General features: G+C 39.7%; 4 long non-coding RNA genes across 12 annotated transcripts; 3 read left to right on the forward strand and 1 right to left on the reverse strand.

Annotated features, from left to right (window-relative positions):
• Nucleotides 1-12,335: 12,335 nt before the first annotated feature.
• On the reverse strand, nucleotides 12,336-118,083 carry LOC140651735 (uncharacterized). Of its 9 annotated transcripts, none has more exons than XR_012042490.1 (10): nucleotides 117,799-118,083; nucleotides 92,403-93,668; nucleotides 89,514-89,679; nucleotides 74,775-74,883; nucleotides 72,452-72,611; nucleotides 33,081-33,416; nucleotides 17,967-18,143; nucleotides 15,903-16,045; nucleotides 14,143-14,294; nucleotides 12,336-12,544 (listed from the first exon to the last, which is right to left on the reverse strand). It is a non-coding gene; the product is annotated as an uncharacterized lncRNA (long non-coding RNA). The 9 variants fall into 9 exon arrangements; XR_012042489.1 differs by lacking the exon at nucleotides 12,336-12,544 and having other exon boundaries at nucleotides 13,855-14,294; nucleotides 92,403-92,503; nucleotides 93,342-93,668; XR_012042495.1 differs by lacking the exon at nucleotides 12,336-12,544 and adding an exon at nucleotides 90,843-90,948 and having other exon boundaries at nucleotides 13,855-14,294.
• Nucleotides 15,081-15,709, forward strand: LOC140651742 (uncharacterized). The gene is made up of 3 exons (XR_012042501.1): nucleotides 15,081-15,341; nucleotides 15,467-15,561; nucleotides 15,640-15,709. It is a non-coding gene; the product is annotated as an uncharacterized lncRNA (long non-coding RNA).
• Nucleotides 21,258-29,610, forward strand: LOC140651741 (uncharacterized). Its single transcript, XR_012042500.1, has 3 exons — nucleotides 21,258-21,300; nucleotides 28,072-28,162; nucleotides 29,542-29,610. It is a non-coding gene; the product is annotated as an uncharacterized lncRNA (long non-coding RNA).
• On the forward strand, nucleotides 38,123-44,232 carry LOC140651739 (uncharacterized). The gene is made up of 3 exons (XR_012042498.1): nucleotides 38,123-38,275; nucleotides 38,460-38,554; nucleotides 42,046-44,232. It is a non-coding gene; the product is annotated as an uncharacterized lncRNA (long non-coding RNA).
• Nucleotides 118,084-132,865: the final 14,782 nt, after the last annotated feature.

Below are 132,865 nucleotides of genomic sequence, written 5' to 3' on the forward strand. Positions count from 1 at the left end.
TTTGTAAATCCAGACATATCTACAGTTTTTAGCCTGCCTAAATTTATTATGATATGGCACAGAAGCAAACATATTCCATATTAGTAAATCAGTGGTACAGGATGGAGAGTAGAGCTAATGGAAGCCCTGATCATCAAGTGGACACACAAGAGTGGTGGAAAGCTTTAGGCATTTCCAATATCACAGCTTTGCTGTGTTGTAGGATTAGAAATGATCAGTAGCTGGAAGCAATCTTTGATGTCTCATATGAACATGCAGTCGTTAGTCTAATATGACCATGATACCTAACCTTCACATGGTCAGTGATCTTGCAAGGTGTTGGTTCATTTAATGATTAGATGGTTCTCAAGCATTTAGGGAGATGAACTTGGTTTCTTCAAGTTTTCAGGTATACTCTTTTTTTTTTTTTTCCAGTAGTTTAGTACACATAGAATAAGCTCAGATGTTTTTTTACAGGTACATTTAATACCATTTGCAAAATGATTGTAAATCTGCCATCAATTTGTTTGTTTATACATATAGTCATATAACTTTAGAAGAACCTGTTACATGTGAGTAGAGATGAATAGCTCATAACCTGTTAAAATTACTGTACAGAAGTCTTATCTAGCAGTCCATCCTAAGACGTGAAATGAAGCATACTTTTATTACTTCACCTTACAGTAAAGATATAGTGAGTTTTATTCAAACCAAATTCTTAATTGTTCTATTTACAGAATCGTATCGTATAGGTTGGAAAAGACCTTTAAGATCATCGAGTCCAACCATAAACCTAACACTACCAAGACCACCACTACACCATGTCCCTAAGCACCACATCCAAACGTCTTTTAAATACCTCCAGGGATGGCGACTCAACCACTTCCCTGGGCAGCCTGTTCCAGTGCTTGATAACCCTTCAGTGAAGTAAAATTTCCTAATATCCAGTCTAAACCTCCCCTGGCACAACTTGAGGCCATTTCCTCTCATCCTATCACTTGTTACCTGGGAGAAGAGACCGACCCCCACCTCACCTCAACCTCCTTTCAGGCAGTTGTAGAGAGCGATAAGGTCTCCCCTCAGCCTCCTTTTCTCCAGACTAAACAACCCCAGTTCCCTCAGCCGCTCCCCATCAGTCTTCTGCTCCAGACCCTTCCCCAGCTTCGCTGCCCTTCTCTGGACACGCTCCAGCCCCTCCATGTCTCTCTTGTAGTGAGGGGCCCAAAACTGAACACAGTACTTGAGGTGCGGCCTCACCAGTGCCGAGCAGAAGGGCACGATCACTTCCCTAGTCCTGCTGGCCACACTATTTTTGATACAAACCAGGATGCCATTGGCTTTCTTGGCCACCTGGGCACACTGCTGGCTCATGTTCAGCCGGCTGTCAACCAACACCCCCAGGTCCTTTTCCACCAGGCAGCTTTCCAGCCACTCTTCCATGCAAAGCTACAGGCTTGGGGGGTTGTTGTGGCCCAAGTGCAGGACCTGGCACTTGGCCTTGTTGAACCTCACACAACTGGCCCCAGCCCATTGATCCAGCCTGTCCAGGTCCCTCTGCAGAGCCTTCCTACCCTCAAGCACATCAACACTCCCACACAACTTGGTGTCGTCTGCAAACTTACTGAGGGTGCACTCGATCCCTTCGTCCAGATTATTGATAAAGACATTAAACAGGACTGGCCCCAGCACAGAGCCCTGGGGGACACCGCTTGTGACCGGCCGCCAACTGGAGTAAACTCCGTTCACCACCACTCTTTGGGCCCGGCCATCCAGCCAGTTCTTTACCCAGCGAAGAGGACACCCGTCCAAGCCACGAGCAGCCAGTTTCTCCAGGAGAATGCTGTCGGAAACCGTGTCAAAGGCTTTACTGAAGTCTAGATAGACAACATCCACAGCCTTCCCCTCATCCATTAGGCGGGTCGCCTTGTCATAGAAGGAGATTGGGTTGGTCAAGCAGGACCTGCCTTTCCTAAACCCATGCTGGCTGGGCTTGATCCCTTGGTTATCCTCTACATGCCGTGTGATGGCACTCAGGATGATCTGCTCCATCAGCTTCCCTGGTACCGAGGTCAGGCTGACAGGCCTGTAGTTCCCTGGATCCTCCTTCCAGCCCTTCTTGTAGATGGGTGTCACATTTGCTAACCTCCAGTCAACTGGGACCTCCCCAGTTAGCCAGGACTGCTGGTAAATGATGGAAAGGGGCTTGGGGAGCACATCTGCCAGCTCCTTCGGTACTCTCGGGTGGATGTCATCAGGCCCCATAGACTTGTGAATGTCTAAGTGGTGCAGCAGGTCCCTAACCATTTCCCCCTGGATTATGGGGGCTCCATTCTGGTCCCCGACCCTATCTTCCAACTCAGGGGGCTGGGTACCCAGAGAACAATTGGCCCTGCTATTAAAGACTGAGGCAAAGAAGGCATTAAGTACCTCAGCCTTTTCCTCATCCCTTGTCACTGTGTTCCCTCCCCCATCTACTAGGGGCTGGAGATTCTCCTTAGCTCTCCTTTTGCTGCTAAGGTATTTGAAGAAGTATTTTTTATTGTCTTTTACAGCAGCAGTCAGAGTGAGCTCTAGCTCAGCTTTGGCCCTCTAATTTTCTCCCTGCACAACCTCACTACACCTTTGTAGTCCTCTTGACTTGCCTGCCCCTTCTTCCTTCTTATTTAGAGCCTGAGCTGAAATCCATACTCCTAAGCTCTTCATAAAATGCTTGGAAAATAGACTTTTCAGTAAGGGTTTTCAAAATTATGCCTTCATTTGTATCCAGTTGAAAAGTTCAGACTGAACAGAGGACAAACAGAAGCAAAGGGCCAGATTTATTGAAGCATAAAAAACTGCACAAATGGATCCCAGGTGAAGTTCAGTCATGAGTAGAGACTTCAGGATTTGGTCATAGTGATGACCTGCAGATTGCTTAGCTATAGACCAAGTTCACTTCTGGAAAGAGTAGGAGGAATCTGTCACAGTAACGACCCTTTCCCTGAAATGAGGAGAATCGCCAACCTTCCACCCTCTTATGGCACAATAATCTTTGAATAGCAATTTTAGTTGTGGGGAGCTCTAGCGCTGGGATTTGTTAGATAAATGGGAATTTTAAGTAAATGTGTATTATTAATGGTTTGATCATTTGGGTGATAGCTATTTTCAGAGGGGAAGAAAATAACACAATTAGGAAAGTGCCTCATTGTATCTCTATGGAGTTTGATAGTAACAGATCTTCTAGTTCCTCTGGCCTCGTATACCCACTGAGATAATCTCTGCCTGAAGTTTTTAGTCCATTACATATTACTATGAATTAAATTAACTGCATTTTCTTTTTAGGACAGATTCTGGTTGCTCCTGGGCTCACTAAGAAGGTAAAAGGGAAACACAGGGATGACTGGATATAAAACCAAGAGCAAGGACATAAAGCACAGGATATGTATGTACTCAAAACGGTTTGTATATGTTTGCTTTGATCTTTAAATGTAAATGTAATGCATATCGCAAGTTAATAATTGCTTACCAGAACCAGATTTGCCTTTCACTATAGCATCAAACTTGGGGTAATGATAGCAGCATGAAAAATAGCTTCTAAGTTGTTAATGCTTTGGACGCTTTTGGCTTTTCTTTGCCTGTAGAACCAGAAATGAATGTATTATCCTTTCAAATTGCTTTGATAAATCTCATTCCCTTTAGGATTAAACATTCCTGAACACTTTTATGCCTCACTGAGCTCTTTCAAACAAACATAAATTAATTCTTTAGCTCAAAATTTATACTCATGAGACCTAATGCGCCTTGCCTCTAGTATTATTCTAGTCATGTTCATTTGTGCAAAGTGACCATAATGTTACTCTTCTGATGTCTTACCTGCTTTGTGCACTTAGAGAGGTACAGAGATAATGCGTGGCACTGAGCAGTGGGAAACAAAACTCAGAGTCTGATTCAGCAGTGTCCTACAGGGGCAAGTTGGATGGTTAGATGTCAAACATCAGTTCTAGATGCAAAGCCAGGACACTTTTGTGCTTTATGTGAGTGCAAATGCAGGCTTAACCACTAGGTACTAGCTACTCTGTGATTTAGCGTATCTCCACTGAATTCAGGCTAAGCTGAACACACATATAGACAAGGGTTCGTGCCTCATAAACACTCATACACAAATATTTGCAAAATGGTTACTGGCACAACATGACTCAGCTCTCTTGAAATAATTGAGCCACCTCATTTATACCAGTAGTTTTCTTTCACTGTGCTGTAAACTCCTGGAAACTGACCCTGTTTGCAAGAATGTGATATAGAAAACAGAAATTTTGTTTTTTTCTGCAGGAAAGGTACCCCACTGAAAATAATATCAAACTTAAAACACTACAAATCTCTACCAGCGTGCTGAAGTTCCACACAGTCAAGTTTTCATTTGGTTTTATGGACATGCTAGGTACCACTCGACTTTGCTGGTGTGCGTGTTCATTTATATTCACGTGGACAGTGCTGATCTGGTTAGAAACAATAGCATGTGCTGCTTGTCATCCACGCACACTGCGAGTGGCCACTACCATCCCAGCATGTGCTGGGAATCCTCTGGTCTAACTGGTTTGCTCGCTGGCAACCTCCAGGCAGGGGCTCCAGAGGCAGAAAAGCGTATGGTGAGGAGCCGAGCAGGACGACATCTGCTGCCCACCCTGGCACCGCTCTGCGGGGCAGCTTCTGGTCAAGGTGCTTGTGGGCAGCTGGGTTGTCCAGGCTGCCTTTGGAGGAGGGGACCCGAAAAAGCTGAGCCCTCCCTGCACGTCTTCATTGCACACTAACTAGTCCTCCTGTGAGCTGATCCAAGCCGATGACGGGCAGCCGGTGAATTTGGCATGGGAGAAGGCGGTTTTACAAGGCAACATGGACACAGGTGATCAGGTTTTGAATGGCTCCCCAGTGGTGACCTCCATTTCTAGCTGCTTGGAAGGATATCTTAACCAGCCACAATCCTTTTGGTTGTCTGGCCCTCAGTCTTGGCAAAACAATTTTCTAAGGTGGCTGAGGTCAAAAAATAAGAATTTTGTGAACAGGTCAGGTTTTATGAGAGTTTGCTGTGAGATGGCTTATCTGAAGCCATTCTCTATTTTTGCTGTTTGCTTTTCTAACAGCCTGCTATATCAAACCTGAATATTTACACCAGGAACATTCCAATAAACAGTTCATGTATACTATTCAATATTCGTGTAGTAGCTTAGAGGAGGTAAGTAGCTGACAAAGTACATGAAAGTGATATAGACTTGACAGAAGGTGAATTTTTGTCCCAGCAAATCTTTGTAAAGAAATCAGTGCTCAGGAAGAAGGAAGGAATGATCCATCCCAGCTCACACAGAGCCTGAAGCACCTATACATTAGTTTAATAATTCATCTTTTCATGTTTCATCTTAAGTTATGCATCCTAGTGATGTAGCAGTACTTGAAGGAGTAAGATGGCACACCAGATAATATGGAAGAAAAAAAAAATCAAGTGCACAAGAAGAAAAACACAATTTGTGCTTTGGATTATGACTATTTTAGAATTAATGGGACTTTAAAAAAGGCTGTCTACTTTTTCCTTCATGTGTGTGGTATGTCATATATCCTGACTACGAATTCTCTGGTTCAGGAACAAGGCTTTATGTATGCTATAGTACAGTTCTGAAGTACCGAGGTGTAACAGGCAAAAACAATCTCCAGTGAGATACATCTAATTTGTCTTTTACTTTGCATTTGACCTGATGTTTGGCCGCTAAACAGTCATCCTGTAATTGGACTTAGAAAATGACACTCTAATTTCCTTTAGTGACGGGGAAACTGCTAAAGGAAGTCTCTGCCATACTCAGTTTAATTTAGATGATCATCCAAACGCACAGATGTTTATTCAAGTCTCCTCTAGAAAAGGAGGTGGGACTCTTCCAGTCACACTGCTGTGGCACTTCCAGTACTCTGGACAGGGCAGGATCCGTGCAAAAATGCTTTCCCTTGCACTGCAGTGTTGCTACACTGTTGGTATTAACTCAGCTCCAGTAAGGAGTGAAAAAATGGGGGAAAATCTTTTGAAGTAGCCTGCAAAATATATTTTTTCAAAGTGGCTTGATTTTGTGATTAAAATGTAAAGTTTACATTATCTGCTATTCTGTTCAAATTGATATATGCATTTCTAACTCGCATGTTGTATTTTTGCGTATTATGGATCTAGTTAAATCTGGAAGCAGACAAATGTAATTCCAAATGAAATTACAGAGGTGACCCATAATATTAAACTTTAGTGCTTTCATATACCGGCTTCCTACTAGATTTCATGTAGTAAGTTTAGAATTTGCCAGTGCCGGTGACATTATGTTCATACTTAAGAGTTATTCCCTGCCATCGGTGCATTTTTGCTAGTTATAAATTCAATCATATTCCTATTACATCTATTATCAACTGAACGCATTATATATTAAAAATTGACCTCCTAAACTTTTCCAGATAAAACCCAACCAAACAAAACAAGCTAATAGCAAGTAAATGTGATTTCAATAGCAGTGGGTTTATGGCAATTTAATTCTGTTGATTTCAGAATTATACCTTTGGTATCATTGTCCTTTAAAAAAAAGGAAGAAAAAAGGCGCTATGAGGAATTGGTATCGTTGCCATGAAGAAATGTTCCACTGCCAGAAAAGCTCTCTCTCTCACTAACTAATTCAGGCATCTCTAAAAGGAACAAAATGGTTATATTTTTAGGAACACAAAGGTTCCCCAGAACTTCGGAAAATGATGGACCACTGTGAGTACCCTGGGAGTTTCTGTACATAAGCAAAGGATTTCTGCCATTCTTCCCCAAAATGGATATTTACTTTTAGTGTGTGTATTATCCTTCATTTTTCTACGATATTTGCACAACCCTCTTGAATGTTTCTCAAGGCTATAAAACAGTTAACATTCAAAAATGACTTTTGCATTGCACATACAAACTGACTGCAGAGAAGGCACTGTGGTTGTAAATTAAAGAGGAGGCGCTTAATATCTATTCTAATATTTAATCTTAGAGGAGAGATTAATTTAAACAAAATACTAACCAAGTTTAAAAAGTTCAGCAAAAGCAAAACTTAGTTAAGAACAAACAAGCTGTGAAAGCTCCATATCTAAAATGGTTTAAGTGTGCTTTAAGAAACTTTGGCCCACTGCCAACATACATCCACCCCCGTATTATAACTGTATTTTGGAAAAAAAAAAATAAATCACCATTTGGGAGCTATATTTCCTCAGGTAACATTGGTAAAGCACATAAAATCCCTCCTGTTTAAGCCAATGTAAGCTTGTGAAATCTGTACGCTTCTATGAAGCATTTATAAAAATGTGATGGTGTTGGACTCTGCCTGCAAAGGCCTTTCTGTGGTGAATGCCAGAAGAAGTACCATGTACAGGATATATTTTTAATATTGACGAAAATGGAAAAAACAAGCTCAGCCAAATTTGTGCTCCAGGCCTGGACTGTGAACACTGACAAACTCTCTCAGCTACGTCCAGCTGCAGAGGACAGGGAGTTCACAAAGTGCACAGTCTATCAATGGCTCCTATGTGCCTCTTACTGCCCTCGTATCTGAATGTCCCACAGTCATCTTCCTCACTCTTCTGTGTGGCAAGGAGTGATAAAATTTCAGTTTAACAGAGAAAACTGAGTTTCAAATATACCAGCGCTTTCCTCCCCGGTGCTGGAGGAGGCACCACCAAGGAGCGAGTGATTCCACCCACAGCCCAGTTATCTCTTTCTTTTCCTCTCTCTCCCCATTGAAAGTAGAGGGAGATGGGATGGTAGGTTAAACCAGGTGCCTCTCTTTTATATGGTTAAATTAGGAAAAATGAATCTACCTTAACTGACTTCCCCAGCAACACCCATAATGATTAGCTGGGGCAGTGACTAACTAATCCATCCGCTGGTATCCTAATTACAGATATCATAACAGTGGTTTTTGTCTTCGTGTATGAGTAGGGAAGAAAAAGCCAAAGAAAATTAAGGTCAGTTGACCCAAACCAGAGGTTTTTTGTGTTTGGTTGGTTGGTTTTTTTTAACCTGTTAAAAAATCAACGTGTTCTGATTGTCCTGGAATATTACTCTCAACCAAAGTCTAACTTTTGAACATTGTAAGTTGTTTAGCTCTATCTTCTAATTGTTTAATTTAGTTCAGTTCGAGCTTGCAAATAATTTCCTCTCTAGAGTTGTTTTCTTTATGAATTATATAAGCAAAAACAAATCCTTCAGCCCTGAATTTAAACAGCCGCTCTTGGTACTGCTTCTCTTGGGGGCATTGGCACCATTCGTGCAAGAGAAGTAATGAATACTTATATGATCTTGACTTTAGAACTGGCAATATCTCACACTGATAAAGTGCCTTGAGCAAACAATAGGATAGGCTGGCACACGTACCATAATATACTAAATTAATATAGCCAGGATAAATACCTAAAACTGCCACTATGTATTAAATTAATGTATCAGCAGTGAATGACTGCAATTCCCACCTCCTTGAATTTCAGGAAAGAACTTCCATTTTCCTGAAGGGCCTCTCTTTTAATACGGGGGCAACTGAGATAGATTGATAAATAAGCAAGCAAAGCCACAAGTCAAATGGTGCCAGGCTTTAGGCTGAATCTGCTGTATGTGATCCCAACAGCCTCAAACAGCCAGCAGGCAATTACTGTTCACAACAGCAAAGCATCTCCAGGGTGCTAGGTCTGCTGTGATCATTTATCAATCAGCTCTATGTTGAAAAATTCATCACTGTAACTGAAATTCATATTTTGTTCTGCTTCCCTGAAATGCAAGGTCAGCCCTTAACATGGGGATAGCAGCACCCCTCCCCACCAGAACTTTACAAATCTCGCTAAAATCTTTCTTTGCCATTTTGTCTTAATAATAACACGCACTAAGCACATAATACAAGGAAGGTTACTTCTGTCATACAACAAAGTTAATAAAAAAACCTCGTACAAAATTCTTGCAGCATGTAACAAGTTTCCATTCATATAAATACATATATATTTCTTCTTGTTCTTTACAAATGCTGAAACATGTAGCATGGTAACGTGCACTGACTACTCGTGCATGTGAGCAGCAGACCTCCGCAGGGATTTGGCTGATTATCCCCAACAGCACGGACACAGGGGAGTGGCAAGTTGGGCTGAGCATGAAAAGGGCTGTGTTGGAGAAAGGAACAAGGTCTGTTACGAGGAAATGGCCATTTTCACTAACATATCACAACTGAATACTTTGACCTTGTTATTTGACCTTGTTAGTATTATCTTGATGATGAATACCCTGCTCCTCTTTTGTACAACCTTGTGCTCTTAAACCCACACTGTATTACATACATGCATACATATATAACTGCTACAAGATATGCTGAGATTCCAAGTTTTACAGCTATACAGGACAAAAGCCTAGTCTGCATATTGCAAAGTCCACATGGAGTTTGTTTGAGGATGCTGTGATGAATAGAAAACGGAGAGGTTTTGTCGTTGAGACAAAATTAAATCTTAACTATCTTTTTCACAGAATGAACTTTCCTCTTACTGCTGAAATTACTAGCTGGGCTGCCAGGCACACAGCCACCGAGGAAGAGAAATTCCTTAGGTCTCCGCTGGTGCTTCGTCTATATCTGGCCTCACAGACAGAATGGAGTCTGGCCTGCAAAGTTATCATTATAATGTCAATATAAATATAATTACATTTTCTCCAGCAATGGAATTAGTGCCACTAGGAAACAAAATCATTTTAGGTTTCTCCTGCTGTGTTTGTATGAGCTTGGGGTCTAACTGGCAACCAGGGAAATTTGGCCTTTGTGCTCAAATAATGTAATGCTATGCTTTCCATTTCAAGACGAAATTACTGTTTGTGGGATTTATGCCATAGGAAAAGAATTTTTGTTGCTAAATCTTTTGGTTGTTCAGGCTGCTTTGTCTCACCACATAAAGACAGTTAACTTACATGACTTCACATACATAGATATACAGCTAGAGATATGCATGTATATATATACTTGTGCGTGTGTGTTGGTTTGGGATGTCTTTTTAGGGAAGTTAGTGTGAAAGACATTATGATGATGTGAATCGTTATGATGAGTGCAATTTTTGTGGGAAAGATGATGAGCCTCCTGGTACCTGGTCCCTGGGCACACTTGTTTTCGAAGACTCTGGAGGTGGACGAGGGATCTCAGCTGACAGCTCACCAATTTTTACCCGCTCTGACACAACCTTCTAGACCGCTCAGAATACAAACTGCTCCGTCTGCACTGGGAGCACTCAGTAGTAAGCCCTAGGATGCTGGTCCCGATGTCTCCTTACTGGGGACCCAGATGGGGTGTGCTAAAGATTTCCTGGCAGGCCACGTGCCCACATTTTTCCTGGTGAAAGCGAGGACTAGGGATAGGAAAGGGGAAGGGCTTGGTTAACCATAGACTTGTATTCTCTGTTTTAGTGTACAAGTCAATTAGGAAATAAATGAATCGCTGCAGATTCCTGGAGCATTTCTTGTGCGTCGGGAGATTTGCTTTTCCCTTAGTATCACAGAAAATATGGTATTAGCTTAGAGTGATGGTGAAGAGCTAATTCTCCCTATTTAAAATTGTACCTCCTATGCCAACATTGCAGTGGACTAAACCGTTCTGAAGAATGTTCTCAGATGAGATAAAATCAACAAACCAAAGCCAGTTTTTGTTACACATAGCTATAAGCCTTTTTCAAAAATGTCTGGAATTATACTACATGATAAGTATTTCAGCTGCTGCTTTAGCATTGTCCAACTGCAGTGATTTAGAGCAAAGCCTTGCCTGCATTTTGATGAAAGCAGGGGAAAAATTGTGCTCAGTCTTGTCTGGCCAGCCGGATTCTGAGTGCAAATCATGCCCATGTACCGCCCTTATTCAGCGATAAGGGTACAAATAGGGTGAGGGTAGGTTGGCATTTTAGTTCAGATCAGAAGTGCACTTCTGATTTTCTCTCACTTACCGTGCTTTGTCTTGCACCGCAGGTCAGAGCATATGAACCAGACTTTTGGGTGAAACCAACATCGGAAAGGTACTCCAGGAGGACAACTCCTGTGCTCCAGCCAGTCGGCACATGGGACCAGACCGAAAAACGTAACCATGCATACAACATGGACGTGGGGTCCTCATTACCAACTGTAGATCTGTTCCTGTTTGGCTCTTTAGCTTTCTAATGTAGAGCGAGCCATCTGAGGCCCAAAATCCATCAGCAGGTTAAAAATTATTAGTACATTACAGACTATTGTTTTTACTACTAAATTTGTTTCAAATGAGCACCAGAAACCCTAAAATAGTATAAAGCTCATCCCAAATGAATTATTCTCATTATTTAAACTCAAGGCTTTCAAGTCCCTAGCACAGTTTTTTTTTCCTTCTCAGCCACAGAAGCAATGCTGCTTTTGAGACTCTCTGCTAGCGTATGCACGCTAAAAAAAATAATCTCTTTTCCACTATGACTTACATGCTAAATGTGCTTATTTAATCCTAGGTAGAATGAATCTGGGCTTTAATTACTTTTATACTAATTACATGCTTTTAATCTATGGTTTAGTGATTTATTAGTTACAGCTGCAGTGAGCAAAATACACATAGGCATGGGGAAACGCATCCCTTTGTAGCTGGCCGCTGTAGGTCCTTTTTAAATCCTACCAAGCCTTATGAGTTAAGGCCTAAGTAGTTTATAGGCTTTGAACAAATGAGCACATTTCAGTCTTTAAGGACATCACTGCCGTCTCCCTATTAGGTACATAGCACTCCCATTGTTACTCTGACCACTTTAGATGTTAAAAAAAAAAACAAACCCAAACCCTGAGCGTAAAGCCCAAAAAACTTTTGTCACAGAAAATTTAGGATCACATTTTCAGACAGGATTTTGTTCAAATATTCTGTATTGGTTTTAATTTTCCTCTTGTTTTTCTGTCCTTGCTATGAAATTGCAAGTGGGTCAGTTTCCTAAAGTCAGAATAGGATAAATTAATTCACAAACTTTCTAGGTATCTGGATTTAAAGTTTTAGTTGGACCGATTTCTAGTATGCAAAAATCTTACACTTGTATCGCTCTTCCCTTCTGAACATCTGAAAATGACAGCATTAAAGAATTAGTCCTCCGAGCATTATTATCCACTTCCAACTGATGGGGTACAAAGAGGCTTGATGACTTCTTCAATACACTGTGGTAAAGCTGGGAAAGGAACCCAGATGTCCTGGTTCCTCATCCTGTCCCTGAACCACAAACCACACGTCCTTGCCTTATTAGCGACAATCACAGCACATGAAAACAGACTATTTATATCTAAATATTTCATCTGTTCTCACTCATTATTCCCTAACTCACCAATGTAATTATGTTGGCAAGGCGACAATATCTTTTTCCCAGTAAGTGCAAACAGATTGTTAGGTTTTCTGCTGAGATACAAGCTGCAGAAGAAGAGCTCCCAAATAACTAAGATCAAAAGGACCGTGTTTTCATTGAAACATCCTTGGTAATGCAGCAGTGGGAGAGAAGATTCCTTAACATCTTCCTCGGTTGACTCTTGACAGCTGTATTAAAAGCACTGATCAAGAAAGGTTAACATTGTAAAGAATATTGACACAGAATGAGTTAAGCCAAAGAGAAAAAAAAAAAAACCAACAATAAAAAGGGGCTTTGGAAAGTTCTGTTTTTTCCATTAATTCAATTCCTGCTCAATATTCCCTGAGACAGTGCAGGGGATGAGCCTATCCCTTCTGCAGATCCCCAGCAGGATGGGCCCCCGTCCATGGAGCAAGTTCCCTGCTTGGAACCCTAAAGCCCAGGCAAGTGTGAAAAACCCATTAGGAGGTGGCTACGGGCAGGGCTCAGGGGTGCCGGAGGTTTCGGCCGGGTGTCACAGCTCAATTCCCATCGCTCGCGCACCACTGGGAACGCTGCGACCTCACATCTGGAGACAACTTGCCGTGGAAAGGCTCACAAGCCTGCAAATGAGAGATGGGATCTCTGCAAAGTGCAGGACTACTGATAACGGGACTGAAACGAGCAGGGTATTTAGCTGATAGCTTTAGCTGAGTTTATACTTGGCAAAGCAAATGGAACATTGCTAGCCATGTGGTATCGGATAAGCTGTATGTTTCTTTTATACAAAGAAGGGAGAAAATGGAGGAGGCTGTAACAAAAACTCGCAGTGGTTGAAGGTGTTAAACTGGATTCATAACGAGAAGAACAAATTGATTCAGGTAAGCTAACAGATGTGAAGAAATGCAATTTTTCCACATCAATACAAACCTAGTAAATGGTATTCGTTTGGGACGTTTGCTGTAAGGTTGTAGCCAGGTCAATTTCTAAGTCCTTTCCAAGAACACTATTCGTAATACTGTGTAAAAGTTAATCAAGCAATATTTAACAGTCCTCAGAGTTTGCACAACAAGCAACTTTGGACAGAAAAATAAGAAGGTTTGTGCAGAATAGATCTGAGATGCGCATTTCATAAGTACTGTTACAAATTGTCTAATTACATATTACATATTCTCTGATTAGGAAAAATCATGCTTGTTCTGGTGAAACACTCGCTTCCATATATGGGGAATAATGATGCATCCTGGACAAAACACAAAAGTCATTGAGAATTTCGCTACTGAAGTCAGTGACACCACATTTCACTCTATATAAGGCAAGGACCTCTCAGCTTTTGACACGGCTTGGGCTGCCTCATCGTGGGACTGAAGCGGCAGCTACAATCTGTCTCCCAGATGCAGACATCTTAACATTGTATTATATATACGCCATGTGTACAATCCTTTTTATTTTTCAGTGACATGCAGAAGCATGGTTGCGTTTGTTAGTATGTAGACAACACATACACTAGTTCTTCTCAATAGGATACTGGAGTTTATTGCCATAAAACTTTAGGTTACTAATTCCAAGCAGACTCAGAGCACAGGCTGAGAATACAACATTGATTCACAATGTTCAGGTTTCCAAAACGATCACCAATTAGCAGGAACATTTTGGCTGGAATTTTTAGTCTGCTGACCATGCACTCCCAAATGTAACCCTAAAAAATCTCCCCAGCAGTGGAAAACAACCAGTTGTATTTGAGAACATTGGAGGGAGAAGGCAGCTAAAGCGCACTGTATTTTAATCTGTCACTAGTCGGAAACGCTCCACTGTACGTACGTGTGCTCTTTTGTTTTTTCTTGTCCAGCGTTTGGCGACTCGGTACAGCCCCAGTATGATCCTGAAGCCCTCCGTTGTTTAACACTGCAAGTGAAATGGGCACCATAACCTCTGCCTGGCCGTGGAGCTGCATAGGAATTATTTCCTGCTCTCTGCAAAGGAAGATGCCTTCAGATTTTGTTAAACGATAACAAATAAGGAAAAGGAGGCCTCCCCTAGTTCTAGCAATCCTATCCCTCCCACTGGGCTTTCCTAGAGGTGGCAGAGTTGAAACTCCCAGGTTTTATTTTCAGAACATGGTCATTTCTCATTTTGATATTTTAAAGTAAACAATTCTTGGTTCCCATGTATTATTCAAGGAGAGAGAAGTGGGTATCCAGTGCATACATAATCAAACATCCAGCCTGCACCACACAACCTTCTCGAATCACTTGAGAAATTTCCCTATTGCTATTGTTATCATTCTCCGTTCACTTCCTCCAATTATTTAACACTTCAAACCTTGTATCCCATGTTTACCCCACAGCTGTGGGGTGAAGCAAGCAAGAGCTGTGTTCCTTCAAGCTCCTTTGGACAGTGCTTGCCCACAGGAGAAGAGAGGTAGCTGCACAGATGTTGCTGGTATCATGTTAATACAGAAATAACCTGTTGAGAGTAGATTTGTTTTCAAACCTTTCAGTGAGAAAATATCAGTTTCAGAGAGAGGAATTAATGATTTTTAACCTGCCTATCATGCTCTTTCACTGCCGGCATGTAAAATCATCGCTGGTGTTTCAAAGCTGCAAGTAGTAATGTTGAGGATATTTTTGTTACTGCCAAAACATTTACATGAAAATGCTATTCAGATCAAATTATCTCGAAACTGCAACGCGTGTGTGGATTCCAAATTATTCAGCTTGGAGAGATTGTTGCATATTGAAATTACACAGTAGAAACCAGCAAAACACCACCATTGCTTCAGATTCATAAGAATGGCACAAATAGCTCTTAAAAGAATTCTTCTCCTTAAATGCACTACTATAACAGACACAGGATTTCGCTATACTGAAACTAGTATTTCACTGCAGGAAAAACATAGCTTTTCACTCTTTCAGGCAGACTGGTTGGTTCTGACTATTGTTTCCATAACACTTTAAACACGAACAGCATTCCTCAAAAAGAACAGTGGCATGGAAGTGATGGAAACTAAAGCACAAAAGGTATGACTATTTGTGGAATGACAGACTGAAAATATAAATTCAAAAAGTGCAGGGAAGTGTCAGAGCTGGTAGGATCCTATTAACTGCTCTATTCTATTTCTTTATATCTCACATTTATCTTTCAGCAACATGCCAGTTATGGAAAAGACTCAAAAATATCACCAAAAAGAGGACTGGGCAATACTGTGAATGCCAAGTCTTTGATGAACCATCACTGAAGGTATTTCAGTGCGTTTTCCTTTGCATAATATTCTAAATAGCATTACTGCTGCTTTTCAATAAGGATTCTGTGTTGCAGTGAAAGAATGATATGGCCACAATGAAAGACGTCCCTAGGAGTATCGTGGTTCCTGAAAAGAACCATAAAGGTAATTTTCCAAGAGCCACAGGAAGGACTAATTTGGCAACAGAGGTCAGGGGTCATTTCTCTTTGGCAGAGAGGGGATGGACAGATGAAAACACTGTATGCAGACAAAACTTAAAGTGATAAAACCAGAAACTTCTAACTCTGCTCTCAGAAAAGAGTTGACAAAGAAAAGCGAGGGCTGTAGAAGAGCTCACCTGTGAGGAGTATTGAGTGTGGCACCGGAGGGGCGTCCTTTGCCCTTTTCATCACTGATAATTGGAGACTGACATCTAAAATTTGTGTGCTTTTTCCATGCAATTTTGTAGTTGATTTGTTCTCATTCCTTCAGTGAAATATCCTGAAAAGCAACAAGAAAGCAATAGGATAAGACAGGTTCCCCAGATGTTGTTGAGGAGTGCTCCACGGGTGTTTGTCTGTAACAGGAAATATGTGCTCTTTCAATATGGTATGTTTTATTGTGGCATAAAATCATAGTGATTTCAGAATCAACTTGATAAAAGGATATTGTGCACTGGTGAGTGTCCATGTATAAGAAGAGTCGTAGATAAGGCCTCCTGTCTAGAGCAATCTGATATGCTTCTCTGGGAAAAGGAAAAGAAATTAAAGAAATAACCATATTGGGAGGAATGAAATACTAATGATCTCTTCAGAGGCTGTGTTTTTTCCATTTTTTCTTTTAATATGCGTGCAATGGCAGCTATGTAAGTAGAACGTGAAGAAGAATGTCCACAAGCATACACAGTGCACACATTTCAAAACAATCTATACTATCTACTCTCTGTCACATTCAGATGAAGTGTTTTTTCCTTAAAAGAACTAAGGATTAAGGTTTGCATGTCTTGAAGGAAAAGAAAACACTTCCCCTTCAGTTTCACAAAATCAGACCAATTACTATGTTATTACCGATTAAATTCTTTATCCAGACTTAGCAGACAGAAGCAATGAGTGATGCTACAAAACACACAGGGCAGCATGGCATTGGCTTTTTAAAATTAACACAAGTTTGTTCTAACAAAATCTTTCTGTCACGCAAGTTGGACACAAATTCTTGTAAAGCCATGATTTAATGAGAAATGGGCTAAAGCTGAAATAGCCCATTTAAAAACAGAGACTATCTTGTAACCTGGGATTTCTGTCATAACTCTCTGAACAGGCCTGTACTCTGTAATGCCAAACACTTTTGGAAGAGTTCATGGTCATCTTCTATGTTTTCCACGATATTTTCATTAACTGAAGAGATGTTCATCTCCTCAAGCACAAGTACAAAATACACATGTGCAAAGCCAATGATCTGAGAATGCTTCAAGTGGTGATGAAGGAGCTGAGTGCCACGTCACACCTCACTATCTGGAGTACTTTTGAAATGGTAGGTTTGGCAATGCTCTTGATGCCACCCAGGAGAAGAGGGGCACAAGGTTTCCCACATAATCTCCTTTCTTAGAAACTCTTGTGGCTTCTAGGAGGAAGAGTTAGCTCTTCGTTCTCCACCTTAAAGAAAAATTATGGCTGTGATTCAGTAAGGCATTTCAACACCTAGTTTAAAGCATCAGATGAGCTCCAGTGAGTATAGAAAGCGTGGGGGCAGTCTGAATGACTTAGGCACATATGTAAATACTCTGATGAATGAGGCTTCAAGTTGCATTTGAGAGAACATGCAGTTAGATAAAAAGGAACACAGTAATTCCTTTTTTCCCTTCTTTTTTCAACAGTATTTAACTACATTTTTCTTAAAGTACGGGTGTGTGAAAAGCTGCGCTATTGTAGATAAAAATACATAAAATCTGGTAGATTAAAGATTTGGAAATGAACTTCTCAGGGGACCTTTTCCAGTCTAGACTCTATTGACATATCCTGCCAATTTGTTTGTCTGGTCTCCCTGTGAACATAACATTTGATACTGTAGGCAACGTAAAGATCTTTGATAAGCTTGCTACTTCCTGCAGCACTTCGTGCTCACAATTAACTTTTTAAATACAATTTATAGTTTTCAACTTCCCATTCACCAAGAATGGAGATTATCCAGTGAATTATCCAGCTTTCAGAGAAGGGTAAATAGGTTCCTTGTGCTTGCTGTTCTCTGGCAACACCAGGATGGAGCATCAGCTAATGAAAGCTCTGTAGAAATAAGGTGTTTAAATCCAGAGCAGACAGGCAGTGTTTCCAAAGTCACAGGATGGACTCAACAACCCATGGACCTGGCTACTGAAGGGTGCTACAGAAAAAAAGGAAAAAAATGCACTAGTATATTTGGAAATCACCTAAATGCACTGATGCAGGAACTCATCTTGAATCTGTCTTGATGGATGTATCCATGGTACATGGCATTATTGGAGATATCTTCAACACCCTTCAGGTGGAAGCGTGGAGAGAGGTTGTGCCTTCCCTGTGTGTTCAGTGGCCATTCCAAGACAGGCGTTTTCACAGTGGCTTCCCCCCTCCAAAAAAAAAAATTGAAACTCTTCTTTAAAAACTGTCATCTCTGTCAAACTGTGCAATTTTCACAAAAAAGATTATTCTACCCTTTCCATACTTACAACTTTCCTTCAATCTTGCTCAACCGTTTTCCATGAACACATTGGTAAAAATGTGATTTTTAAATGTTGTGGGACGCTTCCTCAAAACTGGTGTACTAGAAGGTGCAGAGCAATCCTGTAGCAGTTCTTATAAGTTACCCTGCCTTCAGGGAAGGCTTGCTTTCAACTTCCAAAAGTTAAAATTGGCCAAGTCCTAAGTCCTTGAAGAGATGGTAGAATGACAAGTATCGAGAATGTCTAATATCCTGAAATCCCTCATAACAAGAAGTTCCAGGACATAGACATAATTCAGTACCATCTTCTCTGCATCACCCCCATTCTGCATGTTTTCACCACGTGCCTTCGTTCCATGGTAGACTATTCTCAACTTTAAAATCTCCTGTTAAGACAAGGCATCTTTGAATAGTTACTTCTGTGCTAGCATCCTCTCGTCGAGTTCACCCTCTACATGGTGGATACGTACTACTGAACTGGTAGGATTTGATTGTGATCTTGCTCATTACCTCACTCTTCACCCTTTGGTAGCTATTGACACCAGTACCAACAAACTGGAGACGTCTCCAGTCTGTTGACGCTGGAGACAAAGCTGAACATAAGAAATAAAAGGCAATTCCACCAGAAAGATTCCAGAAACTGGGCTGATCTTCAGGGGGTGATGCTGGTTCATTAATGGTACTTCTTGCAGTGCCTTTATTGCTTTTTAGTTAAGCACACAATGCATCTGTATAATTAAGCCACAGGCGTAATATGGGACAAAAGGCACATGTGGCTTTTTTGCTGGTTTTAATTTTCTTCCTTCTAGTTATTACTGGGTCCACTCTAGTGGCAACAACTAGACATGAAGAAGAGCTGTGCTTGAATTTTGGCATTTTAGATTAATTTGTACAATTCATGCTCTTTTCTGAAAATACTAAATTTTACTATAAGTTAGGTAAAGCACATTTTTTTTCTAAATGCCTTCATTAGTCGAGATATTTTGATTTGAAAAAGAAAGGCAAGAATATTTGGAATTCAAATTTAAAAATGACCTGGGAATAGGAGAAATCTAGGAAAACTGACTCCTGTTCTCCCCATCAGATAAATCAAAGATTGTTCTAAAAAATTACTGAAACCAGCTGTAGGAATAATCAGATCATAATTTACACAGGGAAGCACAGCTAGCTAATTATTTAAGATCTTCTGAGAAGCTGCCACAAGGGGCAAAGGTGCTCAAGAGAGCCGATTTTGAAGAAAACTTACTGAAAGCTGAGGACCAAACTGATCCTTGTGCAGAAAGACAGGGAAGTATGGCAGAGGTCCTCTTGGCTAAGCAAGGAGTTTTTTAGTGGTCTGAAATGGAAATGAGACCATACAAGAAGCAGAAACAAGGACAGGCAAGCAAGGGGGCATATATAAAATTATTGTTTGGGTACTTACTGGTGAAACTGGGGAAGGCCAAAGCCAAGTTGGAGCTAAAGAAAAGGGATATAAAAAAGTAACAAGGGACTTCTACAAGTATGCTAGTAGCAAAAGGACCATGAGCTTTGCCTGCAGACTGATTAGAAGTTTACTGAGTGGAGTTTCAATGACGTTCTAAACCCTGTTTCGCAAACTTCACCTGGGCTCTCTACTACTGAGGCTCTGGTGCGTGGACTTGCTTCTGCTCAGAGAAGCACATGAGAAGAATAGATGAAAAGGAAGCTCACGTCTTTTGTTCTGTGTTTCTGAAGTATCCATCATTGCAAAATTCTGTGCTGGCCATGCATTTAGAGAAATGTCTCCCCTGGTTGCGCACAGGCAGCTCTACTTTGAACACATGACGATACCTCCGAGTTGGTCTTTGTCATCCCCCACAATCACGCTACTGGAAATCGCAGCCGTATCCTTTAGCACAGTGTCTCACAGCTCTCCTGGGGTTATGCTAATGTCACACAGTGGGTAATGGTTAGACATGGCCTACCCAGTGTGACTGCAGCTAAATCAGGTGCACCCGAGCTGAAGGGACGGAAAGCCATTTAGTCTAGTGCTTGCCCCAAGACAAGCAGCTAATTTTTGAACTTAGTTCTGTGCAGTTCATGATGATTCCCACGTTGCAGGGACACTGTGAAAGCCAACAGCTAATTTGAAACTAGCCTTGTGAAGTTTATGTGAGCCGCTACTTCAAGGCTACATGCCTTGAAGTTTATGGAGATCAGGCCAGTCATCCACAAGGCAAGCCATCTCTATTTGGAAAAGTGTCTTTACTATCTGTCATCTATATGCAATGAATGAAGTTGAGTTCAAAGCCATCATACAGCTGTAACCCAATCGTGGCACCCATTCTTCAGATTAAATATCCAGACCTAACTAGGTTGACTTTCTGTGAAGAACCTATTACAGTATGCCTGTGATTAATGTGGCACTTGCTAAGCAATACCATTTCTGCTTTGAAACTGTTCTGCAACAGTGGAAAAAAATCCTTCTTTTCCAATACGTCTCTAAATATTGCACTAATTTTGTCAACATGGCCTGTAAATGAGCAATACTTCAAATTCTGCTATGGGGTAAAGGGGTAGCATGAAATAGCTTTCATGGAAAATCTATAATTTAGACTACCTGTAGTCTCATTAACCATAATTACTTTGGACTAGATGAGTAATGTTTGAGCCTATAAACTGGCAAACAAATGAATGTTGTCTATTCAAAGTCCATTAAGAAGTTCTGTTTTGCCTCAGTCCTCTGCCTCTCCCAAATGGAAAGTGAGATGTGGCGATCTTCTGTGGATTTTGTGGCATTCTTTTTAGGATGTTTTTCATACTCCATACACTGTGAAAAAACACAAAAAGCCTCCAGGCTTGCAACTGCATTCTGTCTTTTTATATAGAGAGCTACAGAAACACCAGAGCGGTAGCCAGCGGTCTAGCCATGTACACAAAGGCTGGCCTCCTCATGGCCCTGTAGACACCTTCACCCATCAGTCTAAGTTCCTTCCTTCAAGTCCTGTTAAGTTTGGTTCACCTCTCCTTCCTGTTGTATCTCCTCTGTCTGCAGAACCTCTGAGGCCAGAGATTACCCTGTAACGTCTTCCCACAGTAGGCTGGTAAGCTCCATTGTTCTTCAGTTGTACTATCGTGTGGTGTTGGGGTTGGAGGAAAGAGGCTCCTTCTAGGCTGCTGCTTGCTTCATTTCACAGCGTGATTCCCAGCTGGCACTCTCTGCTGCTCACCTACCACAGTTTCACGTCTGAGGCTTTTCCTATTGCTCCCTAGTGCTACTTTTGGCCTTTTGTGAGGATATGTCCTTGCTTCCTTGCAGTCCTCTTCTATTCCCCTTTCACTCAGCTCCCAAGCTTGCAGCTCCCTTGCATTGCCTAGATCATCCCACCGCTGGGATGGCTGCCTCCCATCTTCTCTCAGGTGGCTTTTATGTAGCTGAACCCAACTATATCAGCATAAATCCAAAGAGTGTCACTGGTTTTCCTTTGCTGAGCCACCTTCCCTCTGGTCAACAGGACTCTCTTACCACATCAGGGGTGATCAATAGCAGTTTGGTCAACTCTTCTTTTTTTAAAAGAGCAGGATCTGGAGTGAGGCAGTGTTTGAATTATTATACAAGACAGTGGTTGTAAGGATAAACTCTGTAAGTCAGCGATGCCTGTGAATAACGTGTTGTTATAACTAGCTGCAAACACCATTTTCTCTTTGTTACTGGAGGGTTTTCCTACGCTTGAGGCTTTTCCTAACACTGCTTCCAGCATTGTGTTTAGATTGCCATCCATAGGTCAGTCTAACAAGGCAAATCCTATTCACCTGGGTTTTTTAATGCTGATACTTGTTTCTGTTTGTGGTGGTTTTTTAAATATAAACATCCTGGGAATCTCTGAAACATTCTCAGCAATTGACTAATTACTGCAGGCATACTCTTCTCCAAAGGCACTAAACTTGGGCAGAGGTATGGTTAGTTTTTTAGCTGGCACATGCTGATTTGAAACCAGACCTCAATTCAATCTGCTTTTCATGAGTTTTAAATCCAGATTTTTTTTTCTGCCATCTGACTTTAAGCCTTTGCAGAGGAGAATTATGATGAGAGGAAGACGCAGATCTTGGAGGAGACAATGCCTTTCAAACAATATGCCTGCTCTTCTAGAACTAGTTTCAGTGTAAAATCAAATGCAATTATCTGCCTCCTTGTTCCATGCTGTTAGCAGATCTTTCTGCCATGTCCCCAATGTCTTAATGCCAAGTCTTAATACCTACTTTATACTTCCTGAGCTTTTCTTAATGCATCCGGTTCATTCCCAGACTCTCTACGAAGGAAGATGTTCAGCCGCTCTGGTTGCAGGCTGTGTGGATGTGCGGCTTTCAGCTGACTTGGCGAGTAGTCACCAGCCACCCTCTCCTCCCTTGCAAAAATGGAGGTGGGGAGACAAGTCAAACTTACACTGAACCTGCAAAAATATATGCTTGTGCTCATATGCAAGCTTGTGAAGAGCTGGGTCCTGATTTTGTAGAAAGAAATGGTGTTTCACATTGTGCTGGTTTTCGTGAACAGTTGCTATGCAATTTTTCTTCAAACAGCTACTCATCAACAATAGTAAAATGAAACCATATGATATAGTTACTATTTCCAATGTCAACCACTAGTGACTTAAAAGCCCACTGTCCTCGAACATTTATTTTTTTTTTTTCAATTTAGAGTAGGAGGTACTTTGCTGAGGAATATTTTCTTTGTTTTGTTTTAACTTATGTTTGTTTGAGACCCAGTACAATAGAAGTTTCATTTTGGTGGGAGGCTGCCTGGCACTGATGCAATGCAAGCAATAAGCAGTAATAAAAATGCTTTTTTGTTTGCAAGGCACAATAATATCTAACAAACATTCACTTTTTCCTCTTTAACAGAGCTGATTAAGTGATTCACTTCATGCATGTTCACTACATCCAGATGTAATTGCAGTTTCAGTAGATAGTTGTTTTTCAACAAATCTTTGGCAGCCTATTGTATAAGTGGGTTTTGGTAAGCAGTTTTCACCATATAGGATTTTTGTGATTTGTTTCATTGACACAATGTATTACAGCTAGGGTTAGAAAAAGGTCTGTGTGTCCTGCTTGGTCACATGAAGAATATGAGCCCCCAACACCAGGAAACCATAGAAATATAATAATAGTATACAACATAAAGACGACACTTGGATGCATCAGGAAAGATATTTCAGGTAGAGATAGGGAAGTGTTAGCACCATTGTACGAGGCCCTGAGAAGAGAGCTCTGCACGAGGAAGGCTGTATAAAATTTTGACCACCCATGGTGAAGAAAGATGACCTCAAACTGATGCTGGAAGGGGTAATAGGATGATGGGAGGAATGGGAAATCTATCATACAAGAGAAAAGTGGAGGTCACGGCTTCCACAACCTGACAAAATTAAGAGGGGATCCAGTCATTGTCACTGAATATGTTTTGGAGATGAGTATCAAGGGAGAAAAGCTACTTGAGCAATGTAAGAACAACCTTGGTATTAGGAACAAGCAGGGATAAATTTGCTGTAAGTACATTTAAGCTGGAAATCATGATGGTTATAAGCGATGAGATCCTGGAACTGCCACAGAGTAACAAGAGTTGAGCATTAACTGTTTTTAGGACTGAGCTCGCTAAATTTTCAAAAAAGGGTTAAGTGAGACTGCATTTGTTATAGTCCCTCATGGCACCCTCCCTTTGCACAAGACAAAAACTGTCTCTAACCCAGGGGTCACTTGGATTTCAGGTTGATATAATCAGAGCTCCATGGTTTTAAGTTCTTTGGCATAACCAGGATTGCTAGGATTTAGTGAGCAGCAGTATAAGCTAATGGAAACAACATCTAATTTTTTAAATAAATATCAATGCTTCAAATTCATTACATTTTTTGAATTAATCAAAAACCTGGCAGCAACTTGAGTGCTGGTGAACAATATGAGAAATTGAAAAAAAAAACAACAGTGTAAAACCAGTATTTTTATCAATGGATATATTCAGACATTTTTAAGGTGTGTTTCATTTCCCCATGGCCTGCATACAGCTGCGAGCTGAAGAGGGGAAGCTACATGATAAGTTTTGTGACTTGTATAATGATGTTTCTGGTGAATACCTGAGCAGGTTTGCATATGGCACAGAAGGAAAAAACAAGCGATATTATGGAAATGCTGTATTTACCTTCCATAATGAGCCATATTGCAATGAATTCCTTCCTGTAAAGGGGCCTCTATGAAATGTGCTAAACAAAATAATCCTCTGACCCCTTCCTTTCTTTTCTATCTCCTTATATGCTTTTTAAACTGTACCCCTGCAAAACTAAAAAAAAATCCCATATTCTTCCAGTGACCTAAATTTGCAGAAAGACAAATCCATTGCCTTCAAACAACATGTGAACACACAGCTTTGTAAATTGCTGATCCCCTTCCTCCCAAGCCAAAGGAAATGTCTGTTAACCAATATCATGATTGTCTTACGGCAGCATATTGGGAAAATACCCTGTCCTGAAAATATTGCTGTCCTGAAAAACTATTTTCTTCCTTGCAGGACTCTATACTAATTTTTAATCCTCCGAATCATCAGCCTCAGAGGCAGGTACTCAGAGGTGGCCCAAGCCATCTTCCTGCCTCCCCTGTTCCTCTGGCTAGCATTGCTCTGAATAAGGATCTTGTACGGACTAGGACATCCATGGGGCTACTTTAATTTTCATCATTACAATAGAAAGGTCAGGATTAAGAAATCAGGTGCACATGCTATTTCACCTCTGCCCCTCAGCATCCCCGAAATGCTGCCTGTGGCGTTCAAACTGTCTGAGTCCCGCAGAAAGGAAGAGGAGTTGGAATAAACCCCATACCCTGATGCTACAGAATCAACTGGCTGTTTAAAATGTTCGTAGGATTCTTTTTTTTTTTTTTTTGACACAGAGGTAATAAAGCATGATTCCAGCAGGCTCAGAGACCTGCATCTTAGAGAACCTGGCACATGATCACTGGCCTCAAAACAAAACCCCAAAACACCAAAGAAACCTATTATTTTGGAAATGCATGTTTCTGTACCTGAACACCATGATCTCATCAAGTGGTAGAGACACACAAATTTTCTTTAGCAAGAACATAATATGGCTTACTAGGGAATGATCTTTATGTATCCGTGTGTGTATCTTAACAAATTAACAAACACTTCACACCTTAAAAAGTTTCTCTGGGAAGCTTGCTTCCTCTGGCTGATAGCAAGTTTCCAGTAAAATCAGTTTGTACTACAGATGCAGAGGAGTTTTTGTCAAAGAGAAATTCCTTCCAAACCATGGATAATCATTATCCACTCTGAATTACCTAATTATCTTTTGGGGTTTTTTATTGTGTGGAAAAAGAAACAAGGAGTTTTCTTGCCAAATCCCTCAGAAGTGGCCTAAATGCTCATTGTCTAACGGAGATCACAGATTCAGACTGCTGTCCCATTGTCCAGCATCGGTGCATGCAATAGCCTGGCCTCATAAAACAGACATTTAACTGAACAGAACCAATTAGCCCTCCTTCGTGGCCCCTGTTCACAATAAAAAAACAGCTGATGTTCCCTTAACTTGAAACAATGGGAGGATATGCATGGGCTGTGTAACTCTTACAAGCAGAGTAACTCTTTCCAGAGTGGGACCGTGAGAAAGTAAAGCCCGTAAATGGCCTTTCAGTGGATGAACTCCTGAACAGTCTTTTATAATGTGAACTCATCAGTCAGCCGTCTGTGGATGCAGTTTTCTTTACAAAATCTCAGTTCAACTGCAACATGCCGGTTTTTAGTGATAAACCATTCTGCTGAATGATATTCTGTCTCAGCACTGTATTCACCCCAGTATGGATTTATTCAGCACCATCTTTTCCCTCCAACCCTCTTTTACATTCCTTACCACGCTTGTACCTCTTCCTAATGATCTCGGAATAGCAATGACCACCGATGTGAGCGTGGCAAGAACTGAATGTTGCTTCTAACAATGCCAATGAGGCTTCATTTAAGATTCAGATGCTGAGAAAATTCAAGCAAAGAAGCTCATGAGCTCAGAAATTCAGCCCTTCCATATGAATCCAGTAATTTACTTTCTTTTGACTACTTTCTCCTGCATTTAGTTGGGATCTTGGCACCACATCTAATCGCTGGATACCCAGAACCCAGCTAGAGCTCCTGCTAGCAACAAGACCATGTTAAAAAAATGACCCCTCTTCAAAGTCAGTGTACAGCATTGTGTCCCTTCCCACCCAGAATGTTTTCCAAGGGCCTTCAGGCAATAGTTCATCACTTGCAAGTATGAAACTCTTTGAAACAAAGAGGCCTTCACTAACGGCAAGGCAAAGATACCATTAACTTTGGGAAAACAATGCACAATAAATAAAACCATCTACTTCATTCAATACCTTTGGCAATGGTCCATTGACTTGGTTGCCCACTGACACTGTGAATTTCCTGTAGGCATGCATTCTTTCTGAGCATCATTTCTCCTTCCCTATCTGCTAAATTTCCCTGTAGTTTAGCACTGTTTGGACACCATAGCTCCAGAGGTCTGACTCCTGCCTGGGCAGGCCTGTTTCCAGCCCCCTGCAAATCAGTATTCTGTAATTTTCTGAATCTCCTTGCTAAAAACCAATCTGAAGGTTTCATTTTATTTCATGGCCGAGTAAAAGAGTTTTCGGTGAAGCTCACAGAATGGTTTGGGTTGGATGGGATCTTTAAAGATCATCTAGTCCAATCCTCAAGATGTCTCACTTCTGCTGCTGTTACCATGGTTTGCATGAAAAAACCTTTCCTTTGTTCAACTCCATCGTGTATCTGTCTCTCCATCATGTCTACTCGTTACATCCTTTGCAAGAGCTCTTCAAGAGAAGTTGTCCCAGTACAGGATGCTGAGAAGCCTGGTAGGACTTTGTGGTCATTGAAATGTAACTAAGATGTCTCCCCAAAGTGCCAGTGGGAGAATGAGGAGTGAAAGAGAAAGGGCCATATTTTTTATTAACGAACAGATGGTACCAGAGAGCCCCTACCTCACTGGATTATCTGTCCATCTAGTGATCTGGGTAAAGCAGCTAAACAGGTTAACTAGTTTTATGGGCATTCTTCTCTTGCTCACCAATAGATGGGAGCAGAGATTTCTCTACTCATGAAATTTTCAGGCTACAGCACTTACAGTTTTTTTTGAAGACTACAAGGGGAAAAAAATAAAACCAAACAATGACGATATAACTCATTCATGTGTCCACAGGGAGAAGTATATTGTTTCATTTAGTAGCATAGAAATGAGGTTTGTAATGGGAGTCAAATGGAAACCAGGAGTCAGCACTCTTGAATTCTTTAACCTTGGAAATCTTTGTTTTGGTATCTAGTGCTGGTCAAAGGTATTTAATACGTTTACAACCTCTCATTCTTATTTTCCAGATATAAGTGTGTTTTACTTGGATCTAAGCCTTTACAAAAGCAAATAAACCTGTCCTAAACTTCCATTCATTTTTCTTACAAGATCAAAGAGGAAAAGCTGTCCAGATGTAAATAGCTAAGCCTCTAATGAGATGATCAGTAAATTGTTTCTCTTGTACTATAAGCATTTAAATTAAAATATTGCACTGAGGGCACTCTGCGCTTCTAACTTGTATAGCAGGATCCAAGCATCTAACACAAGCCAGACAAATAACTTCAGCAATTAGCTTTCAACATAGGTCTCTAGCCTCTGACCTTTCTTGTTCATCAGAGGCAAGCCAAATGCTTTGTTAAACAATATTAATCACGCCTGGCACTTCTCTAGGGCCAGAGACGTCACAAATACTTTCCTACTAGCGAGAAGCTGTTTGCAAGAAGCAAAATCTCATGCGTATTTTCTGTTCAACAGGAGGCTGACTCAGCCGTAGTGGAGGTGAAGACAAGTCTGATCTGCTTCTCTCTGTGCAAACCTTGGAAAGGGCAGTGGAGCACCTGCACAGGTACCACCTGCACGACACTGTACTGTGTTGCTCTTCACCATCTTGGGCTTAGCAGCTCCACTAGCTCAGGAGTGAACCCACTGTACTCCACTACACCTGGCACTTCCCAATCCCTGCAAGCATCCTAACGTCACTTGTTTAACCAAAGCACCCAGGTTAAGACTCCTTTGACCTGTCAGTGAGAGAGAGAAATGTCTGGAGAGACACGGCGTAGCTGTGCAGAGCTGCCTCCTGGCACTGCCTCTTTGCACTGAGTACAGGTGGGGTCTGGGGACAGTAGGTGCTTAGCTTGGGGAGCTTAGCCCAGTGCCATGGTGAGGCGGGATGAACCTGGGACAAAAGACTTGATTCCTGCATGTATTTGAAGACAGAAAGCTGCAGCTACACCTGCGGGGATTTTTTAAAAATCTCTCATAATTGACTAGATTCACAGAGGTCCCGAGTCACCGACTCAGGGAGCTGCCAACCCTTTTTATGATCCTGTGCCATTTAACTAGAAAACGCCTTTTTTTAAACCAATTTACTGCGACCAATTTGACTAGCTTGGGGTTTGACTGTTAGTGGGATTTTTGGTTAATTCTCTCCATTCTTACCTAAATATTTTGTGCAAGCATAGCGGGAATATAAGTTAAGTGCCAGTGGGGCTGCCCGTAAAGACAAGGGTTGATGGGACAGACAGTAAAGTTATCCCATCGTTTTTCCTAGTACCTCTTATTCCTAGCTCATCTTTCAGTCTCCAGATGGGCTATAAGCAAAATAAATGTTCTGCTGGCAAGAAGAAATGGCAACAGTAGCTGGAGCCCTGAAGTTACTGTCTAATTTCAAGCGTTTAAACACAATGCATCACATTTTGTCTGCACTCAAACTGGTGTCAAGTCACGGGAACTCCAGTGACCTCCACGGACTTTCTCCTGTTCTGCACCATGGCGAGGTTAAAGTTCTTCAGCCCATCTTAAAAACTTTTCTCCATGAATTTCTGTGCCCTCCTCTCCTTAGATACAAGGTGCCAAAAAGATTAAGTAATCATAGCCCATAGTACAACCTACCTGTAGCTGATTGCCACTTACCAACTGACTAGTCCTGGTGTCCTCAATTCTGCCAAAAGTAACTGAATTCAGAATGTGAAGAATAACGTCCTCTCATTTACAACAAAGGACCTGTTGGTATTACAATTTGTGCTGATGCAAGTTGACATATTAAAGTCAGCAGCAGCATTTGCCTTGGCTTCATGGATTTCACGTTTTTCTAGCTCTACATTTAAAAGAATATCAGCAGCTCAGCTCATTTCACAGTTAAACACCAAATACGTGCTTAGGAAAAGTTTGGGTTGAGATACATGCTAGTCAAAATTGTAGTCTGAGTTCTCCTGTTTCCTTCAGCTTGGCCAACAACAAATGTGCTGGAAATTCCTCAAGGGAAAGAAAACCTCTGTCCTGCTAGCTGGTGAGTAGGTGCTTTGGGACATGGACTGATGTTTACAGTATGTCAGTACAAATTTGAGGTCTGCTCAATATGAGGTGCTACCAAGGAATACCACCAATATCTGCAGAGGTAAAACATGGTGCTGAGGCACGATGGAAGTATTTCCTCCACGGTACTTCAGGCCTCTGAGGCCATCTTGATGCCCTGGACATTTGCCAGCTCATGAGGTGCTGCTAGACACACACGGCCCCTCCACTGCACCTCATCCCAGACAGCGCAATATAACCAGGGAGATGTTTTGCCTGAACTTCTGCCTGGTTCCCAGTCAAATCCTTAATTGCTTATTTTTCTTTCACTTACTTTTTTCAATTGGGAAAACATTAAAAAGAAAGCGACAAAGTTTAGGAAAGGTTGCAATGAGGTTAAAACACACTCCTTGTTCAATGATTAGGAATTAGTCATAACTGTAAGTTGTAACAGCTAAGATACACTTCGGTGATAAGGGCTTAGTATCAGAAAAATAATTAATTCACCCTACACTTGGTAGGTCCCATGGCCTGCTGACCACAGGACAGACTGGCAATACTGTAAAGGTTTATTCAGCAGTCAGTGGTGGTTAAGCCTTGCTGCAGGACAGGGAGGTCACACAAGGACGCTTGCTCTCCCTTGGCCGTGGAGACACGGAGAGAAGCAGGACCCCAGTCCCAGCGGTCGTCATTCATAGCATCCTCGGCCATCTCCACCAGCAGCATCCAACATGGGGTCTGTTGTGGGAAATGCTGCATGGAGCCTCTCCAGAGAGGAACAGAGCTGAGGGTTACATGGGCAGCGGCTACACCAGATCACAAACAGCAAATTGCTTTTGAAAAGAACTAGTGCTGAGCAGGGAGAATGATCATGATTTTTCTTAGTAGAAAAGAAAGGCAGTGACAAAGAGGTTGAAATAAAGGGGAACAGTTTTACTGTACTGTGTATCTTCTCTCCCCATTATAGGAGACCTACCACATTCTTAATTTATAGCTGAAACTTTCAGAGCAAAGCAGGAGATAGGAGCATCTGTCAGTTTTAGTAAGAGAGGGGCATCCAAGCTCCTGAAGAGAGTCTAAAGAAATTTCAGCCCACAACTCATAACTAAAACAAAGGAATAATTTTAGTAAATGTGCCAAACCATGGATCACAAAATGGGAAAAAAACACAGCAAATGTCATGCTTCTCTAAAATTTATGTGTCTGTATGTAATACAGGGCTCTGAAGAGGATGCACACAATCCCAGCTGTTTGCACTGAACATGTTATTAGGGCAGTGAAAGTCAGGTCTGTTCACCGAGTGACTCTGCCTTATCTTTCAAAAACAAAAGTCTGGTTGATATTGGGCAGGAACATAGATGATGGTGATCTCCAAGTCTCGCAGAGGTTAAGAAAGCTGGCAGTGAAAGGATCACTTTTTTAATAGGAAGCTGGGCATGAAAAGCAACCACACACTCACAAAAAGGGCTACTCACCTTGATGTCTCCCTTATCTACCATATTGAAAGAACAACTCTAGGAACCGAGAAGCTGAGACTTTAGATCTGCTGCCGCTTTTTCTGAGGTGTTGCCAGCCAGACTTATTATCAGGAGTCATGGAAAAAACGTGTATTTCCAGGCCTGCAGGCTATTCGGTGCACATTTTTTGACACTGCACTTGGCAGTGGTTTTGCAATCCACTTGTACAGTCTAAGACCTGGCTGGATAGCAGCTCTCACCTAGCTCAGCATGCTGTTTACTCACCATGGTGCATCTGCCTGTGGGTACCACATATTTTTCATTTTCTTCTTCAGCTTAAGCCCCTGTGCCATATTTCCTCCTGGCCCTAGTGACCCAAAGGGCGCCAGACCGTAATTTGGTTTGTTTTTTCTAGCAGATGCCATAGTACCGTTCTGTCATGAACAGGCAACGCAAGAGCATAAACCTCAATCTAACATAGCTTTTGCTCAGGAAAGTGGTTTGCTCTTTACATAATTACAAAGAACTACTGTTCTTTGAAGACATTTCTGTTTTAGAAAAGGCTTTGAGATCCTGATGATTTCCATTCCACTTTAAAATAACCCGTTTTGTTCAGTTTACGACTGTGATACATAAATCTTACCTTAATAGCTTCACTGCAGAAGACACAGGTTTAAGTTTATGGCTGTGTAATTCAGAGCAATTTGCAAGTAAGATCAAGTGGTCCAGATACAACCACAGCAGGGGTTCTCCATCATCCCTGTCTCGTCCCACTCGGGGGGTTGCGAGAGGGGTGAATCTTTCCGATTCCCCGATGGTTTGTGTACCGACAAAGGCCGCTCTCTGCTTGGCAGAGCCACGTGGTCGGTAGAGCCACGACAATGACTCAGAAGAACAGGCTGGCCAGCAACTTTATTCACTAGCGAATTTCACAAACAGACAAACTTAACGAACTGGCAAGCTCAACGATTGAACAAAGGCGATTTGGCAATGGAACTATTTTCCAGGCAGCCCGTCACAATTTATCCCAAACTTACATATATTGGAAGAGCAGAAGAAGAGAAAAGCGAGAAAAGGAAAGGAAAAGAGAGGAGGACAGAGAAAGAGAAAGAAAAAGTATGCCCCACCTTGGCTCCCGCGCTGACAGACGCAGCAATCCCCCGGTGGTGGGCGCGTGCGGTTCTCTGGGGGCGTGTCTTTTATAGGCTAATCCCCGCCTCCAGGCACGCCCCTTGAGGACTTACATGGTTCTTGTTCTAGAAAGTTCTCAATCTTCTGCGCAGGCGCTGGGGGAGGGGAGTGGTCGCGAGGGGTCTCTCGGGCGGTCGCAAGCGCCTTCCTGAGATCGGCTCTGCGTGACCTCTGGCCGTACGTGGTAAGGTCCGGCGGAACCGGGAACCGCGCGTCCTGCGACGCGCTCTCCACGTCCCCCCGTCCCACTCCCGCTCTCCCCCACCCCGTGCTCGCCGCCCTGCTGTCGCCAGAGAAATAGCGCCTCGCCTCGCCACAATGTTTGAGACGTTAACTCTTTCAGTCCCTCACAGTGTTTGAGACATTAACTCTTTCAGTCCCTCACAATCCCGAATCTGTTTCCTAGACCTTTACCGATGAAGAGATGCAGATGAGAGTGCCTAGCAGAAGAGATGCCACGGCCCCTGATGTGGGTGCCCACAGAAGTGATCCTGGCGCATCACCAGGCGCTCCGACCCAGGCGCCGACGGCACCGGTGAACACGGGCTGCACGAGCCTGTGTGGCTGCCCGGGCTGGCTGGAAGCTGTCATACAGCCAGTGTCACCCGCCAGCTGCAAACAGCTGACTGGCAGCTGAGGAGTCAGGAGCAGCTTTTTGCATGGCGTCTCTGCAGAACCCGGTGTTTCTCAGCAGTCGCGCGGGCATGTTTAACCCACCATCACGGTGAATGCTAACATACCAAAGCCAATATAACTTTTGGATTTTTTTTGTTGTTCTTAGAATTTTCCATAAGGTGTATCTAGCATTTATTCTGTACTTACCTAAGCCTATTCACTCTCCATTTTTAAGAGATGTCTTCTTTATATTAGAAGTGGCTTTACCACCTTTCCTTTGAACCTAGCTTTCCAAGACCCAGAAACCTTCCAGAGTCCTGATCTTGTCCCAGGGTATGATCATGGCTTTGAACTGCATTTCTCAGCTTTTTTCATGTCCTTTGCTTTACTCCAGGGGAAAGATCTCTCCAGCTCCTTTTCACGACAGGGCTTCTCTGAAGCAAGGGTCTAAAATGATTTTCTTTTTTTTTTCCTTTCTGGCAGTAATCCTACAGATACCATTGGTCTTAACTAGCACGGCTAGTGTAGAAGTTGCCAAGAGTTCTGCAAAAAAATAGAGAAAAACAAAGTCAGCTGACTGCATGCCAAGGAGGAGGTTTTTTGGAAATTAACAAAAACTCTGATTTGTAGTTTGGGTGTGTTCTGAATTTATCAAAGCCATGTCTTCATTCTAGTAATAAGCCCCACTAAAAACCAAACTCTTCTACCCAAAACTGACTTTTGACTTTCTAATTTAACGATAATAGCAGCCTTTCTGAAATTATAGTTTCTGTTACTGATGAGTTCAAAATTAAAATTAAAACCTTATCCTGCAACAGGGAGCAGTTTTACACATTTTTATACCATTTTATAATAAGATGGGGGAGGAGTTTCTCAAAATTACCCAACAAAATATCAGATTAAGATGTTGTAGTGATTCAATATTTAAGAACATAATGAAGGGGAATGCATCGTTCCCAGCTCCAGCTGATTAGGAGTCAAGGATTAACTATTTGCCCTACACTGGCAGAGGCAGAAAAACAGGTACCTCTGGAGACCTCTCCATGTGACAGCCACACTATGGAGGGAACTTTTGCCCTATGGACAAGTATCTGTTTTTCCATTCACTCTAGAGAAAGCCAAAACAAGCAGCTTAGACTCAATGCCCAACTTTTAGATGCCTAAACTTAGGTGAGTTGAATCCTGCCCCTGGTTATGTGGTATCAATTTTTTGGAGTAATAGTTTCTATTTAAATTATCAGTGGAAGTATCAGCCCTAAACTGGAATATAAGGCAAAGGAGTGAAGACAGCTCCCTTTGAGGTGGTGTAAAATGAAGCTTGTGGATATCGGCAGCGTGCCTGCATTCATCTAAAGAAAGAGAGTCCACTTAATCATATGTTCTTTTTTTTCATATATATATAAACATGATCTATGAGACAGAGCTAATGTATAAAATTCAAACCCTTAGCAAAAGTCTTTGGTTTTTCCTGGGCTACAATTTCTTCAGCACTGCGGAGGAGTATGGCTTCTATTACACATCAAAAGTCTTTCGCAGGGAAATACTTGGCTCCAGATTGTTCCTATTAAAGCCGCGCATATTCTGCCAGTGCTCCCTATCTTCTGTGCCCCTTCTGATCTAGAAGCAAGTGATGCACAAAAGCAATTGCGAAACTCGTGTGAAGAGGCTGACCCATTCCCGTGAAGAAGGACCTGAAGGGGAGCCGCACACTGGCTGGGCTGCCCTGCTTGGCAGCACGCGTTTCCACTCCACTTCCACAAAAGCATTCCTCTTGCTCTGCTATCCAGCTGCCGGCTCAAGGCCCAGACTGGGATTTGTGGTGAGGATATTTTGCTCTGACAGCCCAATGTCACTTTGTTTTTACAAAATCAGCCCTTTTTGTAATAAGCTGTGGGCTTCAGATAACAGCAGTGAAAAACAATTTCAAGTGAAAGTGGCACCCTGGGTACAGACTGAGACAGACAACACTCAGAAAAAGCAAATATTTCTTATTTCTTGTAATCATCTGCATTACAGCAATCAAATGTTGACAAGTGTTTGCTGATAACTTGCTTTGCAGGAGAGACGAAGTGAAAGAGGACAGGAAGAGAGGTTCTTTTGCATTTCTAATAAACCTCTAGTTATGCTCGTCAAGGACGGATTTGTCAACAGCAAAAAGTAAGACAAATATCTGCAAACTGAAGTGGCCGGAAGCGAACTCACACGTGCCTACACTGTACTAAGCTTTTGTTTGGAGAACCTTTCTGTTTGGATGAGTAGCAGGAACAGGAAAGCATTTGATGCTGGGAAAACTACCACACTGCTGTCTATAAACCACTGATATGATTTTTATGTGGAGCCCTAAAGAGAATGACATGCAGTGGGGTTTTTTTGCCAAATCCGAGAGCTCAGATGTTTGCAAGCAAAACAAAATAAACTCGGGCATTGAGACTCATTCCTGAAATCTGGCTGGTGGCTGATCCCATGGCACGTACCCCAAACACATGCATTGTGCAAGCTTTGCCTCATGTATACCCTTGGACTGTCATGGGTACAGCAGCATCACTGCTATGATACTGCTAATGGCACCCACTCCACAAAAGGGAAGGTAATTAGCAGGGAAATGACTATTGGTGCAGCTAGAAAGTAGACAAGTAATCTTTTGGATTTCAGTTCATTGCATCGTTGTTTTCAAACCAGTGCCTAATCTTCCCAGACCCCACTGCGTGGCTGTCCCTTTCTTTCTTTTCTTCTTCCCCCTTTTTGCAGGGACTATGGCTTATTCTGATTCACTCCATTTCTTTCTTCTTTAAATGGCCATAGGGCAGCCTTGCTGTTGCCAAGGATATAGTAAATGCATGCGACATTATGCCACTGAAAACAATTGAGTGAGTCACATTCATTCCTGCTGTAATGGTGCTGAAATCAGTAAAGCTAGACTGGGAGCAGGATGTCTAAGCTATGAAATGATAAAAAGAATTTTCTTTAAAGAAAGTGTTCTTAAAAATAGCTTTCAGGGAGAAATGTGCAGGTTTTGCTTATAAAATGGTTGTTGTCAAAGGTTTTCTTGCCAAACTCAAGTCAGTCCATCGGCCAGAGGTGGTAAACATACGCCATTTTGACAAGAAATTAGTAGGCAACATAGTACTGTAGAAACTATTGGACTTTTTTTTTTCCCTAACCCCAAAGAGCCTGTTAGGAGATTAAGAATCTTCAGCTCTCAAAGGTATAGCTGTTTTACCGAAATTTAATTAATGAAGAATAATATTTTGGGAACAAGAGAAAACACCTCTGTAGGATGTGGAGTGTTAGGAATAGATGGAAAGTTGCCTGTATAAACAGTTCAGCAACTCTGGGATAAATTACAGGAGCATATGTATGCATGATTGCCCATCTGTGTAAAACAAGACGTGCAGCCCCACACAGGAATGATGTGCAAGTCAGACGTGGGGCTGATACTAAGTTGATCCAGAACAACAGAAGATGTGTCCCGTCACATCCGAGTTTGACCCAAGGAAGTTTAAATAACTCTAAATGAGTAAATAAATAGAGGAGGAGGAGGCCTCGCTGAGAGCACTAAAAGGAAACTCAAGGTATGCTATCTGTTTGTGGGTTTGGGGTTTATTTGGACTCAGCTCAGATTTTGGATTGTTATTTCTCCATTTGAAGGTTTTTTGGCAGTTTTGGGGAGGCTGAAGGCTCAGATCCAGCATGTTCCAGCTGTGCAGCCCAATGTAGTCCACGGGCACTGGTGGGGTAGGGGGAGCTGGAGGACTTGAAACCAGGGATGCTGTCAAGAACTTTGCTTTCCACAGCTCCCCTCTCAAGTACCAACTGCAAAATGTCAACACCACCTTCCTCAGAGAACACAATTAATTAAATGAGGCTTAATTAATTAGTGTCAATAAAGCAGATGTAGCAATTATGGCGGAAGTAAATAAATGTACATATTGTAAATTATTATCTTCTCCGCGAAGGATTTGTTCTGAAATCCCTGTGGCCTTTTCACTCCTCCCCACAATGCTATTGGGAACACCACTGGGGAACATTCAGAGATAAACTGCAAATTGATGAGGAACTGATGTACTTTTATAAGTCCGTATCACAGAAAAACAAATAGCAAGCAGACTTCTTTATTAATCCCTTATGGACTTGATGGTGAAATACAATCCCGAGATTTAATTTCTATATCATGCCACATCATGTGCCACAAAGAAGTCAACTGTTTAAAGTTTTGGGGGGTTATTTGAAATGTTTTACACCTGACAACCCCACTGAGGCTTTTGTATCATCTACCAATGCCATTCTTTGATGGTACAGGAGGAGAAAATAAGGAGGCTATGGCAAGCTAAGCTGTTTCATATGCAGATAATCATCAACTGTGTATCTTATTCGGAGTGTGTACTCACTGGAGCAGATTTTGATCTCATTTGCTGTGCTGAGAATCAGGAATAATGATGCTAAACTTGGCTTAGTTACACTGAATGTAGTCTGATGTCAGTAAAGGAGAGCATCAGAACCCCACCAAGCGAATATACCTCACCTCAGGCAAACGGGACACCTTTTATAATGTTAGTTGTACTGATGCAAAGTAATCATTCATCCCTAGGTCGGAGGTTGACATCAAGGGAAAGAAAAGGGAAAAAAACTGGTGGGGGAATGAAAGAACAATAACTAGCGATCATGAAGTTATTTATTGTATGTGTCTGTGCAGTTGGTATTCTGCAAAGCCTAAATGTGAGTCTGAAAAAGCAAATTTGGAGCCACACCAGACTGGTATTTGTGAGAAGCCTTTGGCAGCTTTGAAATGCAGGCTTATTAGTAATGAAATGTATTGCCAATCCATTCAAGAAGTTAGACTATTATAAAAGATTTGCAATGAAGTAAAGCTCTCATACCTTGCAGATACGAGGACGATGCAAACTCAATATAATGGACACTGTAATAATGAAGCACACTTGGGAAAAGGCAGATAGAGAAGTTTCCGAGTTGCCTTTCAAAATTTCTTCAAAATGATAAAGAGGACAAATTAAGTTGGTTAGAGATCCTAGCTATAAAAGCAAATGCGACTAATGTACTGGAAGAAGCAGTCAATATATATTAAGAAACTAAGAGTACTAGCTGTAAAAGATAATGTGTCGCACAGTAAGTACCACGGTAAGGGGACTAGCTAGGCTGCCATAATCCATGGAGGCAGCCAGACAGAAGAACCACTTTCTAGTTATCAACAGCTCACACGTGAGATTTTTTAATCTTTCACTCTACGCTCTTTTTGCTCTGCAGATGACAGTTTTGGTGAAGAGAGGATGGGAGCTGGGATATATTTTACTAGACTATAGCCATCTCACTAAATCACGCTGTAACAGAAGCCACAAAGGGGGAAAAGTACGCTCTTGCCTCACTGATGAAGCAAATGGATTAAGGTAGGCAGCAGTATATGGCCAGGGTGCTCCGAGAGGTAAGTTGCAATCAGAAGCCACTGCTCTTCCTGCCTCTGAGCCTGTGTGCTCCCCCCCCCCCCCCCGCAGATGATACTGATACCAGGTAGCCTTTGTGGAAAGAAGAGTTTCCACAGCCCATGCCAAGATATCTCCTTTATTTCTTCAGGTGACAGCATTTCCTTTGCAAAGGACTGCCAAGTAACGAGCTGTTTATGAACACGTCTTTAGAGGTGTGGGCTGTTCACCATCAGGGACAGCACCGTGAGTATATTGCCCTACTAGGATGAGATATTTGTGGATTTTCAGTTTTATGTTATGCACTTTGTGCTTACGTGTTTCTCTCCTTGCTTTCCAAAAATCAAGATTTAAGGGTAAATACATCTCTGTTTTATGATGGTGCAGTGAGTTGCTAACTTCATGAGGTGAATGAGGTTGGTTTCAATTCACAGATGTACACTTCTTTACTGCCTGTCTCAATCAATTTTTGTCCCAGTGAGTAAATGAGCACTGAAACGAGTAATGAGATGAGTGGAGGTACGAACAGAAAAATAGCTAGTACAAAGTTTAAAAAGAATTCTAAAAAACCTACCCACAGAGTAGGATGTGTGAGAGGAGGAAAGGCAGCCCTTTCCTATGCCCAGCCATAGGATGGAGGCTCTGTTCAGGCACCTGACGAGGCAGATGGATAATTAGTGCCGTGGGTCAGGACCTGGGCAGGCACTGCTGGTGACCTGGCAGTTGCCTTTCAGCACTTAACTTTATTTGGAAAATCTCTTCCTCCTGCTTTAAATAGGTATCGGCAGAGCCGCACAGGTAGGATATACACAGGACCATCTTGCATTAGGGGCTAGGGTGGTAACAAGTGTGCTTGAATTTTTTGTATCTGAACAGGAAAACCTTTAAAAGAACATTTCAAATCCCCCTTTTAGTTCTCTCAAAGTCTGAATTCTCCACTTTTAAAGGGGATACTGGGCTTTTTTTCCTTCCTCTTTTCTCTCATTAAAAAAATTACTTTTTGTACACATTCTAGTGCATTTTAGAGAGTTTTTATAAGACATCTTTGCCAGCTGTCAGCTTCCAACTACACTAAGCTGTCTATGATTTGAGCACCTATTCAGGCAATGGTAACTTTACATTTAATAGTCAATGACAGGTTCTACCTAAACACAAAATATAAATAATGTTCAGGGACTTAATGCACCAAGTTAACCAGCTCTCCATAACATTGCATCCATTTTTTCACAACCTTGTTTTATATTTTGCATAACACTTAGAAGAGGGGGTGGGGGGGAAGCCCTGTAATTAAGGCAGTTGAATGAAATGCTCTGGTAACAAAAAACTGAACATTTTCTTGTTTGCAAGAAGTCACTGGTCAGATCATATGACCTCTACTTATGTAGGAATTTATGAGAGTGAGTGTAGCATCATTATTGCATTACAGAGTCCAAGTACATTTGTAGACGCTGTACTAGTGGAAGGTGCAGATAGGCATCACCTTTCCTGCCTCTTCCCATTTGCTTGTCCTCATGCCGCACCCACACGATGCTTGTAACGTCTTTCCATTTTCATTGCACATTTTTCTTACTGCCTTTCTCTCTACCTTCCATGTGCTGCATGTTCATCAAGCTCAGTTTGGGTTCATAAAGTTAATAACTTTAACCCCTGTCCAGAGGAAGACAGCCAACCCACAAACATGTCGACAGACATGACAGGCTTAAATTTAAGCAGGTGACTGTGGGAAAAAGCTGCAGTGTTCACAGCCCAGCCTGTATTTGAATTACTCTTCCAACAAAAAAACTTCACAAACTTTTTCAGACAGTGAAACAATAAACTATCACCCTCCTTGAATCCTTTATTTGACTCCCACCATTTTTTTCAGACAATTTAAAAAAAAAAAAAAATCCCTGTTCTCTTCCGGTAGTCAATGCATGACAAGCTTACATCAAATGGGCTGAAATTTGGCCAGGCTGGGGAATGTCAAGGCGAGGCTCAGCAGGGTAGTATGGTTGCAGTCTTTGCTACCGCTCCCGTAATAAGCTGAACAGGTTCCATCATCATGTCCTGTACATTCAGCTTAATTGGCCCGGTCTCTCCAAGGAAAGGCAGCGGTATTGATTTACTGCACTGTATAAATGTGTTTATAGCTTGGCAGTAGCACACTTATGCTCACTTTTTTCCAGTGTGGATTTCAAATAAGCCCTTTGCTCAAATGAGTCTATTAACTTTAAAGTGCCTAAAGCTAAAACTGAATTATGAGAGGCAAGCTTTGGGGGTTGCAGCCCAAAACAGCTGGGAAAGGCTCCTGGAGTATTCTGTTTGTTAGTACCTGTTGATTTTTAAGCATCACTGGTGGAAAAAAAATAAGTAAAAGCAAACTTGGTGGCACACATGGCCTGACCCTGAGCTCCCTTTGACTTCAGCTGGCACTCAGACCCATCCGATTCCACGGGATTATTAGAGCAGCTCCTGATTTAAGCCAATGTGAAATCAGAACATAAACCATTCCTTCCTCTTCTTATGAATTTAATTTCGAATAGTCGCATTCCCTGTTTCCGTGCTGGGGTACAATAGACTGGGGAGAAGATCATCTAACCGTGGTCCCTCCGGCAGTGTATTCCATGGGTCTGTTTTGGTCTCCAGTGTTTTAAGGAGCTGGGATGCAGCTCCCTTTTCCCTCCCAGCCCAGGGGACTGCACAGAGCTGTTCTTGGAGCCCGCCAGTGCTGCCCTGTATGCTGCTGGAGGGGCTGTGCCTCCGCTCCGCGCTTGGTACTTTCATGTGTAACAGCAATTATCATCCCTGCAGGGAGAGTTAATCAAGCAGCAAGTTTTAGCGGACCCCTAAGTACAATCCATAATTACCTATACCTGCTCAAGATTAGGTCTCTCCAACTAAGAAATAATATAAATTTCTAGTTGCTAATAGTTTGACTTTATCTGGAATAAAAAGGGAACACCTTAATACCCATGGAGAAAAAAAATGATTTGTAGAGAATAGAATTAAATTAAGGAAAGTAAAATTTAGGATGAATGGCGGGTAAAAGAAGCCACAGTAACATCTACTAAACTGTGGAACAATCTCCCAAGGAAAGCAAGTGATGGAGTCCCAGGGTGTGAAGAATTGAAACAGCATCAGGCAAAGCCTCAGGAAATAAATGCCCGAGGAGGCAGCGGGGACTGCCTGTAACAGTGCCGGGGCTGTGCATGGCTACAGAAAGCCGTGCCATCCGCTTCTGCTCAGACATTTGCAGTCTAGCCAGGGCATTGTATGTGGGAAGGCACACTGAACGTATACTGGTCCTGTATTAAAATCTCTGCATATTTCTCAGGTAGGTATGATTTGCATAGGTTGAAATCCTGCCTCTGTTTAAACTAACAACGGGAATTTTACAGGTTAAACAAATATAAAGCCATCAGAGGACACCAGTGACTCTGGCTGATATTTTTCTGTCCCATCCTCAGCACATAATCCATTAAAAATTCTTCAGACTTACAAGCACATGATTTTTCACAACATTGCTATGAGTTAGAACATGGTTATTACTGGATATTTCTGCTTTAAAAAAAAGAAGTCTCCTTTTGCTTTTACAGTTATCCCTAGTATTCAGCTCTAATATGTACAGGTAGGAAACAAGACACAAAACAAAAGCATTTCTCTCACTTGCTGGAGGAAGAGAAAAATACAACTGGACTTGTTACAGAATAAGAACTAAATGTATTTCTTTGTTATGTTTTATTTTGCTTTTTTCCCAGGGACTTTGTTCATAGTTTCTGGTGGATAATGAGGTTGGATCTCCTGATCTGTAGCTGTCTGGGGAATCCCTTTTCCAGAGGAATTTTTGAGCACAATATTCTCACAAGTTATAGGCTGATCTGAGGAAGCCTGGCTGCTCTGTCAGTTGGGAACTGCTCCCTTTCCAGTCTGCCATCCATTACAAAACGATGTCTGCCAATTACTTTTTGTGCCAGTGAAATGTTTATGCGATGACTGAAAAAAAAAACCCTGTGTGTGTACCGAGGTCAGGATGCGATGTCCCATTCTCTATGGAGATTAGCTCGCGTTGCCTTGTTTCTGGATGACAGCCAAGTGAAAGAGCTGCAGACATTACGAAGCGATACAATTATTAATTAAAAATTATAATGTGCTGGTATCACATTATAATATAAATTGAACTTGCAGACTTTTGTGGAGTACCTAAATTTAGGAAACAGTATTTTTGCTGCAATATTTCTTGGGCCTGCGATGATTAGTAAATACTGGATTGCATAGATGGTCATTCAGATTAAAGGCATTGCGATCGGATGAGGGAAAATTCACTGAACCTGCTTCGTATAACACTCAGACACCTCACTCTGTGTACAGCGAGATTTTACCACCCAAAACAAAGGTGCGGAGATGTACTAATCACGACCCATTTAGCTGTTCTCCGGAGATTTTTGTGTCTGCATAAAAGAAGAAACAAGAGCAGAGAGGCTGCGAGTGAGGAAATAGTCCAAACAGACTGGAGATGGAGCAAGCGTGGGAAGCTGAGGGGGAGAGGGCTGGTGGGCCGAGTCCTGGCTGAACCTGACCTAGAGCTGTGCGAATGAAACCATCTCCTGCGGCTGGACTCCTCCTGGGCCTGGGGAACAGGACCTTTGTAGGTAAAGCAGGATTGCTTTGAAGATACACGGTGACAATACCAATTTTTCTTTGTAACGCAGAATATATGGTGACCATGGATTTTGTCCAACTGCTTAGACCGAAGGCACTCGCAGTCGCCTGTCTCTTGCTCCCTGAGGCAGTGCTGATGGACTCTTTTCAAAGTCTTGCTGGTTTGGGTCTGTTCAGGGAAAAAAGTGCCTATTGCCTCCCACCAGGTATGCTGGAGGGCTCAAAAAATAGACATGGAAAAAGCAATGGCCATAGCTACTGTCCTGGCTCTTCTGTAGATGTTGGCTTTTCCATTCGCTCAGGTGAGACTACGGCCACTTCACAGTGCACTTCAACTACCAAAATAAGATTGGTGCCATTTATATTTATCTTCTACATGTGTATTTATGTTTGTTATTTTTATATTTTGGAACGCTTATCCCCTATGATTTTTGCTTTTACTTGCCTGGCCCACCTTGCATGGTAACTCTCTTCCAGTATTTCCCATCGTGATTCAGAGTGGGTGTTTGATTAGCCAGCGGCTGGGGGGCTGCACAAGGTGGGAGCCCCAAGATCGCACTGGAGCTCTGCAGCTGGCTGGGTGACCCGAGGGAGGTTCCTCTCTCAGCCCCACACCCTTTTTTAGTTGTAGAGATAATAATAGAGATTGGCCTCTCGTATTTAAAAGGGCTCAGGACTCTCAGCTGGAACGTTGTCCTGCTTTCTGCAGTGTATCTGTGTCTCTTCTCTCTTTCTCTGGTGTATCCATTACCTTGATATTAAAGGGGTTTCATTGCAAAGAAGTGGGGTTTCCTTTTGTTTGTTTTGGTTTTAAGATCAGAATATTTTTTTCAGTTTACCACAAAAACAATCAGTGAAAGGTTATATACCTATATATCTCTCTCTTGCTCCAAAGGAAGAAATGTTGTCCGTGGCAATTCACACACTCTATTAACTAAAAAGTGTAGGTAGACCTTGGAGGTACAGCAGCCATGTGTAATCATCAGAAGAATCCATCCTGCTCAGCCACATTGCCTCAGGAGAATATAGACGCCAAAATGCTGTGACCTTCATGAAGTTGGGGCTCCTGGTAGCACACCGTTATTTCTTCATTTGTGTGAAATGGAGGCAACGCTTCAGCAAAGCAGGCACTCAAATGGCAGCACATCCCTGCTGTGCACAGGTTCACCAGAGATGTCTGATCCAGCCAAAATGTGGTAATCAGCCGGGGACACAAGATGAATAGTTGTGATGGAAGATGAATCTTTCATTTGCTCTTTATATTTTTTGCCTTTTCTTTGGGTTTGTTTTCCTCTCTTTTCTTCCTTTGCAATTGTCAAGGAAGCATCTGTGAGTTTCATTAAACAAATGTTACACATTAAAAACCCATTGCTGCCTGCCAGAAAGGAAAATGGCATCTTATTTGAAAACAATATGTAATTGTTATTGCTGTCTTGTTGCAAGTTACACCCTTGAAAAATGATAGGGGCTTATTTAGTAGCAACCGATGATGAGGAAAAGCACTATAACTAAAGCAGAAAATTAACTGTTGCGTTATCTTTGGGAAATACAATCCAGGGTTTCAAAACACCATTATACAAGCGCTCAGTATATTGTACTCTTAGATGTGTTTACGATCACTTCAAGGAAACAGTACTCAAAGGACAGAATAACATTTTTCCATGATGCTTTTGTCCGTCTGTCTCAACGTTGGAGTCATAAACGTTCAATCTGGTGAAACACACGGAGGTGCTGAGATAGCGTCTGTCCAACAGACATTCTGGTCATAATTCATATTCCATTTCATGTACAGGCCTTGCGGCAGTGGTGGAAATTCAGGTCCTAATTAAGATAGCACGACTAAACTGATTTGAGTAACAGACCTACTGCAAATATTGTAACACCGTTCTTGGAGAATGCCTATAGGTCCAATGCTGATATGCTATGCCTGTAAGTACAGTAAGTTGCCACCCTCAACACCTATACTGCCAGGCAACACGTCTAACAGTCACTTACAGATTTTTATTGTTCTTTTTTAATGTTTACATCTTAATGTATTTTATATTGCCTTTTATTTTAGGGGGTTTTTTTGCTTTTATTTTATATTTTATTTAATTCATATTAATTAATATTAACAGAGTTTTACAAAGCAAATCACGAAACATGGAAGAGGACTACTCATCACAGTTCTGTACTGTTGGAAACCCCTTGCAAACCTGGCGTTAATTTGTGCACACTAGCAAAGTCCGTCTCTCAGTAGAACTTTAGCCCTTATTTTTCCTGGTTACCTTCTATTTATTCAACAACCATTTCATGCCAGTGGATATAATTTTTCCCTTCACACTTCAGAGAAAACCTATAAATACATTTTTATCATAAATTATGGGAGGATTTTATAAATGCTGGGTAAAATAGTATACAACAAATTGTGGGAGCTAGTGTAAAGTTATTCTTGTTGCTCATCGAAGAGGGTTGGGACCATAATTCAGAAGTGGTGAAAGCCCTGGTCACAGTAGAAGTTTATTTTTAACTACAGTACCATAACCAATAGTCATAGAAGAAAAGAGCTCGGAAAAAAAAGCTGTAATAGAGTTTTAGCCAAACTTTCCACCTTGTACTGTTACTAATTGTCCTGTTACTACAGTATCCCTTTAAAAGTCTAATGAGCTTTTTATTTTAAAAATTATTATAATTTAATTTATAATTTAAAAATATTTAATTTATAATTTTAAATTATTATAGTAAAAGAAACTCTGACCTTGGATGATGTGATTTTCCAATAGCTGATTAAGTCTTTGGAATTCCAAAATAGGGCTGAGTGAAATGCTCCCATTTCCATCTTGCCTCCATCTCTAACAAACAAACCAATGCCCATGATGATCATAATTCATTATTTGTATTGTGATAGTATCAAAGCCCTCCTTTCCCAGGGTAGAAACTGTCAGATGAGGGGCAAAAACCTCTGCCCAGAGATCACAGGCGCATGATGAGAGCTGAACGCTTAGGGTTGATACAGCAAAGCTTCATCTATGTAAAAACCTCTGGAGATCTCCTACTCATATTTTGGTACCTCTGAAACAAAGCCCTGAGCAAATGCAAGTCTGTGACGGCACTCTGGGAAATATGGGATAGTACGTAGTGCTAGTACCTCGTTTTTATTGCCAGCTGACCCATGGTTCCCACGTCATCCTTAGGCACTCAAGCACCATGTTAAACCTCTCGTTCTCTACGTTGCACCCTCCGAATCATCTTCTTGGTAACAGCTAATGCTTCAGCCAGCAAAGAGCATTTCTTCTTTCATGACTTTGAGTTGATCTATTGAAAATGCGCACACTTCCCAAAACGGTCTACCAGGTGAAACTCTTCAGAGATCTTTTCTCAGGGAAGGCTCTGGGAATGTTCTGGTCAGGAGCTAGGCACGCTTACTTTGAATATTGCAGCCTCAGAGTGGAAGAATCTCTCCAGTTTTGGATGCTGAAGCTGGGGGAGCTGCAAAGTTGCTTTTTGAATTGCACATCTAAACTTTACAAAACATTCCTCTAATTGCTAAAGCAGGAGGGAGGGTCTAACAAATTTTCCTTTAACCAGACTTCTAACTTAAAAATCCACATAAAAATTGTAGCTTACATATCCATATAAAATTTGTCTTCTGAAGTATTTATTCATTCTTCTAATATATACTTTTTCAGATTACTGATTTGAAAAGAGAAAATTCAGTATTCTCTGTTTGACCTCAGGAAATAACAAAATATGCTTTAATGTAGAAGAAAGGATTCTGACTAATTTTAAAAAGTGAAATACAGGCAGAATCATGTTTGCCCATCTCATCTTGCCAGTCCTACACAAGGAGCAGCCACTGGTGATGCTGGATCTTTTTTCCCAGAGCAGGGTGCTGGATGCGAGCTGTGTGTAAGCCTGGTGGGTTAGTTTGGATAATGACTAAACAGTGACTCAGCACAGTGCTGCTTACCGAGACGTCAACGCTAAGTGATTTGGCCAAGCCAAATTTCAAGAGTCTTAGAAGCCAAGTTCCTAGGACCTCGTTGGCAAGAAAAGAGGCTAATACATCCATCATTATAAAAGGTGGCTGTGAAGAATTTGTCCATGCCTGCCCACTGGTGAGAAATTTCTATATACACTGTATAGCAGTCGATGTCATTATACCACATAGACTGTAACCGAAACTAGCGGTGGAGCTTGTCTTTATGAAGATTGATCTACCATTAGTAGAATATAAATATGACTGAGTGTAATGACCTAAATCCCTGACAGCCTCGGGTTTGCCAGTAGTGGATTTCCATACGTTTTCAGCTGGGAATTGGGAACACTGGCCGAGCACAGAGCATTTAACGCGCTGCAGACGGTGCCTCAAGATTTCCTGTGCACACGTGCACAGAGGAGCGGTGGTTGGGAAAAGCTTCGTTTTCCACCTTCCTCGAGACACTGGTGGAAGAGTAATTCTGCCTGTTGTATTCAGGGTGTCGAGCACTTTGCAGAGGTCCCATAAAGGCACCTCATCGCCTTTGCCGTAACACCTCATAGCCCCTTGTTAGCTCTTCTCTTTTTATGGTCCTGTAGGTAAAAGGGTTCATCTTATTTAAATATCCCTGAGGCTACTAGCAAGAAACTATTGAACTGCATAAGAAAAAACTTGAATACAAAAACAGATGCATACGTTCGCCTTGGGGATAAATGTGTTATGATACGGGGCGAAACTCTGCTCCAGCTCTATCGAACGGCAATGCAAAGCAGTCCCAGCGCAGCCGGAACATTTCTGAATTGACGTCAGGCTGAAGGAGAGCAGCATTTGTCCTAGGGTTATCATCAGGCCCCTCACAATCACATTTTCACTTATTCCGTGTGGATGGGGACTTGTTGACAATTCCCTGGATTCCAATTTGGAAGAAAGAGTTTCATGTTTGACCTTGTATTTCCAGCGCCATGTGTCTGCCTGCCTCGCCCACACACTTTATATCGATCCTGTTCCCTTTCATTTACGTTACATATGATGTAAGCTATAGTAGCAATGCCTGCTCTTTCTTCTGCTTTGTTTTTGGCTTAGAGCATTATCAAGTGGTCCCTGGTTTTAGTTTCTGCATTCACTTCAATTCTTTCATAAAACTGCCTCAGCAAATTTGGGTGACCGATAAGGGGTGAACTTTCTCCCACCCTCCGCTGCTCCGATCTGAATTTTTAAAATCCCTTTGGACTGAACAAATGCAGAAGATATTATTGACAATTTTCAAATAGTCAAAGATTTTTCATACATAAATACTCAGAAAGCCAGCGTTTTATCTGAACCTAATCCAAATGCTCTGAAAACTTCTGAAGGCCTCACAAGTATGGAGATAACCTTTCTCACCTTCACTAGGAGGAGGGGACAACTCCTGGCAGTGGCGATAGCATTGCTCACAAGAAGCTAATGTGGCTTTCTCCAGCCACTGGTAGAAGACATCCGAGGGCTAAATATATTTATACCCATTTAGTATCTGAAGTACCTACTCATAGTGATAGAGGCCACACGTGGGTGGTGTGTGGTACCCATCTTGGGTGTCCCTCAATATCTTCTTTGTAAAACTTTTATATTCTAATAAGTCATTAAAAAAATTGATCATCTCTAATGTGTCCTCAAAGTCACATAAGGATTAAAAGTGAGAGAAACAAAGACATTACCAAGAAATCAGCTGGGTACTAAGTTCTCCTGGAAGGCATGAGGAGTGACAGACACTTGAGTCTAAAAACTGGTAGCTGAGAAAGGCAACGTATAGATGGGAATGAAGGGCTACCTTGACAAGAAGCAATCTAGCAAGTTTTGACTCTGCTCTGATTGGCTTTGGTTTTTCCATCACATTTGAGACCCCCCCCAAAAAAGAAAAATAAGCCAAGTTATTTCCATGTAAGCATGTTAAATAACTGGCATCTTTCCTGAAATCTTGTAAAACGAATTGCAGCTCTGCGCAATTAAGTCAACTGGGTTACAGTATCCAGCAAAATTAGAGCTCTATAATGGGAGTGTTGACGAGCCCTTCACTGTAGCAACACGGTGCCCACTCAGAGATCGAAGCAAAGCTCCTGGGAAATAATTAAAGCACATTTTGGTCAGTTTGTGATGCAAATATGAATTTTTCAGGTTATGCAGAAATAAACTGGAAACCCACAGAACATCAGCAGAAAAGACTAAGTAACGAGACTGACTGATGTTTGTCCAAATAGGCCTGAAAGGAAAAGAAGATGCTGGGAGGAGAGAGGACAGGAAGGTTTCTGAGTAGCTGTGGTTCAGGAAAATATCTCTCTCTGTCTTTCTGATCTTTTATTTTTGTAGCCTGATGCTGGAAACAAAACTAACCCATCTTTTCATTAATCCTACGTCCTTCTCCTTCTTCTGGAAAAATGACACCAATTACGACTTTAGATTCACTCTTTACTAATTCAGAATCTTGTTAGAGAACAGCATTTGCATATTCAAATGTGTTATTTTCACTAGCCTGTGGCTATACTCTGTGTCAAGCCAAGCTTTTCTTACGTTACCTTTTAACAGTGCTACACATAGTAGAGTCTGTTCATTACATAGACCATTTCCAATTCCAATTACTGTGAATTAAATTCAGGCAATTTCAGTGAAATCAGTAGATACCACCTAGATTTAAACAGATCTGACGCAAGAAGACAACTTTATACTGTAATCTAGCTCATCAAGTTCACTAATGACTGAATGAGGTTTAGAAAAGCGTTCCCTCCAGCTAAGCATACTAATTCCTAAATGAAATGCATCCTATTTTCTGCTGACATGATGAAATAATGGTCAACGATAATATTGAATAACTATATCCAAGAGTTAACTCTCTCATGCATACTTTTCATACTTAGCTAGCTCCAAGCTAGCTCTTAGCTAGCTCCAGCCATTCAACTGTGTTACTTTTTGCTTCAAGAAGCAAATTTAGTGCAAAAATTGATTTATTAATTGTTGATATCTATCTAAAAAAGCAATCTTTTGTTTATTTTGTCAACATGGTAAATTTAGGAGGTAGCTGGCCTTCAAGGGACATTCTGGATAAGAAAACAGTCAAACTGAAAATCAAGACTTGAAAAATTAAAAGACATAAACTACAGGCAGGAGTCAAGTCATAAAGTCTCTTCTTTCTCTCCTTTCCCGGTCTTCCTCACACAGCCATAATTCACTAAAGGAGTGTTTTGAACATTTCCACAAGCACAAGCATTTGGACAGAATGAATGGGTGAAGGAAATGTATTTTAACAATTAGTCCATACCTGGGGGTCTCCTCCTATTCAAAGGTGCAAGCCTGAAAAATTAAGAGCTGTGAAGTAGATACAGCCACAAGGCGTGAAGAAGACACAGTCATGTTTAAATCACTTTTATCACTTTTTGTATATACCGATGTTTAAAACAGTATTGTTTAATGATACAGTGTATTTTCTGACGTACCCTGGAATCCCTAATTAGTGCTTAAGCCACTTGAAGGGATTATTCAATTTTTACATAATTTCTGCAGCTAAATGAGGGAATCCCATATTCCTAATGTCGGCTGCATGAGCGTTCTTGCAATTGCTTCTGGTTTGAGTTGCCTGATGCAGTGAGTTTCCTATTTCATGAACTATTGTGAGAGAAAATCATGTGCTAAAGGTGTAACCCAGCAATGAATCAGTAAATAGCTATTTCTCTGAAGATCAGCTCATTAAGAAGCAGACATCTGAATGAAATAAGGTTCCTGGGGAGTCTGTGGCACCAGACGTGCCAGAGAGGCATGAAACCTTGTTATATGCCATGACCAAGCAAAAGGAATTTTTACCTAGGCAGGATTCGTGGTTAATATTCTGCTCTTGTGCTTTGCTCATTGAAGCCCCAGCTTGCTTTTGTTTATGATCTGGTTCTTGTTCAGCACATTTACATGCAACCAACTGTTGAAGTGGCTCAGTCACCCCTGGTACAAAATGGAGCTGAGCTGAAATGCTAAAGGCTGGAGCTTTGTTTGCAACATGAAGAAAACCCAAACAAAAATATCAGAACTTTTTTTTTTCTTGCTTTGACAAAAGCCTTAATGATAGCTTTCTTATTCAGTAGAATAGTGTTGTATGGATATATTACAGCTGGTTAAAAGACTCCGAGATTATTTAGGTGTTACCTAACTTTTTTTACTTTTAATTAATTTGTTAGTTGGAGATAGCTGAAGGACACAGCATTTGTTTAACTGAGCAATACACAGCAACATTCACAGCTTAATTAAATATTTCACAGGCCAATCTCTAATCATGATACAAAAAGACGAAAAGAAAATGAAATAATCTTAACTCCGTTAGCCAATTTCTTGGAAAAGAAGAGCAGGTTCTGTTAAGACATATGGCAAGCAATCTTTTCTGCAAAACAGCAAACTAAAACACAGCACTACTACCATGTGTTAAGAGATGCTCTCCTTTTGCACGATAGATTTAAAAACACACACTCTCCACAAGCAGCAGGTATGCAACTTGAGCGCTTGCACCAGGATTTTAACACATAATGTGACTACAACGAATTGAAAGGAAAGGGAGAAAGGCAGGAAAGGGGATGAAAGACCATGAATAAAAATCGCTATTTCCCAAGCAGTTTTTTTAATTGTTAACTCATAAGCTGGAAGTTTGTGAAATGTGACAAATAAGGAAATACTTGAGAATGCCTGCTGCACTCAGATGTGTCTCTGCCAACACATGTGTAAGTAGCAAGAGGTGTCAGCATTACGTTCAGTTGAATTAAGCACCCATTCTAGCTGGAGTGAGGAATGAAGCCATAGATTTAGTTGCTGTAAATCTGCCAAGGTTTGGGGTTTTTTTCTTATTTCGTGGCTCCATTACCTAATCATCCTGTTGTGATATACACATACTGTATGCAAAAAAAGTAGGTATTATTTTTGTGCTCTGCACAAAAAAATCTATGGAAGCCACTATATATATTGCTATTTGGTCTGTTTAGCAGACATTACCCAACAAGTGAATGAAGACTATAATTTCAAATAACAATAGTTTTATCTGGACCAACTTCTCTGCTATGGTTATGTTATTTATGATAATCCGGCTTCACACAAGCAGGCTGAAGGAGGTGCGCGGGGGAATCCGCTGGAGGCAGAATGGCAGCGCAATGGTACAGTGATCTATTTGTTCATATTTCGCTATTGCATATTTGAAAAGATCAGACCCAAATAAAACTGCCAAGATACGATATTCCTCTGAGAGGAAGAACATGGTTTATGTGTCTCAGCTTTGCCAAAAAACTATGGAAACCAATGCTTCATTTTGTGAATAAAGATGTAGGCACAAATACTGCCTCAAGCAGGGTGAAGACCACCCTTGGGCAGAAGTGTTTAGGAGTTGCAGTGGTGAAAGGTTGGGGGTGTGCTTTGTTTTGCAGAACATTTGGGTGTGTATAACAGGCCTGTCTAAACAGAATTGGTGTGTCTGACGGCTGATCCAGTATTCCAAGGAGGTCCTCTATTCAGAACTTGTTTTCCTTCCACACTTACCCTACTTTGTGTATTGTGCTAGATTATACTGGTTTCATAAGTGGCAGTCACAGTTACCGTCCATCTGGATATGTTTTGAGGCTCTATAAAGTTTTAACAACTGTGAAGGGGGAAAAATACTAAAGTATGCAGCCAGTCTGAAGTGGTTATCTTGAGATTTAACCTACTGTCGCCAGGAATGCACAAAGCACGCTTCATAGTCAACGTAAAACTTATTTAGATCTGTAGCCTTAATAATACAGCCAGAAGTATTCTCTTATAAGAGATTATCTCTGTATCTGTAACCTCTTAATGAACGAAAATAGTTATAATATCAAAATCATACTAACACATCTCTTCACATTTAATCTTGATTCAGGGCATCTATAACTGAATCAGATACTTGGTTAACTCTTGCACTTGTCCTATTGCTTGCTTTTTAATAAGGAGATTTTATGCTTTTCAATATCCTTTAATAAGAGCTTGGTTTGCTATAATTTATTCTCATGATTCATTATGGAATGCCAATCAGTTCTCAAAATGCTTGTACATGCTTGTCACGTTTTTTCACGTTTAAAAAGTCCTCTCTTCTATTTTGGATTTTTCAGTGCTTAATAATAATTTTTTTTTAAAAAAAGCACTAACAACAATATACAGGATAAGCTTAAATTTCATATATATATATCATGACAAAGAACAGTTGTTACCAATGAAATAAATGTGATATATGTGATCAGACAAGCCATACCAATAAATATTTCAAATAAATATTTCAAAAACCTATTACTGCTATTTATAATTCCACGTCCTGAATTCCACATCCCAATTCCTGATATTTCCAGCAAATGCAGCTTTCAGTTCTCAGACTTTCCTGATTTGAGGAGTAAGATCCCAAATTCCACAGAATGAAATTCCCCAGTAGATTCACTAGCGCATTACAGTAAATGGAAAGAAAAATAGATAATGCTCATTTTTTGCAAAAATTGTGTGCACAGAGAAATATTTTGGTAAATCCACATACTACATTAGTAACCTGCAGATCTAGATACAGCAGATTTTCCTTTGGGAAACGAAAAAATGTGATCCCAGACTAGCTTACCCTGTCAATCTTTAACTCTCACCTCTGTGATGATAGATTATCTGTTTTCAAACATCTGGCTAGGCAAGAGCATGGTTCTGCAAATAAACTACTCGGGTGCACATCCTGATTCTGTGGAGTAGGCCTTTTGAAGTCAGTAAGGTTTCGACTGGTCATCTTTAAGTTTAAAAGTAGGCAAGTACTTGTGTCAGGGTCAAAGGGACACATCAGGGCTTTAGGACCACATCTCTCTAAACTACTGCCTTCATGGCATCAGATAACACACAGCTTAACTGTTTTCCTCTAGAGAGCCTGGGCTGCTTGCGTACCGCTCTGAAATAAGCACCGCTGTATTTTATACACAGCTGTGGCTCTCTTTACGTAGAGCCGGGCCATCACACGCGAACACAGAAAAGCACAGGACGCTCGCCACCAATTTTTGTTCAGCCCAGCCCCTGGAGCTGCTGCAGGCGCTGGCACGGCTCGGGGCTCTCGGCTCAGCTCCTGCTGCAGGTCGGCACAGGCTGGGGCAGCCGGAGCTCCTGCCAGCCGCAGGGCCTGCCGGCAGGGTGGGACAGGCAGGCTTCCCGTGGATGGTGGGCGACTGCAGCCCACAACTCCCAGTATCGAATTGTAAACCTGTTACGTTCAGGATGATACCAATGAATGGTGTACAAGTGTACAGACACCGGTGCCAGGTCTGTGCTACGCTGGGGTTCGCCAGTCTGAGAGGAGATTTACTGGTACAGCATGTCCAGCTGGATCTCAAAGCTGGATCTGTCATGCCTTTCTGCTCAGCGAGCACTACAAAAAGATGTGGGATATGCCAAGTCCTGGTCCCCATCATGCCAGTACACTGCCCCAGTACTCCAGCCTTCAGTCAGCTCCAAATCACGCTGTTGCCCAGGTTTGCTTTCAGTTGGGCTTTTTTTGCTCCTGATGTATTGATGACTACAGAGCAGAAGAGAAGCCAAATTACACAAAACTGTCTTGTTCTGATATATTGGGCAGTTAGTTACCATCAGCCCCCAGAGCAAAATAATACCTGGGCTGAGAATAGTGTCAGGACTCTTCACACAGCAGCTGAAACTGTGCCTGCAATTGCAAGTGTGATTTAAGGCTCTCTTGTTCATATACAGCTTTTTGGTACTTCATCCTTTGGCTATCCCAGCTAGGCTGATAAATTTTTTTGTTTGCCATTTCTAAGCGAGAATTAAACCACGTTGGGCTGGAGAAAACCTCTCCTGCTGGAGGAGGAAAACAAAAAAGTTCCTGCAAGACTATCGTAAAGCAGAGATATTGTTAGAACAGTGAAGGATTTTCCCGTAGTTTCTTAGTACCCATCTGCAATAAATTTTTATGAGGGTTTGGAGGAAATAGAGGTCTAGGCTAACCAGCAGGTTCAGTGGTTTGGGAAGCTGTGCAGCATAGTTACTGGCAAATCTTTGTTTTATCCATTCTGACAGGTTCTGCCATATTATACTGGTATTTATTTTTCTAATGCAATATTAGAAACCATTGTCAGGTCATCAGCATTCCCACGGTCTTCCAAAGTATTTTTGTGTCTGCCAAGCATTCCCACCAGACCTATAGGCCTATAGGATGCTATATAAGCTCCTTTAATGGAGCATGTAGTGCTGAACTGTGCTCTGCTGCAACATTCTCGCTCAGAGGAAGAAGTATAAGGAATGAGCTGGTCCCAAGAGTTACGGCTTAAGGATACCACGAGACTTGTATTAAAGACCACCTCTGTTAATAATATGTCTTAAGCCATCATAGCAAAGTAAACCAATATTTTATTTAAAGAAAAGCTTTTTTCCTTTCACTGTTCACTTAAGAAAGGCTGATCAATTAATTCGGTTAATAAGATGATAAGTCATCCTGTTATTGTACTGCGCATGCTATACTCTCTTCAATGTAAATGTTTCATATGTATTTACAAATTAAAAGCTCTTCACTCCTCTAGGTTAAGCAAGTCCCATTGGTTCCATTTTATTTACAGGGGAGCCATGATTAAGGTTGGCCTAAGGTTTGGCCTAAGGCCAAATTTAAAATTCTATCTGAGGATCCCGGGGTAAAGTAGGACTCTCTAAAGTAAGACAGCAGGAGACTCGAATCCATGCCAGCCTCCAGAGGACCATCCTCCAGCTGAGAACAGCTGGAGTGCAGTGTGTGCTGGCCACGTGTCCTCCTTTGCCTTGTCGTTCAGCCCAATGCGAGTCACCTTTCTTTTCCTTTGGGTGAGTGAATGTTTCCCTTCTTCTTTTCCTAAACCGTGGTGGAGCACTTTCAAGAAATGTTAAAAAATAAAATAGAATTAAGTTCACCCATTATTTTGTGAGAATCTTACTTATCTCTAGGAGCTGAAATTATTGATTCTACCAGCTAGTAACATGACAAAAGTCCCAATAATAGGAAATGGTGTCTTGGATGCCGGGTTACCAGCGTCATACGGGGTTGCTTATGCCATACCACAGCGATGCCGCAATGCTCTTGTGCTGCCCTGCTTTGCTAGAGGCTAGGAGATCAAAGCTACATCCATGCTAAATGATTTGAAGTAAACCAGGCCCTTTATTTTCAGACCATCTTAAGGGCTTTTGAAAGCGGGAGGAAACAAAATGACAGTTAATGGATCTAGGAGGGCCTGACCTGAGGATAAGGTTAAGTGGTGTAATAATCTCCATACTGAACTTGGTGCTGTATAGCAGCTTCCCTAATGTGCTTGGTCACAAGGTGAACCACTCTGAGCAAACCTCACAGATTTTCTGCCCATACTGCTTAGAGCAAAGCTTCAGGTTCTGTTAAACACGGGAACTCTACCCTAAAACACTTCCCTTTTTATTTGTTAAAGACTACTTTCCTCCACGTTACACTCACTGATAACCTTGCCATATTTCTCATTCATTTCTGTGCACTGTCCTTTCTTTAGTGCTCTGATATTTGCCTCCAACAGCAAAATCTATTGCATTTTCTAAAGCTAAAACATTTCTTAGTTAGATTATAGGCTTTCTTCTTTGAGAATCATAAACGTTAATGCATGAGTTCTCTTTGTTTGGCTTTGTTGTTAGGGAAGGGAATGGTCTGGCTGAAGAATGTTTCTTTTCAGAGACTGTTGGATGGGCATATCAGTCTGATTTTTTTTTTTCTTCTTTGAAAGAAAGATAAAACTAGCTAATGAATTGCAGAGTTTCTCTAGGCAATGGCCTCTTTATGCTTGTTGTTAAGACCAGCGTAGGCAATATTATCCACAAACCTCATTAAGGAAAAATGTTTTAATGTCCTTCTCTCAGAGACATTACACATGTCTTCCCAGTGCAGGAAAAAATAGCTGAGCTAAATTTGGAATTTCTCTGAAATAAGAAAGAGACTCTCAGCTAAGAGAAGAATCCACAAGGATTTGTTCCCTGATGGCTTGAGAATGATTTGTTTCCAACATGTCCCAACTCAACCCAGCAATATTCTTGGTATACCACTGGGTTGGAGAAGCTCTTTACCTTGCAAGAGTAACACCGACTTACTCCCACTGACAGACAATGGTATTTCAATATGTAGAGAAGCAATAGTCATCTGATTAAAAAAAAAAAACCAAACCAATGAATAGATGTAGGAAAGCTTATTGTGCTGAAGACAAAATGTGAAGGAAACTCTGCTCATGCCTCATGCAGGGCTCATCACTAAGCAAGATGACAGATTTAGTGTCGTCAATTCAGGATGATGTATGAAGTAATAAACATAACTGAAAGTAGCTACATTGAAATACTATATGCTATCTGAATACACTATCTGAAGTTTCAAAAGATCAGGATATGGAACTGATAACAGGATCAGTCAAAAGAAACACTGGGGTAGGAGACCAGCATTTGGTATGTAGACAAGGAAGGACTTTCATCTGAGCTAAGAAAAGCAGATGGAACTTGAATAGTAGGCTACATGGCCAAGTCGATGGCCAAGAAAAATGGAAAGGAATTGAAAAACAGAAAGAATAAAAATAATCCTTCTAAGAAAGTTACTGATCTCCTAGACAGGGTGAAAAGGCTACTAAGAAATGGTTTTGGAAACAGTGGCAGCCGCAATCAAAAAGTCTACTATATTCATAACAAAGGAACGCAGATATTCTGCTCTGACTTGTCTGTGAGCTGTACAAGTAAGAAGGGAAGTACAATTAGAAGTTTGAGAGAGATTTACAAAATAACCCCCCCCTTTTAAATTTAGGTGCTCATATGAGTGAAGGAAAGGAGGGAGGGGATTCAGAAGTGGATGCAAGTTGTTTATAATGCAGGCATTAAAGATAGTATGGTTTTGTTTTGTTTGCATTCAGAAAAGACATCCGAATAACCTGTCATCTCAGCCAGTCGTTCCATAAAACTCATTCTTCTTTCCTAAAGAAGTCATGTGTGATTGATCTCTGAAGCAACTGCTGAGTTACAAGCCCACAAATAACATCATGGGATTTCTGTCTGTTAATGTTCTCCAGCAAGCTTAGCCTTTTCATTTAATTTAGACTGTAGTTGTCAAGGCTCATGTTTTCAGCTCTGGAAATCCTTTGTGTGGCCCATTGAGTTGGCCAAGGGAATCACTGTATAAATACACTTAAAGGATTTTGTGTCAAGGGATCTTCTCTCCTATTTAAGCCTCAAAAGGTCCATGTATCTTCAGTTTGGTTGATTTCCCTGAACTGAGGAGGAACACAATAGTGCAGAGAAATCACACTCATCCCAACCCACAAGATGGGTAATAATTGAAAGCCTAATGATCATGCATTAGCACCTCAGATTGACACAGCAGTCTGGAAGGAGAAAAAAAGATTTTGTGTCCTTGATGTCTCTATTTTATGGTACTATAAGACCTAGGAGGAGCTCACCACTCTGAACCCATTCTCAGTGTTCATTCCCATAGGCACACTTTCTGACCAATACCTGAGTACCCTTAACTCTGCCCTTCTAGAAGAGCAGTCACAAATGCCACTGATTTTATTCCACCTTGTGTATCAGAGATCTAGAAAAATGTAATACCCTTCTTTGTTGAAATAGTTTTGAACATTTTGCCATTTATATAAGCATGTAAATTGACTAAATCAAAGATGCATAGAGATAAAAGAACACTTTTTAGAAAACCACAAAGCAAAAAAACATAATAAAAGGAAGCATGAATCTGATTTAAAAACCAAAGGTGCTGAAAATATAACAAAATAGATTAATCTATTCTTGATAAGCACCTTGATTTTAAGTTCTAAAGCATTATATATCCCTAGCAGGGAAAAAAAAAAACGTGAAAGAAATAAATTCAGTCTTAATAAAACAATAAGAAGTATAGCAGAAAGGATAATTAAACATTGGAAATGACTTATGGATCACTCTATATATCTTTACAGAAAGAAAATATCCAAATTACCTCAGCTTTAATAATCATATTCCTAGTGACTGCAGATGAGGAACTTTAAAATGTATGTGTAAGACTGGAAATGGTTATAAAAGATCAGAGGCTTTCAAAATTCACTGTGTACCAGGTCTAGTGAGTGCAATGCCAAGAGTAATATATGAAATCTGATCTGACAGTTTCATAATTTTCCTTTGTTTGAGGAGATCCCCATGCAATGAAAACATACAGCATTGTGCCAGAACTGAAAGAAACAGTTAGTGGAAAGGACTCGGAGGTAATGACCACTAGTCAGCTTCTCACTGGCAAAGTATAAAAAGAAGATGAAGAATTAATTACATTAAGAAATCCCAAGGAACATGGTTTAGATTAAAGGATGCTCGTTTTAACCAGTCGTCTGGAAGGTTGATGTAGCACTGTTCATGCAGATGTTTGGAAAGTATTTCACAAACTCTAATTTTGGAGAGTGTTTCTAAAGGCTGTTGCTCTTCCACTGCTCTGTGCCAACTCCAATTTAGCTTAAGTATAAAATAGAAAAAATAATAGAAACTACAGCTTCTAGTTAAACAGGAGGGGTCTTTTTAAAGAAACACAATAAAACATAAGATATTATGGTCCAAATCCTGTAGATCCAGAATCTATAGTAGATTGGCAGGTCCCCTTTTACCTATAAGCAACAAAAATGAAGTAAAATCCAATCTGTCAAAACTCAGCAGGTTTACTTCAGTCCCTTGGCTCATACTGGCTACATGTGAACACTGCACAGAGCAGTAAATGGCGATACTGAAATCTTGGAGTTCAGACCTGGCTGTGTGGTTTATCTTTAAAAATCTGGTTCTGTATTACTCTCTGGCTGGTAATTTTTAGCAGGACTGTGCACCTGTAACAGCTCTTTCTTTTCTTGGTGCCTCAGTCCATCTCCATTGGCAGTTTCTGATATATTCAGAGCTCCACTGTATTCACTAAACATTAAGCACACAAAGAGATTACTTAAGTAATCTCTCATAAAGGAGTAAGACAGAAATGTCAGATATATGTTTCTGAAAAGGGTGGCCTACCTTCCTTGTGAGCTTATGACAATCATAAGTGGCTTTAAGACATTTCAAATCAGGGTGTGCCAAGGTGAAACTGAAAGTTCAGTCATAAGGTAGAGTAGGTTTGTTTCTGCTCTGTATCCTGTTCCAGCAAGTACCATAGCAACCATTCCCAAACGTATTCTGTTCTCAAAGCCGGAAAAATTAGGAGGAAAACGGTTGTGATCTTGACCTCTCCACAATGTATTAATTCAGTATTGCACAAGTCAGAGGAAATGTCTGTGTCCTTGGAGGTGGCCCATTCTGCTAGCAATTCTTTATAAATAAGTGACCTAAAGTGACAGATGAGGAAAAAATGTCTTGCAGTGTTAACATTTGTACACTTGTACAGTAGAGATGAGAAGGGGCTCAGTGCTCGAGAAATTAAGTTCTGCTGGCCTGATCTGGCTCAGCTTGGGATGGAGCCGGAGGACCATCCCTGGAGCCTCTGCCACTGACAGTAGATGTGCAAAAAGGAGGCGGTGGGGCGAGGGCAGCAGCACGAAGCAGTGTGGAGTCAGAAGCAGCGAGTGATGGGAAGAAGAAGGATGAGGAGGCAGGTGGAGGAGGGGAGGTATGAAGGGGAAAGAGAAGGTTTTGCCAACGAGTTTTGGTACAAAAACACTGGGAATCTCTGAGCCTGTGCTTGGGCCAAATTCTGGGCCAATGCTCTGGGGTTCTGTTAATTAATTTTGCAACTTCTTGCTAAAATTCCGTCTTTCTGTTGATGAGGAGCTTTGAGTACTCTTCAAGTTGAAGGGTGAGAGCTTCCTCTTCTCTCAAACAGAAATAAACCTTGCTTGCTAGTGCCAGTTCAGCTTTGAAAAAGGAACAAGCCAGCTCTGACTGCTTATGTTCTCTATGCTACATTTTCCTGCAATGGGCAGAGTCCACTCTCCCTCTTAGAGCACTTTTCAAATGATTTCTCTTCCTTCTTTCTCTACCTTCGAGGTATCAGGCCAGACCCAGGGCCAGGTTCTGCAAGGAGAAATGCTTAATGTTGCTTTTCCCCTGCCTGCTCCTTCTTTCTGACTTCATGCATTTTTGTGTATCTTTTCTGATCATTTCTCAAAGTCCCTCTCTCTCTCATTGTCTGGAAAAGGTGTTACCTAATGGCAATACCCCAGTGAGACAGTTTCTCCTTTACTATCCACATTTCCTTGTCGCAAGTGCAAGATGGGATGAGGGATGACTCTTGTGTTAATGAAAGAGAGCGAAGTTTCCATTGACTTCGCGGGGGTCAAACCTTCACCCTCGGGGACCTATTGGTAGAAATGGGAGGGAATTTCCATTTTCACAGAGAATTTGCAATCCCTTAATTGTGTTGAAAACCTCAAATATTTTCTTCACAGGGCAAAGTTCATATCTTATTTCAGATGAATGTAGTGGCTGAGCGTCAGCTGCTGCTGGAAAACCTTTAGAAGTTACTTAAAACTAAAACAGGCAGAAAGGAGAAGCAGGGTGGGAAAGGGTTGTTTGCTGTTAAACACTAACACAAACCAAGCTGGGCTTTTTGTCTGTTCCCTTCCCCCATTTTGTTCACACAGTCCTCTTCACCCTTCAGACAGGCTTAGAATGCTAATTTTTGTAATCACTTGGAGAATGAAAACTATTGCAGAAATCAACTTTAATATTATTTTAAACTTTGGTTAATGAGCCTGGATCCACACCTATAAATAAACTCCTAATCTTTCCCTTCTTAACTTCCAAGAATAGCAGTTCCCACACCCTATACAACCTGACACATTCAAATTCAAAGCAAATATTTGAAACCATTTTCAAAAAGGGTTGTTTTAATACAAACTGGCAGGTGGTTTTTATGAAGAAATGGTTTTAAATAAAAGTCTAGTTGTCCTCTTTTCACAGATGTTTAGGATTTCTCTTCACACAGCAGCAGATGATACAGATGCTCAGAATGATTCAGTGAAATGATACTGTAATGATAAAGCTCAGATCGGCTTTATTCTTTGTTATACTTTCCACCATTTTCTGAACTTGAGGCATTCAATTACTCTGTTTTTCTCGGGTAAAATCTGTATGCATGTAGCCCTCAGTTAGCACTAACAACAATGTGAAAACCTTCACACATCAAAGATGTGACTACGTGCTTTTGTCTATTCTAATGGTTTGAGAGAAAATCTTGATAAATCAACGTGGTAGTGTGGGGTTTTTTCCCTTTTCCTCTTTCTTAAGTTTTGTTGCCTTGATTAGATAAAAAATAATAGGGGGCTGTCAATCTGTTTTCTTTTCAGGTCTTCTCTGTCTCTTTCTAAATTAGTTACAGCCTGCTTTTTGTAGCTTTATAGCCAGCCTGACCTAATTTAATTACCATGACTTGTGTGGCTTAAAGATAAATAGTTTTATTCAGTCTGCCTACTTTTGTATAAGTTTTCCCTTTCACACATCTCTATATTTTGGCATTCAGAATTCTTTTCCTCTGTTCTTTGGTTGGTTAACACAAGGTTAGTTTTATATCATTGTCCATATTTTCACAAAAAGGCCTTTGATGCTGTTCTGCTTAGTCCCTGCTTTGCTCTGTCTGTGTGCTGTGAGTCTGTGGGCCTTTGTGGGACACAAACGAACATTAGCTGGGTCTCGGAAGCATGGGGTGGAAAATACATACTCATGCCCATCATGAGGTAGAAATCCTCAAAGTATCAAAGCTTGTTCCTATACCGGCTACTGTCTAAGATTTTTTCTTATTTGAGGAAAATACTTCAGAAATCAAAGCCTGAGACACTGCAGAGAGAGGAAGATTGGAAGAGCCAGGGTGGTGCGGATGGACTGATTACCACTCTGTTCTAGCAAAAACGCTTGACAAGGAAGTACAAATCTCCCACTCATCACGGGTTATATTTTTGTTCATTCCAGGTTTAAAGGGCAAATGAAGAGTAGTAAAGCTTCCAGGATTACGATCAGGCGCTCATCAGTAATAATGAGCTTAATAAAAAAATTAATTAAAAAACCCCCAAAACACTAGTTCTGCTTGTAGGTTTTTTCATTCAAAGGATCCTTTGAAATTATGTGGTAGGATGGGATATGTGCTGTGCTTGAGAACAAGAAATAAACTTCTAAAATCAGAGCTGTGTTCTTAATAGACATGACTTCCCATAGGTGCTGCAGTAGTACTTTGCCTGCATTGGAAAGCTTCTGTCTTAAAACAAGCTGCCCCAGAATGGGACTTGCACAAAACATCTGACAGCAAATGTCTTTAAATAAAAACCTGCGTGTGCTGAGCTATCCAGAAATGCATGAAAAATTTCGCCACTCCTTCACAAAGGTAATTCCGAAAAATGACACTGGCAAAAGGAAGGTGAAGAAATACATTTAAATGGCATTTCACTTTTCAACCGTTTCAAGTCATTTGTACAAACCCATAAAAAGATGTTTTGTTCTGCAGATGAATCAAAACGGGTATCATTAAACCAAGCTCCAGAGGAACTATGCAAACAGTACCTGAAAATAAATACAGCCAGTCTTTGTGCACCAGCTAGAATCATGCTATAGATACAAACTAGAAACAGTATTTACATGTGTTAACACCTACAGCAAGAGAAGAGTCCATTGACCCTTCCATGCTTGGAAAACGGAGAGGTGGATCATTTCTTTTCTGTCATCTTTAACTAGAAAACCCTATGGAAGAAATGAAGGGGCAACCAAAGGAAGATGCATTTGATTCCTGTTTATACTAAAATAACCCAACAGTGCTGGGATGGATTTTTCATAAACATCCACTGGTGCCCTGCCTCAGCTCCTCTTAAAGCCTGTGACTGGCTTCAATAAGCAAAGAGTTTGATTATTAGTCACTTCTTTTGAAAAAATAAAACAACACTCACTGACTACCTTACCATTATCTAGTTCTTCCCTTCACAAACAGTACCAAACTAATTAAGAAGCAGCCATCTCTGAAGTGCAGTGCTACATCCACTCAGAAAACAAGCTGCTATGACTCTGGAAAGAGACTGGCTGAGGTCACTGGGGCAAACCCCTACTGTTGTTTTTGTTGGGTTAAAAAAAAAAAGAAAAAGAAAAAGAAAAAAAAGTCCTGCTGAGAAGATAAGGTTTTAAAGGCTCCTCAGATAGATGCAGACACACGGGAAACTTTATGGCACACTGTTAATCTTTCTTAGAAAGATGAAGTGTTGATGCGACCTTGATGAAATGTGAAGCTGCCATTTGGAAGGGGAAAAAAAGAGGAGACTAGAGTGCTTCAAATACACCTTTTTCATCACCAAAGTACACCTCTCACACTGAGACTCTCTTTTCACTAAGAGAAAAATGCTTATTTTGATTTCTAATGTATGGTGTTGCTCGCTTGAATTAAGCTGTTTGAAGTTGCCCACTCCCACCCCCTCTCCTAAGAGATTTGTCAGAGTGGGTCCCTCTTTACAAGCTTGGAAATCATGTTTCTTGGCCTTCTGCTGAGCTAGCACCAGTGGTGCTGGTAACAGGTCAGCTGTAGCCAGAATTTTGTGTCTTCTCTATCATGGAAGATAACTAAGAATAAATATGTCCACACTCATGTCTAGACAGTGATGAACGTCCATTAATTGGTTAGCTTTCCCAGGCATTTGTTTCCCTCCTTAGTCATGGACCAAACAGGAACCTCCACTTCACGGACTTCTACTACTGGCTCAAAATTGCTGCAGCCATGCAAGACAACTTACCAGTCTGGTAGAGACTCACTCCACAGATTTGGGGGTTTTGGTTTTTTGGGGTGTTTGCACATTTTTAAAGAGTATCTAAAGCATAAAGATGGCATAAATATTGAACTAAATGTGCTGGCTCACTCAACCGAAATGCAACTGTATTCCTGTGCCTGATCCAGATCACATTTGCATCACTGTGTGCATCAGCAAAGATTTTGTATTAACAATTATGGAATCACAGCCTGAAACTGCACAATGTAAGAAGTAATTTAGTTTCTTCATCTTTGTAGGACAAAGTCACTTGATAGATCTCTGGCGTATAGGTCTGTGGAATTTATTGGCATTTAGTCTGAATCTGATTAATAATGATAATATGCTCTAAATACTAAAAATAAAATATTAAAAAAACCCCTAACTTCTCTACAGATTACACTGTGACATAAGTGGATATAAGATCTCCAGTAACATAACTTTGCAGTATGAAAATGCCTTCAGGCTGCCCAAGGATACAAATGCTTTACACAGAGATATGTCCCCTATACACATATCCGTGAAGTTCACGCCAAGAACGTTGACAAATCCTTCTATTAAAGTGTCCAACAGGGTAAAATACAGAAAGCAAGCAACCAGCTTATACAACTACAAAATCCTACTTAAAAGAATGGATTGTGATGTTTCTTATTTTCTGTCAAAAGGGAGAAGGATTGATCAGGAAAACATGAGTGATAATAAATATTAAAAAAACTGATTAAGTTTTTGTTACATTCCTGTAATCACTGCATTTTTTTAAATAATCTCACATGTGACATTCAGATGGATGTTAGTATCATTGTACAAAGACCATCTCCATATAAATATATAATGTTTTGCCTATGAACAGTAAATACATTTTGCAGTAGTTTAAAAATAATTCTGTTGAGGCTTACTGCAGTTTTTAATACAAACGTAGATACATAATTTAAAAGTGTCATTTCATGCTTTATCTTGATACTGCTAGAAGAGCCTCCGGCCCTTTTTTAAAAAGGCATCTACGTGGGTTTAAAAAGAGTATATTTGAGGTCATTAGCAAAGGAAATTGCTACCATTAATTCTGACCTACCACAGGTTTTAAAAGAAAGAACAAACCGTGAAACTTAAAAGAAAACCCAACAAATGTGTTTTATGAATCCATGTGCAATATTTTGGTTACAATGAAATAAAATGCTGATATGTGCCAGACACCCTGAAGTTGCTCTCCTGTGACTAATTCTTCTGAGCTAGTTTTTAAATTAATCTCCCAGTGCTTGGCCTCTTCCCACCCTTGTTATTAAACTAACAAAAGCAGTTTATACCAACCACACTATAAGCAAAGAAGTAAAATAAAAACTCTTTCAAGCATTTGCTTCGCCCTGTTGTTTGCCATTCACTTTACCTAAAATCACATTGATGTTGTATTAAATAAAATTCCATACATAAAATTGTATTTCAATATATAAAATGTTTTGTTTCCAAATGTGATACTCAAATGCCTTGTTTGGGTATTGTTGGTCTATTTATCTGAAGGGAATATTCCTAAGCACCTTAGATGAAACTAATCTGAATAGTTGCAGAGTTCCCAGGAAGCTGATTTGCTTCAGAACAGAAGTTTACAACATTTCTGTAGGTGCAAAAAAAAAAAAAAACAAAACCAAAAACCCACAACAACCCACAACCCTTCATATGAACTTTTCAAGAAATATTGCAATCCTCAGCAAAATCACAATCAATGCATTTTGATAAAGTGCTCAAAACTTCAGGGCCTGAGGCCATGTTTCTCATATAAATAGAGAAAGGAGGAATTTGGAGAAATCCAGTCTGAGACATCTGAGTGGTTCAGCCAGGCTTTCCCACTGTCTTTTTTATATTTAATGATCTTTATTTGGAACTTTTCTTTGACTGAACTGGTATATAATTTCAGAGTGCCAACTCAAGAATACAAACAGACCAGAGTTCGACAGTTGAGGCAGTGCCTATCCTTGCCTTTAGCCCTACCTCCTTCCTGTGTGCCACTGCCTCTGGGAAGGAAAAGGTGAGCCAGAAGGGACAGGTAAGCAGTTCCTGAATGGCTCAAGCTCAGTTTACTATGGTAACTTACATCTACAGTTCTGATAATAAAAAAAAAAATTAACACTCTGTATGGTAAAGAAGGCACCAGTGGTGGATAAGAACAGCAGAAGCAGGTACACAGAAAATAGGATAGGAAAGATGTGTGGGACATGGAAATCTATGCTGAAGGACTGGAACAAGAGTAACTGGCCTCCTCGAGAGGTTCTTCTGACAAAGGCAAGGCGTTCTTGGCAACCATGACTGATCACTTCTGCTCTTCTTTCTAGGAAGGTGTAGATGTGCTTCTTTTATCTGTCCATAGTATTCAGATTTTAAATGTTTCACAAAAGGCTACTTCTTCCAGTATGAGAGTGCAATGGTCCTTGATCTCAGTTAGTGTCTATAGATATTTTCATTTTACCAAAAGTAATATAAGAAGAGCAACCACAGATGAATTTTAGAAAAGGTCATTCCTTATTTACGTATCTGTCTTTGTTATATCCTGTACAAAAATTATGTCAGAATGAGATATGCTATGAAGAAAAAAGTATAGATCAATTCACTGATCTGTATATGGGTCAAACACCGACTGCATTTGGCAGAAGTGCACATCTGATCACTACTGCAGCCAGATTCGAGAAAATAAAGGGCAGAATATGGCATAGATTCCACTGCTCTGATCATGCACAGAAACCAGCTGATATTTTGAGGTTCTGAGGTTACAACATGTGGCTCTTCTAAAGAGCAGACTGCAACCTTGAGGGGTTTGTTTTGTTTTCTTTTTCAGCTGAAATCTGACATGCATTATATGTGAACATTTGGAAGTCATATTGTTCATTATGCATTACACATAATTGCTTTAACTTTTGTAGTATGCAGTCATTAAACTGACTTTCAAAATAATAGAGCACTTAACAAAACCCTTACCGACATGTGACCCAATAAAGACAAATGAGCGTGGTGTCTAACTTTACAAACACTGTTTACTTTAGTGTAGATGCGTACATCCCCTTTTTAAATCAGTGGTGATGCTTGCAAACAGAAGGGGTGTATAGGAAGCAGGCCACATTGTGATCTATGAACAGATATACACATATAAGTATAAATTATTTCTGGCACAGATTTATTTTACTCAAGATTCTCTGAACAGCAGGGAGAGATCCGATATGTGAAACAGTAGGCCCCAGCCAATTAGTCTGTGACAGATAAGAAACTGTCCTTAATTTGTGCTGTTGGGTTTATATGTGGTTTGTTACTTCAGTGATTTCATGTTCCCCTCTGACTTCACTGAAATCCAATTTTTATCAGCTGGGATCCTGGCCTTCTTTCCAGGTGCAGCAAAGAAATATCCCATTTGGAAGGAATGAAGTATATGTGGGCCTTGCCTCTGTCTTATGGGAAGGAATGCTTTTGTAGTTCTACTCCTCAAAAAATCTGTGAACAAGGAAACAAACTAATTTATTATACACACAAGTGTACCCTTTCAAAGCACCACAGGGGAACTCAACCAAGTAACATCCATTAGTATCTGTAACAGCAGCAAGACCCAAGTATGCTGCTTTGGAAATTTGCCTTGCCATAGTTGTGCAGAAAAGGTTCCTTTAAAAATAGTCAAGAAAAGTTTAGAAAATCTCCTACATCATTAATATCTTGCATTGCTTTTGATATCTGTGCATTACTACATTCTCAAAGTTAAGAAAAGTAAAGTTTTTCTAAGACAACATCCCCAAGGTACATAAAGACCCGTGGGGTATGTTAGATTGTTGAGATGGCAAATTCACTCCATACATTAGTTCATGCTCCAGACAGAGGAACTTCTAAAAATTTAGACTAGTACTTGCATCATTCCACCACATCAGGAAAAGCAGCATCTCACACTTTCCTCAGTAAGAATTTAAGAGCATAAATGCAAACTTTCATTTACACCCATAGAAAAAGTCAAAGATTCCCATGTTTCTTTCCCTTGGATTTTGTGGCTCTGTATAGAAAGAACTAGGAAGGCTTCATCTTATGGAGTGGAAGGAGACGGAGATTATGGGAGTGGAAGGAGAAGGAAGGAAGGAAGGAAGGGGGAGCAACACTGCACATCTTCCAAGAGCTGAAGAAGAGGGATGACACTCAGGAGCAGCTGGGAGTGAAGAGCAGCTGCTTTTCCCTGGGGCAAGAGCTCCAAGGGACGGCTCTTAGTTTCCACGGCTCCTCCAGTTTGGGAAAGACACTAGACCTTGCCATCCTTGGAGATTCACTGATGGGAGAGCGGTGGCTGTTGAGCATTAGTGGTTGTAGGTGAATTCTGAGCTCAGGAATGCCTGATAGTTGTACTTGGTCCTGAAAAGTCTCTGACCAAGAAAACCAGCTCATTTATTAGACAGGCAGGAATGTAGCCTGGTGAGCTCAGAAGCTGGGGAAATGGCTATTCTAGCTAAGCAACTGTTACTGACCAAGGGTCTGGCTTCTGCAGCCAGCAGGATTCCTCATTAGTTCTGACCTCAGATCTGCTACTGAGGTATACAGTTTCTAGTACTTAAAGTAGAATCATAGAATAATTTAAGTTGGAGTGAACCACTGGATGTCATCTAGTTCAAACCCTTGCTCAAAGCATGGTCAACTTCAAAGTTAGATCAGGTTGTTCAGAGACTGTCCTGTCAAGTTTTGAGGATCTCCATGGACAGAAATTCCGTCACCCCTCTGGGCAACCCTTCCTGTGTTGATCCACCCTCATCATGAGCATCTGAGAGGCACGGATGATCTAGAAGACCTTACCTCTTACAGAAGGAAGATACTGCTGAGCAGCAGATGAGCCAGCTCCTGAGCCAGCTTGCTCCATGCTACTGGCATGTCCCCATTTCAACAAAGGGGACAGCTCTGAGGGAATTGGATGCCATCCCTTTCCACTTGTTTTGGTCAGTGGGGACTGAGACAGGAAGATTCAGAATCACTCAGAACAGACTTGAGTGAGGACTCCATAGTCCCATTTTACATGGTCTTGTGGGTGTACAAGGAAGCACTCCTACGGTGATATTTCATATCATTGGACTCAAGTGACCTCACCAGGACGTTTGCAGAAGACCATGCCTTCTCCTCCCCTCCTCTACTTGCTTTCCACACAAAGCAAGCCATGTGTGTTGGGTGGCCGGAGGACAGTCCTCTGGGTGCTATAGAGATTATTGGCTCCACAGACGGAAACAGCCTCAGTGAGCTGGTATAGAAAATACTAGACCAACTGTTCTAGGAAGCAAGAACTACTTTCTCATATACTTTTATCTTAAATTAAAAACTAAAAGCCCTGGCACAAAAAAACCAAAAACAAACAAACAAACAAAAAACAAAACAAAAAAAAAAAAGAGATTTACAGTTCTTTTTGGTACAGTAGAGAAAGAACTATTTTGGAGGCCTTACAGGAGGGATTTTTTTCTGTCTTCTTCTTCTTGTTAACTTGATTTATTTGTATGTATCCTTAGAAGTCTCAGTCAAACTTCACACAAAAATTGTTTCCAACAAAAGAGGTTCATGCTTCTGGATAGAAAACAAGTAAAAACTCAGATTCAAATTCCTCCTTTACTTCTGTGACCTGGGGCAACTACTGCTGCCTTTTAAAATATGCGTACTTCTCCTGTCCCTGGTGATTGTTATTAATACAGTTTAGGGAAAGTGGTGATAAAGATCAATCCCCTGCCCAGAAAAGAAACATTAACTGCTTCTTTCATGTCCTCCATAGTGAGTGAGCAGCTACAGTTTCAAATGATCCCCAGATGTTTACTACTTCTTGTGCTCAAAAGCAGTTTAGGTTTTCTCCAGAGCAGCTGTGCCATGTTGGGTATTTCTGGTTATCCTGCAGACTTCAACCTCTTGTCCTCTGAAGAAAATGTAAAGGTCAAACAGAAAACCTGTGTGGTGTAGAAGTCCCCAGTGAAAAATAAACCAAGGATGGTCTCTTACCATTGGCCAACTTAATCTACGCCTCTGCATGCTAAACAAAATATTCGAGGAATTCCTACAGAGATGGGTATGTGAACATTACAGGCTTTTCACTTAATTACAGAAAAGTTTAATGATTCTAGTAAAAGAATAAATCGCTGAGGTCTCTCACAAGAACCATGCTATTTTTCTGGTTCTTTACAGCAGTGTTTTCCTATTTCTTACTCAGAGCTCGGACTTATCCTCCCTAATTCCTCCTGTCTGGAGTCCTTTCTTCATGTGGTCACAAATTTCTGCCACTTTGGCCATTACTGGGATCTATGTTCATTGTGTGCCCCAGCATGACTCCCTGCAGTCAGGCCTGCTTTCTCCTTCTGAGCTGAAATAGATGCAGAGAGGGTGACAGGGCTGACTGGTTAGAGAGTAGACGCACACCAGAGGCAGAAAGGCATTTTCTTAAATGTGGGAATTGATCATGATATTTGCCTAACCTCAGGCTTGTGAAGCATGGTGTCGAACAATGGCAGTAAGCCACTGGTAACAGCTGAGGAACTAACTCCAACTTTAGTGGACTTTTTCAAAGTTTATGGCCTCCTCGCGGAATCTCTGGTTATGCAGCTACAATAATGACATGGATGGAAGTATAAAGAGATTAGTACTGTTCAAATAGATTTCAGGGCCAGTGTGGCATAATGTGGATTTGGAATCAGGTGGTATCTGTTATATATCTGGAATCAGCAGATACTTGTTATCTGTTCTATTATCTTTGGTCTGGCCTCTGAATGCAGTGTGACCTAGGTAAGTTCACTCTTTTCCATGTCTCTGAGCTAGATCCAGAAAGATCCAGAAGATCCAGAAAACTAGAGCAGATCAAACTCCTACTTATCTTTAAAAAAGAAGGGGGAAAAAAAAGGCATCTCAGGAAATTATAGTATAGACAATCTAATTTGACTATCTGAGAAAACATCTGGAAAAATTACTACAATCAATTTACAGGCACCTACAGTACTGTAAGCTGAAAAGCAAAGATTTATCAAAACCAAATGCTTACTTAGCTTACTTTCCTTCATTTAAAACTGGCCTGGTGAAGAGTGGGAGGATTACAATGCAAATTTGCATGGTGTAACAAAGTTTTTGACACAGTCCAACATACAAGTCCCAAAAACAAATTGGGAGAGATGGTTAAGATTAAATAACAGATGCACAATTGTTCGAGGAAAGAAATACTCAGAAACTTGTTATCAGTAGTTCACTTGCATACAAAGAGATACTGAACAGGAGAGTCTACCTTGTGTACATAGTGTACATATGACAGTATAATATTTTACAACAGTAGCAAACAGTAATTACAATATTAACATTAATAAACAAGGTCACAAAAATGCCTTCCAAAGCACATCATTTTCTGGAAACATTTAATGTGACGGAATAGATTATTTTCTTGAATTTAAAATATATTCTTTACTGCCTTTCTGGGTTTTTTTGATCAGATTGTTTCTTCTTAGAACAAACACGGAAAAGCATAAATTCCAAGTTTTACCATTTACCACGTCAGCTGGTCCTGTGGTCAGTGAAACTTACCTCCATTAAGGAAAATCCTACGTGGGACTGGCAAGTCAGGTAACCAGGAACCACAATAAGGAGGAGTGAGCACAACGTTCTGCTTTTTACATATAGATTATTCTCTAATGCCCTAGAGAGTGACTGCAGTGAGGTCTTCTACTCTTACACAGTTGAAAAATGCATTGTTTTAGAGATTAAATAGTGCTTATATTAGAAAGCTATATATTACACAAAGAGAAAATGTTGGCTACTAAACCTGACCCTCATGAGCCTTTAAGAATTTTAATATCCAGAAACAACAATAAAAAATTTCACCTTGTCATATCACTGAAGACAAACTGACCAGCTGACACTGCTGTCCTGAAGAACTATGGTGGCTGCAGAACCTCTGGCAAAGGGCTCACTTCATGCCTGGGCTGCTGTGCCCCTGGAAGTGTTGACTTGTCTGCTCGTTCTCAGAAGTGATAGTGAGCAGCTGGGGAAAAAAACAGTTTTCTATTTTATATTTATGTTGATTTCCTTTTACTTTTGGTTACATTATAACAGATTACTACATCAAGCCAGCAGGGATATCACTATAAAATTGTCAGATAAGGCCCTGAGTAAACACAGGAATCAAACTTTGTAAGTATTGGTAATATATTATTAATCTTAGATACACTATTTTTATATATATAATATAAATATAAAACACCTATAGCTATACCTAATACCATATACAGTATGAACCTGTTACAAGACTAAAACTATCTTATTCTTTCATCTCTCCACCACTGATCTTTCAAAAATGCCAAATAATGAAGGAGTATAGTCCACCTAAATTTGTAAAAATGATGACAGCTAACAGAAAAAATGAAATTAATAATATACTTCCTCCTTAGCTACTGCATACTTTATGTTTTTCCATATGTGTCCAGGTAAAGTCACTATGGAAAAATCAATCTCAAGCTGCTCAGCAGTGGCTGTATTCCTTGAATAGGACACTAAACTCTTTGCGTACTTGATCTTCACAATTGTGGCTTCCCACTGAAAGAAGCATCAAAACCAAACATGAATTGGTAGCATTTATGTAAATACATTAAAAATAAGGATGGATAAAGGAAAAAAACTCCTCCAAGTTAGACAATGTTTATAACGCTACTAGGTACCCTTACGAGCAAGAAACAGAAAAGTGTGCTGTTAGGCTCAGAACACAATAAATAGCAAGATTAAGAATAATAAGAATAATTTTACTTCTCTTTCATTTGCACTTGTCCTAATTAGTCCCTGATGGTGTGAAGACTTACCTTTACTAATGCTTAGTCCCACTGGAAGCAATTAATGCTGATAAAAACAAGCACTTTCCAAGAGCTTTAAACAGATTACTATCCGAAGAGCCCAAAATTTTGTCATTATTATAACCAGGTAAGTAAAGACAGAAGAAGATCATGCCATACAGGGCATTAAAAATTTTACTTTCTTGGTACACACTGTTCCTTTCCCTCTCTTCTTGTGAGGAACACTACCTGGAGGATTTAGTGCTGCGTGAAGAGCAGAGATGGAGAAAAAATACACCAAATCATGGTAGGACTCAAAACCAATCTCTTACACCTGATATAGTGTATATAACTTAGAAGATGTAATGAAAAACAAAAGCCTCTGATCCTAATTTCAGGGCAATTATTCTGATTGAGCACTCAAATAACTGAGCTGGGCTCCTCTTTTTAATTAATGCAAAGTTGCCAATTTGACTTAATTGGATCAGACCATATGGAATTTAAACAATTACTACATTGTTAAAGTATTTCTTTCATGCCACATAGGCAGGCTTCAAATTGACTTCTCTGGTCATGTGTGATGGTCAAAATTAATCAAGTTGTTAAGTCTCTGTAGGAACAGAACCAAAATGCTATCTGAAAGGTATTCTGAACAGACTCCATGATCATGGTATGTTCTGTGTGGCTTCCACTGTCTTTACTGCGTTAGAGGAAAGCTGGCTGAATTTGGCTGTTGTTAGTACAAATTTTGTCAGATTGACTTACTGTTACGTTACCTTACATAAAGTCTGACTGCCGTTGCTACACACACCACAGCTTCCACTGGGTAACCAGTTTCGGATAGCCCTGTGTTCTCTCCTTCCTGCTGCATCAGTGCTGTCATTTAGACAACACAACTGTGTGTGGTTTTTGTACTCGCCTAAGGGGCTTTGAAATTTTAATATTACAAGAGCATCCACGGAAAGTATTCTGCAGTGTATGAAATAATTTGACTGTATTATCTTTGCTGATACTGAGAAGGTAGTAGGATGGCCCTTTACACAATAATGTGTTCTCACAGTGGGAGCAGGAAGGTTTGGATAAGACTGTTTTAACACAGCACAGCTCTTCCAATCAGTAGCCTGGCTCAACATAAAGCTACTCTTTATTCTACTGCTAAAATATCGCACAGACAAACATTTAATTGTGACCAGAACAGTGCCTAGTTCATATGTGAAACATTTTCATCTGTTAGCATATAAATGTTAATAAATGTTGAGTTAATCTGTTAATACTGGATTAATATTAGTCATAGGTTTGTTCAGATTGAACTGTGAATTCACTTACTCAATTATTCCTGACTATATACAATTTTTCTTTTATGTCAAAATCATGTTACTTACTGATATATTTCACCCAGCCTGTCAAAAGCAGGTGGGAAGGCTCTGAAATGCATACAGCACAGACAGAGGTCTTCCAATGTAAAGAGGGCAATCTTCCCTGCTGAGAAAGCTGAAAAAACAATAAAGTGCATAGCTGATTCTCTATTTATTGGGAAAAGGCACATGTGTAAGTCTAAGAATTAAATAGAAATTGGCATATCTCTTCCATAGCCCTGAAATGGAATTGTGAGAGACACACCAAAATGTCCATCTATGCTGACAATTTGGTACCGTGGCTCACTGAGAAAAAATGGTAGAAAAGCTGGAAAGCAATTTCATTAATAATTTCCACACGGTTTCTTCTGCTTGTGAGTCACTTTATTTCAAGTTTTCTTTCCCCATTCCCAAGTCTTTCACCTTTTTGCTTTAGCACTTTAAAATAAATCTTTCATTTACAGATTCCCATTTCTTTCCCCCTTTTTTGCCTGTTTCATTTCCCTCCCATTTTAGCTCAGCAGACATCAATTTTTGAAATTAGCTAGATGGCTATAGAGGAGAAAAATGTGAACACAGACATATAATAATTTCAAAAATATTTTTTTAAACTTTAAGAATTGCAGAAATATCCTCAACATTTTAAAATCAATTTCATTGACAGGGATCCTACTTTAGAAAGAAAGTCTATTGTCAATTATTAAAATTTTGCTCCAAAATACTGATCAGCTCAATTATGATTAATTATGGGACCATCTGGTTGCTTGCAACATCAAGGATTTCCTGAGTCCTCACGAGCTAAGTCGTCTTAAAAGCAAGAACGACTTAGTTTACAGAATTGTGTAGGCCACCTGGTGAGGACGTCCAGGGAAGCATAACAGAAATGAGCTTCCAGTTACACACCTAGCCAGCATTAACCGGCTAGTAAAAGCCACAATCAACAGTCCTTTCCTGCCCCTGAGAATATGTTACACCCGTGGCTCTTTGTAGGAATTAAGATACAAGGTCTTCATTCACCCTTCAAGCAGATAAGGCAACAGCAGACCTTGAAGTGGCCACGACCGGAATGGGACTTAATCGTATGTATACAATTAAAAATGGATTTATGGACTTCCCAGAACAGGACCAGGTTCCAACAAAACATCCTTCTGTCTGCCCATCACCAGGAAAGGTGATTACAACTCTAAGATATTATTAAAGCTGATGAGACTGTGGGGCTTTTAAAATTTTCTTTCATGTCCAAAATTATTCAGGTGTCTTTTTTAGGTGTTATTTTTGTATAGATTAGCTTGTGTTTTCCATCTGAATTCTCAACGAGAATGCAGCTGCAGTGTGACCTCAACCTGTTTGTTTTTTTTCTTTTTTAAAATTTTTATTACTTACCACAGATTTTAAGATAGGAAATAATAGCAAGATTATTGGGCTTGAAGACAATCCCTAGTGGTACACATTTTAACTGGGGTATAGCTGTTAATATGTCTGTGATATAATTCCCCACAAGTGAAAGTTAGCCAGAGAGCCTACTTACTCAAACCAAAATAATGGTTAGGGCAAATGTCCTGGGATCTGTAAAATCTACTGTTTCTAAAATTAATCTCCTTTACTCTATGAAAGAAGGCTATGAGAATTATACACCTGGGAAGTTGCAAAGAACACTATATTATAGTTAGCTAAAATGGACCAAATTCTTTCCTCATGCAAACTTCTGAAGCAGCATCTGATGTGTGACTGGTGTAGCAGATCTTAGGGACACTTCATGCAGCATTACTGTAGGATATAATTTTGTAATAGGTAATGAAACAGCTTCAGGAAGCTTTACAGTAAAGTGACACGCTTGTACCTTTGAAATATTGGGACTTTCTGGCATAGTCTGACCTATTTCTGTGAGTACGTTTTAAACCATTTGGGCATGCTCAGTGGCAGAGTAACCGAGTCTACAAATCGTTCCATTGTGCTACCCACCCAACACAACTACCCCCTAAAACACAAACTGGTGACAAGTGGAGACGCTGTCCTGAGACTCCTCCTGATCTGTGCAAACCAAGCTCATAAGGACAGACAAAAGTACAGCCAAACCGTAGTACCTTCTCTTTTCCCCTTTGTCCTTTTTCAAACCATGGTGCTTGCTTGTGCACCCCTCTTGAAATCTTAAGCACCAAGGACACAGTTTATAGCGTGTAGAAAGAATGAAGAATTGTGTTTTGTGTCCTTTACATGAGATGCACAGTAGCAAAATAGGAGATCTGCTCTTTTGTGCTCAGATAAATCTTTAATCCATCTCTGATAACTGCATCTCATCAAACCACACCTGATTTAACACGTTTCCTAAAATGTATAGACTTCTAAAATAGGAATTAGAAAGAGTTGAAGGACCACATAGGTATTTGTTTCATTCTTTACTTCATGAAATGTTCTGGATGCAAAGCCACTTAATTGTATTTCAGCTTCTTCTTCTACAAGATCTAGATTTTACTTTCTTAAAATACTGTTCACTTCTGAGGCTGAATAGCTACCTCAACACCTCCACGAATTCTGGGACTTTAAAGGCAGGTATTTTTCTTCCACGGTGAGAAGAGTGTAAGTGCCATCAGATAATACTGCGATTACACGTAGATCCTCACTGATATCAATACACACACACACACACATGCACATATATATGGTTCGTATGTTATTGTAGTGCCTTGTCACATCCCTCAGGAATGAAGGCCCTGTTCAGTGAAAGACTGCAGATAAAGTGAGCATGACCTACAGCAACAAAGCCAGAGCCTGTGCCCTAACCAATTGCAGTCAGACAGGACGGAAACCTAAGCAAACAGAAAAATGTGGTGGAGATGGGCAAGACGATTGCAAAATAAAATAAATAGAGTTTAACAGAAAGCAGAAAAGCAGAAAGCTCAGCTTGTCCTTATACGTTTCAAGCTACATTTGCAAGTGAACATGCTTTCTACTAATAGAAATAAAGATCTCCACTGACAGTGTTTTACATGAAACTGGAGGATAATCAGTTATTTAAGATAGAAATAAAATGAGTGCACAAAGCACTTTGCAGAAGCTCATACAATCCACTCTAACACTTTTGGCTTACTGAACGCTTTGAAACAGGAACTGGACATTTCAGCAGAAGTTAACCCAGCTCAAGAGTCCTTGAAATTGTCTTTCGTTTGTCACCCATAGATTATCTACTCTCATGACCCCTCCCCTCCTTTCTGCACTCTCTTCTTTTATTACTATTCATGATTTGTCAGCAGCCAAGAAATTCCTCTGGGTTTCAGTGATGAAGTGCTTCATTTGGACTAATTGTTTCATTTATTTTAAAAGAACAAAGCAGTATGTCAAAGCACAGTTATTCTTTTGAGGCCACTTTTGGATATCTGTTGCCAGTCGTCATGATTTTTGGAACTGAAAATTGAAGATTTAACTTCCAAAAATATTTTAAGTCAAAGCAGCACACACTATAGATATTATAGAGACATGGTGAAGAGAGCATCAAAGTTCTTGCATTTGTGCCACTACATATTTCACCTTAAGATCACTAATTTTCCCAGACTGCCTTGGCAGATCTCAGAAATGACACCCACTGAATTAAGGCTTTTCATCCTCTGCTCCCTAGACAAACAAACAAGATACAACACAGCAATGTCTGCTGGAAGTGGAGTAGCGGGTAAGAGCAGAAGAGAAAGAAATAGGATAAACTGGTACAGGAGAACTATAACATCAGGAGAGTAGAAAAGAGGCAGGAATTTGGGATTGGAAATGGGAACAAAACAATACTATGTGGAAATATTAGTAGTAGACAGGAGGATGAAACAGCTGTTGAGTAGGCACAGGTTGTTATAGGACTTCAGGCCTGAGACGACATACCATGGATGGGTAACTTTGCCCAGTCATCTAGCTATGCAGGCTCTTGCATTAAGCTTTAACTGAGCTGCATTGTCTAAATAAATGGGAAAGCAGGTTTCACTTTTAACTTCAGTGAAACTGCACCTGCTTACATTTCTGTGGAATTTGGCGCTCAGTTTCTTTTTATTTTTTCTTCTTGGTACAGACAATGGGCCCTCTCCCATCCTGGGTGAAGGGAAACATAGATTAAAATAGCTTTAAAATACAGAGGAAAAAAAATTAAAATTCATTAAAAATTAACTCAAATTTAAGAGAGGAGTTTGACACGGGCTATAGACAAAACCCAGACTAACAGCAGAGTAGGTATTTTTAGGTATTCATTCCCAAATTTTGTTTCAGGGACAACTGACCTATGTCTCAGCCTGGTCAATCATCTCCAACTGGTCTGCTGGAAAACATGAAGCTATATGTTCACCTCATACTGTGCATCATAGCTTGTAAGAACATGGTTCAGGTTGAGCATGCTCTGTTTGTCCAAAAAACAAAATTTGAAAATCACTATTTTAAAGTGTACCTTTCCTTTGGCTGTACCTGGACTGTACCCATTTAAACTGTTCTCTAGTCTCCCATCCCAGTGCTTTTGTGGCTGACAGATTAAAACTCTACCAAGCGAATATAATGTACTTTTTATTATGAACTTTTATGGCATTACTTCCTTATTATATCAGTATTCAATAATAAGAAGAATGTTAACAGCCATTTGAACTCAACCATTTGCATGTTTCTGCATACTATACAGTTCTTAAGAGAATACAAAATAAACCTCTATTTTGTATTCTCTTAAGCTGAACTTCTTGCCTCACTGACAACAAGCCACCTGTGATCCTAATTCTGTGATACATTATAGGCTTTTGTGCAAGACTGAAAGGAGTTAGTTTGGTGCTACAGCTGATTAACCCTGAGACAAGTAGAATAAATAAAGGAAAAAAGACTTAATTTTCACAGTTTACAGTTGTGGCATGTACTGTGATACCATACACAGATGAAACTTAATGGCTTGCTTTATTCTTGTCCTTTATGGACAAACCAATTAATGCTATTGTGTGAAGCATACTCTACTTACCCATTGTGTCCAGTCTACTGAAAAAAAACAGTTCCCATTATTTTGATGTACCACCCTAGCATGATCTCTAGTACATCATATCTTCAGATGATGTGTGTGGTGGAGTCTGTGGCAGCTGTTAAATCAGTATTTAGTTCACTGATGCGAGACACAGAAAGAAAGAGATTGACTTAATGTCCTGGGCATTTTCCTAGCCATAAAATGTGGCATACTTTGCCTACTTATGTATAGCTATCTGGAGGAGTGACAAGTTTGGGGGAAGATGTACCATTGCTATCAGCTCTATTGTGCAATAAAACCTGTGTTCAGGTAATGGTGCCTGCATACAGCATACTTAAACCAATATTCTTTTGGTTGGAGCAACTTAGAGTGTTTCTTCTTTCAATGGTCTTTGGTGTTTTCTGAGAGATTTCTTTCAAGGACATTATCAAGTGGAAATAAGTTTTCACATTATTCCACGGCTACATCTGAAAATAAAGAGGCTCAATAGTTTGGAGATGCAGCTGGTAATATCCACAGTTACCTAAGTGGCTGTGTACTCTGAAAGTCACCTGCAAAATTTTCACGGATATGGCCACATCTTCCCCTGTTTAGTATTTACCAACTTTAAGATTTCTTATTTGTTGTCTGTCAAACTAATATTTAAAAACAGAAGACGCTTGAATTTTAAATGGAATTACACTGAGAATTTGCCTGTCACACTAAAGAATAGACTTGTTCATTTGATATTTTTCTTTACATAGACCAGAAAATAAATAGTATACCTGCATTTTGTGTCATGTACTTGGGCATAGTTGTATAAATGTTGCTTCTCTTCATCTTGAAGCCAAACAGATTTAGTTTTTGACTTAATACTTGAACAATCCTGAGGAAAAGCTCCCATATGAGCAGTTCCATTTTTTCCTGAGAACTCACAGTGAACCTGTCTTTCATAAACCATTCAGGCTGCATAAAGGCTTGAGCTCCAGCTAACACTGTAAGAAGCAAAGAGGATTTTGACACCGTAAGATAAATGGAATGGAGCTGGCCTGTCTCTCTCTGGTAACCACAGAAAGACCTTAAATAATTTGCCTGTGTTAGACACCCAGCCTTCAGATGGCCAACAGCAGATGAGGTGAGTCCCATACAAGAGCAGCCCTTCCTCACTTCTTATGTGATCAGCTGAAACTTTAGTGCGTGTCCCCAGTCTATTCCAAATGTAGTGATGCATAGGAAGCTAACAGTTACATTTGAATGTTAGTCTGATTTCAAGTTTATAGTTAATACTGAATTAAAAATTGTTCTGATTTGCTAGTGTATCTTCTGTAAAACCTGTTCATGTTTCAAAAGGGATGTATGTATTAATTCTCAACTCTAATATTAAAGAAGTACCTTGCATAGGTTAATAAACAAACAGCTGATATTGATGATGGCAGGACCGAAAAGAAATTCCAGTACTCAAGTATAAAATCATCTCTCCAGCAGCAGCCTAGCACCCTCCTTGATTCTGGGCCTGCTGGCCAGTCTGAAGATTTCTCCACAGGGCAGAAGAGGAAAGATTATTGAGTACATAAATCATCTTCTTCCCCCAGAGTATGCCCCATAAAGTCTATTTATTGCAAAGCGAGTTCTGTGGAGGCAGATCCTGTAACATCATGTTTTCAAAATGTATTTACTAAAAGTCCGTGGCTGAAGTCCAGGACTGCCGTTCAAGACCACATTTATAAGCATCTGACAGGCATTGCATTCATTGTGCCAAGCAACCCATCTAGAGGAATGAACACTACTTCCTCCAACAGACTACCATCTTTGTACTCTATTAACTCTCCCACATCACCCCTTCCCTCCTGCCTTCTACTATTCCATATTTCCATAGGCAAGGAAATACTGAACTTTTCGCTTTCTTTCACTTCTCTGGCTTCGTAATTTTCACCAGCTTGCTATCATCAGGTTTACTCAAGGCAGCTCCCTCAGATCAAGAACTTTTTTCTGACAGAATAGAACCAAGAAAGAGCCTAAGGCTTGTCCCATCTCAAAACCTTGTTGAGCACCAGGTTTTTCCTTTTATTCTTCGTTCACATTACTCTACAAGTTCCAAACACATAATTTTTGGTACTCTGGTACATTACACCTTTTGTGCAACTTTTGCTCCAAGTCAATAGGCTTTGGTTCTTTTCCAATTTCAGACTCTATTAGTGCCTCTTTAGTTTCTGCCTTTCTAGGCAAATAAGTAGTTTCCCTTCACTACAGTTTGTCATTGGTTTTGTTTTTCCTCTTTTTTATCTTTTGTACAGCCTGAATCTTCATGTTGGTGTCCTTTGACTTGATTCCATACTGTAGCTTCCTTCCCGGAATATCTGCAATGTTTTGATCATTCTCTTCTCTCCCGTCATTATTCTGTTCCTCAACTGGGAAAGATATATTAACACCAGAAGCTTTCCATGCTAGGTAAAAGGGCAACTTTCTCCTTGGAGACACTGTCTGTCCTGTCCAGTTTTACATTTTGCCTTCTTATTGATATTAAATTGACAATGAATGTTGACTACTTACGGAAATTGGGGACATAATTCTCACCATAAAACATTTACTGGAGTAAACTCAACCCAGCAAACAAACTGATATGTACAAGGGGAACAATATAAAAGCTATCAGCAGGGCACAGGTTTATTTTATGCAGATGTACAGTTTGCATGTTATGGGACTCAACAGCACTCAAGTTTCCAATAACTTCTTTTTTTGCTTGACCAATTTTCTTCATTACTTATAGGTCCCTGCAGGATTCAGAGCTGTTATTACAAACATATACCTTACAGAAGGAACACAGCCTGACATGCATAGCTTTTTAATAAGGTTTTCATCAGCTGCTTTTACTGACATTTTTTCATTTCTCTTACACCCTGCTTTTAATGTCTCAGTCTTCATTTGATACTGTAAAACAAAAGGAGTGGAATATTACCACAGAATGTGTTCATGGCTAAATATAAAAATAGTCACACAATGCACTTGAAGCATTAAGGCTCTGTAGGCAATTTCCATTCCTGTTTGCATATGCAATCTATGCATCTAGATTGGAAAAGTTATCCTCTTTTCTTATATCAGATTAACACCCCCCTAAAAAAGCATTCTCAAAGATTAGACTCATAATTGAAAATAATCCATATTGAGTTTTAAGTCTAATATTCAAAGGTAAGCATGCATATTTGTGCAAAGAATTTTGTGAAATCTTCCAAGACCTGCAGTTGTGAAACTGTACACCACAAGCTGATGATCAAAACTCACTCCATCTCAAAGGATATGAGCCAAAATAAAGTGTCCTTTTATCACTGAGGAGTGATTGTGATGTTCTAAATTTTAATTGTTTGAGGTAACAGAATCGGCAAAAATAAAAAGCAGTTCTCTGTGCTACCACAGATGTCAATAAAGTGAGTGCCTGATGGTTGTCAATTCAGGTCCATCAAGACCTGAGGCAAGTTTATTCTGGCTCCAGGATACAGCTCTGATTCACACCAAAGAAGTATATTTTAGGTGTGGCTGCATTTACTAAAGAGTAATCTGTACCCAAAATCAAATTGTGTGTCACGGTCCAAACGTTTAAAGAAAAGTAAAAAAACCCTGCTAATTTTCTCAGCTCACATGTCAATACTAGTGGTGAAGGAATCAATGGGATGCATCTAATATCCCTGTCAGCCAACCTTCCCCAGCAGAAAAGAGACTGAAAGAAGTTTTAGTGCATTTTTTCTAGCTGTTTTCTTCTTTGGTGTGGGGTATAACTTGTGTTCCCTCTTCCACATGAGATGCTTTGTGATATGAAGGAGAGAAAGAGAGTGAAGCTTCACACTCTGTGGTCAAAGGAGGCGAAAAGTAAGCTTGCAGTGGGATCGCATCAGTAGGCAAATAAACCTCTACTCACTTCAGTGGATTTCTATCAATGATCATTCTTACCAAACCTCTCTTTTCCTTAGCTCACAGCTTAGCTCTGATGCATGGGGTTGGCTTTGACCCAGCTACACTCTACCTCCGGCAGTTATGATAGATGAGGGATTCAGATTCATGACCCCTTTACTTGCATTTGAAATAGGCTACAACATTCTGGGCAAATCTGTTTTACTTTTTCCATTCCCATAAATATCAGCAGGCACCATGAAATCTGACCTGCATTAGCTCAGATCTGATACCCACCACTGATGCACTGCTCACAGCACTGCCAGAAGAGGGTTATGTTGAAGTGTTCTGGACAGCTTTACAGATTGAAAATGCCAGTACAAGCATGTCTTAAAAGAATCTCAAAACTTGACTGTTGATACAATAAATCTGAAGAAGATGTATCCAACAACAGCACAGAACGAAGAAAAGCCTGTGAAGGGCAGGGGGTGGGGGGAAGCTGGGAGAAAAAAAAACAAGCTAAAAAGTTTGGAGTTGGTGTTCACTATTATGAATATTGCCTGATTTTTTTGTTAAGAGCTCTCCATTCATAGATCATGCAGGATGCTTAGTCTCATATCTATAATCGTGAGGGAACACATCCAGAATCAGTCAGAGAGAGTCTGTCAACTAAAATGATTCCCAAATGCTCTGATACCTTGCAACCTGGCAAGTAAAACTGCTGCCTATGGATATTCCTCTTAACATCTGGTGGTGTGATGATTCTGAGCATGTGCTTGTGCATTCACACTCACAAAGACAGGATATTGCCCATCCTGCTACATTTGCTAAAGCAAAATTCAAATAATATGTTACCAAGGATGGGACTCTTGAGGAGCGTGTTCACGTCACTGCAATACTTCAACAAAATTACAGCTTTACGTTCCTCTTGGCTCTGGCTGTACTGCACAACATCCATACGGCAAAGGAGGAGGGGGTTGAAATTCAAAATAAATCACCTGAAAATTCAGAAGTGCTACATTTCTTAGAGCAGTGAAGCATGCCAAAAGCTGCATGAAGTTGTCCCACCATAAAGAGAATGAGAAAGGTCTGAAAATTTTCTTCCATCACTGGCAAATTCTGACTGATAATCAGGAAAGTTATTAGTACACACCCACATATACACATACCTACTGTACTTTGGAAGTGAAATTCAGTAGCAGATCATTACATCGAAGCCTAATATTAGTGCATAATCAGAAATTAAGCATAGCTAGTAAAATATCGTTCTTGCAACAACCTAACTAGATTATCGCAAAGAGAGATAATTAAAAAAAGGCCCAAATTCCTACTTTCCTGGTCATTTACTCATGCAAGAAGCCATCCTGCCTCTCTTGAGCCTCTGTTAATATAGATATTAAGTTAGATCCCAGATGTTATCTGCCTGTAATGGAGCTCTCATAGTTACTAGGAGCACTCAGTGAAGTTATTTGACAACACTTTGCTCATTTGTCAGAAGCAGTAGTATTTTTGTTATTAAATTTTACTTTGCCATGGCATCTACTTAAGACTCTGCCAACTGCAAGGTTTTGTATACTGTCCTAAGATGTTTCTGCTCCTACAGTTAGGTCCAAGCCTTATTAAAATTAAATGGGTATTTTGAGTGTGTTTTGAGTCAGCTCTGATTGCTTTAAGCTTTGCTTGTAGCATCAGTCAAAAAAAACCACAACTAAAAATAGTCAAGAAGTATATATTAATTACTTTTTTTAAAACCTGCAATTTACAGTGACATTTAACCCATCTTTCCAGAGCTGCAATTTGACAAGTATGTAATTACATTTGACCAGTGATGAGCATAGAGACAAATAAAATAAGTCACATTTAAGATGACCTTTCTTAATTGATCTTTGCCTGCAATTAATTATCCATTGTCTGTATGTATATTGTTTACAATCAAGAAAATTTATAATAATCTTAAACGATTACATCATATTTTTCTAAATGAAAAATGATATCATGGGTTGCTTAGTTTCTTCTACCCCAACTCAACAGGTGTTTTGAAAAATAATATACGAAAATTCAGCCTGAGTGAAAAGGAGAAGATTCAATATCAGAGGCATAATGTTCTGCTTTACAGGAATTTTAAAACAAAGTGAACTCAGTTTTATCTTGTGAATGCATTTCGGCTAAAACAAAACATCGGTCTTTTCACAGCTGCCATGTGAGCAATTAATAAAAGACCTAAGCAACAGAAGTAGTTGACTTCAGCATAATGAATACTAGTCTGCAAACAGAAATTACATAATTTCTGCGGTTACAGCTGAGTTCTGTATTCCCCATTTTCAGTCTTGATTCCTTCTGTTTGTTGTTTTGTTTTGTTTTTTAAATCTTGCTTCCTTTAATTTAAATTCCCTTTCTTCCTGATCTTTCTATAACACTGGTATTATAGTCCAAGTAACATAAAAAGAACAGCAGAGAGTAAGGTCTAAAGGGACCGCTCATTTCCCTTCATCTTCACTTCTGCCAGGTAGCACAATCCTGACATGGCCCTCATAGGCCAGGCAGGGAGCATCTGAGATGACTAGCCACCTGCATTTCAGATCAGGACTCCCATTGCTTGTGATGATAATGACAACACTAAGCTTTCCTCTTTAGCTCAAGTAAAAACAACAGATGCATTTTATACCTGAAAACAGCTAAATCATACTGATATGCAAAGAGCCACTTAGAAATACCTTAGAATAGTTATTTAGGCAACCTGTGACTGAACGCTTACTTATCTCCAAGAAGAACGTCCACTGCTAATGGAGAAATATAACCTGCCTCCCTAATTTGTTCTCCACAGATCTTTGTCTTCCATCCCCACCCTTATTTTAGCAATTAATGTAATGTAAGTCTTTCCATGTATTTCAGTGGTCTCCAGCAGAAGGCTCCAGCCCTGCCTCTGGGAGCTGCTTTCAGTCCTCTTGGCTAAATGGAATTTGTTAGCTTTGCAACATTACACATTAATTTATACCACCATGTCTGACAGTCTACCTGGGGGGCAGAAGGCTGTAATTTAATATTTTAAGGTATATTATGTACATTAAATGATGTGTGTACATTAACTGAATGTAGAAGTTAACATAAATTAATTTTTATATAATAGAGTACAGTGTAAACTAGTGAGAAATAAAGGAATGTTAGTCACCACACCAGAACAAAATATTCTCACATCTACACATGCCCCTGGAGAATTGTTACCTCGTGCTCTGTGTGATGGATGTCTACCAACAGTGGGCTTTGTTGTCTGAGGTGACTCACCTGGAATTAGTTAATGCTTCTAAATGAAGCCAAGGAATGTTAGCATTTTAAAGAGCTCAGTGATACAATAAACCCTTACACTGGATTTACAGTATTGGCATCCTATTTAATTTTAGTATCTGTAATGTTTTTCCACTTTACATGTAGAAAAGTGGGGGAAGGGTTACAATTAAATTCTAGAAGATCCCTACACTGCTATTAAAACCTTTTTCCTCCTCTAATCCCAAAGCTAAAATGACTTTGTTTTCTGTATTGATCCACCATTACCTCTGAATAAACAGATATGTATCTTTAAAATTATATTCTGTAATATGCAAATTGGCACACCACATAAACAAATTAGTGAAATGACACAAAAGTAAATGGAAGAACAAAAGATTCTTATAAACCATATTGCTATTCCTATTGGATATTAAACATCTGATTTTTTCAAGCCATATTTATTCCATCTTTAGTGTACACTCCTTAGGACAGATGATTTCTTATGGTATGTGAAGGCAGCAAATTCTGTAAAAATTTGCATGCAGTTAATTTACCCAATAAACATTGGAAAAGATGGGATGGGCCTAAAACCTACTGAAACCCAAATGAATATTTCAATTCAAGTTGCTTTGGATCAGTTCACAAGTGCAAACTGCCTTTTGTAAATAAACATTTTAGAATATTAAGCCATAAAATACTCCTCCTTTCTTGTTCATTACAATATCACCTTCCTTACGTTATTCACCTTCCAAATTATATATCTCTATATACATAGATATATACACAGACCCTTTTCCACAAGAGGGACTTAATATATTGAGACATTATGCTTCATACTCTTCCCTATTTTGCTGTTGCCTCTAATGATCTATTCCTATCCATTTTTAAGAGACCAACTAATCCAACTGCACGTCTTGCTAACACCACATCTTTAGAAATGTATTATAATGGACTCTCTGAAATTCAGGATTCCTCTCACCTTGGACTGAGATTCAGAGTTTTCAATGGCAGCTCCATGTTCTCACATCAGAAAAAGAGCTTACTCCCTGAATGTACTTAGGCGTCATGCATCAAATGCAAACATCTAGCAGTCCCTTGGAAATTGTATGCTACCATACAGCTATGAAATGAAATGGATTTTTCTACAGTGCTAGTGGGACCTTGCGTTTTTAATAGCTTTCTGCTCCAGTAGCCCTGGAGAGGAAAATGTCCAGGTATTAGCAATAAGCACTATTAATAGATATTCACTAATCGTAATATTCCATGATACGATACCTGAAGTAATACATCTTAATGTAGGCTTCAAAGACATGTGCCAAAGAAAGCATTTAACTTCCACCTGTACTTGTATGTATTATTCACATGACTGAATGCACAGAACAGGAGAGTACCAATGAAAAATTACTAAACAAGTAACTCCCTAACCGTTTACATGTATAATCATTTACTTTATAGTAACTATGACGCAAATTTAAGCATGGCAGACAGCTCTCCACCAGTACAAATGTATTCTTACATAAGCTTTCAAATCCCTGCGTGTAGGATCTCAAGAGTGTCTGACCCTTAGAAGCTATTTTATTCGGCAGTCAGAATTTTCAGATCTTTTTCTCCTCAAAATAAAACAACAAAATCAAACTCAAATCTGGTGTTATTTTTTAGATCAAAAATAACAGAACAAAAAGTTAGTAAAACACTAAGATTAGTGCCTAAACATTACAGAACTACTTCCTTTTTCCCTGGCTTTTTTTTTTTTTTTAATTTGAAGAAACTTCACCTGGTGTAAAATAAAATCCATTATTTTCAGTCTGGAGTAGAACAAGAAGTTATCTACTATATGACAACTAAGAAGCCTATCCAATCAACAAGGCCTCTGTGAGACATGTCAGGGTTTATCTGCTGGTTATCATGGAGGGCAGTGATGCTGATGGAATGTGAGTGCAGGTCCTGCCACTCTAACTGCATCGCCTTTCCAGACCTTGTCCCAAATGGGAACAAAAAACAGTTGTGACCATCAGAAACCTGATTAATTGAGAGTGGCATTCTGAGCCTGGTGCTGGTGACCCAATGACTGGGAATTGCCCTGGAGGTTTAAGGTCTTATGTCCTTCCCAGGGTAGCAGTCACACATATAACAAAACTGCCTAGTTAAATTACATTAGCCAACTACTGTTTACAAATTTCAGGATCACATACGGTCTGCCCATTGTTTGGCACAGATAAACACAATCAGCCCTGGCATTTGAAGCTGCTGACAGATTGCCAGCCACTGGTGCAGATGGTGGCAGCACAAGAGCGCTAATTACCGATGACATTAATGATGAGGTAACCTGTCTCTCTTCAGCTAATAAACAGATGGAATGTGTTTCCTATTAATTTTTTTTTTTGAGATAACAAATTGTTTAGCTTTAATGGTAGAGAGCAACAAAACCAAATTATCTGTTCTTTGGAGAAATTTGTTTTCTGCTAATTGCTCTAAACAATCAATAAAAGAATTACAACTGGCATTATCCCACTGGGAACAGAAGCAGAGAAGTCAAAGTCAATTAGCTTCCTATAGTACGATGCACTCAGATGGAAAGAGTCATTACAACAGAGTGTAAAAGTCAAACTATAAAGTATGCAGTTCATGAACAAAGCAGACTTGGATGGAAAATCTAACAGAGGGCTTTTACATACCTGTCAATTCTTCATATATCACTGCAGTTTCCAATTTTTCTTTAGATGCTTCCAAAAAAGGGTAAAAGACAGGTAAGATGATGTCCTTGGATCTTAGAAGGCTCTGTGTCTTAGGAGTGCACTAAGGCTGTAAGTTTTCAGAAGCGATGGCTGAGAAACGTCTCATCTACGGAATAAAAAGAACAAATAACCAGCTCAGTTTCTGTCAATGTTCCATTGTTCCAATGTTCCAATGTTCCATTAAATACGGAAAAGCTGAGGACCCCACAGTGGCTAGTGAAAGTGGGCAAAATAGCTGCCATAGTTGACTTCCCAGCCTTTTCTCCACTGTTCTCAATGCGGGGGGAGGCAGGAGGGGCAAGGAATAAAGTAGGACAACTGTTGTTGCCACAGGATCAGTGCTTAACGCAACGGCCATGCTTCAAGTGAGGAGACAGCTTCACTGGGACTGCGAGTCCCTGCCTTGTGTAAGCACCAAATACCAGCAGTATGCTGAATGACTGGAGTGTCCGTCCTCTCGGAGGCAGGACTTGCTGCGTCCCTGAAAATCCTGAGAAGTCGGATTCTTGTGTCCTGCAGGGCGGTGGCTCCGGGCCCTGCCGAGCAGTGCCTCTCACCAAAGCCCACAGCCTGTCCAGGAGGAAGCAGCCGAGATGCAGCGGCCCCCATTCTCTACCACACATGCCAGCTAGCAGTCTCTTGGCCTTGTATGCACAGAAACCCCCACCGTCCTGCTCCAGACAGGGCTGCTGCACAAAAAAGAAGTTGTGATATCCTGTTTCAAAATTGGGAAGTGGTGATGTGTATTTTTGCATATATCCCCCTTTCCCCCACCATGGGTTTATGATACAAGAGAAAGCATATATAGATATATATGTGTGTGTGTATATATATGTATATACACACACAAACTGACTATTTGGGTTGAATATTTTAACTAATAGCAATTGGATCAAAGCAGCAACCATGTAGCAAGGACAAGTCACCTTCCCTGGAGGTATTTAAAAGATGTGTAGACGTGGCACTTAGGGACATGGTTTAGTGGTGGACTTGGCAGTGTTAGGTTAACGGTTGGACTCGATGATCTTAAGGGTCTTTTCCAACCTAAATGATTCTATGGTTCTATGACCATCCATATCAGAAAAAAAATTCAAGCACATATTCTGCTAGAATAACTTCTCGTTGCTGTTTTATCTGATTTTCCTCAAATGCATAGAGCTTTAGATTTACTTTTTTTAAAAAAACATTATTCATGGATTATTTGTTGGTTCCAGTGCATTCGATTAAGAAAGTAACATTTTAACACACTTTGTGTTGAACATAACTCACTTTGTGTGTTGGAATAGTCAAGTCCACATTATTTCACATTAAGTTCTTGCACCCCGCAGTTCCTCATCAGTGAAAAGCTTAGTAGCGTATATTTTGCCCTGGAAAACTGAAATAATAGAGCTTTACATGAACCCTTGACTGATTTAACATCTCTCTTGGGCTGAGCTTCTGACTCTTCTAGTAAGGAGCGGCTAAAGAGCCAAAATGCTACTTGAATGAATGACAGTGCTTGTTTCCCCCAGATCATTCCATCAGGACACTTTCCTGCACAGGTTTATTTTTCTACAGCAATGTCTCTAATTTTATACAGGGTAAAAACTGCTGACCATCCAAGGTCTTAATACATTGAGCAATGTTTTCAGCAGTGATGTAATGTTGTATTTGAAAACACATTACCTCCCCACTTTGCTACTTTATGCTGTTGCACACAAATGAGTCAACTGACTTTTTCATGCAAGCATGATTGCAAAGGCATCCAAAGGCCACCTACTTTTTCCATGAGTTATCAGAAACAACACAGGCAGCCTATTTAGAAGTGAATAACAATGAATGGCTGTTCTGGGCTGGGAAAGGTTTACGTACATCCTCACAGTTCTCTTTATTCAGAGCTTGTAAATAACAACAGCATACAAGCCCTACAGCCACCAATTTAGCACCACATTGTGACTCCCTCTGTTTCTTTCCATTTGCCTCAAGCAAAGTCAAGTTCTAGTGACCTTTTTTGGCCAATATATATGAAATTGGTTCCTGTGACCTCAGTACTGTTTTGTACAATGCATTAAATATCTTGTACAAAGCAAATGGTCTGTTGACCATGAAATTCCTGTGACTGGGCTTAAGTTGGTTTGTCTATGCATTGCTGAATAATTAACTGTGGGACTAAGTTTTGTTGAAAAAGAAAACAAACATTGTTTAGTTGTGTTGCAAAACATTGCTAATTAAGGGGCTACTCTGCTGCTAAGCAGAAAAAGGAAATCTTTAAGCAATGAAAACAATTATGATATATAACAGTTCTCAGTTTTTCTCCTTAGCCAGGATTCTTGTAAAATGAAGACAACATCCCTGTATGGCTATATGCACAACAACAATTAATTAAGCCACCTGTAACATGCTATATTTTCCTACGCAAAAGAGAGCATGTGGTGGTTAGAACAGATACTTGATACAGAAGAAAACATCTCTCATATAGACTCTGTTTACAAAGCCACTTACGAAATTTTAAAAATTGCTCTGAATGTCTTGCTTACTTTTCCAACAGAGATGTTTTCTTCCTGTGCTAACGCAAGACAGATTTCCACAGAACGCCAGCTGAGTGCTAACATTTGTTCTTTACAACATATCCCTCTACAGATGAGACCAAATTCTGCTTTCCTTCTCATTTTGGCAACTCCTGTATAAGTAACAGTTGCACAGTGTCATTCTGAATCACAAGTTTTGCTTATGATCTGTAGAATATATCTCATGTTAGACCGCTTTTCTTCCTTAGTGCTGGAATCCTCATACTTTATCATCTACAGATACACAGCGTGTGTATCTAACAAAACCTAAGTCAGCTCTTACCATGCAACTTTTGTTTTCCCTTCACACACATGAAGCACTCCTGAAGTGTTTATACAAATGAAAGGAAATCTTTTATCATACTCTTTGCTCATCTGGGTCACCTGAAATGCAAAATGCAAAATTAAATTCCTACAAACAGTAAAACAGTTCATTCCTCTTTCTGCACTCTGCTACAATTCACCATGCACACAATGCGGTAATTGCTTTTGCTTGACTTGTTCAAACAGCCATTTTCATGATGTGACAGCTAGGGCACTAATATATTTATGCCCTTTGTAATCGGCCAGCACTGCTTGTAATTAGGTGCAAAGTTAATTAAGTGCAATACATCTAATAACTGCCTGCCAGTAATTGTAAAGTTTGATTTAGCACATGAACTGTCAAGGTGTCAGAATGGTGTGTTAAAAAATAAGTTGCTAACAGAAAAACAATCCTGCCACAAGCCAGAGAAAAGCACTGTGACAGTGAGACAGTTGAGAAAAGGAAAAGATATTCAATACTTACTATTTCTGACACTGGGAAATGACCCCACCTGCATGTTGATAAGTTGTATCTTGCTTTATTGAACAACAAATTGAAATCAATTTTTACTTACCAGCCAATGTCTTCTATAGACAACCCTTCCCTTTAAAAGCTATACATATGCTGTAGAATTTTCTAAAGTCTGTAAATGTCAGTAAGAGAACAGATTTAATTTAAAAAAAAAAAATTAATGCATAAAGAGGGTTATAAAAACCACCAAGAAGGCCCAGAGAGTCACATTTCATGTTTAGGGACCTGGTTTTGTTTGTTTTTTCTATTGCACAAAATACAGCTTTTCTTTTACCGACTGTAAGAGAACATTATACATAGCCCAAATACTTATATATAAATACTAGCATAAAATACTATGCTTTAGTTGTTTGTGCTTTAGTTACTTTCACGATTTAAATTCTTCACCTGGGAAAAAAACCTTGTTCATAATTTTATTCACTACAGGATATCCAGTTAAATATTCTCCAAACCACAGTTTCAAACTACTTGTTCTTGGTTTCAACTGTTTACTTGTGCTTTTATTTATCTCTTCAGTTTTCTTGAAAACCAGCTCCTCTCCTAATGACTGATCCATAAGCACATTGTGAGTTTTCCAGCTCCATATTCTTCTTTCTTAAATTCAACTTTGATTCGCTCACATGTTCCCTTCACCTCCATCCCTGTATGGTATGAACTGTGAAATGTTCTTTTCCTCATACTAGGCAGTCAGGGCAGGTTTGAGCAAAAGCATAGCTGGTCAGTGGGAAAAAAAAAAAAAAGAAAAAGAGCAAATGACACAAATTCTGTACATAGAATAATTTAGGACTAGCTGTACATCAGATCAGAAGTTACAGTGAGCACAAATGATGAGTTATGTACGTACCACAGCAGCACAAAATATGTGCATAGTTCAAAAATACTTTGACTATTAACACACTCACAGATGTATGAAGCTCAGAAAATTACACCAATAAGATATCAAGAGGGAAAGCATGGACAATGCTCTGAAGCTTTTTTAGCCAGCAGATGCAAAAAAAATTGATGGAATTTGTACACAGATAGGATAGCCCACAAACCTTGAGAAATAACCTAAGTTCAAGGACAACATTGCTACTTCCAAAGCAATCACCAGTAAAGCTTTCGTTCTAAAATTCACAAAAATCAATATCAGATAAGCTAATCTTTGTGGTTAGTTATTATGAACTGATATTTGATCAGGGAAATTATGCTCCAGATTGACATGAAATTAATAATGCTTGTTGTGTGGTGCCCAATGACAAAGGTAAATGCTAATAGCTCTGAAAACCTAATGATTGCCAAAGTACTCTTCCGAGCTTTGATTAGTGCTTGTGTTGTGCAATTATGCTTTTCTATAATTACTGTGAATTACCATCATGATATTATTATTCTCATATTTTTTATTCCTCTGAAATTCTCAAAATTTCCTGCAGCTAAAAATGGATTTCATTTGCATTATCACAAGCTTTGATTGTTTAATGAAAAATAATTCCATGCAGACCCTCATGTTAAATTGTCCATTTAAAATTTTCCTGTTATCTAGATTATGTTGAAGTGCCCCTTCTTTCACTTATCATTTGCCTTTATTATCACAATCACTGCCCTCGCTTCATGCTAGATTTCAGAGAGAAGGAAAAAATGAAAACATTTTTATTCACATCCCTGTCTTCTGCCTGGAAGCCCTTTCTCTGCATGTCCTCCCTCTTCCTTAAAATTTCCTATTTGGAAAGCTTAAAAATGCCAGGACTTTTCAGCAAAATGTGGTAGCTATGCTAAAAATAGTTTTGTTTGGTTGCAGTAGGGTCTGCAGGAGGCTACCTCGGACCTGTCTAAGGCTTAGAACCATGCCCTAAGCAAGTGAGATGACCAAGGGCCATCCTTGTCTATGCCTGATGGCTGCTGGGTGTTTCCCTCTCAATAAATACACGTAAAGGGGCAGTGCGTGCTTCTTAGAAACGTCCATCTCTCTGCTAGGGGCACAGCTACGCCCGCCTCACTGCTGAAATGTTTTTGGCAAGTGTGGATATCTTCATGGTTTTCAGTGCTGTAGTGCCTTTAAACTTCACAAGCTAGCCTAAAATGACAAGCATTTTTCAAAATGAGTCTTCATTTCAGTTTGCTCAATTTGAAGCAAATTTCAGGACTGATTTTCAAGATGTTCACACTCCCTGTGAGCAGTATTGATCAACCTATCATTAAGCAGATGGCTACTTAACAGCCTTGAAAAAAAAAACCCCATGAGATCACCTCACCTTCAGAAATTAAAAAATAAACAAGCCATTTGTTTGCATGTTTCCCAATGATTTTTGTTTATGCACAGGAAAATATTAGACTCAAAGTACTGATTTTTGTAGTCTTATTTTTTCCCATCTGTAGACATTAACTGATTTTCTCTTTTTTCCTTTAACAGTCTGATGTCTTATGAAGCAATGGTGGTGTTGAGGGCTACCAAAAGCCTTGCTCCATGGCAGCTTGCAAAACACAAGTGCAACTATGTTGTGGGGGAACACTCAAAGCATGTACTCAGCAATGCTGCAATGAAAATGTAGCTAAAGCCATGCTCAAGGCTAATATTCAAAAAACTTTTTAGGAGCAGAAAGGAAAGAGCAATTGACTTCAGTAGATTCTGGATACTATATGCATTTCAAAATGCGTATAGTACCAGAACCAGCAAAATCCATTCAAAAGCCAAGTTGCAAAAATTGTGGGAAATGTGGGTTTGTAAGAGTATGTAGGAGCCTTTCTCAGAGGCATTGAGTTTAATAACTGTAAAAAAACACCAGACAGACATGACCTTCAAAATTAAAAGTATGAAAGTATCCCACAACCCAAAAAAGAGGTCATCTAGTATTTGAAATATTTCTTCCTACATATATCACTTCTGCATGTATGTTTAAATAGATGGACGAAAGGAGATAGATAGAATCTATTCTTCAAAATTTAGTGAAATTCAGTTAACTTTTTCTTGGTTTACATAGGAAGTTTTCGTTTCTATTGCAACAAAAATGGGAAAATCTTGTGACCTTTGCGCAGTTTTGATAGTCATACGGTCTGATTTGTAAGTTGCTCAGTCTAGCTCAAGTTCACCATCATTTTGCTGCCTCTATATTAAAAGCCTTCACTGCAGTATTTCTACGAAGAGAGTAATTCAGTTATTTTTTTAAATAGATTTTTTGAGCTATTTTGTGATGTATTCGCAAATGCTGGACTAGAAGAAGATGGTCTAGATAACTAAATTTATATTATGTATTTCACTACATACACATAGAATATTATTTTGTTATTTTGCCTCCCTCATTTCTTTCCAATCTTTTTCAACTGGTTCCATTTTCACCTCATATATGCATCTGATTTTTCTCTCACATACACACAAGTCTCCTATGCAAAGTGTTAATATAACACGTGTAGTCACAATTTCACACTTGTAATATTCAAATAGGTTCAAAGTTAGTCAGAGTAAGTTTGACCATGCCCATATGTATACTTAAGGAGACAAAAGCCTGAATCAGATGAAGGAAAACAACCTTTTTTTAAAAAAAAAATCTTATATAAGGATTAAAGATTTGTTTTCATTTTCATCATGGATAATAACAAAAGGAGATATTTCATCTATAACTTTATTATGATGTGCAGAAAATTGAGCCCACATTGAACATCTGCAGATTGCATCTTTCAAAGCAGTGCTCCACCAGTAAGATTCCATACTGATAGCTAAAGAATGTTGGGTTTTGAAGTAGCAATGTACACTCATGAAACCACAACTTCTTTTTCATCCATTTGTCAGCACTGCGAACCTGTTCTCATTGCTTCCTAGAGGATGGTTCCACTGAGCTGTGTACATGTCCTGATGAGCATGTGCTGCATGGCCACCTCTGACACTGCCTTAAATATTGGTTCCGTATCTCCCAACCCAGCTACTGCTGCCAAGTGAATGAACATGGCAGTGACACCGACAGTAACATTAGCACCTTGCACACTTTCATCCCAGTCTGCTTCATATCAGTTCTACTTGAAGGCACACTGTATTAAGAAGGGCTGTTATTTTTAGGTACCCAAAACAATGTTACATAAACAAACAAGCAGGAACAAGTCATGCATTGGGCGTTGACCTTGCCAGTGAGCCAACCTTCTCCAACTGGAACCGGTATAAATGTAAATTATTAGAGAAGCTCCCACCCATACTTCATGGAAACTTCCACTCTACCACCCACATCGTCACTGCCCAGTCTTACCCCTCAGATGGGAGGTCAGCACAGATCTTGCTTGTTTCAAAATTTTTCATTTATATTAGAGATCAGCTTCAAGAGCCTAGGAGAGGAGCTAATCCTACACACATGTGCCTCTGGTGAGATGGCAACTGTCCCTGGCTAAGGAATTAACACCCCTTTTAAAGTTTTCCTCTTTATTCTGAGCTTCCAACAAACAAATCAAATCCAGCATTTAGCAACTGCATGTTTCAAATCACCAAAAGCCCTTTCAGATCTTGAAGCTGTACACACTGTCTGCTAGAATAACCTCAGGCATTCTGTGACAATTGAATTATAACCAGTGACACCCTCTTTCCCATCCCATTGCACTGAGTTACCTCCACTGTCTACAGAGAGGACTCCACATGCTTTCATGCAGGCAGCAATGTGCTGGACAACAGAGGGAACATATTATTAAATACTTCTTTTATCTTCACTTACAATAGCCACAAATTTAACCAGTCCTCAAATATTTTCCATTAGAGTATTGCAGCCACAAAGGTTCCAAGCTGCGGAGACGAAAGCGGTTTTAGGTGATTATGGCTCTTTATCTAGCCCAACCAATTTTATCCACAAAACCTTGAAGAAAATACCCAGTCACACGCCACAGCAAAAGATGAAATGTACAATCATCTGTGCTGTTCTGTTTCCTGCTAGGCCTCTGAGATATTATAGGTTTGGCTGTTGACCTTTCACTACAGTTTAAATTTTGTTTGAGGATGTTAGAAATATCTCAGCTCCTGAGTGGTTGCCTGTGATTGGAGAGACTGCAGCCAGTGAGCTGGGTGGTCCTTTCTAGTTAGAGGCTTTTCTGGGCTCTCAGGAACTGACTATGCTAATCCGTCACTGAACTCAATATGCTTGAGTAGCCATATTACTTCATTATTGCAACTTACAGTGTCGTGTGGAGGGATTTCCTTTCCAGTATAAATTGGACTGTCATTGACTCTGGAGCCTGCCAGTAAAGAAATATTTGTATGATTTTTTAAATTATCTTGGTATTACTTTGTGCAATGCTTTACATGCATGCAGGAGGCATTGTTCTTCCTTCCCTATGAATGTTCTGCAAAGAATGGAAGAGCAGCTTGAATGCAGAGATGTGAAGAAATCACACAGAGTGCTGTATCCAAATCCTTTCAGACAGGGAAATGGTCTGCTGGGTTCATATCCATTAGCGTATGGGTATTCTATTTATAAATTCTTATAAATCTACCTGGTTATGGCTAGAGCAGTGACTCTAAACTGCTTTGTGGGTAACTCAAGGGGATTTGGGAGAGGGAGTTCTAGTCCAGGAACCGCTGCTTAGCGGATGAACAGTCTTGGATTAATCACTTTCCTCCCCATGTTACTATTTCTGTTTGCAAAGTACAGAGTTATTTAAGGGTAGGAAGCTGTACATAAAAAGTCATTATTATTATTAAAGGATACTTTCTATTTTTCACACAAAGTGCAGGAAGGTTTAAAAATGTGCTGCTGTAATCAGTCAAAATCAGTGTTTTATTGGACAAAGCTGTTTCTACCTGTCACCAAGTAAGTCATCTTATGTAACTGTGGCCAAACTTTAAAAGTATTAACTTTTTCTAGGCAGCTACATACATGCCTGGAGGGATGCATGAATTGTCTTAGTGTGTTAGTGTCTGTCTAGAAAGGTACCAAAAAACTTGGGTAGTTGTATACACCTCTCTAAGTCCTTACTTGGACATTCAGGGACTATATGCAGTAATGCATACAGCTTCAATTCGCTTGATTAAACAGCTGTGAAGTCAGGAGGAAGCCTCCTGACTGGCTATTTGAATAATCCTTTTAGTGGGAGTCAGATACACAGAACATACAATTGTGGCCAAATCTAGACCATATTCAAGTTAGTATGTGATAAGGTCTTCTAGACAACCCAAGTTATGCTGAAGATGGTTGACATAGTTAACTACTGTCAGAATACCACCTGAGTCACCCATTTTGTTAGTCAATTCCCAGACTGAAATTTCAATCACAATGTATAATAAACTAGGCCAGTCACTTTATTGTATTTCAAAGTGGGTAACAAAAGAATGTCGCCTGTTCTAGATAAAAATTGGACCGTAGTCAGCAATCCATAAATCCGTTTATCCCATCCTGAAGGCAGTCTGTAGCACCAGAATATGGCAACATTTTGGAGTCTCTGAAATGATCTTTACCACAGAGATGACAGATGAGGCTGTAGAGCAAACATCACTGGACTTGTGGCTACTACACTGAAAGAACACTTGCTAGCACAGCTGTGCTGTCAGGATGGGTGAACAGGACTGTAGCAAGTTTGAAGGTCTTCGTCTGCTTGTCCTGCCTTACATTAACTCAGCTCAAATATTGGAAAGCAGAAGTTTGCAGCCTTACAGATACAAACCAAGGTTATACAAATAAACACTCAGTAATCACAAGCACGGCAGAAAGCCAACATGTTGAAGCCACGTTGACCTAGCCAGCACACTGTATTCTCTCCCTCTGAGAAGAGCCTGGCAGGCAAATGAGTGCTAAAAACTTTTACACTCCTCCACGAAAGAAGTACTGACCTTCTCATGTAGAAAAAAAGCCTAGGTAGCTATTTGATCTTCCCTCAATTGGTTTTATAGTTTAAAAAATCCTTTTGCCTTAATGTAGCTATCAAACAGAATCAAACAAATCGAAACTTGCGTTTACCAAAGCAAGTGGATGATCATCATCCAGATGCAATGGCAGCAAGACAAGCTCAATGAGAACTGTAGTATTTGTACTGCTGCATCCAGACCCGCATTCTGGTTGGGATCTTCACTCTAACACAGAGTGAGCTGGAATGCCGAGCTGTATGTTGTCTAGGGACAGAAGCAAATAAATATCAAAATAAATTCCAAAATCAGACCAGAAGCAAAGACAACACATGGATGAAGAGCAGGATGTTCAGAATAGTAGACTATATTTGTAGGAATGTTTCCAATGAGAGCTGGTTAGAAACTATGCCAGAGGGTATCTCTGAGAGATTACTCATTTTCCCTGAAAGTGAAATTTCTCACAGGTCGGTATTTATTTCTTCCAGAGGAACTGAGCCTGGCTCCAGCCTTAGGGATGCCATTTCAGGGGCTCTCAACTGGAGGCCTCATCCTAAGGACCCCAGATGTCCCAAAAGCCAAGCAAAGCCAGAAGCAAGCTAGCAGGTGAGTTTAAAAGATCTGCCCCGAGACAGATCTGGGCAGCTCCAGAACCCACAGGGACCAGCATCTGTTGAGAAGACTGGGGGATAAACTTAGATAAAGAAATGACATGTGTAAATGTTTCCTACATCTTATATTGTGGGATACCTGACAAAAACATATTTTTTATTTTTTGGTTTTTTTCCCCTTAAATTAAAAAAATTACCAAATTAGTTGAAGAATTTATTTTGGAAATCCACAGCAATACTTGGGGGACATGACTTTGACTAATGCTATTCATTGTTCTCAATTCTTACCTTAAGCCTCTAAAGTGTGTTATGTTCCTGTTCTCAAATCTCTTGTTTTCTTAAACTGAAATGTCTATCTTTCCTATTCTTTTTAACCCTCACATACTATTTTCAAAAAGCATCATTCCAAATCTCACATATTTTTATGAATCGGGAAATAAAATACTCCATTGTTTTGCAAGTTTAATAGCTACCATGTTGTTGAGTAAAATGTAAACATCAAATATAAAGACCTCAGCTTTTTTTGCTAATTAGGGGAATTTCAATCTTTACCTCAATAAACAGAGCTGCTAATCTGTCTTTCCTCTTCCAAGGCAGAGAAATGTTTCAACAAACCAGGAGCAAGATGCATGAATGTTAGAAATAATAAATATTACTAGTTGCCACAAGAATGCTGTGAGATGCTCAAAGCTAAGGAGGCTTTAGGAGTGTTATCTCTGTGTGATGTTTTGTTTTGCAATCAGTTTCATTTTTTTAAATTTTTATTTCCTTCTGTTTCCAGCAGCACTGCTTTCCCATGCAAAATCTGGAGTTATTAGGTGAAGTACCAGCTTATTCCTAAATTGCGACACACCAGCTCTTTGTTTTCTAAGCTTAGCTTCTATCAAGGGTTTAAACATGAAACCAAGTATCTTGAAATTCACCAAAAGAGCTTTCTGACACAAAAACTCTTTCTTGCATATCTATATCCACTAACAGCATTTTTACAGTATTTTGAAATTAGATTTTAACACCACTGGCAAACATAAAAATAGTCTTTCAGGGAGTGAAGAGAGGTTACTTTGACTCTGGCACCATCTACTGAGAAGTGAATAAAAGTGCCTGGACTACAAGACCAAGAAAAGATATATTAATCAAGGAAATACGCCCTAATTTCTTCTTGCAGCGCAAATATTTCTATTTTCTCATCACCAAGAAGGCTTTCCCTTACATCCTTGAAAAATATTTTCTTAGCTTCTCATTACTGTTGACATTCATCAGAGCGCAATGATATAATGTAATAGGATCTTTCCAGTCTGTAAGATAACCAGTACAAATAAACAAAAAGTTGCTTGCACTGACTTTGCAAGCAATTCTTCACCACACAGACGCTGAGGGGGAACAAGCCATTTCAGTGTAACTGCAAGGAATGTTCTTAGCTGTGCAAAATCCATGAAAATATGAATGTGAAAAAAATCTCACATGAAGGCTTAGTTTAGAAAGTTTTCTTATTCTTGCCTTTCTAAATATTTCATTCTTCCTTTCTAGACAGAATACGTTCTCCATGCATTAACAAGCAAACCATAAATGATAAGGAACTGTATTTTGTGATTAACATTTAAGTTGAAATGTTTCTAAGTAAAAACTTAACAAATGGCAGCTTTTTACCTCATTTTTATGGTTACTGAAAAGTACCAGAGTTGAGTTTCATAAATTTTTGCCACTAGAGAAAACAGAGTATTCAGAGAACAACATTTGTACTAAAAATATTTTTTAGAAATATTGAAAATGGCTCCTAAACATTTTCAAAGTATAAGAGTTAAGGGGAAAATAGGTAATATTTCGCCTCTGTCTGTATGTTTATACAGAACTCGCTTAAAAGGGGAACAGAATTCAAACTACAATCAAAATGCATAAGGACAACTAGGGGTTACAGCAAATTCAGAAGATGAAGACAGAGGTTAGTAAGTAAAAAATGCTGCAGAATAATAAGAATTGATCACCTGTACCTCTGAGCAATGAAATGAAGACAAGGAATATTGTCTTAAGCCTGCTGGACATTCAGAAGAACAGAGTTGTCATGCTCGCAAGGTCTGCTGATTAATGCTTGGCTTTAGCGTAACATAAGATTTATTGCATTTTGCCTGAAGTGGGTAATTGAATAATCCCTCTAAAAAGCAATAATTTTTCCATGAAGTTCATAAAGTTAATACACTCCAAATCTCCAAGCAGCAGAAAAGAAACAGCTAAGCATCTACCTGTGGAAATCATTGGACATAACTCATAAGGCACAAACGTCTCTTCATAGAAGTTTGTTATTAAAGTGTTTTACAGGAAAGAATAAATAAATGATTTTTAAATAGTGCCTATGTACACATATCACGATTGGTTGAATGACCAATGATTCCTGATCTCACATCTTTTTATATCATAGTAACTCCACTGAATACTATTCTCACTTTATATGGACTAAAATCAAATTGAAACTCAAAGATAGCCTGACTCAAAATCTGCTTATTTTTGTTAGTCTTTCAAGCTGTACTGGCAATATTTCTAATTGCTGGGAAATGGGAGAACAAGTTCCACATGTACTACTTAGGCTCTTGATATCAATGGGAATACAGGGAAAAGGAAAGAAAATTCATATTGATTGGTGCTGTGTTTGGAGTTTATAGACTATATCCTATAAAATGCATGTAAGACTTAGACAATCAGCCAGAGAGCTAGCACTGTACCATCTAGTAATCACTATGAACAGATGGAGGACATAATCTGTCTATGCTCTGGAGTGGAAATCACCAGAATGAAGATCCTGACAGACCACAGAAGAAAGCAAGGTGTCCTCTTCTACTGGGCTGTGCTCTTCTAGTTTATCATACCTAAACCAGATCAAAGGGGAATACAATAATGACCATATTCCCTAGGGCTGGATTTATAAGTGTACAAAGGTGTAGGTTAGACTAACAGACCAACAATGTGTCACTTAATGAGTTTATACAAAAAGAAACTGAAATAAAATTTAAAAGCAGCATTTGGACAAAATGTGGCAATCATAAATTCTGCCTCAGATGATGATAATGTTAATAAAGAAATGTGAGCTCATAGTGTCTTTCAAAACAACACAAAGCAAGATGCAATATCCTCAAACCTAATAATATCAAATCTATCAAAATCCTCAAGCTTATGTACTTAAAATGTATCACCTGCAACTGTTACCACACCTCTAGACATTCTTCTCTGGAGAAAGCACTGAACAGATTCTGGTTTTTGAGAAGAAGAAGAAAATATCAAGTGCTTAGACTGTCACTAAGAATGCTGTATAGAGGAAAGGTGAAAATAATACTATTGCAGTGGCCTGTGGGCTCTCCTTAAGATCCTGAAAGATGGTCCCAACTAGCACATGACCACACATGACCAAAACAGTTCTGGGGGAAGGGAAGTTCACTGTGAAACTTCCAAAAGACTTCAACTAAAACTGTTAAGGATCAAGCTCTTTTTTTTAAAAGTGCCCCTGAAGACATAGCCAGACTAGAATGAACCATTTCTAACCTGTCAGAATGTCAGCTCACTGCCCCATGGAGAATGTGCACCAATGTGGAGAGGTCAGCCATGCTGGAGGACACATGCCACGATGTTCTTAATATTGAGTCCTATAACAAAGGTAGAGAAATATCTCAAGCTTCAGTTTCAACAGAAATTTTGAACTCTGAATTACCTGCATTTTCTCTATAGGCCCTAGGTAAAACTACAGTTCAGAGATGCAAAATTATTACCTCTAACCCAATCATGCCCATAACCGTTCCAAATTTGGTTCCAAGTATCATATCCAACTGTTTGGCTGGAAGCTTCCAAATCCATAAACATCAGTATAGGACAAATTCAGTCCCGGTGTTAGTGGATGCAACTTGGCAAAAGCCAATGCAGTCACAAAAGATCGGACATGTAAGCATCTCAGATGGTTGGAAGCTACACGTGACTGTATGATACACGCTATCTAAACCTAATTAGTGCCAAAAGAACAAAGTTACAGTGTTTCTCTTGTGAAGCATCCATTAATTTATGTTGAATTAGCAGATACAAAACCATATCAAACCCAAATTCTGTAAAAGAATGCTTGAAGTGTAATTCAGAACAACTGAATAAAATCAGAAAAGCAATAAACAGCAAAAAACTCAAGGAAAAAGTTAATTCACAGGAAATCAGTTCATATACGTCAGCTTTCTAAATTGCCCTTTTGTCTGTGCCCTCATGCACTTCAGACATCCCCACACAGCCATACAAATAGCTGGAGATTGCACCACGGCCAGAGAGTCAAAGGATTTGAGCTGTACTGGAGAGAGACAAATGAAATCCAAAGAGGAAGAACAATGCTCTTCCACTAACCCTACCGACTTAAACCAAAAAGCAGTGGCTCAAGCCGCTTCCCCAATGGGTCTGTGTAACACATGGAGAGACACCACCTCTTAAACCAGGTCGTTGTGTCTCTCATGATTTTCATAGCTTCTCTGTGTCACACTGTCTGAAAACACTTTCTGGAGCCCCATGTAGACTCAGCTCCTCGGTCAATGTAAACTAGTAAGTCCTGGACTAGAGTCAATGGCTCCATACCTAGCCACAACAGATCAGAACTTGGACTCCAGTTTTTCACATAGCTTTTCAATCTTCGTTTTTCACCTGGCCATGACAACAAAATGGCCTTTTTGCTGGAGCGTGCAACTTACACTTCCAGTATTACCCTCAGTGGATTACGGAGTTGAGAAAATTGTGATTCCTTTTTCATTAATGAAATGATTCTCAGGCTGGACTGCAGTGATACAATACATTTCAGACATTCTTCTTCTCTGAATTAATGCACATGGGACTACTAATGTACTACTTTTGACATAAGAGATCTTTTTTGATTGTGCACTTCATGTTACATAGCTTCACTAGAAACACCCATGGAAACATTAGGATTCTCTATTCATATTTTTAACTTTCACTTTGAACCATCTGGTAATCTCAGCCAGGTATGAAGTAAATTACGGGCCTCCAATAAATTTTCAGGACACTGTCTACTACTTAGACTAGATAAAAACCACATTTTTAAAATATGATATAGACATTTAAAATTTGAAAACAATGTTATCACAATGTATACAGTAAGATAATGGAAGAAGGAGGGCACATTTCTGGTACTGATGTGTACTTAGAAAGAATGATACTTCCATCCTATAATCAGGTTTAGCATGATACTACCTTGGGAATTCTGTGTGAAGAAAAAGGCCAGATGGGACATATTGGTCCAATACCTCTTAGGGAGTAAAGGTGTTTGTTTTGGCTCCTGTTAGAGTAGATTAATGAGAATGGCTATGAGAAACATGGGAGTTGTTGGCTGAAGAAAAGTTACTCAATCTTGAAAGCAAGCAAGCAGTGTGGGCTGCCAGTGAAGCAGTCCTTAGTGTAAGACACTGATTTCTTTTGCAATTTTATTGGCTTACGAATTCAGAGTTCTTACCCATGTTAATCTGAAACATGATAAACATTGATTTGTGTTTCCATAAAAAGTCTGTTGTATTTTCTAACTCAGTGGAAGAATTGCTTGCATAAAGTATTATGCCATACTCTTCAGGGCTGGCAGGGAGCTAGGCCTGACTGAATGATCAATATTTGTGATGCCAAATTTGCATTCTTCATTAAGCAACCAAAATGTATTCTTTGGTGTATAGTTTAGGAGTTTGTGGTAACACAGTACCTTACGTAGTAAGTTCTGTTCCACATAGCATGGCAGATACTAACAGAAAAAAATGGAGAGGGTAAGTCCATGCCCTGTAAGCACATTACAGTGGGGCCCAGTGGGAACCATACAATAAAAGAGGACGGAAGTTTGGAATGGCTCAAATATTTGGAGGGGAGAGGAGGGGGATTGAAAACTGGGAGTAATGTGAGATAGCAAATCTTGCCAAAATATTTATGTGTCTCTGACCTAGGCAGGTTAGATCTTCAGATGAGAATCTGTTTGTAACAGGGGCAGCTAATAAAAAGTAAAATTTATGGCTTTCTCATCGTAAATGCTGCCCCAGATGTTCAACCACAAAGTACATAGGTTAACCACCTAACCAAATGCAAGGAAGAAGATCAGTAAAACAACATCAGGGTATCCCTTTACCAGTAAAGGCAGAATATTTGACTAAAGAGCAAATAGTATATGGTATCTCAAGTGACTCCTTAAAAACTCTTGCCATAAAATTATTGAGGATGTTAATATAAGAATTGCAATATGAAGACCAAAGACCATATTTTTCACTCTTCTCCTTTACAAGGGGAGAAACAGAGCGGTTCTCAAAACCTGGACAGGACTGATACTGTCCCCGATAGGTTATGAGAAATGCATGTAATAAGATAAAACCCCTAAAGCATGAAACATAGAATCATACGCTTCTTTTATTTGATCAGATGTAATTTCACATGGACTTTGATCTATACTCTAGCAGTAACTACTTTATGAATTTCTGCACAAAGAATAACATTGGAATTACTGTATCTGTGATCCCAGTGTGGCACACCATGAAGTACTCTATTACAATCCTTCACTTCACCCATCAGCTGGTTTTGAGGTAGGCATTGCTGTATTATGTATAAATCTGATCAATCACCGTGCACTCTTCATATTCTACAGTCTTAGCTCAAAATGCCTGTTGTCAGTTGCAAATAAGCTTTCTGCTATTATTCATAAATTTTAGGGCTAGATGCATGACTATGCTAATCCTCGTGATAAAACAGCAATAAACTTGCAACCAGTAAAGGTGAATGGTCCCTGCAAATGATGGAAGACTAGAATAGATTTGTGAATGTTTATGTGGACCAAACATTCAATCTTTTTTAATATTGACCAGCAGATAGTTTTCTGTTTGTCTTTTTCAGTGTTGAGACTTAGGATCTCTTCATTACAGTCTACATAAAATTCAGCCTTCCCTGCTATTGCTTATTATACACATTAGAGGAGTTTTGCTATTGAATTTTCAGAGATCATCAGATATACAGACTAAGTACATCTTGCCTCTAGTAAATTTGTGAGGACACCATATGCCTGGTTCTCCTAAATTGTCTTGGTGTCTTTAGCTGACAATGTAATAAGAATGAAAGATGACTTCTTATTCTATGTGAGAGACCTTAAGAATATATCTGTGAGGGAAACAGCTTTGGAAGCACACAAATGTTGCAATTTTTGGTTCTGCTTTGCAAAGGAGACAAATAAAAGTCCTTGCTATTTGCTGAAAAGCTAGAAATAAGCAGACTGAAAAGAATTAGAAGAGTTATCTGAAATTTCTCAAAGCCAAGTTAGAAGATCAACTGATTTAGAAGATTGGGCAAGGTGCGCACGGAGGAATGGATTAATTATTTATTTAACTTTGGTTTCTTGGTTTGACTTTCTCATAAACATAAAACAATTAGCTATTCTAATCAGTAATTTGCATCTCAGCTACTTTTTCCCATCCATACTCAATGATGCGGTATGACAGGGCTCAGGTTTTGAGCGCTAGCCCAGTGTTTCTGGTTAGCCAGGGCTTGATTTCAGGAATTCAACTTTCAAGGTCTACAGGTACACAGATGCAAGACATGGTAATGTAGTTTTTGGATTTCAAGAATGGATTATACACTCTGTTTGTAGACATACGTAGCTGATGAGTATTATTTCTATAAAAGGATTGCACTGGAGCAAGGGAAATGTGGAAAGTGTAAAATATTACATATTCTTTTAGACCATCTTTGCATCTAATGCCAGGTGAAGTTTTAATGTAACTTTCTACCTATATTTTTTTCTTTTAGTCCTCTATGCCGCAGCATAGAAAGGGTTGTTATAGTTTCCCACTTACATGTTGATCGATGATTTTAATTTTATTCATAGTCATTGTACAATTTTTCATGGAAAGAAAAAAATCACATCAGTGTTTGAAATAATTACATTCCGCAGCATTCTGTGGCAGTAATGTGAGGCCCCATCTTTTCCACTGTTCCTGACATTACATTCCAGGATTATTTTATCAATATTTCAGTCGCTAACATCCAGTCCTGTGAGTGTTCACATGCATGATGTATCCTTCATCAGTTGTATCTCACAGTGCTCGTTCCCATAAAAAGGAATGCCAAAAATTTAGGATGGGAAGCCTGATTAATTGTTTAATCCCTGCCGCTTTCCTACTATCTACTGCTGCTCAACACATGAGAAAATCATCTCTGGTCAGACCAAAGGTCCAGCTAGCTGAATAGCAGATGCTTAGGAAAACATGGTATTTAGAGGTTTATCCTTCCCTTGAGATGCCCTCTCTGGTCCTGGAGTTCAGTCACTCAAGAACCGCCTGATGGCACCTACTCAAGTGCCTCTTTTCTCTTACTGGAACAAGTAGATTCACAGTAGAGTTTATTTTTCTGTGACACTATGCTGAGATTTGTGAAGTCTGTCAATCTTCATGCTACTTCGTCTTCATTAAGTGTAACAGCCTGACATGCATTATATGCTCCTGACTAGAGACCAGTTCTATTTCCACACATGAGACTGATCTGTTGTGGGATTTGGGGTAGGACACTTTTTCTGTTTTCCCTCATACCTACTACTGGTTTGGTTCTTAACATAAACAGGTTTCAGCTGGAACCTCAGCATTCTGCAGCAATATAAATAGTAGCAACACTGCACATCACATTTCTTTACCAGTGAAAATAACCGCTAATATGGAACTTGGCTCCTTAGTTCTCCATAGTCAACATCTGCATCTTCTTCCATTGCTCTTCTCCACCTTACCAACACTTCCTTTTACCCTATTTCTTCTTTTTCCCCTATTTCTGCTGGTGTCAGAGGTAGATACATTGCCAAAAGCTATATTTTCCCAGGTAAAAGAGGTTTTCTGGGATTTTGGTACCAGATCTTTGCTTCTGGAATAATGACTTTTTATCATCATTATCCCTTTACAAAAGAGAGGATGGGACAAAGGGGATTTAAAGAGAGCTGAAGCCTACAAAGAAGCTGAGAAGAGCCTACCTTGTGTTAAGGGTTATATAGTAGGAACCCAGTAGGAACCCACACTGGATTTACTCATAAAATGCTTTTTTCATTTAGTTACAGTTTCAGCCTCTCCTTTAAACACCACTGCTGTGCCTGTCTTCAATAGCCCGTGTTTCTGGATCAAAACTTACTTTTCTTCCTTGAAGAATACTGCTCTTTATTATGTCATTTGTAACAACAGAGCTGTTAGGCTAACGTAAATTTAGTCCAAATTTCACTTCCTTTCACATTCCATTTTTGCTGAAATGAAGTAGATGAGAAAAATACAGAAACTTCAATGGGAATAATCTTGTGCAGATGGAGGAAACCCAGATGCATTTAGTAGAGCAGCTCTTTTGTCAGTCAAAGGAGTCCAAAGGACAGATGTGTTGTTTGTTAATCATTCAGAAAACCCTTGTGATTAGGAACTCCTAGATCTTGAAAAGGCCAGCCAACTAAGAAAGATACACTGTGCTCCAGCACTCATCGTACTCCATTTGGGAGAATAAGAGGATTCCTTGGCCAGAAGTAAGTAAGAACAATGTAAATAAGGTTATTATACATAAAAATCAGAGTGCATGCCCTGGACGAAGGGGAGATTTCAGTTCTGTAAATCAGCTAGGAAGATCTGGCAAAGTTCATTGTCCAATTGGCTTACAAATTTAACAAGAAGACTAGTGCAGACATTTCTTTAAGAGGCTTAAGGAAAAACAGAGGTACATTCGAGCCAATGAATTAAAACCCTATGAAAGGGAAATGAAAGCCATTAGTAAAGAACCTGAAAGCAATACACTGTGACCCCCAGAGAGTATCCCCCAACTGTACAGAGTATAAGGGTGGAGGGAAAGCAGAGAGTATCCAATGAGAGCTAAGATAAATAAAAGCGTAAAGTCATGTGGAATATAGGAAGAGTTCAGCATGTACTGAATTTTTGCATGGGTGAATATAAATGTATCCATTTATATAATTCATGTGATACCCTAGGATTTGTAACTCCTGTTGCATTTATTCAACATCATAATTAAAAAACATTTTTATTATTAATAATTATTTGTATTACTTATGACATGGTCCAAAATCAGGGACTCCAGTTGCTAAACAAACAAAGATGAAGTATACAGCTGCTACCCTCAAATATGGACAAATAGAGAATACTACCAAAAAAAAAAAAAAAGAAACTAAGATTAGTCAACAGTATGATCAATCATTTCAGCACATCATCTGCATACTTGCTTTCAATATTTCTGTAGACCTCCTGACAAAGTAGAAATATCAGAGGCTGAAGAACAGTGGCTTTGCTAACTCATGGGGAGATCCTTCTAAACATGAAGGACAACTTAGAAGAAAGCACAAGGTACTTGTTTGGAAATCTGTGTAACAGGGGAAGATGCTCTCATGGAGAAATCAGTTTGGTGGAAGTAGCAGAGCAGTGATAGAGCAGTGTGGCTCATACGGTAACTGCAGCAGAGGAGAGGAACTGAGCTGTTCAGCCAAGTTGATGGTAAAGCATCCAAGAATGGAAGCTAATGGCGAATGACAAAGATTTCAGTCTGCTCTAAAGGAGACAACTGAATGTCCTTGTTGAGAGATTATCCAAAGTTAAGATGTAGAAGGAAAAGAGGAGGAAATCAGAGGCACAAAACCCCCACAGAAAAGGAGGAGGGAATTGGAGAGGATCTGCTTGTAAGATGTTCTGAGGGAATAAATAGAGAGGTAGAAGAGAAATTGGGAGAAGACAGAGGCACAGCAGCCAGGCCAGACATGATCTCAAGCAGACAAGTGCAGTTGCGTGGGTCAAAGGGGATGAGCAGGGACACTTATCAGAGATGCCGCTAACTCTGGATAGAGCTTCAGTCATGCTGACTTATGAGGCAGCTGCAACAGCCAGTAACAAAGATTTGGCTCAAATAAGCACCATATTTAAGTATTGAGACTCATTGGAACAGAATGGTACTGCACAGCAGAATCATCTCTTTTTCTTGTTATTCTTAGGTATAAGAATTGAGTACTGAACAACTTTACAGTCCATCTGTGGGACAACATAGCAATTGAAATTATATGCGAACAGTAGGACCTGTTAAACTAGGTCACCTGACTTCACCAGATAAGGTGACTTCACCAGATAAGGTAAAATTAAACTAGGTCAGATGACTTCACCAGATAAGGGTCTAGTTCTGAGCCCCTTCACAACTTGTCATTCTTAGTAAACAGAAGATTAACTCAAAGTGAGCAAAGTTGTACCAGCTAGGCAAAGTCTACTGTTCCATAAGGGCAGAAAGTTTAGACTTGGATAAACAAAAAAACATGGGTTAAAAAAAAAAATCTTTGTACACAGTTTAGTAATTTTTTTTCACTCCAGCTAAGCACTGAGGCCTGGAAATAAGCAGGTGAACACACCACTAATGGCGCCATAAGTAAATCAGGAGCAAGCCAGGCATCATTTTCTTCTACCCTTTTCTACAGATCAGAGTTACCTATTTACCACAGGTTTTATTTGTCATGTTTATTCTTCATGTCATGGCCTAAAATATTTGCTTAGTCTCTTAATCAGTCTGCCTCCTTACTGGTTGCTGCCTCTCCTTCTAGAAATTTCGGTACATATCTCATTTGTAAAAACAATAAAAGAGAACACTTAACAGTAACAGAAAAAAAAACAATTGGGAAGTTTCCTCCTCTCTAAAAATACTACAGTGAGAATAAGCTCACTGTAGCTTATAGTATGTTACTGTAGCTTATAAGAATGCTCATTGTAGCATTGCATCTGAGGGATAAAAGTAGTTCTATAGGGCCGATCAACCAGAATTTGCAGTCCTAGCCATTTATTACGTCAAATCCATCCATATATGAAGAGCTTAGAAAGACGCTACAACATTTTATAAGTAGTAATACTAATGTTCTCTCATTATGCATACTAAATATCCTGAATGATTAAATATTCAATACATTATTTTCTTGTTTTGATTCTTTAGGATAAGCAAGATTAAAATCTCACTGTCTAGTATGTTCCACTGCTCTATACTTATAATCTTCCTATCTCAGTTATGTTGAGCTAAGAGTTACTGAACAAAGAGCAGGGAGATAAAGAAATTCAAGTTCTGTTGTTTTCTACTCACAGAGGAAACAATCAACAAAAAATTCCACTCCCACATCAAACACCTTCACCCACACTAGGTCCAAGGGAAGTTTTGTCATTTACAGCAACATAATGTACTCTTTTTTTTAGTGTCATTTTTCCATACACAGTTGAGGGTTTTGGACAGAATAACGTTTACAGCAGTAGTGTAACACAAAAAAACCCACTGTGTTGATAGTTAGAAAATGGCATCAGCTAACATGTCACCTGGTTACCCTTTATCATTTTGGAAAATGCAAAAGAGATTTGAAGAGCCACAAGCTACATAACAGATTCAAGTTTGCATCTCATGCTTAGCAAATCTGAGACTAGGTTTTGATCCAAGGGAAATTGGGATTTCACACATAAGTGTTTGGCCAGAACAAATAAGCAACTTGCCCACAGTCAGGTTTGAAGTGGGAGGCCCTCTCCAGATAACATCATGAATAAATCCAAAATGAACAGAAATATTTTTCCATTTACTTACCCACATTCTGACACTGAGTTTTTATCTAACAAATAATTTAACTGCAGATCAAGTTTTAAGGAGGGAAGTAAAAATTACTAGGTGTCTATCAAGAATTACAGAAGAATGCAAAACTTTTTGATCACAGGATTAATTTCTTGCTAATGCATTTCAACATTTAGGTCCCAACATTTCAGGCATAGCCTACATTAATAGTATATGTTTAAGAAAGAAACTCATGTCAGATAAGTATCATCTGCCAAGAACACACATTTTTTTAATATTTTTTAGCATGCAAAGACATATCAAATTTCCATGAATTCACTGTTATGTTCTTACTAACAACTGTGGTGGACAGCAAGTAATAACGGAGACAGGCCAGCACAACAGTAAAGTATGTGGATGCATCAATTTATATAAACCACAAACCAATTTATATAATAATTTGGTTATTATTGTTGGTTTTGAGGAGCAGTGTTGCCAGCTGTCACAAAACACATAAACAGTTCATAATCTATAATAGTTCCTTAGACAGCTGCAAGACCATAAGCAACTGACTTTTATTCCTCAAAAGCCTTCATGAAACATGTTATTTAGTTCCAAAATGGACAGCTATTTCAGAAACTATATACCAAAAATACAGAGGAAAAAGTAAATTTCTCTATTAAATTAAATGGTTTCGTAGAGTAGCCCAGCCAGTTAATTCTGGGCATCGTGTCCTAAAGGGAAGCAACTGTTATAAGATACATAGGCCTGGTGTAAATGAAGTAGATCAGTTTACTTTAGCAGTTCAATTTGTGAAATTAAACTAGGTCAGCTGACTTCACCAGATAAGGGTCTAGTTCTGAGCCCCTTCACAACTTGTCATTCTTAGTAAACAGAAGATTAACTCAAAGTAAGCAAAGTTGTACCGGTTAGGCAAAGTCTACTGCTCCATAAGGGCAGAAAGTTTAGGCTTGGATAAAAGCTAAGCAACAGTAAACAAACATAAATCTTCATACCCTTCATGCCACTGTTGCTCATTGCCACAGGCCAGATTTCACCTCCCTCTACTACATTACTTCAGAAGCCATATGGTTATGACAGTTCATAGGCATAAAGGACAATTTAGGCCAGATGCGGAAAATGGCTTACAGAGAAGCAGAGTCCAGGGGAAGACAAAAGGAAGCAAGGCTCTATGTGGCACAGACATACTTAACAGCAGAAATGGATCAGAACTTAAATTCAGCAGAAAGTGCAGAAACAAGGCAGGTTTCAACTTATGGAATCTACAGGAGGATATAAGGACTGCCCTACTGACTCAGAACAAAGGGCCCATACTGTCCAGTATGCTAACCTGGACAGTCACTAAAACACAGCAGGTAAACCTGGCCCATTTTTATGGCCCACATAGAATCATACAGAATGGCTGAGGTTGGAAGGGAGATTATCCTGTCCAAGCCCCCTGCTCAAGCACCGTCACCTAGAGCAGGCTGTCCAGGACCATGTCCAGACATCTTTTTAATATCTCCAAGGAGAGAGACTCCACAACACCCTGGGCAACTTATTCCAGAGTTTGACCACCCTCACATTAAAAAAGTGTTTCTTGTGTTCAGTTGGAATCTCACATGTTTTAATTTGTGCCTATTGCCTCTTGTCCTGTCAGTAGGCACTACTGAGAAAAGTCTGGCTCTATCTTCTTTATTTCCTCCCATCAGGTATTTATACACATTTGTAAGACCCTGGATCCTTCCCTTCTCCAGGCTAACTAGTTGCAGTTCTCTCACCCTCTCTGCATATAAGAAATGTTCCAGTCCCTTAATCATCTTTGTAGCCCTTCACTGGACTTGCTCCAGTAAGTCCATGTAGAGACATGGACTGGGGAGCCCAGAATGGGACCCAGCACTCCAGATGTGTCTCACCAGTGCTCAGTAAAGGGACCTCACCTGCTGGCAATACTCTGCCTAATGCAGCCCAGGAGGCTGTTGACCTTCTTTGCTGTGAGGTCACATCGCTGGTTCATGTTCGGCTTACTGTTCACCAGAACGCCGAGGTCCTTCTCTGCAGATCTGCTTTCCAACCAGCTGGCCCGCAGTTTGTACTGGTGTCTAGGGTTATTCCTCTCCAGGTGCAGTACTTTGCAATTCCCTTTGTTGAACTTCATGAGGTTTCTCTCTGCCTGGTTCTCCAGCCTGTCAAGGTCCCTCTGAATGTCAGCAAACCCATCTGATACATCAACTATGTGATTATCTGTGTAACCGTGTGCGAAGATGTGGGCCCATTGAGGTTTCGTACAGTAGCATAATGACACCTTTTGCCTTGTTATCAATATTGATATTGATAACAAGGGGATTCCCAACATGTTGTTGGGGATGCCCTTGGGGATCCCCAACTCTTGGGGATGCCCAACATGTTGTTGATCATTTTGGCTGCCACAGCACATTAAGCCAATGGTTTTGTGGAACTGCCAATGATGGTGAGATCTCTCTTTCCTGAGTTATAACCTCCAGTTCTGAGTCCAGGATTGTGTAAGTACAGTTTACTTCCTTCTAGATGCCTAGTCTTCCAGTAATTTACACTGACACATTTCTGTCACTTTTTGCCAATGCATTCAGTTTTGTGAGGTCCCTTTATATTTCTGCAAGGCAAGCGTGGCATTTTTCTACCTAAGCAACCTAGTAGCAGCTGCAGACTTGAAAAATCTCACTGGTCCAGCCTCTTCTGCACAGTGTCCATGAAGACATGGAATAAATGTTTTATTGGCACTTTTAATGGTCAAAGTAATCACTAAATCCTATCCTATGCTTTCTACCCTTTCACCAGCTTTCAGGCCATAAAGGGACTTCTTCAGCAATCACATGGTAACTTCTGTGTTTTTAATAAACTTTGGTATGAAAGGTGGTCAAAAGCTTACTTAAAATCCAATATGAAAATCCAGTATGTCCACTAGATCCACTTCAACCACATGCTTTTTTTACACTCTTGGAGAACTCCAACAAACAAAGAAGTCAGGATTTCCCTTTAAAGATGCCATGCTAACCTTAGCCAAACAGACTGCTTTCCATGCATTCAGAAATCTCTTTTTTTATGACAGTCTCCCACCTTGCCAGGGAAGAAAGTCAGACTCAGTAGTCTGTAATTCCCAGGATCACATATAGCGCACTTTCCTAGGTAGGATTTACAGCAGCAATGCACAGTCCCCTGGCAGTAACTCTTTGCTACATAGTGACAGGTCGTAAAACTTTACCACCAACTCTGTAATTGCACATTATCTATTGGTCATGAACTGATTTTCTAATGTGAAATCTAGGACACAAGAACACAGTTCATCTTTTTTCACATCCTGGTTTTTCCCCTCAAGTTTGCCACTATGTCAGAATTAAAGCATCAGCACAGATATGTTTCTTTAGGGACCAACACCACATCAGTGCTGTCTGTATGGTACCTGTGCACTGACTATTGATACTATTTGTGTGGTAATTCCTTGTTACTACCTAAGGATCAAAAAAAGACCACATACTGAATACTATATATTATGCGAGCTAAAATGCTCACTTCCCTGAATCACACTGCTGTGCCTGTTTAGCATTACAGTTTTAAAAGTTTAAAAGTGGTTTAGAGAAGCTCAGGTTTATGGTGTCTTACTTTAAATGCCTTAAGAAAAATAATTTTCAGAAGTGCTGGGTACTTTTGCTCTGAAAATCAAGACTTTTTAAAAGAGTTTTGGGTTTCCAAACAGATAAAACTCAAAGTGCTTATTATCACTCACGAGGTCATGGCTGAAGGAAAAGCTACTTTCCAGAACCCCTCCAGTTTCCTGTCTTCTCATAACTATATTATGCAGCAAATGAAGGCCCCTAACAGTCATGGCATGAAAAAGATAGCAAACACAGGAAGATCATAGAAATATTCAGACTATGCAACAGAGCTGTTCAGAGTTGGTGGTTTTCCTTTGCAAGAGCTTGTGCAAACATTCTGTTCAATTTCATATCTGTGGGAGTTGGCATCCCCCACATCTAATTTTCAGATACAAACTCACACAAACCCTTATTCTCATAATAAACATTCCCAGCTACATCCCACCTAAATTTTCCATGGTGCTGAGTTTAATAAAAGATGGATTTAGCACCATTTTTTGGACAAGACTTGTTAAAAGGTTTCTGATTAAAAAAAAAATTCTTTTTTTTCATCTGCACTAAGAGAGGCATAGAATTTGGTGCCTTGTGACACTTCACATTACAATAGTTCTAAAAAACAGTAACTTGAAGATTAGCTTAGTGATTCCAGCATATAAACCCATCCTTTTGCAAGGGAGAAAAAAACCACTGTTGACACTAATGCCTTCTATGTGTAGTATCAAATGAAATAGTTATGGTAAAATACAACACAGCATTCAAAAAGATTTTGTTTCCACGAACAAATTCTAGTTTCTGGCCAATATACATCAAAACAAATTTATCTTCAATGTCCACCCATTGGTACTGTGCCACATTTGACAGTATTTCTTACAGCAGTAGATATTCTTCAAATACTTGAAGGAAGGCAAAGTTTATAGGTGCTAAGGTTCAGTTTTCAAATAATTATAACTGTACTGAAGCTTAGGGTTTAGCACTTTTACTTGTTAACAACATGCTAGCAGACTTGTGATCCAACCAAAGTAATCAATTACCAAAGTAATCTGAGAAGTATGAGTAGCTTGCTCTTTCAAAATTATCCTTAGTATGGCGCAGTGCAGGAAAAAAAAAAGACGAAGTTTTCTAGTATTATTATGAAATTGAAAAGTCCTTTTCCTTTGTTACAAGTACTTTGGAAGAGCTTATTTTTAAAAGTATGCACATCACAGAAAACAGTGTTTCATGACAAGTATCACTGCTGAAGGACTTGGTTTACTCACGTTTGAACAATGCATTCTCTCTGAAGCTATAGCTCCTAGCTTGTCAGCCTTCAGTACAGTAGGAAACACTATATTGTGTTTCTTTCAACAGAGACTTTGATAAGGGAGTTGTCATTCTTCCTTGCTGGAGTTTGCATTGCCTTAGGCTGATTTAGAAGGCCATCTGGAAATTACAACTGATTCATTAGCTGTGAGCCTATGATGTGAAGAGGGCAGATGGAAGAACACAGTACTTCATTGCTCCCTGCCCTGCAAGAGTTACCAGTCCAATATCCAACCCACATCGAGGTCCCAGCCTCTTTCCAGGAAGATTTAGAAAGATTCAGATAAGTCTGCCACAGTAATTGTCTTTCCTCGGCTACTTTTTCTCCCAGCTCTGTTCACTGGAGATACCAATGCTGACACAGATGATCATGGCTAAAAACCATGAGGGAAGGGAGCTGACAACACAGCGTTTTCAGCAGAAGTCCTGCCTTGCAATCCACAGAACTTAGGCAAAACCAGCTTGGCTTTACATTTATCACTCCTAGATGTATTCCCAAATGGAAAAGCTGTAGTATTATAAACCTAAATTTTGTCTCATAGAAAAAGGCATTTGAGAATCCTCCTGGCCCCTGTACGTATATACCAGATTCACTTGCACACATCACACATACATTCATATTTACTGCCCATGATTTTCTGGCCAGAGATATGGAAGCCCTCTACCAATATACTGGTGTTGTAAGTATCATAACATAAGTACTAAAAAGCAGTTTTAGACTGAGAAGGAGGGGAAAGCTGTTTAGCTTTATCTCCCCACTGAGCCTTCCATTTGCCCTCTCTCTATACACTCCAAGTGGGAAGGACAAGATTAAATGAATATCAAATTATTCTTCTATATTTCTGAGAACAAAGACTTCCTCTCTAATGCTTTGGATTACTACCCTTGTGGTCAGCTTGAGTTTACAAAGTCAAGAGAGCTAGCTGATCCCTTTGGCCTAACAACTGTTTGAATAATGTTAATAAAAGTATCAGAAAGACTGGAGATTTAAAAAAAAAACCACTCTATTTTTCATTTTCTGGTTTAGGAAGTGAGAAGGTCTGAAGACTAATAGAGCACATGATAGAAATGGTAAAGATATTATTGCTTTTGATAAGGTAATTACATTTTGGAGCTCCAGTCGTGAACCACCACATTATACAAGGTCTTATGCAATCACAGAGGAATATCCGATACAAGCACTACAGCAAAGTAAGAGAGACAGAGATTATTTATTCCATTTAGAGTTATAGCTATGTATGAACTACAAGTAATCAAGCAGCTCTTAATTTCTTACTGGATGCAATACAACATTGTCACAGGCATCCTAATGAAGGAAGTCAAAGTTAGCTTACAAAGCACATTTATGCAAAAAACAAATTATTCTGTCATTCTCTCCTTGAGAGAATGCAGCTGACTATTTTGTCAGCTGCTTTTACTTGAAAATTAAGACAGATAAGCAAAAAGGTATCATCTTTGATAAATAGCTTTTTCTGCACAAACAGTATCATAGCATACCCGCCTAAATTTAAGTCTCACTTCTTTCAAATTTATCACTGATGAAATATATATGTATGAGCATCACTGAAAACTGCACTTTCACAGGTTTTCCAAGAGACCTGGTCATAACTAATGACTTAAGATTAACTTAAGATCAACATCAAATGCTTGCCAGAAGATGGCTGGTAAGAGAGGGATGCAGAATTATAGCACATTTACAATTAATGTTGAGACAGAATTTAAGACAGAAGTTCTTCAATAAACGTGTTTACAAATATTTCATTGTACTTGGATTAAAATATAAGGCTCAGTATTTGTGCATCAAATCCTTTTTCTCTCTTTAAATTACTTAAGAACACGTTTTGAAACACTAAACTCCTGACTAGAGACAGAAAAAGCTACCTGATGTCCACTCCAAAAAATCCTTCCTTCTGCACTGAAATCTGAAAACAGAGTCAACCTCTGCCTATTTTACTCTGTCATACATGCTGACATCAGACTTGTCATTTTCAACTTGTCAAACAGCCCACTGACTAGCTATTTTAAACTAAATTGTAAATATTCCAGGAGCAACCCAAAGGAAAGAAAAACCACTATATCTAGTTTGCAAAACCTTTCCAGCTCATCATTATTTTCCAAATGGATAAGTCCAAAGATCTTTGGGTTTTTTTCCCAGTAGGATAAATGACATACAGACTCAAATGTGAGTCCATACATTAAAGCACTTCAGCTCTTTGCTTGTCCGTAACAAGGTGAGAAGTTCAAGGCTCCTGATATTAGCTAACAGTAATATACATGTATGGAAAATTTTGTTTACCTTTCCCTCCTATTCTTCTTTCCTCTTCTTCTTTCTCTAAACCATTCCAGTGCCCATGTCTTGACATATTGAACTCCGCAGGTTAGGCTGCTTTTGATTTGCGAGGAGAGTTATAATAGTTAATTACAGAGCACGGTCTTCTGTGACTCAAACATTTTGCATTTATAGGCTCTTGATATAGTCCAGAGCAAGAGGCTAACCCATATTTAATTTGTCCAACACGTTTCTGGTTAAAGTTCCATCAAATGGGTGACTGGAATCCCTCCGATTCAGCTGGAAAAGTCACTTTGAAGGAGGCGTTTATTAGCAACATTTGCCTCAGTCACAACAGGAGGCCCTGAGGGCCTGGGGAAAATCAGTGGTTGCTTATAATAGTCAAAACCGGCTATTCCCCACAGGATAAAGTGTCAATAATAGGTTAGATATTATGATTTGGAATTGATTTTACAGCGGGTATAAAATTAAAGAAAATGAGGCCGTTTCTTTAGGCAGCAAAGGTCCGCGCTTTGCACTGCCCTCTAGCCTGACCCCCGCAGCCCCAGCCCCAGGAAGCGCGGGCAGGCTGCAGCAGGGCTTGCCTCCCAGCCCGCGCACCCAGCGCTGCACAGCTGCTCCGCATAGAGCATGATTAACATAGCTCAAGGCCCACAGCACTTAGCACAATTAAATCAACAGGCTGTAGCTCATTCCTCCGGCGTGACAGGAAAAAGGCGCAAAACCCAGATGCCTTTGCTTTCTTCTATCTTTATGTTTGCTGGAGCGATTTTTGTGAGTGTTTAATCCTCTCTGCGGCCCAACATTCACACGGAAATTTAATGTGCATGTGGTTTTGACTGAAAAAGTCCCAAGCCAGAATATCATTAGCTCACGGTCTTTTCAAGTGATATACTCAGTAGTTAATTCTGAGGGTTTTCTACATTAAAATGAGAAACATTTTCAGCAGTATTGTGAAGGAATGTGTTGGACAGCCTGCAACTACGAATATTTCTCTTTTCTTGCAAATGGACACTCTGGAACACCTCTATAGAGACAGCCACAAATTCCTTTAGCACGAGGAGCGCTGTCAGACTGCTTCATCTTGAGGAAAAGATATTCTGTAGTCTTTTACATTATGTTACTCTTGAGGTCTTTTACAGCATCTTACTCTCTGTACTGTCCTGAACAAGGAGACAGCTTGGTAAGAGAGTCCTGCTGTATCAGACAGACTGTATTACTATTGTAAATGTGATAAAATTGCTCTTTGCAGAACACAGCAAAGAGCATCCTTAAAAAACTGTGGAATAAGAATGACCTTACTGAATAGCTGCATTAAACAAAAATGTGAATACATTCTCTCTCTTTAGCGTCCCAGCCAGGCGTGGTAACTGAAAGTTCCTCTTGTTCAAGCCAAAAACTAATATCCTTTCCTGGTTATTTCACTGTCCCTAGAAACTTTAATGGATACTATTCTCAAAAGCATTAATGTTCAAATGTTTCATGGAACTTAAGCTCCTCATTGACAAACACCTCTAAAATTTAGCCTAAGCTTAAGTCTTGAAATGCTATAGGCACTTAGGAGCCGAAGTCTCAGTGAAACCCTGATACTCACAACTCCTTTCTGAAAACAGACTAGCTCATAAATCACTGAACATTTTGTCCGAAAAAAGTGCTACATTTTTGCCCTGTTGTAATCAGGTACAAATCTACTAGTCCCATTGGACTTATTCTGAGCAATATCAGGTCTAAGTTTCACCAACCCTATGTAAAACCTTGAATGTATAAAACTTACTTTCAATCCTGTCTTTTTCTTTTTCTTTTGAGGTAGTTGTGTGGATTTCCTTTTTTAAATCTTATTTTATTTTCCATCTTTATTCCCTTCTTTCTTTGCCTCCTTTATACTCTCCCTTTACACTTTTCTCTTTTGTCAGTGTTTCTATCTCCATTCAATGCTTCTTCATTACCCCTTTTCCATAAGACTTCAAAAATTACTTTTAAGCATGTTAACACCAGGAACGTAGGACTGAGTGTCATGATGAACACAGTATTTTGAAAGAAACCAGACTGGATGTAGAAAAGGTTGCAGGTGATTTTTTTTTCTTTAAACAAAAAGGTTTACAGCTTTACTAGTCTCAAAAGGTCCTCTGGGTCTGAAGGTGGAGACCATAGCGCTCTTGATGGAGAAGGTATAAAGTGCATGGCCTTAGTGAAGAATAAAATGATGGGATGTTTGTTCTGTCCCCACCAAAATGCATTAGCCACAAAAAATTTCTTCTAAACCAGTCAATGCATTGCCTTTTTCTCAAGGGACTCAAAGAAACATTTGCATACAGGAGGTGTTTAAATAGATGTTAACAGAACATCAGGGTCACTGATAGGGGCCTGTGAGCACCACATCCCAGTGCAAAGTGCTTGATGTTTGACAGCCCTGCATCAGCCCATCACCCAGCTCTGTCCTGAGCTTTCACACATGAGGTGGTTGGATTCAATCAAGAGTGGAGGAAAAGCAGAGAACTCTCTTTTCATGCATATTTGGGAGCCCCAGGGATAAGAATGCTAATACAAAGTCTTTGTCATCCAGCACTATTTCACAGACCTTGATGTGGCCTTTCTTCTCATACTAATTTTGCTTAAGGAAAAAGCGTGTCCTGTACTTTCTCTACTTGTGAGTTGCAAACTAATTGTTACATCTTTGTGGCAAATGTGTTCTTATTCAGTAGCGGGGACCATTCTTAGTCTGTTGATACCTTATGGACGTCTTATAGTCACCCTCACTCTCTTCCCTAAGCTGTCATCGGACTATGAATCTCAGAGCTGGGGGGACCTTGGTAAATTTTCCTCACTGTCATGGTTAAGCAAACTTTGAGAAAACAGTGCTGACGTAAATATACATCTGACTTCAATGCTCAGCTGGGATGAGAGCTGGAAGTAAAAAATTGCTAGTTTCACAATTATGATACAACTATCCTTCTCCTACCATGCACAGAAAGCAACAAAAAAACTTGTCCCAACTTGCTCCCTCACTCTCCATTATCAGTGCATGTCCTCTACATTACAGAAAAGAAACAGCCCTTCTGGGACCATGATTTGATTTACATCATCACATAACCAATACATTAAATAGTTATTGGAGATGATTTTTGCCATGTCCATGCTTTCTGATGAAGTGTGCACAAAACACACATCTGGTCTATTAAGCTATGGAAACGTTGTGTAAACCATATGGTAAGGGCTGATGAAAAAAGAGACCAGTGAAATCTTCAAACCTAAATACATTTGCCAGAGTTGGGGGTCTGATTCTGGTAATAGCCAGTACCAAGCTGGGATAATGTAATTAAAAATGTGTGATGTTACATGGGTCCAAGCATAGCAGGAGATTTCAGTCTGAAACCTAATGTGCTACATGAAATGCTGAACTTCATTAGGTGAAGCTTCTAACAACCATATGACACTTCTAAAAAAATAACTTCTCAATACAACCCATGACAGTGATAAACTGTATAAGTTTCCATGCCTCCTTTTACAAAAAGTACCAATTTAAACAGATTTTGCCACTCTTATGAAAAGAAGCTGCTAGGTTTCTACCTGGGATTAGGATGTCTGACTAACAAATCTTTGAAAATACATTTTATTTTCATAGATATCTTTGAAGTATAGCTTTGTAGCCAATTTTACACTCAAGTATCTCTAAATATGATATGAATCATTTTTCAAGTAAGCTAGCTAGTTACATTAAAATAGTTTGGAGTATTTTGGCTGTTTGGATTTGTGCTGAAGGAGATAAACCAATAACAACTTTCGATTATGTAAACTCAATGTCTTCAGGTGGCTTTAAAACTGTTATTTTTGATTATCAATGCCAAGACTCAGGCACACCTTTTCAAGTTTTCAGTTTGATTTCAAATGTATGATTATTTTATTTTTATTTTTAAATAGGAGCAGGTAGCAGTCCTGGGTTCTGGTATTAATTACACATGGAAACAGAAAACCTGAAGTAAACCTGGTAGCATTTTAAGAATCCAGCTATTGTGAATTCATCTGGAATTCATTGAGCTACCCCTGGCTGTAATGAATTCATGCTGTATTAGTAGTAACATCACATGTACACTAATAGATGTTCTACTGAGATCAGTATTATTTAATTGACTCAAAGGATTAGTTTAAGATCAATTTTCTTTTAACTATATTTTTAACATAGCTTTCAACTGAAGCACAGCTTCCCACAAGACAAAAAGAAGATATCAGAAGAAAAACGTGCATAAGAAAATACACAAAATCTGACATTTTTGCCTCCTTAGGAAAGATACAAAAAGCATTAGAATCATATAGTCTATCCCCCATGTAAATAAATACATGGTGTTTATTTATAAAATAATTTTCTCTGTGGGAAACAAAATATTCAGCTCTACAAAAATGAACATATGCAGATTCAAGAGAGGTATTAAGATGCATCTGAGTAAAAATGAGGTATCTTACTTAAACTGAAGAAAATGATGCGAACAATCTGTAAAGAAGTACGGAGCTATATCATCTGCACATTTCTGCTTTGTCAGGCATGCTAAATAGGAGAACACAAATAACATGCAGAAGATTTCACTGGTACAAGTTGCATGACTGGGATATGGTAAGTAATGGAAAAACAATAGCTTGGATACTTTGGGTTGGAAAGGGAAGATGTTCTTAACTGTTTGCTGTGTCTTGTGAACGGTACCATAAACACCAATGTGACTAGTGTTACCCCTTTTCAACTTAGGTCCTGTTCACCAATAAGTTCTTATTTCCTTCCTGAGTTAGCTGGCTAAGCTGACCAGGCTGATCAGACATCAAGGCTCAGATCCATTTAATATAATAAATCAGCGCTTCTAAGACTGATGAGAAAAAAACAGGTCTTCCTGAGTCTACTGGTTCAGCATCACTGAATAAAGTATAAAAAGTAAAAATAAAGAACTGGTAAGCTCACTGCTTCTCATGTTTTTATGCGACCTCAGTAACGTCGTGAGTCAATGCTATGCCAAAGGAACAGTGAAATGCAACCACAGACAAGGAAACAAACGTGTCTAAAAAGAGGCCTTGTCTCCTAACCAGCCAACAGCCAACTAACTGAATGTGCAGGTACACAATTAAAAGCATATGACTGAGAACTTTGTTGAAAGTTGAAAAAATCTTGCATTTCCAACTCATATTTCTACCTACTCTCCTCCTCTAGAGATCCTGGAGGGGAAGAAAAAAAAAAAAAGGCATCTCTGTTTTCCCTGTATTTTGAAGATAGCCTGGCTTTCTTCACTTTTTCTTTAAAGAAAGAAACCACTGCAGGGAAGTGGAAAAAAAAAAGATAAATAGGGGATACCTGGTTTGGACAATTCTACTTTTCTCAGATAGTATATTCCACCTATGGACAGCAAACCTTAGAAATCATCAACATTCCTTACATCAAACAGCTGCACTTTCTTATCCTTTTATTTCAGATTATCGTCCTCCCTGAATCTATCAATCAGTAGCAGAAACAGCTTTTAGCAGAGTGGTCATAAAATAAATAGTCTGAAGACTGAATTCAGCATTTAGAAGAGCTGCTTTCCTAGGAAGCAAGATTTACACATTCATGTATCGTGTGTGTATTCATCTGTGTGAGCCATCCCTCTCAATAACTTTAAAACTCTGCCAGCCCCCTTCAAACAGATTTATCAAAACAGTAGAGGTCTCAAAAGATGTTAAATTTCTACAGTTTTCAGGAATGGGGAGAAAACTTACTAATGCCCACGTGGGAAAGGAATGATGTCTCTCAGTCCTTAGTAGACATCAGATAATTCACACAGGAGGGTATTATGAATGTCCTAAATGCAGAAAAAGGTTGAAGGAAGTTTGCAGCTTAGCAGACCTCAGTGAATCGATTTCCAAGCCATTCTCTTTGTCCTGTGGATTTTCTAGAATCCTCTTCAATTCCATATGTCTCATTTCTCTTTCCTTTTCTCTGTTCAGATTATCTGGCAATGCTTCCAAGGATGCAGTTCTTACTACTTCAACATCATGTCTTTCACAGCGACTTTAATTTTAATAATCATAAGGTATAGCAACATATAGCAACTTAAAACCTCCCACTATGCAAATTCAACAACAGCTTTTGTTCCTGTAGGTCACCTATCTATTGCTCTAAAGTTATGTTTGTGTGGACCCTTTAATCAGCTTCCAAACTCAAAAAACCATATTCAAGTAATCTGTGCCTACGGGACATGTGGCCTGCTGCAAGCACTGAAAAACAACACTGCTCTGAAAAACAATACAAGCTCTGAAAAACAATAGAATAAGTGAAATGGACAGAAATGGGACAAACAGGAGGAAACACGCACAGAGAGGAAGAAGGAGGAGAGGCAAATGTGAACCCAGGCTTGTATTTGTCCTCTTCAGAGATAAGACAGCAGAAAACCTTTTTTGTTGTTGTTTTCAAAATCAGTTATCTGATGGAGGCAACACTTTGTACTAATCTATTTTTCACTTGCAGTTACTTCAAATACTGAGGTATCGGCATCTCTTTACATATGCTGCATTCCTCAGTGCTTGTCTCAATAAATATTCACAACTATCCTTCTGTTGTGGTCCAAACTGTACTCTCGACTTCAGTGCACGACCAGGAAGTTCCACTCCCTCGGCGGCATCATTATGAAAATGCTTGCATTTAAGGGAAGTATCACAGCAACAAATGGGGTGGCTTTACACTAATCATCTACTACATTTCTGCAGGCAGGAATCTGCAAAAAAGCTCAACAGGGAGGTCTGCCAAGTGTCCCCTGGGATAGCCTTTGTGTAGAAAGGGGTACTTTGGAAGTTAATAATTAGAGACAATCTGTTTTCTATACTGAGTTTAAAAAAGCCAATTAGAGTTAATGGGAATTCAAATTATTCTCATTCAGATTTATTTGATATGGTTACTATTATAATTCAGTTTTTCATAGCAAAACAGCAAAACGGACATTAAAAGTGACTGAACAGTGAAAGAATCCCACTGGCTGGAATTCCGTTTTCTTACAGCAAACTTATCCCTTGTGTAAGAGTTGTGAAGGCACTGGGGATTAATTAAACAGTGTAAGAAAGATACACTGAACATATGGACACAACGGAACTACAGAACTTGCTAACATTTACCAAACGAATCATTCACACAGGGAAAGGACACCTCCTTTGTGGAGCATGCTGCCTCATAGCATGTGTGAAAAAGACTCTTGTTACACTGCCTTCCTCAAGCACACCCAACAGCGAGGGAACAGCAACAGTCTCCCTTTGAAGACAAATACACACACTCAGGAGATTAATTGAACAACTGAACTAGAAGGGGCAGAAATTATGTAGCGGCCACCAATCAAATGATATAACTAGGTTTCCAAATAGTACAGCACTTTGATCACAAGAGAAGGGCCACGCTGCACAGCAGAGAGCACTGAAGAGATCCTTGAACCAAGTCTAACACATTCCTGTGCTTCAACAAGGGGTCATGCAGTACTATTGCTGCTGAACCCCAGCTGCAACTGGATCCAGAACAGATCCCCAAGTCTATTTTAGGACAGGTATCTGCTTTTGTTTGTAAACCAGCTATTGACATGCAAGGAACAGAGGCCGTGCATGCTGTGGGCAGCTAGGATGGGGCTAGGAGTAAGACTCGAGTAATGCTGGCAGGAAGTGGGACTCTGTGGAACGAGGCTAGTGCTGAGCTGGGACCACCCGACACTACAGATACCTTGCACTTGACGGACCACTTCACTTGCCATTTTGGCAGAGGCTTAGCACCACACTATTATAATAATAGGCTCTGCAAGGGTGGCACAGATCCCAAACTAATTTTGACACTGAACAATAAGCTGAATCAAAGGTTTCCCCTCTTTCCCCCCACCGTCAATAAAAACAGCTATTTTGGCCCAAAATGTGCATGGATGAGAGTTTTCATGGGTAACATTTTATCTTTCTTAATTTTAAAAAAAGACTTTGACCACTAGAATTTATTTTATTATAGGTTTTTCTCCACCTTCCTCACATTAGAATGATTATTTAAAATGTGTTTTGATGAGCTTCAATTTAGTGTCATGTTATTTCTTTTAAAAAGGTAAGGTAAAATAATAAAAATAAAATATAAGACAATAATAATTAAAAACTACCAGTTTACACTTACATATTTTTTTCTAAACTGCAGCAAGAACAGTCTGGAAGCTATGTGAAATTCTGGACAGAAGGTATGCCATTGTAAGATGTTAATATGTCTGTCCTTGTGCTAACACAGTTACTTGTCCAGGATTAGCAGAAAGCAGATTATTCTGTATTTCTTAAGTGCCATATAAAAATTCCCAGCTCTGGATCTTGTGTAGCTTTGTGTGTTACACTCCCCCAATTCACCCCCTCTGAAGCCTCTCACTCCCCTGACGAAATGTCCACTTCATCAGCCCCAGCAGCTGAAACACTAGTAGCTCTGACAAGGTCCTTACTCAGACAAATGCCTTCTACCCTGGGCAACACAAACAGCTGGGCAGCGTACACAACCCTTTACCTTTCCTGCTCTTAAATATGATTCCTACCTGGAATGCGCTCTGCTGGAATGCTCTTGAATCCTATTCAATCATTAGTGGGGAAACTACCCCTTTGTTTTCAATTCAGACCCTGCCTACCTACTTACTGGTCCTATTCATAGAGCAGGATGGCAAATTATTAAATTTTTTTTTTTAGAAAAAGCTTTTTGTCAAAATGCTTGTTGAAAAAAACATTACATTTTGATGAAAAATTAAATCCCATGAAGTTCCAATATCATTAATCTCAAATCTCTCATTTTTTTCACTGAAATTTTCACATAATCACGCTTTCTGGGAAAAACTTATTTAGCCAGAAAATTTTCAGCTAAATCTAGGTCTTAATCTGTCTCAGAAGCACTGACTTGGTACTCCAAAACTCTCCTACATTTTCCATTAATTTTATTCATGTGTTTACAATATACTTCATAATCCACATAGGTTTATATGATAATGGTAAATTTTGATGTGATGAGCACAAAATTATCTATCTTGTAATCTATCCAGTAAAAACTTTTCAAAAGATACACATCTCAAAAAGTGTGCTTTAACTTCATGGAGATCAGAAGTTAAGAATTACTTAAATAAAACTTCCTACAGAACAAAAATATTGGTTTTTTTCTGGTTAGCATGTCTGGATAAATCCAGACATTTGTGCAGACTTTTGTATTAGAAGTTCATAATCTTCTGATTGTCCCCACCCCCTCCTCGATGAAGTACCTCCTGATAGACAAAATTCCCTGTAACTTTTCACAGGACATATAAGAACAAACTCAGACTATTGATTATGTCTGTGCATTATAATATTGTACTTTCCTTTGACTGCACTCTTGAGCCAGAATCATACACTTCAATTATGTGACCTCTGTTTTAATAATACCAACACCAAACACTCCCTACGGAGTTCTAGAAATACCAGCCTCTTAGCATTTACTAGACAGTGCTGACCTCCCTCACACACTCATGGAATGACTGCTTTTTTTATAACTGTTGGTTATAACTATTTCTATCAAATGCAGACCCAAAATACTACTAATCATGACTTAACTTTCAACTTTAGTCTTCAGTTAGCAATGGCAAGATCAGCTGGTGCTTTAATGAAAGTGGCACACAATGCCATCTATTGTATTCCAATGTGCAAATAAATGCTCGGTGGACATGAATTTTTGTAATTTTATGGAAACACGTAAGAATATTTTCCAGGAAACTGCCACTTCAAAAGTGCTAATTTCATGTAAACATGGATTAAAAAAATTAAATTTAGCAACCTGGAATTAATGGAATATACAGCAATCAAATGAAAGTTGTGGCCTGCTTGTGTAGGGGAAGAATCAAGAATGGAAGACATTCAATATGGGGCATCACTCAGAATGGCACATTAAACAATGTTTTTTTCACAAAACAGTGTTTGCACTGCAGCAAAATATTTTTAAAAGTTAATCTAAAAACCGAACAGTAACTCACGAAAATTAAACAATTAGAGTCTTATTCTTGTGCATGTAGGTAATTTCATTAACATTCACTATGGCAAGGGATGTTTCAGTCTCAACACTTACTCTATAAGACTGTGCTAAGCATTAATAAAAGCTAAGCATTAATAAAAACTAAGCTTGGGGCTCTTCCTATCTGAATGCCTCTATTCCTGTTCCCCCTTTCAGCACTAACAGCCAAATAGATTTACCAATGAGCTGAGTTCCTCTAGGATAAAATACATTGAGACAAGCTGAACATAAAGGGGGAATAAAAAACTCTTCTCTGCAGGAAATACATAATGCAGCTTTTATAGCATTCACTGTAAACAAGCAGGCCGATGTGCTAGGCTTGTTTACTGAGAAAAAGCTGCTGTTTCAAGAAAGTTTCTGCTGTAAACAGGAACTATATAAGCACCAGAATAAATTATTGAAAAATAAATAAATTTACTAAAGCGTCCAGTTTGGATAACTTATTAAAAAGTAAGAGAAGTATCATGTTAAAAATATCCTCTACTCTTGTTGCTTCTTGTGAGTTACTGAGAGACATCTGGCTTCATAGGTATTGTGCCAAATCCTGTTCCCATTTACACGAATGTAAACGTGGTGTAACTACACCGGTTTAATTGTTTAACTGAGCTTGCCTTGCTGAACGTTCCCAGAGGGGAGAAATGAGATATTAAGCATCATTCCTGAAGGTATTCTGATGTGGGTTTTGTCATGTCATGTTTAGGGATGAAGGCTTTCACTCCTTAATAATCACATGCGATGTTATATTGGCTGTGTTAACTTACCCAAGTGTTCAGGAGAGAGGAGAGACTTAGAGACAGAAGACGGTCAAGCCCAATACCCCACAATCAGCCACCAGTCACATACTCCATTATACAACCAGTTAGGATTCTTGCCACTACTGAGACACCGGAAAGGTGAGGAGTTCTGTTTGGTGTTTTGTTTTCTTGGACAGAAGCAACCAAAGATGTCTTCACTTTACAGAGATGCCAAACTTTGCTGCTGACCTTCCCATCACCAGGTGCTGAAAGCAGCACAACCACTGTGCTGTCACTGACAGAGGAGAGGTCACTGAGCCTATCTCTGAAGAAAAAAGTAAAACAGATGCATCTGGCAGACTTAACTCTTCTGCGGATCCCTGAGGTTTCCCCCGTTCTGCCAAATTTCATGAGAAAATGAAGAGACTCCCAGCCTTTCTATGGCTGGGGCTGTGAACTCTTTAGTACTAACAAGAGACAAAGGAGGCTGCTCAGTCCTAGAGCCTTTGTGCCCAAAGCCTGTAAGATGCCTATGGTGCACAATGCCCAAAGAAAGAAACTGCAATGCTCATAGAAAAGAGAAGACATGAAATTAAAAAGACCCAACTGATTTACTAGGATTTTGAGGCTTCCTCCCTAGACAAAAAACTGTTTGGTAAAGCTCTTTATCCAGAGCTTTACTGTAACATTTTCATTAATGGTCTGGATGATGGGACAGGGCGTACCCTCAAAAAGTCGGCTGATGACACAAAATGGGAGGAGTGGCTGATACACCAGAGGGCCGTGCTGCCATCCAGAGGGACCTCGACAAGCTGGAGATATGGGCTGACAGGAACCTCATGAAGTTCAACAAGGGGATGTGCAAAGTCCTGCACTTGTGGAAGAATAAAATAACCCCCATGCACCAGGACATGCTGGGGGGGCAACTAGCTTGAAAGCAGCTTTGCAAAAAGGATCTGGACACCAGGCTGAACATGAGGCAGCAACGTGCCCTTGCCACAAAGAAGGCTAATGGTATCCTGGGCTGCACTAGGAGGACTGTTGAAGCAAGTCGAGGGAGATGATCCTTCACCTCTACTCGGCACTGGTGAGGCCACACCTGGAGTACTGTGTCTAGTTCTGAGCTCCCCAGTACAAGAGAGATACGGAGCTACTGGAGAGAGTCCAGCGAAAGGCCACTAAGACGATTAAGGGACTGGAGCATCTCTCCTATGAGGAAAGGCTGAGAAAGCTGGGACTGTTTAGTCTAGAGAAGATCTCCACCCTTGGAGATATTCAAAAGTCATCTGGACATAGTCCTGGGAAATCTGCCCTAGGTGACCCTGCTGGAGTGAGGGGGTTGGACAAGATGACGTCCAGAGGTCCCTTCCAACCTCAACTATTCTGTGGTTCTGTATCTCCTTCAAAGTGCAAGAAATAACATGTGTTATGAATAAGTACATGTTGAATTACATGTGTAACCTTTTCACTTCTATTACCTGCAAAAAGCATCACAGAAAAAGGAAACCAAATCCACCAGACCAAGTATATATATATATTTATATATATAAAACCATGTCTGAGATAGAACAGTACAAAAGCATATAACACAGTAAATACAAATGAGGAATATTTGAAACTTGACTTACTTGTGACTATTTCACTGCCACGCACCATGTAAATTTACACCTTTCCTGGTTCCTTACATTATTCAGAACTTTGTTTTTCATTTTCCTCAGATATAGACAGATTCAGATGATTTATAAAATCTGCCAGCAAGCTGTTGCCAATTTTAGTATACACTTGATTTAGACCTGTTTTTAGTTTAATTGACATTTTGCTTATTTAAAACACAAAAATTGGCAACCGAGGAAAAAACACTCACTTTTAACAGGATCATGAAAATATTAGCAACAGCAGTCCATAAATCACTAAAAATGATTTTTAGATTCCCAGAGAATGAACAGTCAGTATGTCAAATAGAATGGAGATTG

The sequence above is a fragment of the Ciconia boyciana genome, chromosome 5 (genome assembly GCF_034638445.1).
Source record: "Ciconia boyciana chromosome 5, ASM3463844v1, whole genome shotgun sequence".
In the NCBI taxonomy this organism is placed as follows: Eukaryota; Metazoa; Chordata; class Aves; order Ciconiiformes; family Ciconiidae; genus Ciconia; species Ciconia boyciana.